This window comes from Schistocerca nitens, chromosome 5, assembly GCF_023898315.1.
Source record: "Schistocerca nitens isolate TAMUIC-IGC-003100 chromosome 5, iqSchNite1.1, whole genome shotgun sequence".
Taxonomy (NCBI): domain Eukaryota; kingdom Metazoa; phylum Arthropoda; class Insecta; order Orthoptera; family Acrididae; genus Schistocerca; species Schistocerca nitens.
In genome coordinates, this window is record NC_064618.1 from 504,130,833 (window position 1) to 504,275,011 (window position 144,179).

The 144,179-nt window shown below is 40.8% G+C and overlaps 1 protein-coding gene across 5 annotated transcripts; it reads right to left on the bottom strand.

Annotated features, from left to right (window-relative positions):
- Positions 1-1,190: 1,190 nt before the first annotated feature.
- On the bottom strand, positions 1,191-98,000 carry LOC126259508 (cyclic GMP-AMP synthase-like receptor). 5 transcript variants are annotated; one of them, XR_007546525.1, is made up of 13 exons: positions 97,504-97,995; positions 79,556-79,674; positions 78,763-78,933; positions 72,549-72,613; positions 69,944-70,021; positions 69,710-69,866; positions 26,787-26,936; positions 23,545-23,691; positions 14,512-14,640; positions 14,233-14,419; positions 9,599-9,688; positions 1,480-1,661; positions 1,199-1,384 (listed from the first exon to the last, which is right to left on the bottom strand). XR_007546525.1 is itself a non-coding variant. In XM_049956358.1 (12 exons), exons 2-11 carry the CDS (start codon positions 79,667-79,669, stop codon positions 9,636-9,638), a joined length of 1,251 nt encoding a protein of 416 aa, XP_049812315.1. In that variant the 5' UTR covers positions 79,670-79,674; positions 97,504-97,995; the 3' UTR covers positions 1,197-1,661; positions 9,599-9,635. The 5 variants fall into 5 exon arrangements, 4 of the variants coding, with proteins under 4 accessions (XP_049812316.1, XP_049812318.1, XP_049812315.1 ...); XM_049956358.1 differs by having other exon boundaries at positions 1,197-1,661; XM_049956359.1 differs by lacking the exon at positions 69,944-70,021 and having other exon boundaries at positions 1,191-1,661; positions 97,504-98,000.
- Positions 98,001-144,179: the final 46,179 nt, after the last annotated feature.

Consider the following 144,179-nt stretch of genomic DNA (forward strand, 5'->3'; position numbering starts at 1 on the left):
TGTGTATGTGATACTATAGCCACTGGTATATGTAGATATTGTTATCAAATATGTTTTATCATGACAGTACATAAAGGAAGATGGCTCAAGCGATCATAGGTTTATGTGACTCATGGAAGGCTCACTGACGCGTTGAAACACATGAATTGGCAGACTCTAGAAGATACATGCAAATTATCCCACTAATGCCCACTTACAAAATCTCAAGAACCCATATTATGTGAAAATCTAGAAATATTTTTTGTCTTTCTACACTGTGCTCCTATAGGGGATATAAAAACAAAATCTGACTAATTACTACTCCAGCCTCAGTCTATCGCCTTCATTTTCATGACCTTCGCATGGAACTTGGTGAAAGTACCTTTGTATACACTGATGGCTCTCTGAGTGACTGAGGTCGGGTGTGCCTTCGTCATTGGCACCCGTGTCTTTCGATATCGGCTTCCGGCACACATCTCAGTATTTACAGCCGAGCTTTTTCGCCTTGTACTAGGCCAAGGAGTACATCCGGCGACACAGCCTTCCCAATTGTGTCCCCTGCCAAGACTCACTCAGCGCCCTCCAAACTATCTGTGCGCTGTACACTGCTCATCCTTAGTGCAGTCATTTAAGTAGTCATTCTTCCCATGGGAAAAAATCCTAACGTGATGCCATGCTAAGTACCTTCAGCCATGAATTTCACAGCGGTTTGTAGATTATGTATTGCAGATGGAGGTAGATATGACCTGGCCATACCAAATGTTCTCCATCTTTGGTGGACAACACCCTGTCACCTTGGCAATTACTCAGAACAGCCTGCTGTATCAGCAACATTGCTGGATCATGCAGAAATATTACCAGATATTGCAGCCACATTGCAGCAATGTTGCCAACACTATTGTGGCTAAACACTGCTGTAAAATGTGGTCCGTGAACTCCTTTACAATAGCTAAGTAGGTATAAACACTTTCTTTCTGCAAACACAATAACCATTTGTTGAAAACTAAACAAACAAACATTATTACTTGATTGTATTACTGAAACAACAATACAGTAATACAAAAAAGATTCAATGGTGCCTTCAAATATGTAAAAATGAATTTTAAAACAAAATTATACCTCAAAAATTTTCACAATAAATTATTTATTCAAAAATTCTTACAAAACTTGAGAAAGATGTATACAATATCTCAAAATATTTTTTAAGGTAAATAGGCATCTCTCAAAATTCAATACAACTTTGAGGTTACTTTAACTCTGAGTGCTGCAGCTGAAAAATTTCATAAATACAAGACTTTTTTCTACATTTACAAACATAAATAATAAATTAATTTTGTACTTTTAGGGGTAGTACCAATTTTCATCTGAGTACAGAAAAAAAACTTCTTTATAAAACCATCAAATCCTGAAATGAAAAACATTTTCTTTACTACTATTTTCTGTACAAACTACAATTCACAACAGAATATTTTATAAAGTAAAAAAAGCAAAGTTTCGTACCGTTTGGTTCAGTGACATCTTTCATCTGCCACAACAGATATTCTGTTTATTGTTATGTAACATGATGGAATAAATAAATAAATAAAATGCACATTTCACTTGGTTTTGCAACTAACTTATTTTGGCAAATTATAATAGAAGTCTTCAGAAGCTGTCCACATCAATATTTCAGAATGGAATTCCTGAAACAGATAATAAATATTTCTAACTAAAAATTCTGCAAATTTATCACAAAATAAAGAAATGTGGCTTTCTGGAGTAACTCGTCAACAAATTAAGAGCCTAGAAAGATAATATTTACTATACAAAAAAGTACAGGAAATAATGATGAGACAATGAAAGAGAAAAAATAATTTCTTCCAATTTTTTTTATTGGTAAAACACTACAGCAAGGTTCAACTTTGCTGTGACATTTTCTCCATTCCCAATTTGTGGAGCAGTCTAAATTTGCTATTCTACTAACAAAATACATTTTGCCTCACATTTAAATTTAACCAAGTATATAGAGGAAATTGTAAAAATCATTGAATAATGACCCCCATCTCTCTTTCTCTCCCCCCCCCCCCCCACTTCCTCCAGATCCCCCCCCCCCCACTTCCTCCAGACATTTATCTCATTAGTCCTCAATCAAGCTACATCATCTTTGTCTCCAAAATGATTATAGGTATTATGGGATAATTCTAACAGTCTACAGTGTCAGTTATTTTTATTTTCGTTTACAACCCCTTAAATAAACTTCAGTCTTCTGTGCAAATCTATCAAATTTTTATTCATATATTTTCAGCATTTTTACTTCAGGCATTTTCTCTCAAGTTTGTCTCCAACAGTCTTTATGTCTGTAATCATTTACCAATAACATTTATATTCCCTTTGTATACCTACAGCTACACATTATTCCAGATGGATCCTCTCAATTCACTCGCCCACATAAATTGCAAAGAAACACCAAACCCTCTGGGGGGAGGGGGGACATCCTGTTCCAGAAATTCTGCCTAACAAATGCAATCTACTCCCACACACGCCCCCAAAATTCCTACCCACAAAAGTCCCAAATTCTGAATGCAAATCCTCCTTTGAAAAAGGCCCCAAAGCCTTCAGACTGCATTGATCCCTAGACTCCAACGAAACATGTTCCCTTGGTGTAAGCATCCCTCAACTACCTGCGTTCCCTTCAGAGAATGCTCATAATATGCAGCCCAATCTTTCCTATATCTTCGACTTCTGAACTGGAGCTCTTGTTCTCCAACAACTGGAACAGATTCAAAAATCTCCTCGAAAGCTACCAAATCTTTTGCCTTTCTACTCTCACCTAGGAATGCCATTAACCAATGCCACATATAAAACATCCTTGCTAGTCCCTCTTTAACACCCAGACCTGGCCGCATTAACATTTTCCATCTGTAATAACCCAGAACTCACTTCCAACATCCAACAGAACTCAAAGAAATCCACAACACTGTTGCTAATCTATCCACTACAAACCTTAATCCTGTAGAAGTTTCAGTCATTTCGGAGGTCTCACTGAGAGCCTCAAACCAAAATTCTGGCCAGGCATGAATAATATGTTCCATCACCTTGCAAATGCAGGTGACATGGGGCAGTAGCTAGAAGGAAGGTTTTTGCCCTTGCCGGTCTTAGGTATGGATATGACAGCAGCTTTACAACAGCGTCTGGGAAATGTTGCCTCTGCCCAGATGAGGTTGTACGTGTTAAGCAGAAAGTGCTTGCCCGCGTGCTGCAACATCTGAATCTGGATGGCGTCTGGCCCTGGGGCAGAGGCCCGGGGTGAACTGAGAGCATGATCTAGCTCCCTCACAGTAAAGGCAGCATTGTAGCACTCACGATTCGAAGAAGAGAAGAGTATCGCCCGAGCCTTCTCTGCTTGTTTCCGATGTAGGAAGGCTAGGTGATAGTGGGAAGAATTCAAAACTTCCGCAAAATGGTAGCCCAAGGTGTTGGAGACAGCAATAGAGTCCACAATGACATCGTCTGCTACTGTCAGGCCAGAAATTGGGGAATGGATCTTGGTTCCAGAGAGCCGTCGGAGGTTGGTCCACATAACAGAGGCAGGGGTGAAACTGTTAAAAGAACTAGTGAATGAAATTCAGCTAGCTCTTTTGCTAATCTGAAGAACGCAATGACACTTTGCACGCATCTGTTTTTAATGAATGGAATTTGCCATTGTAAGATGACTGTTAAAAACATGGAGAGCACATCTCCTTGTGCGAATTACGTTGCGGCATGTCTCAGTCCACCAAAGGACTGGGACATGACGTAGTAAAGAGGAAGTGTGAGGAATGAAACATTGTGCAGCAGTAAGGATAAAGTTTGTGAGATATTCCACCTGGTCATCACAACTGGGGAAATCTTGTTCGAAGATTGCCAGGGAGGAGTAAAGCTGCCAGTCAGTCAGCCTTAGTAAGCTGCCATTTGGGTGTGCACGCAGATGGGGTGGGAGTCAGCAAATGGATAGCACACGGGAAATGGTCGCTCGGTGTCAGAAAGAATGGACCAATCAAGATTATGGGTAATCTGGGTGTGCAAAAGGATAGGTCCAAATGGGAATAAGTATGTGAGGAGTTGGAAAGGAAAGTGGGTGCTCCTGTTAAGGCAGAAGAGGTTAAGTTGGTTAAGACGGTCAGTCAAGAGGGCACCTCTCTGACAGGTCCTGTGAGAACCCCAAATGGGATGATGCACATTTAAGTCACTGAGTAGCAAAAATGGGGCAGTAGCTACCCAATAAGCTGAAGAAAGTCTGGTGACATCGAATGACGGAGGGACATAAATGGTATAGAGTGATAAAGTCAAGTGGGGAAGGAAAAGGCGAACTGCAACAGTTTGAAGATGGATAGTCAGCAGATGGGTTGACAATGAATGTCATCCTGTATGAGGAGCGTAACACCCTCATGAGATGGAATGCCGACGTCAGGGGAAAGGTTAAATCGAATCGGTAAGTAATGTGAAAGCTCAAAGTGGTCATGAGAGTGCAATTTCGTTTCGTGAAGGCAGAGTACAAGGGAATGCTGCGATGCTAAAAGCAGCCATAAATCCTCTTTGTGGGACCGAAGGCCGTGAACATTCCACTGGAGGACAGTCATGATGAGGAAGAGATGTAGGGGTGTCAACTAGGTGGCTGCCGAGTGACAGGCGGTGTAGAGTTGCTACTACAGGGCACACAAGCAGGAGGATCGTGCTCCATGAAGTCCACAGAAACATCGGCTTGCTTCCTTGCTTGTGCAGCTGGTCTGTGGAGTCCAACGATGCAAAACGGCTGGTCGTGTGCACCGGCGATACAGAGGCCGGCCAGGCTAAGGTACCACATGGTAACACTGCTGAAGAGGATCTTCGAGTTGGCGAATGAGAAGATCGCTTGTCTTCAGTGGACTTCTTTGAGCCTTTCCGGTTAGTGGAAGACTCGGGTGTTGTTTGGCTGGAGGGAAGGAGGAAGTCTACACGAGAGTGCTCCTTCAACCCTTTCCAGCCAACCGGTTGTGCAGCTGGTGGCTTCGCCCCTTGAGGCGAGAGTTTGAAGGTTTGTTGCACAGCTTGGCTGGGGGACGGCGATGCTATCTTGACACTGGGCGATTTCACAACCTCAGAGCTTAATTTGAGGTTGCATGTCAGCGTGGCCATGTCCTCCATGGAGCGAGGGTAACAAGAACAGACCTACAGGTGCCAGACAGAAGAACACAGGATTTGCGACTAGCCAGTAACTTGCAAGCAACTGGATAAGGCAGTTTTTCCTTCACCCGGATCTCTTGGACAGCCCGCTCATCACGATACATGGGGCAATCCTGAGAGGAGGCAGCATGGCCGCCATTGCAGTTGATACAGCGGGGAGGAGGCAGAAAATCGCCCTCGTGTGCATTCCTACCAGAGATTACACATTTAGATGGGTGTCAACAAGATGTTCTAGTGTGGTTGAAACGATGACATTGGTAGCAGCACTTCGGGTTCGGAATGTATGCTCTATCAAACATGAGGAAAAGAGTGCGGGTGGGCACTAAGGACGAATCTACCTTTTTCATTACACGATGGACGGCAATTACACCCTGTTCAGAGAGGTAAGATTGGATTTCAGCCTCAGTAAGAACATTGAGCAGTGTGGTGTAAATTACACTACAGAAAGAATTCAAAGTTCTATGGGCCTCGAAATGAACAGGGTAGCTGTGGAGAAGTGAGGCAGCAAGCAGTTGCTGTGCTTGAGAATCAGAAGTAGTCTCCAAAAGCAAAGTGCCATTCCATAACTGAGAGCTGTATTTCACAGGGCCAGTAAGTTCAACACCTCTCTGAATAATGAATGAACTGACTGTGACGAAGGACTGACGGTCTTTAGTACGCGAGACCACAAGGAACTGTGGTGCAGCGGAAAGGGTCTTTGAATCATTAGCCTCATTACGTTTATGTTTCATAGACTTTGATTGGGAAGATGACTGACTCATTGTGAGAAAATTCCCCATGATTGCCAGCATCTCCTTCCAACTGGGGGCTCCCTTCACAAGGGGTTGCACCCGCCTTAAGTGATTGTTCACACCTCATGTCACAACTCCCTAACATCTGACAGAGAGACCAATAGGAAACTTGGGAAGGCTGCAGCTCAGGCCACCCCTCCCTAGGCCTGGCCTGTACCGGGGATACATGCGAATCCTACCTGTCGAACCAGGGCTGGGAATTACGCATTAACCAGTCACTTGTTTCATGTCAGACGTGTGAGACGGCCTGCAGGAGTGCACAGGGAGGTAGAAGAAAAAGAGGAACCTCAAATGCTGAAGCGGAGGAACAAGAGTAGGGAAACAAAGAAAGGAGAAGGGAGCAAAAAACAAAGGTGAGACTGTTCTCACGACAGCGACAGATAATGCAGAACATTCCCAATAACATCCCAGACATGTTTCCCTAGGGAGGGGAAAAGAATAGCAAGAGGACAAAAATGCAGCATGGAAGGGGAAAAACACTGCAAAGGCTGGGGGCCCGTGGTAGCCAAGCATGAACCCGTAAAAGAGTGGCGAGCCCACTGGGGAGGGACACTTGTTGTTCCAGCATTGAAATCTGCAGCAATTTGTGGATGGGTTGCACTTCTGTCACATTGAATGATTCTCTTCAGTCTTCACTGGTCCCTTTCTTGCAGGATCTGACAGTGATGTCAGAGATTTGATGTTTTACCGGATTCCTGCTATTCATGGTACACTTGTGAAATGGTCATAAGGAAAAAATCACCGCTTCATCGATACCTCGGAGATACTGTGTCCCATCCCTCATGCAACAGTTATAACACCACATTCTAACTCACTCAAATCTTGATAAGCTGCCATTGTAGCAGCAGTAACTGATCTAACAACTGCGCCAGACATTTGCTGCATTATATAGGCATTGCTGACCACAGTGCTGCATTCTTCCTGTTTACATACACTACTGGTAATTAAAATTGCTACACCATGAAGACGACATGCTACAGATGCGAAATTTAAGCAACAGGAAGAAGATGTTGTGATATGCAAATTATTAGCTTTTCAGAGCATTCAGACAAGGTTGGCGCCTATGGCGACACCTACAATGTGCTGACATGAGGAAAGTTTCCAACCGATTTCTCATACACAAATATTAGTTGACCGGTGTTGCCTGGTGAAACGTTGTTGTGATGCCTCGTGTAAGGAGGAAAAGTGCGTACCATCACATTCCGACTTTGATAAAGGTCGGATTTTAGCCAATCACGATTGCGGTTTATCGTATTGCAACATTGCTGCTAATGTTGGTCGAGATCCAATGACTGTTAGCAGAATATGGAATCAGTGGGTTCAGGAGGGTAATACAGAATGCCGTGCTGGATCCCAAGGGCCTTGTATCACTAGCAGTCGAGATGACAGGCATCTTATCCACATGGCTGTAATGGATCGCGCAGCCACATCTCGATCCCTGAGTCAACAGATGGTGACGTTTTCAAGACAACAACCATCTGCACGAACAGTTTGATGACATTTGCAGCAGCATGGACTATCAGCTCGGAGAACATGGCTGCGGTTATCCTTGACGCTGCACCACAGACAGGAGCGCATACAATGGTGTACTCAACGACGAACCAGGGTGCATGAATGGCAAAACGTCATCTTTTCGGATGAATCCAGGTTCTGTTTACAGCATCATGATGGTCGCATCCGTGTTTGGCGACACCGCAGTGAACGCACTTTGGAAGCGTGTATTCGTCATCCCCATACTGGTGTATCACCCGGCGTGATGGTATGGGTTGCCAATGGTTACACGTCTCCATCACCTCTTGTTCGCACTGACGGCACTTTGAACAGTGGACGTTACATTTCAGATGTGTTACGACCCGTGGCTCTACCCTTCATTTGATCCCTGCGAAACCCTACATTTCAGGAGGATAATGCACGACCGCATGTTGCAGGTCCTGTACGGGCCTTTCTGGATACAGAAAATGTTCGACTGCTACACTGGCCAGCATATTCTCCATATCTCTCACCAATTGAAAATGTCTGGTCAATGGTGGCTGAGCAACTGGCTCGTCATAATACGCCAGTCACTGCTCTTTATGAACTGTGGTATCGTGTTGAAGCTGCATGGGCAGCTGTACCTGTACACACCATCCAAGCTCTGTTTGACTCAATGCCCAGGCCTATCAAGGCCGTTATTACGGCCAGAGGTGGTTGTTTTGGGTACTGGTTTCTCTGGATCTATGCACCCAAATTGTGTGAAAATGTAATCACATGTCAGTTCTAGTATAATATATTTGTCCAATGAATACCCGTTAATCATCTGCATTTCTTCTTGGTGTAGCAATTTTAATGGCCAGTAGTGTATCTCTGTAATTGAATACACATTCCTATACCAGTTTCTTTGGTGCTTCAGTGTATATGTGTTAAGGATGCACCAAAATATATGAATTAAAATAAGGAATAACAAAATTTCAGAATTTAAATACTTGCCAGAAATAATCCCACCAAATCTTCTCAGCAAAAAGACTGAAATAAATAGTGCCAGAAAAATGGAAACAACATGCCACTTAATATGTACAATAAAAAAAATAATCCTTATCTATTAAAACAAAACCGTAGCATTACAACGTGGTGACTAAAACCAGCTGTCTTTATGACTCTCAATGCCTTACCACAAGCACACCTAAATAGATAAATATTATGAATAGGAAAGTTGCTACTCACCATACAGCGGAGATGGAGTTGCAGATGGGCACAACAAAAAAAATAAAGCTTTCCATTTGTGTGTGTGTGTGTGTGTGTGTGTGTGTGTGTGTGTGTGTGTGTGTGTGTGTCCGTTGACAAAGGCCAAAGTTTTATTTGTGACAGTTTTTTAGTAGTGCCTATCTGCAACTCAGCATCTCCACTATATGGGGAGCAGCAACTTTCCTTTTCATAATATTGTTACATTCCATCCTGGATTTTCCATTGTTTGACAAAAAGAAAAATAGTTTGAAAAAGAAAGAAGAATAACTAAAAAAGAGGAGGCAGACAAATTATGAAAACCGGATTAGGAAATCGAAAAGTAACAAGGATGTGAAGGGAAAACTGAGAATATAATCAATACAATGAGAAAGTAAAGTATAACATTTTATGGCTGTACTACTGCATATTCGACCAGACATTTCTTGGATATCCGTTGTGTGCCAGGCAGTGCCCTTACATCATCTGAAAGCAGCTCTTTATCAATAGACTGCTGTGCTGTTTACCGCCAAGCCTCCTGTGGCCGCCACAATGTCCAGGGGCGCAGATTGCAGCAAACGCCAAACAGCGCTGCTGTCATGGGTGGTTTTACTACATGCGAGGACTCTGGCCTCAAAATGGTTCTAAATTAAGTTCAAGTTCAATAAACAATGTTACTTTAAGTGTGTTAATCTATCAGTGCTTTAGTCCACCACTTGGCAGTACACTTCAACAGCCAGTTAAAAAGAATGGGGAAAGATTTACAACAGGAGGGAATAATAAAGATACAGGAAACAGGTATGATTTCAGGGTAAAAGTGCAAACAAAAATTCAATTGTTTCGGGGAGAGGGGGAGAAAAGTATGAAGTCATAAACCAGCTGTTTCATGTGGTCCTGACATGGCCAAATTCAAATAATAATAACAACAACAACAACAATATATTTCTTACCATAGATTTTGTTCCAGGAAACAAGTAAGTTCTTCTATCACGCATACTCCACTATATCTAATGGCAGACTCCGAAATTCCTCATCATTTACTGAAAAATAATCATGCTTTGATTATTATTTGATAACTAAAATACAATTTCATTCAAACTAATTGTTTTTAATACATAATGTTCAAAACAAAAATTGTCTGTAGTCCATTTCTTAAGTTATATTACTTCACATCAATTAAGATCTAAAGATAATGATACAGCAATTATGTTCTCTTAACATCTAGGAAAAAGGGTATCACTTAACAGGAGGCAAGGCAACTAGTCTGGCGTCCAACACATGAAGAATTATTTACAACATCTGACTAGAAACAGACATAACATTATAAATGTCATGTAAAAGAGAAACTGTTGATAAGCTTAACAATGATAATAATCACAGACTAAAAGTTTATCAAGAATGCTAAGCGAGTATTTGTGCTTGCTACAATACAATCGTCAACATATAGCCTAAAAGGCAAAACAAGCACATTTAGTTAAAATGTAAGCTGTAGAAGATTTGTGGTGAAAGTCAAAACCCTGTCATAAATCACGTGTGCCATAACAATCTCATCATACAATTGAAAAGTTACCAAAATTGAGGGAAATGTGTACACTGTTAAGTACCAGAATACCACAAAGAATTTTATCTGACCCATTCTATTTGTGATGGCTGCACGTGTTCCAACAAAACAGACAACACACCAAACATGCGGAGCCAAAGGAAGGGCTGTGATTTGGCAACAACTTGTCTCTACAGTAACTCTGAAATTTCTTACCAAAATTATTATAATCAATTACAGTATTATGTTCATAAAATAAGACAAAGGCAACTACTCACGGATAGTGGACTGATGTGTGGAAAATAATAACATGTAACAGGAAACACTATTCACACCAGCCTTTGACCTCTTACTCTTCTTACAGTAAAAGAACACACATTCACAAACACACAGTCCCATGGCCATGGTGAGACAGAGCTGGTGTCAATAGTTATGGGTAATTTCAGTGCCTCTATTAGGGAAGATACATACTAGTGTAATGCTACCTATTTTAGAGTACTGCTCTGGTGTGTAGAGTCCTTGTCAGGCCAGCCTGAAGAGAGATACCAAAGCAATTCAGAGCCTCACTGCTGTGATTGCAATAGGATGGTATTGTCCATTCAAAAGTGTAACACATATGCATAGAGAAATTAAATGGGAGTTGTCAAAAGAAAGGAAATACTGTTCACATGTTTTGATGTTTACTACGGAAAAATTCTAAGGCCTTCTGTATATATATGGATCCCAATAATAAGGTTAAGATTAGGGGGAATCTGGAGACATAAAGCCATCCATTTTTTCCTCCATTCGTAAGCAATTAAAATATAACAAGAAGTGTTTGATACTGAAATGAGTTGTCCTATGCCACAAAAGTCTAGTGTTTGCATACTGAATCTATAACACAACAAATTACTATTTCAGAATTCTATGCAAGTTCAGAACAGTGGATGTAGTGGAAACAAATGTACTATAAAATGTAAACACATCTAACAAAATTCTTTCATCATGTGTAGTTACCTATCAGGAAGAGCCTGATAAGATAACCTACATTTTCTTCTGAATTACACAAAATTCACTTAATTATCTGTATACTCATGAAAGAGAACAGTGAGGAAATTCTTACATTTTAGTACTATGTAGGCACAATCTCTGGAAATTCATCCTGTGAAAGGTGTCCTAAAATGTGTGATTCAAACTATTTCTAATATTATTCTCCAAAGTCTACCTGTTTTTCACATGTATAATTGTTTCTCGCAAATACCGAACATACACCAAACAGGTGGATATGATGTTGAACGAGACTGAATGCACTGTGAATGGCTGCCTATGACCAACTCCTGTCACAGGACTATATCATTATTGTTGTACCCTGACCTGACATCTGCAGAATGGAGAGAAAGGATAAATAAATTGATCCCCAGACACTCCTAGTTTGGATATAACACACAAAAACCTAGGTTGAGGTCAAGGAGCACACATACACACGACATTAGCAATTCCAATGGCACCTGGAACTTGCCAAAGAGAGCTATGGCAAAATTTGTTAACCGAAAGGTTTGGGGAGAAATCAAAGAGGAACCTGTTGCAGAATATAATTTGCCATATGTGATATCCAGTGTTTTAAACTGACTGACAACAGAAGTGTCATGGCAAACCTAAGGAAGTACTGCTTTACAACTCAATATGAGTTTGACAAGTGTGGTGACCTACAGGACCCACAACATATTTTTGTCTGCAGGTACCTGCCCAATCCTAGCACCACAGGAGATCTATGTGCAGCAAGTGATAAGGCCATCAAAACATCAGAATTCTGGAGGTTGAGGTCCTAACGTAAAAGCAGCAGTGCCTGGTAGAACTTTTGTTATTATTTTGTGTTATCTACATCCTTCACACATAAAATAAATAAATAAAGAAACAATTTATTCCGTTATAATGTGCCATATTGAACAACGAATGCATCACAGTGCTTTGTAATATGAATGTGCAAAAGCACCAAAACTAAACCTGGTAATTCATTCACTGCACAATATGCTCAGAGCAAAAGGTTGGATTGAACTACAGTTATAATGGTTTTGCTAGATAGTATCCTGGATATGAGCACTTACAAGGAGCAAGTCAAGTTGTAACCTCTCGACAAACATGGTTTCTATTTGCCTTTAAGCTTTAGTCCAACTACCAACTTTTCATACACCACTGTTTTCACTGCAATAGAACTCTACTCTTGCTCTCATGTGATATCTATTTAAAAATAAACACGAACAGTCACAACCACAAGTTACTTCTTTTTTTCTATGAGGTTACTGGTTTCAGTCCATTTCAGACCATCTTCAGACCTCACACGATGATGCTAAACAGTGGCTGCGAACGGAGCAGGCACTACGACTCCACAAATGCTAACTTCGTGAAGCCATAGTGCCAGCTCTGTTCACAGCCACCATTTACCACTACGGTGTGAGGTCTGAGGATGGTCTAAAACAGACTGAAGCTGGTAATCTTATAGATAAAAAAGAAGTATACAATGTGATCAAAAGTATCCGGACACCTGGCTGAAAATGACTTACAAGTTGGTGGTGCCCTCCATCGGTAATGTTGGAATTCAATATGGTGTTGGCCCACCCTTAGCCTTGATGACAGCTTCCACTCTCACAGGTAAATGTTCAATCAGGTGCTGGAAGGTTTCTTGGGGAATGGCAGCCCATTCTTCGTATAGTGCTGCACTGAGGAGAGGTATCGATGCAGGCCGGTGAGGCTTGGCACAAAGTTGGCATTCTAAAACATCCCAAAGGTTTTCCATATGATTCAGATCAGGATTCTGTGCTGGCCGGTCTATTATAGTGATGTTATTGTCATGTAACCACACTGCCACAGGCCGTGCATTATGAACAGGTGCTCGATCGTGTTGAAAGATGCAATCGCCATCCCCGAATTGCTCTTCAACACTGGGAAGCAAAAAGGTACTTAAAACATCAATGTAGGCCTGTGCTGTGATAGTGCCGCGCAAAACAACAAGGGGTGCAAGCCCCCTCCATGAAAAACACGACCACACCATAACACCACCACCTCCAAATTTTACTGTTCGCACTACAGACAGGGGCAGATGACGATCACCGGGCATTCGCCATACCCACACCCTGCCATTGGATCGCCACATTGTGTACCGTGACTCATCACTCCACACAACATTCTTCCACTGTTCAATCGTCCAATGTTTATGGTCCTTACACCAAGCAAGGTGTTGTTTGGCATTTACCGACGTGATGTGTCGCTTATGAGCAGTCCTCGACCATGAAATCCAAATTTTCTCACATCCCGCCTAACTGTCATAATACTTGCAGTGGATCCTGGTGCGGTTTAGAATTCCTGTGTGATGGTCTGGATAGATGTCTGCCTATTACACATTACGATCCTTTTCAACTGTCTGTGGTCTCTTGTCAGTCAACGATGAGGTTGGCCTTTACGCTGCATGTGTCCCTTCAAGTCTCCACTTCACTATGACACCAAAAACAGTGGGCATAGGGATGTTTAGGAGTGCGGAAATCTCACGTACAGACGTATGACACAAGTGACGTCTAATCACCTGACCATGTTCAAAGTCTGTGAGTTCTGCAGAGTGTCCCATTCTGCTCTCTCATGATGTCTAATGACTACTGAGGTTGCCAATATTGAGTACCTGGCATTAGGTGGCACCACAATGCACCTAATATGAAAACGTATGTTTTTGGGGGGGTGTTCAGATACTTTTGATCACATAATGTATCTTGCAGTTGTGACTGTTCACGTTCATTTTTAAGTAATAAAAAGACCACTGTTCTCCAAGATAAATGTTCTCACAAATTACTGATATCTATTTGCTTTTAGATTAATAACAGTCATTCAACTTTATTGTTTTCAGCGACTTAATACATTGGCTCAATAGTTTCAGAAACAACTGAATATGAATCACAGAATGAAATACAAAAATTCCACATATTTCACCGAATCTACTATGCTAAAAGTATGAAAATCCTTTTCAGTTTATAATCAGGACTACAATTAATATATTAATTCTTCAAAATAAATACTAACAGATATTACGTGCAAGTACTAATGGATCCATCTCAATATGTTTCTGTATGTCTTCAACAACATTTTTTATTCTTCCATAACAATGCCTCACTGCTTCCCTGTGATATCCTTCAAGAAGATTGTAGTTTTCATCCCAAAAGTAATTAATGCTTCCTAATCCTAGCTGATGTTTGAGTACTACCAGCATCTGAAAATTATTTAAAATTTTTTGTAAGAAAATTTCGTAAATGACAAGCAGTGGAATCAATAAAATAATGCCATATGGAAAAACAAACTTACATGCACAAAGAGGCTTACTAAAGAGTTGCGGAAAAACCTGTCGTCTTCCTGCTCTGAAATCACCTTCATTACCAGGGTCTTCAAATAATAACTGGCAAGCATTGGCATATCCAATGTGTCTCTCAATTTCTAAAAAGAAAAGAAAATAATCAGATATGAAAAACCTACTTTTAATCATTTTCATGTGAGCCATGATATTAACTACAAGGCATCTTGTCCCCCCCCCCCCCCCCCCACCCACAGGCCCTGCAGTTCCCCCAAAGAGGAGATGCAAGATAGGGTTTTATGTCCCATCGATGACAAGATCATTAGTGGTGAAACACATGCTTGGAGAGGGGGCGATGATCTTTGGTTTGTGTGTGTTCACGACAAAGACACATCTCGAATTGAGTCTCTCTCTGTTGTGGACAGAAAGAAATCTAAAATCATTGGTGTTTGTTTCTTTTTAGCTGTCAATCCAACATATCAACTGAAACACCTCTACTGTGTTTACATCTGGAATGTGTTACAAACTAATTTTCACAGCGAAATGCAAATTTGAAGTGAAGATGAATTTGCCAGTTTCGCTGCAAGATTGGCGATGAACGTAAATAAGATATTAATAATTGTAAAAGCTAGGTTACTTTTCTTTACTTTAGTAAGTGACTTTTGGCAATGCTCAGAATTTTGCCTCCTGAAAGCAAGTACTGTCCAGCCATTTCTGTCCTGTGTAATTTGCAATTTTCTCAAGTGATTTTTCCTTAAGATCCCAATATGAAATGAACTGATAGTATAAATTTTGTCCTCTAAAACACATATGGTGTTCTTTTTTCCCTGGAAGTATGAATTTCATTTATAAATGCTGATGAAGGGTGTTATCTAAAACACAAAATCATAATTAAGTTCCTACACTTAACAGTTCAGATACAAAGTGTGTGGCACAAATGGGTTAATACTAATACTTTATTTACACTTTAAGTCCAATAACAACATTCAACTTTGCTTCTTACAAAACAGCAAGACACAGTTTAAGTTTTACAATAAAGTAACATAGCCACCAGTCATTGTTAATGTTATTTATTAGGAGCAAATTAATGGTTTCAAATCAAAGGCTCATCCTCTGGTAGCTATTCAATTTAAAATTACATTGTGCTCTAGTCGTTGTTAGACCCAGTTTACAGCTTTTAAAAGCATTAATAACAATTAGCCTACATTTTCACATAGCCACGATCTCGACAACATGTAGAGAGGTTATCACGAACTGCGAATGTGAATTAATTTGGGAGTAATTAAGCATCAAAGCTGAGTTCTGTTCTGATCCACCTTCAATGGGTAAACATCAAATCTCATAAAAGGGTAATCAGATGCTTTTATACACTGAGGTGACAAAAGTAATGGGATACCTCCTAATATTGCGTCCGACATGCTTTTGCCCAGCATAGTGAAGTAACTCAACGTGGAATGGGCTCGTCAAGTAGTTGGAAGTACCTTGCAGAATTACGGAGCCTTGCTGCCTCTACAGGCATCCATAATTGCAAAAATGTTGCAGATTTTATGCACGAACTGAACTCTTGATTATGTTTAGTAAAGGTTGAATGGGATTCATGTCTGGTGATCTGGGTGGCCAAATCATTCCCTCGAAATGTCCATAATGTTCTTCAAACCAGTCACAAACAACTGTGGCCCATTGGCGTAGTGCACTATTATCCTTAAAAATTCCATTGCTATTTGTGGACATGAAAACCACGAATGGCTGCAAATTGTCTCCAAGCAGCCAAACAATCATTTCCAGTCAATGATCAGCTTAGTTGGACCAGAGAAGCCAGTTCATTCCATGCAAACACAGCCCATACAATTATGCAGCCTTCACCAGCATGCACAGTGCCTTGTTGATGACTAAGTCCATGGCTTCGTCTACTGCACACTCGAACCCTACCATCAGCCCTTACCAGCTGAAATCAGGACTCATATGACCAGTCCATTGTTTTCCAGTCATCTAGGGTACAACCAATATGCCCAAGAGCCCAGAAGAGGCGCTGCAGGTGATGTCACGCTGACAGCAAAGACACTCGCAACGATCATCTGCTGCCAGAGCCCATTAATGCCAAATTTTGCCATACTGTCATGGACAGATATGTTCATTGTACATCCCACATTGATTTCTGCAATTATTTCATGTAGTGTTGCTTATCTGTTAGCACTGACAACTCTACACAAATGCTGCTGCTCTCGATCGTTAAGTGAAGGGTGTCAGCCACTGCATTGCCCATGGTGAGAGACAATGCCTGAAATCTGGTATTCTTGGCATATGGATCTTGGTATATTGAATTCCCTAATGACTTCCAAAAGGGAATGTCCCATGCACCTGGCTCCAACTACCACTCCATGTTAGAAGTCCATTAACTCCCATTGCGCAGCCATAATCTTGTCGGAAGCCTTTTCACATGAATCACCTGAGAACAAATGACAGCTCCGCCAATGCACTTGTTTTTTATACCTGTGTACGAGGTACTATCACAATCTGATATGTGCTTATCACTGTCCCATGAATTTTGTCATCTCAGTGGACACTACCTGGGTCAGGAGCTGTAGTGGTAGAGCACTTCAGAGAGAACTTGCAAAATATTATTAATAACTCTCCTGATTATGCCACTATAGTAGGGGGTGACTTCAGCTTGCCATATAACAGATTGGGGCAGTAATGCTATCAAAACTGGTACTGCAGCCAGGATTTCATGTGCCGTTATTCAGAATGTCTTGCCTGAAAACTTTGGGCAGATAATGAGAGAACCAACTCGAGAAGGAAACGTCTTAGACCTCTTAGCTACAAACCGACCTGAGCTTAGAGGAATGTATCAGTAACCATATGGCTGTAACAGCAATTAGAACTACGAGTATAACAACAAATGCTAAGAAAGGTAGGAAAATACTTTTGGTTAGCAAGAGTGACAAATTGCATAGTACCTGAGTAGTCAACAACAAATATTCAGTGCTGAGTTCGAAAATGCAGAGCACCAATGGAAAAAATTCGAAAGTATCGTTCAATATGTCTTTGACAAGTATGTTCCGATAACGATCTTAAGGGATGGGAAACATCCAACATAGTTTAATAGCCGTGGTAGAAAACTGCTACGTAAACAAAGAGAGCTTAATCACAGATTCATAAGGAATCAAAAGCTCACAGATGAACCAAAGCTGAAAGAAACAAAAAGGAGCCTGAAGAGATCAATGAGAGAGGCGTTCAATGACTTTGAAAGTAAAATTTTGTCAACTGATCTGATTAACATCCCTAAGTGGTTTTGGTCTTATGTGAAAACAATAAGCAGGTTGAAATCCTCTATTCAGTCACTAAGTGACCATACAAGCATGGAAATGAAGGCAACAGAGAGAAGCCTGAATACTGAATTTGGTCTTCTGAAACTGTTTCACTGCGAAAAATTTTAATACAGTTCCTCTTTCCAAAACCAATCGTGGAATAGAAAAGTAATTACAATTACTTATTAGTGGAAAGACATCAGGACCAGATGAGATATCTGTGAGATTCTACAAAGATTACGCGATAGAACTTGCTCCTCTTCTAGCAGCAGTCTATTGTAGTTCACTGGAGCAATGAAGGGTACCTAGTGCCCGGAAAAATGATCAGGTCATTCTCATTTTCAAGAAGGGTTGAAGGACAGATGCATATAATTGTAGGCGTATTCATAGACAACAATTTGTTTTAGAATTGTGGAACATGTTTTATGCACAAGAATTATGAAATTTTTGGAGAACAAAAATCTCCTCTACAAAATCAACATGGATTCCACAAACAGAAATCTTGTGAAACTCAGCTCAATCTGTTCGTCCACAGGATCCATAGTGCTGTAGACAATGGGGCTCACACTGAAGCCATTTTCCTTGACTTCAGGAAGGCAGATTCGTGACTGGATTCAGGACTTCCTTGCAGATAGAAATCAATTTGTCACTCCTAATGGAACAATATATATAGATGTACAGGTAATTTCTGGAGGAGCCAAAGGAAGTGTGATAAGACCATTAATGTTAACAATATATACAAATGTTCTAGCAGAAAGCAATGGATGCTCTTTAAGACTGTTCGCATGTGATGCGGTTGTGTATAAGAAAGTAGCAATGCCAGAAGACAGTATCAAATGTAACAAATTGTACATAGATAGTAAAAGAAATATAAACTATTGCACAACTATACTACTGATCGCACATTGCTGGAAACAGTACATACTGTAAAATATCTAGGAGCAACTAATTAAGAGTGACCTTAAATGGAATGACCACATAAAACAAATAGAAGGAAAAAAGATGCCAGACTGAGATTCATATGAAAAATCTTTAGGAAATGTAATTCATCCACGAATGAAGTGACTTATAAGGTGTGGGCTCGAGCGATTTCGGGTATTGTTCATCAACCTGGGACCCTTACCAGGTGGGAATGATAAAAGAAAGGGAGAATATACAACAACGAGCAGCACGATTTGTCACAGTATCATTTAGTCGGCAAAAGACCATTAGAGACACTCAATAAACTTCAGTGGCATACAATACCACAAAGGTGTTGTGAACCACAGAGACATTTACTATTGAAATTTCGAGACAGAACTTTCTGGTAACAGATGGACAACATATAACTTCATCTCACATAGATCACGAAATGAGCTGATGAAAAAATTTGAGAAATTAAAAATAATAGAGACGCTTACCAACAATCATTCCTCCCATGTATCATCTGTGAGTGGAACAGGGAAGAGGGGTATCAGTTAGTGGTACCAGAAGTATCCTTCGCCACAAACCATGAGGAGGCTTGGGAAGTACTTACGTAAATGTAGAGGAAACAGAACTAATATATCTGTATCACTGTTTCTAAAAAAAAAGTGGCTATTTGATTTTTCATTAACATTGTTTCTATAGGCTGTTAAAAATTATACTGCACCAGTGACTGAAACATATAGAAGTCTACTTCTTAAATAATTAAAATCTGTTTATAACTTAAAATAAGAAATAGATGTGTTAAAACCAGGAATAAAGAAAGGCATGGCTGTGTGCATGTCACTAAGTTTTCACGCACATGTCTTCACAGTTAGATATAATTACAATACTTTTAATACAAAATACTGGGCAATGAAGCTTAACTGGATAAAAGTACTGAACATTTTCGAGATACATGTTGGTTGCTGGCAAATAACTGATATAAAAATGGGAAGAAGCAAATCACTAGAATGTTGAAATATGCATCCTAACAATGTTTCATTTCAAATCTGGTGCAACTGCCATTCATTGGAAGAGAAAAGATAACTTGAAGAGAACTGTGAATAGTTGTAGCCAACAACACACTGGCAACTCAGGAGCCAGAAAGCAGCTACGAAATGTTTGACAACAGCTAGGGAATGTTTCACAAAAGTACAATCCAAAGGTACAGGTGTTTGAAGAAAGCCCATATGAAATTAAGTACACATAAACAGACAAAAGGTTTGAGTAAGGTACCATTTTTTTACTTATTTATATTGTGAAGACCTTGCTGGTGCTAACACCAAAGTTCTATTATCACTCTCCACATGTGCCCTGATAAAGAAAACAAAAGGTGCGAAAGGTAGCTATCTCCTACTGCAACTTCCTAGAACTTCTACTACAAAAATTCAGAATGGATTCATCCAGTAGTCTGACAATTTGAATACTTCACTATAACTTACCAACATTTTCATTTCCTTCTGCAACGTTAGTCATTGATGCTCATTAAATTTTTCACGATGTAGCACATCACTCTATTAATGAATCATATAATAGCTACTGTCCTTTCATGCCTGCACAATAAGAACCTCAAAATGTTAAATGCCAACCATGTTGCCTTAATTCTTCATCATAATAAATCTGCTAAATGATGATGGAATCCTCTTGGGTAAAATATTCCGGAGGTAAAATAGTCCCCCATTCGGATTTCCGGGTGGCAACTACTCAAGAGGACATCGTTATCAGGAGAAAGAAAACTGGCGTTCTACGGATCGGAGCGTGTAATGTCAGATCCCTTAATTGGGCAGATAGGTTAGAAAATTTAAAAAGGGAAATGGATAGGTTAAAGTTAGATATGGCGGAAATTAGCAAAGTTTGGTGGCAGGAGGAACAAGACTTTTGGTCAAGTGAACACAGGGTTATAAATACAAAATCAAATAGGTGTAATGCAGGAGTAGTTTTACTAATGAATAGGAAAATAGAATGCGGGTAAGCTACTACAAACAGCATAGTGAAAGCATTATTGTGGCCGAGATGATGAGATAAAAGAAATTATTCAGATAGTGAAGGGAGACGAAAATTTAATAGTCATGGGTGACTGGAATTCGATAGTAGGAAAAGGAAGAGAAGGAAACATAGTAGGTGAATAGGGACTGGGGGTAAGAAATTAAAGAGGAAGCCGCATAGTAGAATTTTGCACAGAGCATAACTTAATCATAGCTAACACTTGGTTCAAGAATCATAAAAGAAGGTTGTATACATGGAAGAATCCTGGAGATACTAGAAGCTATCAGGTAGATTATGTAATGGTAAGACAGAGATTTAGGAACCAGGTTTTAAATTGTAAGACATTTCCAGGGGCAGATGTGGATTCTGACCACAATCTATTGGTTATGAACTGCAGATTAAAACTGAAGAAACTGCAAAAAGGTGGGAATTTAAGGAGATGGGACCTGGATAAACTGAAAGAACCAGAGGTTGTACAGAGTTTCAGGGAGAGCATAAGGGAATAATTGACAGGAATGGGGGAAAGAAATACAGTAGAAGAAGAATGGGTAGCTTAGAGAGATTAATAGTGCAGGCAGCAGAGGATCAAGTAGGTAAAAAGACGAGGGCTAGTATAAACTCTTGGGTAACACAAGAAATATTGAATTTAATTGATGAAAGGAGAAAATATAAAAATGCAGTAAATGAAGCAGGCTAAAAGGAATGCAAACGTCTCAAAAATGAGATTGATAGGAAGTGCAAAATGGCTAAGCAGGGATGGCTAGAGGACAAATGTAAGGATGTAAAGGCTTATCTCACTAGGAATAAGATAGATACTGCCTACAGGAAAATTAAAGAGACCTTTGGAGAAAAGAGAACCACTTGTATGTCTGGTGTCACCGCCAGACACCACACTTGCTAGGTGGTAGCCTTTAAATTGGCCGCGGTCCGGTAGTATACGTCGGACCCGCATGTCGCCACTGTCAGTGACTGCAGACCGAGCGCCGCCACATGGCAGGTCTAGAGAGACGTCCTAGCACTCACCCCAGTTGTACAGCAGACTTTGCCAGAGATGGATCACTGACAAATTACGCTCTCATTTGCCGAGACGATAGTTAGCATAGCCTTCAGCTACGTCATTTGCTACGACCTAGCAAGGCGCCATTACCAGTTTATATTGAGATTGTAATTATGTATCATCAAGAGCGATGTTCTCCAATTATGGATTAAAGTTAAGTATTCCAGAAGCTATGTACTATTTTTGGCTACTATAATTACTTACCTTGTTCCAGACCTCATGCCAGTCTGCGTGAGCTTAAACGCATGCATTTCGGCCTCCTCTAGCAACACGGTGTTGGCTCTTCTGCCAACACATCAGTATGAATATCAAGAGCTCAGATGGAAATCCAATTCTAAGCAAAGAAGGTAAAGCAGAAAGGTGGAAGGAGTATATAGAGGGTCTATACAAGGGCGATGTACTTGAGGGCAATATTATGCAAATGGAAGAGGATGTGGATGTAGATGAAGATGAAATGGGAGATACGATACCGCGTGAAGAGTTTGACAGAGCACTGAAAGACCTAAGTCGAAACAAGGCCCCGGGAGTAGACAACATTCCATTAAAACTACTGACAGCCTTGGGAGAGCCAGTCATGACAAATCTCTACCATCTGGTGAGCAAAATGTATGAGACAGGCGGAATACCCTCCGACTTCAAGAAGAATATAATAATTGCAATCCCAAAGAAAGCAGGTGTTGACAGATGTGAAAATTACCGAACTATCAGTTTAATAAGCCACGGCTGCAAAATACTAACGCGAATTCTTTACAGACGAATGGAAAAACTGGTAGAAGCCAACCTCGGGGAAGATCAGTTTGGATTCCGAAGAAATGTTAGAACACGTGAGGCAACACTGACCCTACGGCTTATCTTAGAAGCTAGATTAAGAAAATGCAAACCTACGTTTCTAGCATTTGTAGACTTAGAGAAAGCTTTTGACAATGTTGACTGGAATACTCTCTTTCAAATTCTGAAGGTAGCAGGGGTAAAATACAGGGAGCGAATGGCTATTTACAATTTGTACAGAAACCAGATGGCAGTTATAAGAGTCGAGGGGCATGAAAGGAAAGCAGTGGTTGGGAAGGGAGTGAGACAGGGTTGTAGCCTCTCCCCGATGTTATTCAATCTGTATATTGAGCAAGCAGTGAAGGAAACAAAAGAAAAATTCAGAGTAGGTATTAAAATCCATGGAGAAGAAATAAAAACTTTGAGATTCGCCGATGACATTGTAATTCTGTCAGAGACAGCAAAGGACCTGGAAGAGCAGCTTAACGGAATGGACAGTGTCTTGAAAGGAGAAGACAAGGTGAACATCAAAAAAGCAAAATGAGGATAATGGAATGTAGTAGAGTTAACTTGGGTGATGGTGAGGGAATTAGATTAGGAAATGAGACACTTAAAGTAGTAAAGGAGTTCTGCTATTTGGGGAGCAAAACAACAACAACAACAACAATAACAACAAACCTGCCAGTGTGAAGAATAACAGTTCTGAAACTTCAGTTTTGCAATTTCTGGAGATAAGTGGAAGAAGAAAATCTACTTCCTACTCTGTGATATATACTTACTTAAAGAAACTGTGTTTCTGACACAATGATATGACATAAGAACATGATTTAAAATAAATACATAACAACTGACACTGAATCACACCTTACAAGGATATGATATTAAAATATGATTTGAAATAAATAAATAATGTAAAAATATACATAAAAATAGGAAAGAATTCTTAGAGAAAATGTTAAAAATAAATTTAATTCTGTTACCACCTTCAGAAGACGGCAAACTGGTTTCATTATCCCAGCTCCATATGTGGCTAGCACAGCCCTTTCTTGTTCATGAAATGCCAACCTCCAACAATCGTCAGCTTTTGGAAGTCGCTTGTTGGGCTTTGGTACTATAAAAAATGTGTTATGCTGTGGAATAACCAAGACACTTTTAAGTTACCTGCACACAATGCAATGAAAAACGTTCACAATATATGACACATATTTAAGTCTAAGGCCCTGGTAAGGTCTTGCAAAGATAGGTTGTCATTTTACATGCAAAAATTTTATTTAATTTTTCATTTGAATACATGTCTAGCTTTAATTACCGTCTCAATATGTATTCTCAGATTTTTGTATATCAAGAAACACAGTACAGTAATCCTATTTTTTGGGGAAATGCAGAACAATATAACTCAAAGCTACTGACAAATTAAACCCATGGATTGAGCTCCCATCAAATGCATGAGAGAGAGAAAAGTTGGATCCTATGAGTACTTTCAGATGCAACCATGTGTATCAAGATAAAAGAGGAATTACAGGAGTTATACAAGTTGGGAAAGAAAGTGATAAAATACACTTGTTACAGCCTAAATGGTTAAGACACAATTATGGGCTGTTTCATCACCTGAAATTGGAGTTTGTTCTCAGTCATCTACATGGGATCGGACATCGGGCCACCTGTGAAGGCAAGCATGTCATATACCAACTCTGCTGCAGTAACAGCACAGCTTTTTATATTGGTATGACTACAAACCAGCTGTCCACAAGGACAAATGGCACAGCCAAACTATGGCCAAGAGCAAAGTGGACCACCCTGTGGCACAACATGCAACTGAACATAAACGCTTGATTTCAATTGCTGCTTCGCAACCCAGGCCATCTGGATCCTCCCTTCCACCAACAGCCTTTCTGAGTTGTGCAGATGGGAGTTAGCTTCATTACAAATTCTCCACTCCCAAAATTATTCCAGCCTCAGCTACTGGCCCCACGCCCCCTCTGCCATGTCACCTCCTCCCAATTTCTCCTCTCTGCTCCTCTCCTTTTCCACCTCCCCCCCCCCTCCTCCACACCTGATGCTAGGCCTCGTAGTCTTGTCCTGCCATCTTCTAGTACCTGCTTGCTCTGCCAAACAGCGCTCTTCTCTCCCTCCACCCATAGCCTACCGTGCCTCCCCATCTGTGCCCCCCTCCAGACTACTGCTTTTGTTCAACATAACAGAAGCATTCTGGCCAGAGTGGCCAGAGGAAGTGGTCGTGTGTGCGTGAGGGCGCCTGCTTGTGTGAATGCATGTGTATTTTTTTCCTGAAGCAGGCTTTGGCTGGAAGCACAGTGCTTAAACTGTCTTAACAGTAAGAATTTTCACCCTTGTAGGTCAGAAAGAGAAAATATTTATCAGTAAACTGTACGAGCATCTATGATAAAAGTCCCTGAAATAGTATCGCTTATTAAAGACAACAGTGTGTGCATTGTATTAGGAACAGGAAATTGGCTAAAATCAGAAGTGAATAGCAAAAAAAATTTTAGTTCCGATTGGTATATATATAACAAGGACAGGTTAGATGGCAATGGTGGTGGTACATTTATAGCTATAAATGACTCAGTAATATCTGGTGAGATTATTGTGGATTACAAATTTGAAATGATCTGAGTGACTTACCCTTCCTTAACCTTCCCCACTCACATTCCTCTATCCACTACAAGGAAAAACTAATACTACTGAAAGTTAGGATAATATCATCACTTTTACTTTTACGTGTGTCTCAAGACTGAAAGAAATTTCTTAAATAATTAATAAAGATATTTATGTTATTCTCTGTGCAAAGGGGCCTACTCCACATACTTCCAAGAGAAGTTAAATGATTAAGAGTGGACTAATATCTCCTCTACCCTCACCAGAAGAGTTTCAGAAGCTTTCCAAATTCCTTTATTCAGCCATAAGCACACCATACCCAGCTATTTATGGTAAAAGTACAAGAACTATTAGGGCACAGATGTCCTTGATAAGGGGGATCACTGCATTTGTTCTTTCCAAGTCTGGAAATGTTCTTGCCTCATCCACATATAAGATGATTAATTAATGAAAAAAGCCTGAGTTTACTAGAAATCATGGTTGATGAAATAATTGCTTGAGATATAGGAAGTGGTAAGTAATAAATATTCTAGAACTGACAGAGGATTGAACCCTGAATCATTGGATCTGTAGTGTGACCTATGTCACCGAGTTGCAAGTTGTTATATTACAGATACATAGTTTTATATTTTTCTTTTCTTTTCAAAGAACTATTAATCACAAACATTGACAAAAGAAGTACAGGGTGTTTACGAACTGAATCATGATGCAAACTATCTGCTCATAAAATTCTTTGCATAAAACATAGTCTGATGGAAATAATGCAGTGGTTTAAAGCCTATTCGTACATTGGGAACTGTGTAAAACTTAACAGTAAAGGATGAAGTGTTAGCCTTTTGTCTCTACATATAGCACCAATGTTGCTATTGGCAGTTAATTTTCCAGTTTCTTCCCGTACTCTCCCAATTTGAAGATAATATAAATAGGGCCAAAGATTTCCATAATTTTCATCAAAGTCTCTATCATTAACACTCATTGTCGCATTTCTATAGCAAAAATAATTTACTGTGAATGTGGATCAGCAGCAGGACAGATTATTTTAAAACCAATTACAAACCGTTTTACTCTCTGTAATATGCAATTTCATTGTTTCCTTTTTCTTTTCAACTACAAAATGAAAATATCAGCATGTTATGCATAAGTCGCTTATGGAGTGCATTCTTGTATTACTCACAAATTAATCATTCACATAGCAATTAACATTTTAAAATTTGTTAATTGCAGATGTACATAACACAGGTAGGTTTCGTAACAATTGTTGAAAAAAATAAAACAATCCTCAATCAAAAGACTGAATTAAATAAACAAAAAACAATGCTTTACTTGTTTTATTAGGCATAATGCAACTGGCGGCGATGTTGACCTTCCTTTTCTACAATCTTTAAACTGACTTACCCAGCCATTAATTGGAGTACCTACAATTCCACATCTCACCTGAACAAGTGTACCATTTGACTTTTATTAGGTATTATAGAATAAGATAATAAGCAGAAAAAACCTCACGATTTTGCTATTCAAATGTCATCTAATAATATTTGCTCTACATGTATTCAACTCTGAACAAAAATTTACACATTTACTCAACAGATGTACGACTGAAAAATTGTCTTACCCTATCACTGTATTGCTGTAACTTAAAATGAGAAGGTAGATGTTCACTGCACCTAAGCTCTATCACTGGAACAAGATCAACATCCATTCTGAAGCCATCAAGTAAAACAATGTTCAGGGTAAGAGCAGGTCCACTTTTTTTCACCTTAACCTGAAATCAAAATAATTTTATAGACATATTGATACTATTGTATCACATTTTTGCAGGTAACAAAATTGTATTTTTAAAATAAATGGATGTTACAATTACAGAGGAAAGGGCAATAACATTACAGATCAGAAGATTCAAATTTAAACTGTAAACTACCTATTATAGAAATCAAATAATAAAAAAAATTTGTGTGTGCACGCAGGGGGGGGGGGGGGGGGGGGGGGCGGCACGTGTGCGCAAGACAGAGGACACGCACAGACATGCCTTTTTTTCTTTATCTGATGAAGGATGTCATTCGATGGCTGTGGTGAGTAGCAGTCAATCTTAATATTCCATATTACTATCTATTATATACCTTAACAAAGACTAAATCATTTGGTATAACTCAAGTCAGTGGATTTTTAACTTGTCTTAAACATATTGAGCAGCAGGGGCAATGTTTCACTTACTCTCCGCCCTTTCCTAGACAGCACAGTGAGGAGGGGAGGGCAAGAAAACATATTTGCACAGAATTTTATTTAGGCAAGTATCCAACACAAAAAAAATCAGGCACTAGTAAAAATGTCCATCAGAAGAGATAAGGCTAAGATTATCCAAATGAACTTCATAGCCGGAATACACAATTCTGGAAAAGATAAATCAGGACTTAATGTTCCATTGACAGGGCCCTGAAAAAGTTACATTTGCGATAATGTGAATATAAATGCAAATTCTGCAACAAAATGCATAAGCGTAAAATTACTTAATAAATGCTATTTCATAGAACATTCTTCCCAGATGAACTATTCTACTGGAGATTGTTTGAAATATCTTTATTTTCTGCATATAAAAATAAAAAGGTGTCCAACTTTCAGTTACTGGTATTGCACGTCATCTGGCAAAGCTCAATTTGGAAAGATAAGGTTTGTAAAAATGTCAAACAATGGAAAATCCAGGATGGAATGTAACAATATTACAGATGGAAAGCTGCTACTCACCATATAGCAGACATGCTGAGTCACGATAGGCACAACAAAAAGATTCATACACACACGTGTGTCTATTGTTGACAAAGGCCTTAATGGCCGAAAGCTATAATTGTGTGAATCTTTTTGTTGTGCCTACCACGACTCAGCATCTCCACTATATGGTGAGTAGCAATTTTCCTTCTCTAATATTGTTTGTAAAAATGTGTTTGAAAAACAAAAGGTGCACAAATGCAACAACATATCAGTGAGCTTCATGCACTGGGACCACGACACGTGGGTGAATAAACGGCCTATAAGATACACACCATTGTAATGAGCTGTTCCACAGGATAAGAGTGTACGAGTTTTCTCAGATGAAAGTGGGTGGAGCTGTAGACAATGTAGTTGTAGTAGTAGTAGTAGTAGCAGTAGTAGTTTATTCATCCAGAGACAATTTACATTGCATGGATTTTGTCAAAAAATACATAGTATATATATACACACACACACATATAGGGTGAACAATACTGTACAAAATACAGATGTGCATAGTAGACTACATACATCAGACCACATTGAAATAGCATGTACAACTTTGATTATTTACATTGATGTATGAGAAAGACTTTTTAAATGGAATACACAGTTGATATTTAGATATAACACATACAATTCTAGCACTTTTGTACATATTATTTATTTAGATCATAGCAACAGTCAGATAAAAATTACTATTGGTACAGAGTACATAAATATAATTGTTTAGTATGAAGCTATTCCAGGTATTCTTTTACACTATAAAAGCAGTTGGTCAATAAAAATTTGAATACTGCTTCTTTAAATGAAGACAATTTTTTTATTTCTTTTATCTTTACCGGTAGTTTGTTACACAATCTGCTTCCTTTTATGTTTGTTTGTTTCTGCGCCAAAGCCTTGTTAACTCTTTTTATATGAATGTCATTGCACTTTCTTGTGTTGTAAGTATGTAGATCCGAGTTGGACTGGAAATTGTTAATATTTCGTTTTACATTAATTACGCTTTTCTGTATATAGAGGCACGGTAGGGGTAGAATATTCAGCTGTTTAAATGATTGCTTTGAAGGAGTTAGCCTTGAACTGTTGGTAATTATTCTAACAGCTCGTTTTTGCAGAGTGAAGATGGTTTTGAGATTTTTCTTACTATGACCCCAGAAGATGAGGCCATAGGTAATAGCAGAATGTAAATAAGCAAAGTAAACAGCTCTGCTACATTCCCTACTATATACAAAGCTAATAACGCGAAATCAAAGCAGGTAGAGCTTAACTTATGCGAGAGATACAGGATATGGGATTTCCAGTCTAAATTTTCATCTATATGTACACCTAACAATTTTGTGGTAGCAACTCTCACAATTTCTTTATTTTGTATTCTGAGATCTAGATCAGAGTGTGACTTTGCTTTCCTGTAATGGATATAATTAGTTTTAGAGATATTTATGGTTAATTTGTTCACTTCAAACCAATTTGGAAATATTCTATAACTCTGGTTGCAGATGTTGGCAATATCCGGTTTATGTCAGTTACTACAATGTTTGTGTCATCCGCAAACAGGGTTATATGAGTACCATTTACTGGAATCTTGATATCATTTATGTAAAGAAGAAATAGGAGAGGTCCTAGAACACTCCCCTGCGGTACCCCTATTGGCACAGTCTGAATATCCGATCTGTAAACAATACTTTGGTTTTTATTGTTTGTTGTTGCAATTTCTACTACCTGTTTCCTATTATGGAGATATGACTGAAACCACTTTTTAGCTACTCCTCGTATACCGACATATTCTAATTTGTCTAGCAGGATATCATGTTGGACAGTATCGAATGCCTTTGAGAGGTCCAAATTTATTCCTATTGTACTGTTGTTCTTATCTAGCCCCGTTACAATATTTTCAATGAATTGGGTGATGGCTGACTCTGTACTCCTTCCTTTGCGAAAGCCGTGTTGGTTTACAGACAATAGATTGAATTTCTCAAGGTAATTTGTAATTGTTTTTCATGACTGTCTATATTACTTTTGAAAATACCAATAATAAAGCTATTGGTCTATAGTTTCCCACTTCATGTATATTGCCCTTTTTATACAATGGTTTTACTTTTGCAATTTTTAATCGTTGTGGAAAGACACCTTCTGAAAATGATATGTTTATGATGTGTGAGAGTGGGTCTGATATGACACAGCCAATCTGCCACCAAAACTCTTAATAATTATGCAAGTACATAGATCAGTGTATCTGCACCAGGCAGACAGAAGGCAACCAGCAACAATGGGCCAGGAGGTAGCCAGGGCTGGCAGGTGAACACGGCGGACTACCTGCGTGATTGAACACAGAACTGCAGGCTGAAGGGCAGCGGTCAAGGCTGCGGCCAGGACCATGGGGTTGGCAGCAGATGAGTGACAGCCTGGGCCAAGGCAGTCAGATGGCAGTCACTGTTCCATGGCCTGGAGATGGCAACGTAGCTGCATCATAAATATGGCAACAACTGGCATGAGGTGAACATCATAGTAGGCCCCAAGTATTCACATGATTAAGGGCTGGACCTGGGTTTTTAAATATCGCTGCTCAGGGCTGTTTCCAGAAGAGCCGTGTTTCCGTCTTGCTTGGAAACCTCTGGAGCAGAGGCCAATGACCATGGTCCAACTGCAGAGGCTTCCTGACGTCCCAGGTCGTTGACATGTGGAAGCATCAGTACAGAAGCAGGCATGCAGTGAGGGGTGCTTCTTCTTCTTCTTCTTCTTCTTCTTCTTCTCCTCCTCCTCCTCCGAGTATGGTTTTAGGGCGCAAAACAGCTATTGTCATAAGCGCCCATTCTGTGGCTTAGTGAAAGGTAAAAACAGGAATTTAAATCAGCAGCAATGGGAGCAAAACTCAAGGAGGGGAAACTAAAAATGGAAGGAAATGTTAGAAAAGTGCTATTAAAGGGGGTTGTTCTCCCCAAAAAGAGCTTCAACTGACCGATGTGATCAGCTGAGCGTGCAACATCTGCTAAAATGGAAGATATATCAGGTGACAGGTAAACAGGCATGTAGCAGATTAAAATAGGGGCACTGAAGTAAAAGGTGTCTCACTGCCCACGATTGAGAGCAGTGGGGACAAAGCGAGAGAGGATCGCCACTTAAAAGATGTCAATGGCTAAAAAGACAGTGCCCAATCCAGAGCTGAGTTAAAATTACCTCCTTCCAATGAAGAGGCCGGGAGGAAGAGGCCCAAGCACTGGGAAGAGGTTTTATGCCCCGTAATGTATTATTCTGGAGTGCAGACCAATGTGTGTTTCATAAAAAAGCAACACAAGGACATAAAATGCTCTGTAGATCGACGAAGGGAACCATGCGAACAGTGGGCCAAGGAAACGGGACAGCAACCTTTGCCGCTATATCGGCTGCCTTGTTTCCATTTATATCAACATGCCCTGGTATCCAGAATAATTCCACAGAGACACCCCCAAGTGGAGTATGTGGAGGCAGTCCTGAATCCGGTGTACCAGAGGATGGACGGGATAAAGAGCTTGGAGGCCGAGAAGAGAGTTGAGCGAATCCAAGCATATAATATACTATATCTGCTGATGGCAAAAGATGTATTGAACAGCCAGGAGAACAGCATTAAGATCTGCAGTAAAAACCTAAACACTGGTCGGGAAGCCAAAATCTAATAGGAGTGTCGTTAATAATATAGGCACTCTCAACACCAAAGGTGGTCTTGGAGCCATCAGTGTAAATAAATGTGGCATCCTTCATTTGTGCGCTAGAGCAGCAAATGCCTGACAATAAACTACAGGGGACATACTACCCTTGGGAAGTTGACAAAGGTTACGGAGGAGGGGGGTCCGGGGGCAAAGCCAAGGTGCTGTTGTATCCCCATTTGTCAAGAAAGTTTTAGGAAATTGGAAGGAAAGTGAATGAAGCAGAAGACAGAAGTGGATTCTCGTGGGTGTAGAAAGGAAGGGCTGCCTGCATACCCTAAATCCAAGGAGGCGTCAAAAAAAAAAAAAAAAGGGCATAGGTCAGATGAGCAGGCATGGAAGACAATGACTAGCGTAATGACTCAGAAGGACAGCTCGCCTACTGGACAGCGGAGGTTCATCAGTCTCAGCGTAAAGGCTCTCCACAGAGCTAGTGTAAATAGCTCCAAACACTAATGTAATCCACAGTGGTTGTCAGAATCTAGACAGCTGTGCAGAGGAGTAAATGCTTCCATAGTCCAATTTCAATCGCACTAAGGCACGATATAGGCGGAGGAGGACCACTCGGTCCACTCCCCAGGGGGTGCCATCCAGAACACAGAAGGTGTTGCCAAGGGATCGCAGACAGCGAGCCAAAAAATATGAAACATGGCAAGACCAGGACAGTTTTCTGTCAAAGTGCCAAGAATTTGGCAACGTCTGTGAGCAGAAGGTCAACAGGGCCTAGATGTAGAGAAGGTGGACAAAGCTCCGTATGACGCAAAAAATTTACAGACACACTCTTACTGGGAGAAAATTGGGAATCAGTTTCTGTGCTCCACGAGTGGAGGCAATTGAGACATCCTTGAAGACATTGTTTAAGCAGGCTGTTCTGTTGAGAGGTGTAGCAAATTGCAAAATTGTCGACAAAGAGGGAGCCCGAGACATCGGGAAGGAGACAATCCATAATTGGATTGATGGCAAACAGTACAACACTCAACATGGAGCCCTGGGGGACCCCGTTTTCTTGGGAGAAAGTATGGGATAGTGTTCCCAGTAACTTAAATGTGCACTCTGTCATAAATTCACGGATGAAAAGGGGTAGCCGACCTTGAAAGCTCCAAGAGAACAGTGTACAGAGGATGCCTGTCCTCAAACAGGTACTTTATGCCTTCTCCACATCAAAAAATATAGCTACCGTTTGGCATTCCCTGAGAAAATTGTTCATGATATAAGTGGAGAGAGCAACAAGATGGTCAACTGTGGAACAATGCTTTCGGGAACCGCATTGGGCAGTAGTTGAAAGGTTTTGGGACTCCAGCCACCAGCCTAAATGGCAATTGACCATATCCTCCAAAATCTTACAAACACTACTCGTGAGAGAGATTGGACGATGGCTGGAGGGGAGATGTTTGTCCTTTCCAGGTTTCGGAACAGGGATGACGATAGCTTCCCACCATCTTCTGAGAATGGTAGTGTCGACCCAAAGTTGATTATAAAGTTGAAGGAGATAGCACAGACTAGGGTATGATAGATTCAGCAACATTTGGATGTGAATACCATCTGGTACAGGAGCAGAAAAGTGAGAAGAGGGTAGTGCATGTCTGAGTTCTCGCGTAGAATAAACGGCATTATAGCTTTCGTGATTCTGAGAGGAAAAAGCAAGAGATCACTCCTCCGCTACTCTTTTCTTTGGGAGAAGGGCCGGTGGGTAATTAGAAGAGCACAAAATCTCAGCAAAGTGTTGACCCAATGAAACAGATTTCGACTGGACCCACTAATGTATCCTGCGCGACAGCCCAGAGGTCAGGGAAAAACTGGATGTGCCAGATATCCGTCAGATTCGACTCCAAACAACTGATGAGGGAGTGAAAGTATTACAGAAGCTGGTAAAGAAATCCCACCTGGCCTTCTTGCTATAGTGTATGATGTGACGGCATCGCATGTATCACTGCTCATAGCAGATACAGTTGGCCAACATAGGATGATGGCAGAAAACACGAAGAGCACGTCTCTGCTCACTTATTGCATCACAGCACACCTCGTTCTACCAAAGGTGCTGGGCATAGGTCGCTACATAGGAGAAAAGTGTCCAATTGGCTTGGGAAAACTTCCAGCGTCTTGGGCACATAGAAGACAGTTGTGGTTGTAATTGAAGGGCACACGCAAAATGGTCACTCAAGTCACTAGAGCGAGTTGTGGTTTTAATTGAAGGGCACACGCAAAATGGTCACTCAAGTCACTAGAGCGAATCACTGAAAGTGTCGAGCTAGTCAAACTGTATCAACCAAAAGGTCGAATGAGAGTAGGGTGACATGGAGGCAGACAAAAATGTAGGTTCCCCAGTGTTGAGGCATACAAGATCCACTTCGTGGAAGAGGTCAATCAACAGCGAGCCTCTCGGACAAGGACACGGAGATCCCCAAAGCGGGCAGTGGGTGCTGAAGTCACCAACCAGCAAATAGGGCGGGCGGGGGGGATTAGAGAGCTGACCAAGGAGATTAACGAGATCGGCTCTTGCCATTGGTGGGGACGATGGAACGTATATGGTACAAAGAGAAAAGGTGAATCCAGAAAGGGTAAGAAATACAGTGACAGCTTGGAAGGGACTGTGTATGTGGATTGGGTGATAATGGGTCGTATGATGGAGAAGAACCATAAGTCCCCCGTGTGCCGAACACCAGCAACAGAGGAGAGATCAAATCTGACTGATTGGAAATAAAAGGGAAAAAGTGATCATGGGGACATAGCTTTGTTTCCTGAAGATAGAAGATGACCGGGCAGTAGGATCGACAATTCATCCTGATTGGAGCGAATTCCATGGACATTCCAATGGATAACTGACATAAAGTGGACGAAAAGGGAAAAATCTCACTATGGTTGCCTTCAACTCAGCAACCACTGAGAGCCAGTGGCCAACGGCATGGAATGGCATTCAGTCAGAGGCAGAGGATCCTGATTCATACGTTGTGTGGGGGCAACTACTGCTGATAGTGATCGGTTGGTTGATCGGCCACCAGCGGTGCGTCTCTGTGACATGGTAGGTGACCGAGGGCAGCTACTGCTGGGTGGCGCTGTAGAAGATTCACACCATGGCAGAGACAAAGAGGAACTTTCTTTTTATGAGCCTTCTTGGAAGCGGGATGTTGAGATGACGGCAGAGGTGATGGTTGTGAGGTCTGGGTATGTAAAAAATCTTCATGAGTAGGCTTGTTTTGGATGTTCGGGTGTCCGATTTTGGGGCCTGTGATTTAGCAGGAGGCGATGAAGGTTGAGCCTTAGAGTGAGCAGATGATAGTGGGGAGGTTGATTGGGCAATCTTTGGGCTGACCAATCAGATGACCATGGCATTAAAGGTCAAGTCTGTGTGGCTACCTCCTTAGTAGGTCCAGGAGAGGTGAAGACAGGGCTATATTTAAACACTGGGAGCACAGTGGGCTTTCTACTGGCAAATAAGTTATGTGCAGCAAAGGTAGACACCTTTCCCTTCACTTTGATTTTCTGAATAATTCGTTCATCTTTAAAAAGAGGACAGTCTCTAGAGGAAGCAGTGTGATCGCCAATACAGTTGATGCAATGAGGGGGCGGAGGTGGACAATCACCCACATGGGAATCCCTGCCACAGGAAATGAATATGACCATATTGGAACACGACTGGCTGGTATGATTGAACCTCTGACACTGATAGCAACGCTTAGGGTTTGGGATGTAATGGCAAACTGAAATTATCTCATATCCCGCTTTAATGTTCAATGGAAGTTGAACTCTGTCAAATGTCAAGAAGAGTGTGTGGGTTGGTACTAATTGCTTGCCAACCCGTTTTTTTACTTTTATATATAATAATAATGAAATTTCATAAGGCTGTTACTCCCTGATCAGACAGGTAATTTTGAATGTCCTCATTTGATAACCCGTTGAGTGATCTTGTATAAACCACCCAGTGTGATGAGTTTTACGTATGGTGTGCTTCCATCCAGACAGGGAATGTGTGTAGCAGTGTAATTCTAAGAAACTGTTTTGTCTGGAAAGAATTGTCTATTCCTAAAAACGGGGGGCCGTTTGGTACGCGGGAAGAAGACTTTACAGGACCTGCAATTGCATCGACACCTTAATGAATAATGAAAGGGTTGGCTCTTGAGAAGTCTTGACCTATGTCAGACCGAAACAACTGGGGCCTTGGCACTGATGGAAGAATTTTCTGCAGTGTAGACTCATCTAGCTTTCTCTTGTGGGCAGAAGGTGTAGAAGTAGAAGAAACCATTGCAAAAGCACCCATATGATTACCGGTGTCTCTGATGGTGCGCTCCTTCCTAGTGGGGGCACTCCCACCTTAGGTGATTGTTCACACCTCCTGAGAAACGAACGGACTGACGAACGGGGAGGGTGGGGGCGGCACTAATCGGCATGTTCAGGTAATCACCTCTCCCTGGGCCTGGCCTTTACCAGGGAGTACGTACATGTCCTACTTGTCTATCTGGGGCGGGGGATTACACATCACCCGATGATCGGCTACGTGTGGTGGGAACGCATGGGTAGGCCTTCAGATATGCACAGGGAGAAAAGAAACAAAAAGTGAGAAACAAAGAAAAGGAAAGAACAAAAGAATTCTCAAACACTGTTGCAGAGAAGAACGTAAAGAAAAGAATCAAGGAAAGAGATGGGCAGAGTAAGGATAGATACTTTACATTGAAGAGATAAAAGAAGAGAAATCACTTCATTCATTCACAAGCGTCTGTCTCCAGACGTAGGCATGAAACATACTCCCAAAGAGAGGGAGAAGGGAGGGGTGTGTGTGCAGGAGCAGGAACAGGGAGGGATGTGGAAAGGGAGGGCATGCAGCTCAGAAAGGAAAGAGAGCTGCATGAGCTAAGGGTCCCATGCTTGCCACGCATGTATCCACAAAAGAGTTGCGGACCCCCAGGGGGGGAGGGGTGCTTTGTCAGTGTAACACTGACTGTGGCTGTTAGCACTCCACATATGGCACTGGCATTGACTGACTTGATTATGGTTCTGTGCTGCTAGGGTTCTACGTCGTTACCCCACATAAATTCAAAAAAATCTTATCGGCAGCAATTGAGAGACTCATACCAAATAAATTAACAAACTACGGAGCTGATCCTCATCCATACACAAAACGGGTTAGAACACTGTTGCAGAAACAATGAAACAAACATGCCAAATTTAAACACACGTAAAATCCCCAAGATTGGCGATCTTTTACAGAAGCTAGAAATTTAGAGCGGACTTCAATGCGAGATGCTTATAACAGTTTCCACAACAAAACTGTCTCAAAACATGGCAGAAAATCCAAAGAGATTCTGGTCTTATGTGAAGTATGTTAACGGCAAGAAACAATCAATGCCTTCTTTGGGCGATAGCAATGGAGATACTTTCGAAGACAGTGCTGCCAAAGCAGAGTCACTAATCACAGCCTACCAAAATGCCTTCACAAAAGAAGAAGAAATAAATATTTCAGAAATCGAACCGAGAACAACTGCCAAAATGAGTAACGTAGAAGTAAATATCCTGTGAATAGTGAAGCAACTTAAATCACTTAATAAAAGCTAGTCTTCTGGTCCAGACTGCATACCAATTAGATTCCTTTTCGAGTATGCTGATGCATTAGCTCCATACTTAACAATCATATTCACTTGACAAAAGATCCGTACCCAAAGACTGGAAAGTTGCACAGGTCACACCAATATTCAAGAAAGGTAGTAGGAGTAATTCACTAAATTACCGGCCCATATCATTAACGTCGATATGCAGCAGGATTTTGGAACATATATTGTGTTCGAACATTAGGAATTACCTCAAAGAAAATGGTCTATTGACATACAGCGAACATGGGTTTACAAAACATCGTTGCTGTAAAACACAACTAGCTCTTTATTCACATGAAGTGTTGAGTGCTATTGGCAAGGGATTTCAAATTGATTCTGTATTTCTGGATTTCAGGAAGGCTTTTGACACGGTACCACGCAAGTGGCTCGTAGTGAAATTGCATGCTTATGGAATATCGTTTCAGTTATGTGACTAGGTTTGTGATTTCCTGTCAGAGAGGTCACAGTTCATAGTAACTGATGGAAAGTCATCGAGTAAAACAGAAGGGATTTCTGGCGTTCCCCAAGGTAGTGTTATAGGCCCTTAGCTGTTCCTTATCTAATAAACGATTTAGGAGACAATCTGAGCAGCTTTCTTAGGTTGTTTGCAGATGGCGCTGACTAATAAAGTCATCAGAAGATCAAAACAAGTTGCAAAACGATTTGGAATATATATCTGAATGGTGCGAAAATTAGCAGTTGACCCTAAATAACAGAAAGTATGAGGTCATCCACATGAGTGCTAAAAGGAACTCATTGAACTTCAGTTAACAATGAATTAGTCTAATCTAAAAGCCGTAAATTCAACTAAATACCTAGGTATTACAATTACGAACAACTTAAATTGGAAGGAACACACACAAAATGTTGTGGAGAAGGCTAACCAAAGACTGCGTTTTATTGGCAGGACACTTAGAAAATGTAACATTGAAAAAGTTAAAAAAAAGGCAGCATGTTTTGTATTATTGCGAATAATGGGAGAGAGTGTCACAGAAATGATACAGGATTTGGGCTGGACATCATTAAAAGAAAGGTGAAATCTTCTCACAAAATTCCAATCACCAACTTTCTCTTCCGAATGCAAAAATATTTTGTTGACACCGACCTATATAGGGAGGAATGATCACCATGATAAAATAAGGGAAATCAGAGCTCATACGGAAAGATATAGGTGTTCATTCTTTCCGCGTGCTATACGAGATTGGAATAATAGAGAATTATGAAAGTGGTTCGAAGAAAACCTGCCAGGCACTTAAATGTGATTTGCAGAGTATCCATGTAGATGCAGATGTAGATGTAATGCAATGTAGGACTCTGCGATCTAGCATATTAGAACAAAGAAACATGCATGTTTGTCTTCTTGCTAAACTTCGAAAGACAATGTAACCTTTACCAAATGCTTTGTGCTGGATATTGCTCGTTGTATTCTTTCTTATTTTGAAATGAATGAAGAGACTAATCATGGTTCACCAATGAGTTTAATTAGACCCTCACAATACCAGCAAGGATTGGTGATCCCTATGTGGTGTGTCATTTCTGATTCTGCAGAAAAACAAAATGTGGGTGCTGTCTGGCTAACCTATGAGAGGGAGGCGGGGCTTGTTTCCCCACACCACTGCTCTCCCAGTGATAATTCTAGTTTGTTTTAATGATTGTGGCTGACTGCCTTTTTATACTGTCCACACACTGCATTATAATGACTGGAGAATGAAACCTGTCACTATTTCAAAATGCTGAAAGTCTTCCCCTCTCCTGCAAATAGAGTTACTTTCATTTCTACTTTACACTAAGTACCTTGTTGGGAACATCGAAATCAATATTCTGCAGGTTTTATAATACTGAATTGTGTGAGAAAAGAAAAATAATGTTGAAAACACCTTAAATTAGGGAAGCACTCCATTCAATGATAGGAAAATGGTGCTACTTCTCAACAGAAACAATCATTTGTTGGGAGCTTAAAAGTAACAAAAAGAAGAAAATAAGCAATTGCCATTTTGGGCAGAAGGAGGGGGAGGTGGGGGAATTGTTGAAGGCTTCTCGTAAATATTCCACTTGGAAAGCTCTCTAATCACCATTTTTCAAATAGTCAATTTCAAAGCACTAAAGCTTTCTTCTCAAAGACGAAATGTGACAACCTTTTAAATTTATGTGCCTAATCACTTACAAACAAAGAAAAATTAAGATTCAAATTTTGAGAGAGAGAGAGAGAGAGAGAGAGAGAGAGAGAGAGAGAGAGGCTACATTTTCAGGTCCCTATCCATTATTGATGGGGTCATTATAGATTAATTGAGGAAGGTAACGGGTGTGCCCTTTCAATGGAACCATCCTGAAATTTAATTTCATTGATTTGTATTTGTACTGCTTTTCCTCCTGAATACAAGTCAAGTGTTTTACGACTGTGCCACACCGCAGTTTTGACCTGTATGGTTATTAACACATCAGGGTAATGTGGAGATTATATGAGCAATGCTGCCAGCCACATTGCAGTAACTTAAGGTTGCCTACACAGTAAAATAGCATGCTTTATAGCTGCTATTTACATGTCAAAAAGGAAGGCTGTATGGACAAAGCTTTTCCAGAAGCTCAACATTTTGATCTTTAAGTGTGAACATGTGACATAACATACACCCATAAACTGCCCCTTTTCAGCTTTTTAACCTCTCCTCCCTGCAGTCTGGGGAAAAAAGATTATCTGTTGTTTTATGGCTGCAAATTTAAGTTAGGTCTACACCCGAAATATACATTGTCAAACAGCAGGTGTACCAGCAAGCACTGCTGCAAGTTTAAACAAAGACATATCAGACTCTATATGATGATACATGCTGTACAAGGTATGTGCAATCTACACACTTTTTCTCGATGATGATGATTATCTGAGGTGAAGGGGTGCTCAACATCATGTTCACCAGCTCCCTGACGAAAAGTCAGCTTATCAATCTCATGGGTGGGGATGAAGGCTGTTCACACATGCAATGCAGTTGATAATGTATTAAAGTCTGCCTTCCTCCCCACCAATATAGGGATGAAGCCTGACAGTTCACAAAATTTCAGCACTCTTGTGACACTGGAATCAGTATTGGTGAGGATGGTGGGCAGATCTCCAATGAGACTGAGGATTGCCCTAATATCACACACTGCCATAATATGCTGAACAAAGTGGCACACCAAAAACCTCACACAGTGGTGGATCCTCCTGCCAGAGGAGGAAGCCATGTGTTTAAGGGCCATGTCTGATTACTGCCTGGTAAGCAGAACCTCCTTCCAGAGGTGAGGCTGATATGGAGTCTGCCTTGCCTCTGATCGATTTGAGTGACCACAATTTGTTTTCAGTCACCTGCAACCATTCAGTCTGCCACTGATGCACGATGTTTCTGTCAGAATATGATACGATGGCATGCAACAGAATGGGACGTCGATGGACAACACCATCCCGACAGCTTCCTTGGCTGCTTTATCGGCCATGTCATTTCCCTATATCCAGATGTGGCCTGGTACCCAGCAAAAGATCACCTCCTTGGCACAGTGTTGGAGCCACTGTAAGGAGTCATAGATGAGATGAATCAACTGGTCTACCAGAACCATTTGGTGAAGTGATTGTAGTGCACTAAGTGAGTCGAAACAGACAAGAAACCTTTCACAGTGATGTCTGTGAATCCTCTCCATAGCCCTCATAATGCTATATAACTCCACATCACAATTTGTAAATTGTTCTGGAAGACACACTTTTAAAACCCTATCATGAAAACAGCAGAACAACCAATGACATTCTCTTGCTCGGATCCATCTGTATAAATAACAACAAAACTGTGGTGTGTACTTAAAATGGAAGAAAACTTAGTTGTAAAAACGTAATCTGGAGTACAAACTTTCCTGTACTGCACCAAGCTTCAAATCACATTGAGCCTCTGAAGACACCAAGGCAGCAACGCACTCCACCTCCTGGCTGTGTATTTGGAGGTCTGATAGATCCAGATCTTTGAGACAGTCAGCAGCACATATCCCGAATGGCTGTCGCATGGGGCCAATTCCTGAACAGTCATTCAAAGTTGGGTTGGACCATTGCACTAAATGCCAATGACTGAGGTGACACTGAGATTTTCAGTACCCGTTGAGCCAAAAGGATATGTCACAAATCCAGAGTGGTGGTTCACTAGCCTGAACACAGACTCTGAATTGGGTTGGTCTGACAGGCTCCAGTCGATATCTGAATGCCCTCATGGTGGATAGCATCCATCTTGAGGTAGGAAATATGGGCTCATCCATAGACCACACTGCTATAAAATAAACATGTTCGAACAAATGCACTAAAACTGCAGAAGGCAGGACCTGTCAGCTCCCAATGCTTTTCTGCTAAAGCATTTCAAAATATTCAATTACTGGAAGCCCTCTGTTCCTCAATCACTTCACTGCACATTTACTGCCATGAGAAGGGGAACAGCACAGACAACTAATTCCACTTCTCCGATACGACGCAGTTGGAACACCTTTTTCTGTAGTGGGCATGTACAAATTCGTTTACTAAAGTACACAACGATAATGAATACTTAAATGTTCTGTGTAACTGATGTCAATCGTCATTTATTGCAGCACATAAAACATGAACATAGCAGAATGATAAAAAAACACATTACAAACAACTGCTGTTACAACACAGTATTATTGGACCACAAAGGTCGACAATGACTGGAGAGACATTGGTAACTTGACAATTTTTGAGTTAAAATTTACGACCAGGGAGAAGAGGAATTGCGCAAAAAACTGAACAGACAGATTGTCTTGATAGGACATACTTGTGACTGCTGTAGCAATAACTAAAAACTTTCAAAATTAAGAAGTGTGACACTAGTACCGTGTTTACTCGAATCTAAGCCGCACTTTTTTTCCAGTTTTTGTAATCCAAAAAACCGCCTGCGGCTTAGAATCGAGTGCAAAGCAAGCGGGAGTTCTGAAAAATGTTGGTAGGTGCTGCCACAAAACGAACTTCTGCTGTCGAATATATGTAGCGCTACACAGGTATGGTTTGTAGGCACAAAGATAAATACTGGCGCCAAAAACCTCTGCGTCGGTAAATAAATATTTTTTTTTAAAAAAAAAGGTGGAAGACGAGCTTTTTTTCTCCACCCCGAGTTTCAACCACTGCATTTTCATACATTATCCAACGAAGTAAATACAAACTCCGTATTGTTCATCTTCGAATGTAGCAGAATTTCAATGTACTACGAAAATCTGACTGGCAAGACTGTTTGGGATGTTTGTCAATATGGCCAACTCTACGTTCTGAAATTTTTCCTATCTGTCACAAGAGATGGTTGCTAATAGGAACTTTTAAGAATTGTGAATCACATGCAGTATTCTCTTCACCATAAGAATAATACAAATATAAACATTTTGCCATGTTTCCTTTTGTGTTTGTTGCTATCTCATTTAAATCTTGCCTGCCTAATAAACTACGAAACTAGAGTGAGACAACAGCAAACGCGGAAGAGTATATGTATCGTGTCATGTTTATATTCGTATTAAGTGATACAGTCAGAAATGAAGCACGGCAACTGACTAGATTTTCAAATCTAAGATGACTAATTTCTGTGCAGAATTTGATGTACTAAAGAAGAGGCCGCAAAGATTTTCAAACGGAGAAAAATTTTCGCTAAACTCTCGTTCAGAACATGTCCTATCATACGCAGTCTATTATTTGGTTCTTGTTGATCATTATCAAAGAAACAGCAGTGTAAGTAACAACAAATAGCAGTCTCTTGCCATTGTTTCGCTAATGAGACGATTCCTCTCTCTTTTTTTTATTTTTTTTTATTGTTAGCGGCAGTAGCGCACACAAAAGCAAGCCATGCCGCGAGCGGCGATAGTCCGTAAACACGCACTATCAGAATGCTACAAACAATGCATGACACAGTACAGTAATGCATTTTCAGCTTAGAGTGACGTAAACACCTATAACAAAGAAAACGGCACTTATCAGATCGAAGCAAAATAAGCAATAGATTCAAACCAGATGAAGCACGTGAAAAAGGAAGAGTACCCGTATAAATACGGACAGAGCGCCTGACGCATAGCAATGGCTACCTGGTAAAGCTTAACTGCTAAGCTTACGACTCGAACCAAACTACTGTAGCTGTATCGTCATTCATTCGACCTAAATTGTGTCTCATATTACAATGGACCAACTTTGTTTCTATTTGGAGGTGCGGCCTAAACCTCTTCTCTCCCCTTGAATTTCGAGTCTCAAATTTCAGGTGCGGCTTAGATTCGGGAAATTTTTTTTCCTTGATTTCGAGTCTCATTTTTCAGGTGCGGCTTAGATTCGAGGGCGGCTTATATTCGAGTCAATACGGTCACTTAAAGCACACATCAAACATGACTGCAATGTCAACATTGATCAAATTAACTCTACGAGCAGTTAATGGTCCAGTAATTAAAGATTTGGTAGTGAAATACTATCTCAGATTTTACAAAATATGACTCAAACACTAAAAAAAAAAAAAAAAAAAAAGAAATGTGTTGTACGAACAAAAAGTCGGCATCAGGCACAGGTGACAAACAAAGGTAATAAGGAAAGAAAAGTTATCAACATGAAGAAGCTAACATGATTAAAAAAGACAAACCACTTACCATGTTACAATTTTAACAACACTGAGAGAAGAAATTATATTTTGGTGACCAGGTGTATTAGAGAGATTTCATTAAAAAATTACCACTGGTCATGAGAGAAACGATGTTACTGTTACCAATACATTAAAATGAAATAGTTGTATCACCTGCTTGATATGATAAAGAAAGACAAGAAATTGAGAGCGATAATAAAGGGAGGAATCAGGGTTCTGGATCATTCAGCGAGGTCACTGGAACCATCAACAATCAATCAAAGATCTGCCATGTGAGTATGAAGACAATTCAAAACCAATAAGCAACAACTGTGGAGAGGCGATTACGGAACAGAATAAAAAATAAAAACAACTAATCTCCATAAAATTCATCTGCGTTGTAGTCAGCAATGTGTTATAAAACTACACTCCTGGAAATGGAAAAAAGAAGACCCACCATACTTGCTCCGGACACTGCGAGAGGGCTGTACAAGCAATGATCACACGCACGGCACAGCGGACACACCAGGACCCGCGGTGTTGGCCGTCGAATGGCGCTAGCTGCGCAGCATTTGTGCACCGCCGCCGACAGTGTCAGCCAGTTTGCCGTGGCATACGGAGCTCCATCGCAGTCTTTAACACTGGTAGCATGCCGCGACAGCGTGGACGTGAACCGTATGTGCAGTTGACAGACTTTGAGCGAGGGCGTATAGTGGGCATGCGGGAGGCCGGGTGGACGTACCGCCGAATTGCTCAACACGTGGGGCGTGAGGTCTCCACAGTACATCGATGTTGTCGCCAGTGGTCGGCGGAAGGTGCACGTGCCCGTCGACCTGGGACCGGACCGCAGCGACGCACGGATGCACGCCAAGACCGTAGGATCCTACGCAGTGCCGTAGGGGACCGCACCGCCACTTCCCAGCAAATTAGGGACACTGTTGCTCCTGGGGTATCGGCGAGGACCATTCGCAACCGTCTCCATGAAGCTGGGCTACGGTCCCGCACACCGTTAGGCCGTCTTCCGCTCACGCTCCAACATCGTGCAGCCCGCCTCCAGTGGTGTCGCGACAGGCGTGAATGGAGGGACGAATGGAGACGTGTCGTCTTCAGCGATGAGAGTCGCTTCTGCCTTGGTGCCAATGATGGTCGTATGCGTGTTTGGCGCCGTGCAGGTGAGCGCCACAATCAGGACTGCATACGACCGAGACACACAGGGCCAAAACCCGGCATCATGGTGTGGGGAGCGATCTCCTACACTGGCCGTACACCACTGGTGATCGTCGAGGGGACACTGAATAGTTCACGGTACATCCAAACCGTCATCGAACCCATCGTTCTACCATTCCTAGACCGGCAAGGGAACTTGCTGTTCCAACAGGACAATGCACGTCCGCATGTATCCCGTGCCACCCAACGTGCTCTAGAAGGTGTAAGTCAACTACCCTGGCCAGCAAGATCTCCGGATCTGTCCCCCATTGAGCATGTTTGGGACTGGATGAAGTGTTGTCTCACGCGGTCTGCACGTCCAGCACGAACGCTGGTCCAACTGAGGCGCCAGGTGGAAATGGCATGGCAAGCCGTTCCACAGGACTACATCCAGCATCTCTATGATCGTCTCCATGGGAGAATAGCAGCCTGCATTGCTGCGAAAGGTGGATATACACTGTACTAGTGCCGACATTGTGCATGCTCTGTTGCCTGTGTCTATGTGCCTGTGGTTCTGTCAGTGTGATCATGTGATGTATCTGACCCCAGGAATGTGTCAATAAAGTTTCCCCTTCCTGGGACAATGAATTCACGGTGTTCTTATTTCAATTTCCAGGAGTGTATATATCAATATTCCCCCAACAGATGCAAATGGCTTTCAACTGGGATTGTAACACTACTGGAACAACACAACTTTAATATGTTGCCTTCATTCCTGCTCCTATAGTTCTTTTATGAGAGCTTAAATAAAGATCATAACTTGATTGACTCTAATTTAAGACAGAATTTTACTAAGCCACACTGGTGCATCAGAGATTTATTTTTGTGATGTGATGCTGCTCCTGCAGTGCCCAAAGGTGGTTAGGACAGGTCAGTATGAGCGCCTTCCGCAGAAGTATTTGAGACTACCCATGATGCAGCAGTGTCACAAGTACTGTTTCTCCATACTCCACATAATACTGACAGCAAAGACTAACAAAGTCTGTAACCATCATTGCAGTTCATGTTGGTGGAATGCTTGATTATCTCAATAACTTCTCTTATTTTCCCCTTATAGGTAAGCGAATATGTTGCTATCATGCAATCCACCTTAAACTGTGTATGTTTGCACATTCAGTTTGGTATACTGTCACCTAAGATTTATGATACTGCCTGTGTTGTATGTGACACTCAAACACTTTTAGCCTGTAAGTGCCCAACTACTTTACACCTGAAGCTAACTGTAGAAATTTATATCATATTGAGAATACTGATGGTATTTATGGTGGTCTTCAGCAGTTCTCTTATTTCTTGTTGCCCAATAGATCAGTTTAACACACTCAGAAAAGAACTTTCCCCGAGGACTCCTTACATGTGCAACAGAAAAGCAGTGTGCAATTGTTCCACCTCCACTGATCTTTGTAAACATGATTTTGTGAATGGTTTTATCACTATCAATTTGACGTTCTTCTGAAGTTCCAACATAATATTGTCAGAACTGAAGATTCAGTGAGCCTGTTGATCAATGTACATTATATCAAATTCTTCAGTTACAAGTGAATCACTGGAGTCGAAGAATATGATTGAGTGTTTACACAAAACAACAACTGAGGCTTTCACTGCAACAAAGACTTAACTGAAACCCAAATCAGTCAGTAATTCTTATATATTACACTATCATGCCACATATTCTGAAACCATATTTATTTTCTATTTGACTGAAATTTAGTCCGTGTATGAGAGTTTGAAACGGATAAAAACCTCTCCAAACCATGTCATGCTCTTTATCTCAATCTCAATGTACTTCAGTTAAGTCATTATTCCACACCTCAATTTAAACTGCATTAATTTTTGGATTGGTGGAACATGGACCATATGAGAAAAAACTGATGAATGTGATAAAATATGAGGATAAAAACAACAACGAAAAAGACATGAAGCTTACCAACGAGACATTAATTCTAATAACAACAAATGGAATTTGCAGTATGAAAGTGGGTACTATTTGGATAGTGGTAGTGCAACCAATACAATCTGAACTAAATTATGGACTCTCATTCGGGAGGATGACAGTTCAAACCAGTGTCTGGCCATCCTGATTTAGGTTTTCTATGATTTCCATAAATCTATCCCTACTCCAGACTTGTGCTCTGTCTCTGATAACCTCGTTGTCGATGGGATGTTAAACACTAATCTCCTTCTGCCCCCCCCCCCCCTTCCTCCTCCTCCTCATGAAATATTTTTGCAACGAACTATGTGACCTGCAACAATATCAGTCTCTTCTGTTGATGGTTTTGAAACTGTATATTTTTGGCAACTTGAACAAACCTACAGCTGGACAAACATCAACATAATTTTAGATCCAGAAGAATGAATAAGAACAAGACGCTTTAACTATAACTACTTTAAAGACACATTACATCAAAGGCATGCAATGATACATGGTCCAGTCACATTAATGCGAGCATCTCCTATGTTCAACGTCAATGTGCAATGACCACTAGCAGTGGAGGGAAAATTAAGCATGGGTGGACACAGCAAACAGTGCAGTCTTTTTAGTAATGCAGAAATGGAGCAATTTTTCTGGTGTCCAAAAGGCCATGATCATTAGCTTTCAGGCCAAGGGTGGAAGCATTTCAGAAATGGTTAAGTTTCTAAACTGTTCGCATGCCACAAAGCACTATCCAAACCAGTGCCTATGCAAGTGATGGCTTCAGAGATGTTTATGGGCAAACAGATGTGCAACTGTTGGGAAACTGGCTGCCCAAATGAACCAAGAGGCAACCAAAGTAAACTTTGCTGCATATGGGCCTCAACAGCAGGCACCTTGTTCATGCACCTGTGCTGACTGCTGTTCATTGGCAACGAAGGCTGGAATCTGTACACTAATACCACAAGTGGACATTCACCGAGTTGTGACAGGTAGTCATTTCACATTAATCATGTTTTATGCTCCATTGGACAGATGGTCACTGACAGATTCACCATAAAACATCTTAAAGTAAACAAGAAAGGAGAATTATGGTCTGGGGAATATTTTTATAGCATTCCCTGGTTGATTTCATCATTCTGGAACACTCAGTTGGTCAACACAACTATTCACCTATTTTTGGGGACCAAGTCCATTACTACATACAGTTTGTTTCCCGTAACAAGATGACCTCCACCAGCCAGGACATATCACACAGCTCACAGTGTACAAGTGTACACCAGGGTAAGTTTACTGTACTCCCCTTGCCATCAAATTCCCTGTATTGAGACCCAATAGAGAATCTGTGGGACCACCTTGACTGGGCTGTTCGCATTGTTGATCCTCTACTGAGAAACCTAGCACAGCTGGCCACCGCATAGGAGTCAGCCAGGCTTCACATCCCTGTCAGCACCTTCCAGAACCTCATTGACATTCTTCCTGCTAATCTCACAATCTTCTGTGCTGCATAAGGTGGTTATTCAGGCTTCTGACAGGTGGTCAAATTAATGTGACAGGAGGGTGTAATAAAGGGGAAAAAAAAAAAAAAAAAAAAAAAAAAAAAAAAAAAAAAAAAGGAGCAAAGTTACATTCTGAAGAGAGTGATTTCAGAATTAGTAAAAATGGAGGAGAGAGAGAGGAAGATTAAGTATCATGAATTTATTGAGGTTAATGAAGACAGTACTGTTGGTGCAAATTTGAAGTTTCTGCTCATGAAGAAAGAAGAGGACCAAGGCAGTCCTACGGGGTTGATGAATATTGTTTGTCGAGAAGCTACTGCTATGCAAAAGGAAGAAAAAACATTTGGTGTGAAAAATATCCTATAACAGTAGCAAAACATAGCACTGTGGAGACTGAAATAAAAAGGATTATCAGTAGTGGCAAATTAGAACATTCAGATAACAGTTACGCTAAACTAAATCCACGCTGCTTCTAACAAAGATTGAAATGTCTACTCAGTAATAGGTGCAGACCAAGAAACAACATGACTTTACTTAAAAGAAATCAACCAACAAATTATGAGAATTTAAAAAAAAATTGAAGGAGCTAAAAATTTATCAAACCTGACCAATGGCTACTGCAAATGAAAGCTTCATGAAACAGCCCCCAGATAGATACAGTATAAACCCATTTTTATGTTCCCAGAATTACAAACAATCCTGTTGGAGGAACATCCACAACTGAGCATTATACCAGAGGTTGAAACTACCACAACAGTTGTAAAGTTCTTTTTTATTATCACACAACTGGTTTTGGGCTCTAATACACCCATCTTCAGGTGTCGTAACTTGGTGCTGTGACCCCTCAAGTGCCGCAGTGGACGTGTACAAGTCTCCATGCTTTGCGCTTGTAGGTAGCACACCGCGCATTGTGCACGTCCACTGCAGCACTCGGGGATCACAGCACTAAGTTATGACACCTGAAGATGGGAATATAAGAGCCCGAAACCGGTCGTGTGATAATAAAGAAGAACTTTACAACTGTAGTGTATTTTCAACCTCTGGTTCCCCAATTTAATGGCTTCTCCATGGTTTGAAACATTTTTTATTGCTCCTGTCAAATTTTCTATGTTCACAATGTTAATTCGCACCCATTTTGTGTCAACATATTTAAGATCTTCCTGCAATTTACACTTTATGAAACTATTTTTATGGGAGATAAAACTGATGTAATTGACATTAAATTATACTGGCATGGTGTTAGCATTCAAGTAGTGTTTACAGGTGTTATGTGGTTACCTTTCTAGACACCTAGATGCACCACTCAGCAGATCTGAATTGTAAAAAGTCAGAACAATTTGTGCTTTGCGTCCTGCCACTATTAAGGTCTCTCAGTGTGGTGGCTGATGGGACTCACTGTTTTGATATAAGTCTGAAGAAGGTGACTTCACACGAACTCTCATCTGTTTTTTGTCACTACCAACCCTAATTTTCAACACCGTGCACTATACGATAAGTAGTATGCATACATTATTGTAGCCATATTGTTTCGGCATTAACTTCGCCCCACAGTTATGATCATATGCAAAGCACATTCTCTCCCCCATATTTGTAACTAGATAATAATATACAGTAGTTCCATTTATGGTTTACATATGCACTGGACACACAGTCGTCTGCTAGCTCAGGTTGACAATGTTGACCAAGCAACACAGTTACTCTTGGCAGCTGCTGTGTCATGAGTCAAATGTGTGTGTAGCACAGCTAGGCATGTTCAGGGTGCTATGTTAATCTACCTACGTCACTTTTGCAGGATAAGTTATGCTAAGAAAATAAGTGCCTTTAATGCACTGTACACTTCAACTGCATTTATTGAAAGCTGCAAATATAAATACAAAAATTACCAAACATGGCACCTTAGCTTCAACAAGTAAATCAACATGACATCTCTCCAAAATGCATAGTTTTTAGTCAGATTTGTTATGCAAAAGTGTTGGTAAATGTCACTTAAGCAGCTTAACACAGTACAAAATTCAGATAACTCTTATGGGGGGGGGGGGGGGGGGGGAGACCACAACCAGTATTTTGATGCCTGTTATGTAAATATACATAAATTACGAAAATGCGAGAGGGGGGGGGGGGCACCTCCTGAACTTAATTTTTACTGCTTAAACAGTTATTTCCCATATTTTACATTTTCCTGCAGTTTAGACTATTTTTTAAAGTACAATGAAAAATGTAAAAGCAGGGTTTCACTCTAGTAGTTTTGTGTAATGGCCACTGTTATCACTTTAAAGCAGGAATCCCCGAACAGTGTTCCACGGAACACTGGCGGTGAATCAGTGCTCCACGACAAACTATTAATAACATGGCATCCTTTTCTACATTTTGACAATACTACAACAATACCTGAGAAGGAAAGTTGCTAATCACCATATAGCGGAGATGTTGAGTCGCAATAGGCACAACAAAAAGATTCCCATTGTGACTCAGCATCTCCGCTATATGGTGAGTAGCAACTTTCCTTCTCTGGTATTGTTACATTCCATCTTGGATTTTCCATTGTTTGATTTCTGACAATACTAATTATTTTTTAAAATTTTTGTTATGGTTTCTGTGTTATTAGTTACAATTTAAAACTGAAGTAACTGGTGAATAAAAGAAATTTATCCAATTTTCGAAATGGTATTGACCTTCAAGGTATTCCATTGAAGTACCAGGACTCATGTTCCATCAGTGGAAAGATTTTGGAAACCTGCTTTAAGGGCATGCCTATAGGACTTGACATTTTGGTGTCTGCTTTTGTGGGAGCTCTCAACAAAATTCTGGAAGGATATTTACTGAAAAAAAAGAAGGAAAAAAAGAGAACTCGATTGACTGATACAAATACCAGTCAAGAACATATTTAAGGATGTTCTGTCAAAATCTGCAAGTCTATAAAAAATCTAGCATCACTTTTAATTTGGAGAAATTCACACAAAAAAATTCTCAGCCTTATTATCAACCCAAAAGTAACTGAACCATGTACCTACTAAGTAAGAAGCTTTTCAAATGTATCCTGCACTGCATGCCAAAAACAACTGAAAGCATTTCTTGGACTTTTAAACTGTAACATAAAATTATCCGTGGCCGATAACTAAATAACCTAACTTTAAAAAGGTTATTAATAAAATTTGCCCCAAGGTCCTGCAAATGGAACAGGAAGATGAGTTCCACACATTCAAGCCAAAGTTATACAACATTCCAATCTTTTATCACCCTGATCTTACTGAAAAATTTTACTCAGGGACAGCCAGCAACAATTAAGGCCTTCATGGATAACTGTGTCAACTTAATGAGACTGATGGTAAAATACTACACAGAATGATCACTTTTTTCAATTGATCTTTGTCAGACAAGGAAAGAAAATTTTAATTATAAAGAGGGAAGACCTTGCTGCTGTTTGGAGTTTTGAAAATCACCTATTGTGTTGACATATTATTGGAATGGAAACTGACGCACAATTGTTTAATGTGATAGTTTCGGGTCTTTGAAAGCGAACACTTACCTGGCAGAAAAAACATGTTTTACCACAACTACTGTCCAATGCTGTCAGAGTATGTGTTACAATCAACTGTAAATGAATATTAGATCAGAACTAAAAGCCAACCCAATAATAAATATTGTTAAAGATAAATATGAAAATGAAAATATCAAATAGACCCAAAGTTATTATTTGAAGAAAAAGAAATACTGTACAAGCGAAAGAACCGAAATTAGAACAGGTGGAAATTGTGTTTCCCAATCCATTCCATGGATGAAGTAATTAAATCTATGCCTCTTAGGCTCGGCGTTTTTGGACCAAAAGTGCATACAGAAATTATAAGAATAGCATATTCACCATGATATTAGAGGGAGCTGTAGAAAATAAAAATAACCACCATGTCCATAAGAATAAGAGGCACCCTGAAATCTTACGATAAATGTCAAAAATGAAAAGTATCAATAACAGAGTGAAAAGTCTTTAGGGATGATGGTAAGCACTAAAAATTTCATGTGATGTCCATAACTGAACTTTTTGACTCTTTGCCTATGTCCACAGCAAATTTTATGCAAGCAGGAGCTTGTTTTGAAATGTCACTGAAAAAAGCTGATAGCAGAATATCATTAAGAAATTACAATAATACTATTTTCTTTTCTTAACAGATCACCATGTATGATTAACAACAGATCCTAATTCTGTTCCAAAATTTGTAAACAATTCACTTAAAGAAATATCTTCAGACAAATCTGCATAGTCAACTAGTTGTAAATCCAGTAGAGCATGTGATAGGGGCACTGAGAAAATTATTCAGTAGCAAGAGCAGGACAAGAGACAAATTGTGGTCCAAAAAATCACCACATTTTGAGTCATCAAGAGTTAAAACCAAAATAGTACTGGCATGCCATACTATACATTGTTAACAGGACATAAACCTGAAAGTATCTTTGATGAGTATGTGTGTTTTTTCCCAGAAACTACAAATAATGGAAGGGGTAAAGACAGACAAATGTGGTACTGAGCCATTGACAGGCACATAAACAAGACAAAGTATGCTGTGAGCTTGTGAACAAAACCTTCACCAGAGTAAACAGAATACACATAGGCGCACAAACATGCATGGCTATGAAACTTCCTGGCAGATTAAAACTGTGTGCTGGATTGTGACTCTAACTTGGGACCTCTTCCTTTTTCACACAAGTGCTATATCAACTGAGCTACCAAAGCACGACCCACAACCAATCATCACAGTTATAATTCCCCCAGGAACTTATCTCCTGTCTTCCTAACTTCACAGAAGTTCTCCTGCAAAAGGCAATTGTCCCGAGTTGGAGTCTCGATCTCGCACACAGTTTTAATCTGCCAGGAAGTTTCATATTAGTACACACTCTACAGCAGAGTGAAAATTTCATTATACAGGGCTACAGTTTACCTGTCAACTACGTTGAGCTAGCAATCTCACTCAACTGAGGTGAGGGGATTTGTCAGATGTTGCGAGGTAGGATTTATATCACCACAATTAACAATGAACAAGGATGAGCTGACCAAAGCCATGTTACTATCCACCAAAAAAACACACCAACAATAGAAAGTGAACACATGAAAAAATTGAAGTAGTTATAGCACCCCATTCGGGTAATTGCATCAAAGTGAAATTACGTGCCAAATCAGAAAAATTTACTGAATCGGGTGTAGTTCAAGGTTTCCATTTTGGGGAAGGCTGTGACATTTATCAATTGGAATTATGATGCAAGTGCTCTTTGAAACGTTTACAGACTGCATCTCCTCTCCTTTTTGTAAACAACTACTAAATAACACGAAAATCTAACTCCAAGATAAGATCTATAGGTAGTATATTTAGTCACAGATGTTACATTTACTGAATTTGATCACAACAAACCTTAATAAAAACGAAATGCTTTGTAGAGATACTCAATGTGGTGTTATGTTAGCTTTGCAGCATGCTTAATATTTTTTCAGTTTTCAATTCTTAACTTGTTATGTTTTATTTATGTTTTTTGTGTGTGTACAATGCACACAGTTTATGAGATTACATAACAAAATGGTGCTGTTCTGTGACATCACAAGTCCTGCGCCATGACTGCCTGACAAACAAACTAAGCAGTCCTCATGCAGATTAAAATGTTTGTGAAGCTAGCACACTGCATTTATTAGGTTTCAAATATATACTTGGGTATTATGAAAATACGCAGTTTAAGTTAAAACAGAACCTGATTTCATGGCTAAATTTCAATTATTATCTTTCTGATAGTTTAAGTTTTGTTCGACGTAGGTAACTCTGATTTGTTTCAATTCCTCAACCTAAAATAATATTGGGTCCAATTAACTTATATCAGCAATGTATGTCAAATTAAACAGAAAATAATGTAGCTGAAACAAGACAAAATACTGTTAAAATATGTTTTGTGCATCACAATACAGATAAAAAGCAACATTGGTTTTGTGCCTAAAAGATGATGTGAGGTGACCTCGTTGTGCCTCAAGAATTTTGGGGTAAATTCTAGAGTCCCTCGTATTTCCACAGTCTCAAACATGCATTATTTTTAGAGACGAGTGTGGTAAAGTAGAACTGTGTCTACTGCACCACAATTATGTGTGTGCAGGATGGACGTGTATCAGACGGACGATTGGCGTGGGCAGGTAGTCACGAAGCCCGCTTAAGAAGTTACACGTCCAGCACAAGAAGTAACCGAGACTGTGCGACGTCATGCATTATTGTGTGAACATTAGAATGTTGCTGAAAACTGTTATGTGTGATGAAAACACAGTGACACTGAATTTAAAGTATTCTTGAGTGTACGGAGTTATTTTAAAAGTATAAAAAATTCCTCCAAAGTAGCATCTTATCTTCGGAGAAGAAGTTATGCAGGACCTTGCAGCCGGCTATCCTGAAAAGAAGATCAGCGAAGCAACTACAAGTACCTTCGATAGCCAAGGGGGAGGGTGAGTCTTGCAAACCAATACCACACTGCCACCCTTAATCAGCAGAAACCACCAGAATGTGACGACTGTGACAGGAAACGAAAAGGAGGAATTTTTTTTGAAGAAGATTGAGATGAGAAAAAGTTGAGAGTTGCCGTAACAACATATAATAACAAGACGAAAAAATTGTTCTGCAAGATTTGATTAAGAAGATTTGGTTGTGGGGAGGAAGCAACCCTCACACACACACACAGTAACCAGCTGACACCGTCGCAGTAACCCACTGCTGGTTGCTGTTTGAGTTGCCGACTTCACGCCCGCTGATGCCACGACAAACATTTGATGCTGCCGGCGCCCGTGCGGTTCACTGGTGCCGATTCTACACCTCACTGACGCAGCATAAAATTCTACACCGGGTGAGTGGGAAATAAAAACTTTATTATTTTAGTAACAAGTGTTACGGAATACTGCGGGATGAACTTTTATTATGTAATTTATATAATTGAAATTAGTATTAGATGCTCACAAGAGCTTAAGTCTATAGAAATATGGATAGCTTAAAACAGGCCACGGAGAATCAAGAACCAGCTACGGCCATGGAAATAAGTAAAGGGATGCCTGATAGGCCGGAATTGGTAAAGGCCGAGTTGATAAAGTTTTTTAATGCTTTTGGGAAAGATTTAGACCATCACTTCGCGACCTTGAGGAAAACGTTAGACAATAACTTCAAGAAAAACCTGGACTTGATACACTCAATATGTACTAAAATAGATACCCAGACTGAAACTATAAAATCCCAGACTAAAGTTTTATGTGTGACTCTAAGTAAAGAGGTAGACTCTGTAAGTTCTAAGTTACATGCTCCGAATGAAATCCGAAAAAAGCCAAACAACAAACATAGATTCGTTGTATGTCAAAGTAGACACTCAGAAACGAACCTAGTAATCTGTGCGAAGGTACAATTGCTTTGGAAACTAAATTTGACACTAAATGTAATTATAAAGAACCCAATCTTAATGAAAAATTAGAATCTTGTGAAAATGTATGTAATGTTAAATGTAATTCTGTACAACAGAAAATGAATATCTTGAAAAAGAGCACAGATCGACCTAAGGAATTAATATCGATTATTCAATCAAAAAGTCTTGGTGTTAGTGGACCAACTGCCAGTTCGCAAATAAATGATGTAGAACAAAATTTCAAAGAAGAAATACTCGACTTTGACACTATAAATGTAGGTAGTCTGGTGGAACCTTTTGAGCTAATTATAGATCGAGAAATTTCCGAGAGTATAATCTCCGGAAATGCTGCGATTGTTGCTTTTTCCAAACCTAAAGATGCTAGCAAGGTTATGGATGAAGAATTCAAACTTGTCCAAGACGGAGTGGAAAACAGAACAACTTTACCTAATGTTGGGTTACGTAATAAAATGGTAACTTTTTGTTGTGGGGAGACTTTCACACGAAAGTTAATGAGAAATATTGGTCCATGAATAATCAAGCGAGGTTGATGTTAGATCCATGAGATCCGGGCAGAGTCACATCTGTACCCCAGGGATGTTAACATTCTGTGTTAACGGGAGGAGTGACAACCATCTGTTCCTGAGTTGGGTTCAGAGTTACTTCCACATTAGTTTTCCTACACCGAATTCCCTTCAAATCTTCGACTATTCTGTAATCTGTTCATAACCTCTTAAACTACCCTATTATATTAGTATTTAAGTGACCGAACATGACTACCCAATTGTGACTAATTTAGGGAATCACGAATAACCACTGATCTCTAGACATAATATGGATCAAAAAGAATAATAATCTGATGGTAAGGAGAATGCTATCTCGATGACACAAAATGAATGAGAGTAGTATATTTAAGAAAGATATAGTGTGAAGTCACTAGCTGAACAACTATTTGATTATAGTGTATAATTTTCTATTTTTATAAAATATTTTATACCATTTGATGAGATGATATATGAATAGGGAGGGTTTGTATAGATTTTCAAAGGGGTGGATAGTGTAGGTACACAAGGTTAACACACACACACACACACACACACACACACACACACACACACACACTCTGTACACACCTTTCACACAACCCTCGCAGACAAGTGTGACTGATTCTTCACCATTTGCCGTTCCATAGGAGTTGCTAAGCTCTTCTTCGGGGACTTCAAAGGTGAAGATGAGAATGTCCTTTCTGCAGGAGACATTCAACATCATACCTCCTCTAGCTTCTCACTCAAGTACCAGTGAAGTGGGGATCCTGGGGAAGGAGGGTAGGAAGGGTTTCCTGTCTTTGGGGCTATCTTCTTTCTCTTCTTCGATCTTAGCAACCATTTCTATTTTTTCCTTTCTTACTCCTCTTTTGAGTACCAGTCTATCTTTCCTTCTGTCCATATGCATACACATCTATTGCTGAAGTCCTTCTCAATTTCCGTAGTTTTCTATAACCTTCAACTTATTTTCCATAAGCTGGCTGAAGAATCAGGCTACACGACTACCCATACGCATACACACAATGATACACAAAGACACAAACAGAAAGAGTACAGTTTAAGATAATGGGGGGGAACTGTCATGTGTTGGAGGCAGAAAAGTGTGCACGTAGAGATAGGTATGCACTCCAGGTTATGCAAGGTGACAGTTCCACATCCCGTAAGGGTAAGTACAGGGATATATTCATATACTGTATTTACTCGAATCTAAGCCGCACTTTTTTTCCGGTTTTTGTAATCCAAAAAACCGCCTGCGGCTTAGAATCGAGTGCAAAGCAAGCGGGAGTTCTGAAAAATGTTGGTGGGTGCCGCCACAACTAACTTCTGACGTCGAATATATGTAGCGCCACACAGGCATGCTTTGTAGGCACAAAGATAAATACTGGCACCAAAATCTCTGCGTCAGTAAATAAATTTAAAAAAAAAAAGTGGAAGACGAGCCTTTTTCCTCCGCCCAGAGTTTCGAGCAATGCATTTTGGTACATTATCCAACGAAGTAAATACAAATTCTGTATTGTTGATCTTCGAATGTAGCAGCATTTCAATGTACTACGAAAATCCGACTGGCAAGACTGTTTGGGATGTTTGTCAATATGGCCAACTCTACGTTCTAAATTTTTTCCTACCTGTGAGAAGAGATGGTTGCTAATAGGAGCTTTTATGAATTGTGAATCACATGTAGTATTCTCTTCGCCATAAGATTAATACGAATATAAACATTTTGCCATGTATTGTTTCGTGTTTGCTACTATCTCATTTAAATCCTGTCTGCCTAAAACTACGAAACTAGAGTGAGACAACAGCAAACGCGGAAGAATATACATATCATGTCATGTTTATATTCGTATTATTCTTATGCCTGATAGTGATACAGTCAGAAATGAAGCACGGCAACTGACTAGATTTTTAAATCTAAGATGACTCTAATTTCTGTGCAGAATGTAATGAACTAAAGAGGCGCCTGCAAAGATTTTGGAACGGAGAAAACTTTTCGCTAAAATTTCGTTCAGAACATCATCTATCATACGCAGTCTGTTATTTGGTTCTTGTTGATCATTATCAAAGAAAGCAGTAGTGTAAGGAACAACAAATGTTTCGCTAATGAGACGACTCCTCTCTATTTTTTATTTGTAAGCGGCGGTAGCGCGCACAAAAGCAAGCCACGCCGCAAGCGGTGACAGGCCGTAAACACGCACTATCAGAATGCGACAAACAATGCATGACACAGTGCAGTAATGCATTTTCAGCTTGGAGTGACGTAAACACCTATAACAAAGAGAACGGCACTTATCAGATCAAAGAAAAATAAGCAATCAATTCAAACCAGACGAAGCACGTGAAAAAGGAAGGATATCCGTATAAATACGGACGGAGTGCGTGACGCGTAGCAATGGCTACCTGGTAAACCGTAACTGCTAAGCTTACGACTCGAACCAAACTACTGCAGCTGTATCGTCATTCATTCGACCTAAACTGTATCTCATATTACAACTAGACGAACTTTGTTTCGATTTGGAGGTGCGACCTAAAACTTTTCTCTCCCCTTGAATTTCGAGTCTCAAATTTCGGGTGCGGCTTAGATTCGGGAAAAATTTTTTTCCTTTATTTCGAGTCTCATTTTTCAGGTGCGGCTTAGATTCGAGTAAACACGGTATGTAAGAGCGAAGAGTATTTATGGTTATGATTAAGGTATTACGCTAGTATGTGTACATGGGAGGAGGAGGAACATATTGTGGTTCATTATGCTACATTCTATACTTAAGTGGATAGAATTGATGTCAGTCTAACAACTATTCTGACAAATTGTAGGATAATGGGACAAGCAGAGTATAACTTAGAGAGAGAGAGAGAGAGAGAGAGAGAGAGAGTCTATATATAATATTTCCAAGTGTAGTGTCTATTGGGAACATAGGACTGGAAGAGTAATGGAGGACTCTAAAGGGTTAAAGGAAGTATTGAGAAGCGGGTGTAAGTAGTGAAGTAGGATGTTCATTTCTCTAAGAGGTATCTGAATTCTAGGGTACATAAAGATGTATGCTAGGGCAATGGGCTATGAAGCATACACAGGAAGGAGAAGGAGGGCGCACCCAGCATTGATTGGATGGAAAAGGGCAGGTAGGCAGACCCAAGAAAGACTGACCTATACTGTACGGGCATGGGCACCAAGAAGGGGATTGACCTGTACCATAGCATATTAGAAATTTGTTTAAAGGGGCGTACCTACCAAAACGGAAGGAGAAAATGCTTTCATAGTATCAAACCATATGTAAGGTATATGTACTGTGCCCAAAAGGAAAAAGGCAGTATCGTGACGAAAGTCACACATTTTGTAGAGATTATTCTGGTAAGTTTGAATTCTCATTTCCACTCGCATTGTTATGGTTGTGTGAAGTTACTTGTATTGAAAAGAGCACCTTTATTTACCCAGAGTTCCTCCAGATTGTAAAAGGTACCGAATAAATCCATACTTAGAAAAAGTAGTACCGTCAAACGGGGTGATTTCAGACACCAAGCGAATTCGGACAGTATGGCTTATTTGCTCTTTGCTACTGCATAGAAACAAAGAGTTACTTATTTTAACGTCTGTGTGCCAGTTATTTTAAGCGCAAGATTGCATTTATCGCTTGCCACAACTTTTATTTTGCGGCAATTGTTTCCCTAGGTGAATAACTGATGAACAGTTTCAGTGTTAAAGAACCATGCATTATTGTAAAGTGGAAACTTTCTATTGTTGGGCTGAGCAGGAAGTTATTGTAACCGTAATTGCCAACGCACTCAGTAGCTAACAGCATTGAGACAATTTCTGTACAAGTTTGTCGAGTTTCTCGTGCAAGGTTATAAAATAACAACAGTTTTTGTAAAACTGTGTACTGTGTGGGGTGATTTCGGACAATGCCAAGAATGTATAAGAGCAGGAGAGGTGCTACAGTATGGAGTAATTATGACCCGAAACTTTTAGATAAAGCTGTTCGTGATATTCAGAGTGGTAAATTATCATACAGAAAAGCATGTGATTTGCAAGGTGTACCTAAATCAACCCTACAAAATAAATTGCAGGAAGAACATCCGAAAAAAATGGGAGGACAGTCAGTGCTAAATAAAGAAGAAGAAGAAATGTTGAAGCAAGGTATCTTGAGGGCTGCACACTGGGGATTTCTCTTCACTAAATTGGATATTAGATATTTAGTTAAAGGCTACCTTGATAAATCTGACCAAAAAGAGAAGAAATTTCATAATAATTTGCCAGGAGAAGAATGGGTGCATTTATTCCTCAAACGACAGTCAGAAGATCTTTCCGTTTGTTTAAGCAAAAATATTAAACGAGCTCATGCAGAAGCGAACAAAGAGACTGTTTATTTAAATTCTCGCAAAATAAAAACTTATCTGTAATATATAAAATTCATTATATCATTCCATATCACTTATTCATAGCAAAGGGCTGCCTTAAAATGTCACCAAAATCAAATAAAAAGCATGCAGAATTTTAAAAGAAGGCAGTAACTGTCCGAATTCGCCATCGATATACAGTAGAACCCCTCTAATCTGCCACCTTCGGGACCGGGACTATGGTCGGAACGAAAAAAAGGTCGGATTATCCGAAAAATCTAATATTTATTGCAAAAAATATAAAAAAGACATTTAGTACAAAAAATTAAACGATTTAAGAGCTAAAAGACATCTCCAGTAATATAAAAAGATGTTTTTACACAGTGTTAAACAATATATTAACTGAAAAAGTCTACATATACTATAGTATGTATTGGTTTTAAAAGGAAAAACAACAAACAAATTACAATACTGTACTGTACTTAATAACGTATAAACGATATACACCATAAACTAAAAAAATGTTTATAGCACTGTACATAAAAAGATTTTTTTTAAAAAAAATAAAGTACTGTATGTATAAACTAAGAAATGATTATACTGTATGCATTGTTTTTACAGTAAAAACAAAAACAAATTACTTGGAAAAAAAGTCAGTGACACATTTTTGTTTAGCAGATGTTATTCTAGATTTAGCTGCAGAGTCCCTCCATTTTTATATCCACAAAACGTCCATTGGAGTTGAAGTTGGATTCTGCTCAATGTACTGAAGGGCGATGTCAAAAGCGTTTTTTGCATCATTGTGTGAAATCCGGGTGGGGGGTTCGTCTTCGCCGTCCGAGTCCTCATTCACAGCGGCAACGATCTGGTCGTCATTGAGCTCTTCAAAAGTGTCACAGTCTTTGTCACACTCGTTTATCCACTCTTTGACTTCATTGGCAGGGACGTTCAGCTCCAGAGTTTGCAGATCTTTAACGATTTCCAGTGCGGCGTTGTTTTGCTCATCTTTGGTATGCTCATTTTCAGTCATAACTTGGGGCCAAAGTTTTCACCACGATTCCCACAGTGTGCCAGGTTTCAGTTCATCCCATGCTGCAGCGATTGTGTAGATAGCATCATTAATGTTCAGGGATTTCATTGCCTCAAATAATTTATGATCTCCTTCAGATTTTTCCAAGATTGAGCTGATACACTTTCTGTGATATCGCCTTTTTAACCATTCTATAACGCCCTGATCCATTGGTTGGATGAGTGAGGTCACATTAGGAGGCAGAAAGAGAGCTTTTATGTCCCCTTTCACCAAATCTCCCTCACATGGATGTGATGGTGTGTCATCCAACAGCAGTAGAGCACGAACAGGCAGATTTTTTTGCTTCAAGTCTTTTTCGACCGATGGCACAAACTCGTCGAAAAACCAGGATTTAAAAAGGTTGCAGTCCAGCCAAGCAGATTTTTGATTGCAGAAATAAACTGGCAAGGAAGATAAGTTTATATTTTTCAATGCCCTTGGCTTCTAAGATTTTCCAATGACAAACAAAGGGAGCTTGTGGGTACCATCTGCGCTGCTACAAGGAATGACTGTTATTCTAACTTTTATAAGTTTCCTTCCTACCACGGATTCATTTGAAGCTGTGAGCATTTTTGTTGACAACATTTTAAAGTCCAGACCTGTCTCGTCGATACACTTGGCAGGGTAACAGTTCATTTTCTTCTACAATTTCTTGAAACTTAACAGAAAACTCCTTAGCAGCTGCGGCATCGGCAGATAATTTTTCACCGGAAATAGAAACAATTCGGACACCATAACGAGTTTTCCAACAATCAATCCAGCCTTCACTGGTAGCAAATTTACTTTCGGCTTCCAGTTTTTTGTTCACAACTATCGCTTTTTCATTGAGAATTGGCCCGGATATTGGAGCTCCTTTCCTCCTTTATTGACAAAACTACACCCACAATGTGTTATCAAGCAGTTCAAGTTTACGCTTTTTTAATGTTTTGCGATTCTTTAGAGTGTTTTCACCATCAATCGTAACTGTATAGGATTCACTGTCTTTCAGATTCTTCCTCCAATCCTTAATTGTCGTAACACCTACATTCAGTTCCTTTGCAAGTTTTTGGAGCGATTCTCCTTCGTCCAGTCTTTGTAGCACTGCTAATTTTTCATTTAGTGAAAGAGTTACGTGTTTACGTTTGAATCCAGACATGTCGAAAAACAGACAACTGTACACACAATGAATCTATAGTAACAAGTACTGTAGAGAACATGGAATAAGGCAAACAACAACATTTTTTAATCCCAATAAAGGATAAAACTGCACAATAACGTACAGTATAACAATATGCACAGCGATACACACAGCAACAATGGCTTGACAGGTGTCCAGTCAGTGACAAGTTGGCACAGGCTCGCGAGCCTGAGCATGGTCGGACTTACCGGAGTGACGGACCATCCAAGGTCGGATTAGAGGGGTTCTACTGCACTGTAACTTCAGACAGAGATTTAAAAAACACATGTGTCCGAAATCACCCCAATCCAAGGGGTGACTTCGGACACTTTATTTAACTGCCTCAGATAAATATACCCACACATACATTTTCTGGTTCTGGGATATTTTATTCGTTACACATACACCCTACCACTTCCATAACAATCAATTTAATCTAAGAATATATACGAAAGTTACAATCAAAATAACGACGAAACCGTCCTAAATCACCCCGTTTGACTGTACGCAAAGTAAGAGCAAACAACAACATCCACTTGGGTATTGCACACTTGCAATCTACGATTGGAAAGGGAACAGAAAGATTCTTGTCCTTACAAAGTTTACATTGATCAAACGGTCCATGATTATAATGGTATTAACATGGAATAGGAAAGAGAGCTATATATGAAGTACCCGATGGCTAGGAAAATGTTATATAAATTGATGGAAACATAAAGTAATACTATACTAATACAATATTGATGTACATAATGAACATGTATAAAATATTGTGTATTTGAGCTAATGGGAGGGATATGTAGTGCCTCGAGAATTTCGGGGTAAATTCTAGAGACCCTCGTATTTCCACCGTCTCGAACACCCGTTATTTTAGAGATGAGTGTTGTAAAGCAGAACTGTGTCTATTGCACCACAATTATGTGTGTGCAGGACGGACGTGTACTGGACAGATGATCAGCACAAGAAGGTAGTCGTCGAGCCCGCCTAAGAAGTTATACGTCCAGCACAAGCAGTAACCGAGATGGTGCGACATCATACATTATTGTGTGAACATTTGAATGCTGTTGAAAGAAGAGAAGAGACTCATTCATTCTCTTACTTTCGTAAGTTCCGGACAGTTGTCTTGTTAAACTTGGAGAGATTTGTAGACTGTATTTATGGGAAAATGAATGGTAAGTTTCTAATGGACTGGAAGGTTTCGAGGTTACGAAAAATGTTTTAGTTGTATGAAAACTGTTATGTGTGATGAAAATACAGTGAGATTGAGTTCAAAGTATTCTCGAGTGTACGGAGTTATTTTAAAAGTATAAAAATTTCCTCCAAAGTAGCATCTTATCTCCGGAGAAGAAGTTGTGCAAGGACATCGCAGCTGGCTATCTCGAAAAGAAGATTGGCGAAGCTATTCCAAGTAAGTTCGATAGCCAAGGGGGAGTGTGAGTCTTGCACACCACTACCACACTGCCACCCTTAATCACCGGAAACCGCCAGAACCTCCAAAACCAAAACAATACTTACTCTACTCTGGTGTTTATACAGATTCCAACAATTACAAAGTTCATTATACATTGTTCAAACTGAAATTAATTTAATTTAAAATTAAGATTTTGATGTTTTTAGAAAACAAGTTATGGAATTTGGCTTTACGAAGCCTTACAATGTTTCTGAAACAGTATTCCAAAACAAAGTTCTGACATAAAAGTTGACATATGTCAATAACAATATCTTAATTATTTCTTTTAATTACTTTACAAATACAATTGGACATTTGTCCCTAACATAAATCCTGTATCTTTACAGGGGGCTGTATCATAATTACTATCACTTTTCTATGCATAAATTCCACAGTGGTAAACTGGGCTTTTGTTTGCATTTTATTTGACATATTTTTAGTTTAATGCTTAAGTGTCAGGAGAAGTGGCTAAATATGCTACCACCTTACAGTGCTCTGTTGAAATTACATACACACCCTTGCCTGGATTGCACTGATTTTGCTCTTGACTGGTGTTTGGGTCTTGATTTGGTGCAGGGAGTTTCTCTGCTTTCATCCCAAACTCATGTTCCAAATTTTTTGCCTAATAAATCTACTAGTTCTGATGTTGGCTGTGGTTTAAACAAGCTAACGTATACAATGTTTAAAAATTGGAGTAAGATGGTCGATTATAATGCTATACTGACTAATAAATTGTATGCTGCATTCATATAGTGCTGTCTTCAGTCTTGTAGTACACTATAGTTACTCATAAGAAATTAAAATGCACAAGAACTTAGGTGCAATAAACTCACAAAAAAGGACCTATGTAACAACTCATGTAATCCCAGAAACACAGTTAGCAAGCAATTATATGTCATTGTTAATGTTTTTCCATGGAAGGCTTCTGCTTAAGTATTCCTTGGAGTGACATATGGCACTGAAGTGTATTGGCTACCTCTGTGCTGACGATACAGCATTGGTCACTGTACCCACAATGCCGCATGAAGCCTAACGAATACCTCCACAGAATTTACAAAATATAGGCAGAATCTTAATCTAGTACATACATAAATAAATCAATGATCTACAAAATCTGAAGCTTATTTAATGGTAACTCATGTCCACTCAATATGACTATATAGTACGTTCACCAATTCATAATCAATGCCAAAAAATACAGAAATTTCGAAGAAATATTCACAAGGATCTTCCAGACTAAAAAACTCTAATTCTCTGTATCATCTCAAGACCATCCAAAATTAAAAGAATTGTGCCTCCAAATGTCATAGAACCCATATATATAAATTTGGAAAGGTCTCATGGATTATACTATATTGAGATTATAAAAGCATACCACCACAGCAGTGTCACCACAAATTCTGCAAACGAACTGTTGTACCAAATTTCCAGCTAATGTTTCCTCAATAAGTGAAGGTATCATACAGCGGAATGATAAAGACTTAAGACTGATAACTTCTGTCAGTGTTTATAATTATTACTGTGCAAAGCTTGAGGAGAGCGGCATCACAGAGTCCTAGCAATTAGAAGGAACCTAAGTGATAGGGTAAGTCTCCATGAAGTGTATAGTGGAGATGTGTTTTAAATACACTCCTGGAAATTGAAATAAGAACACCGTGAATTCATTGTCCCAGGAAGGGGAAACTTTATTGACACATTCCTGGGGTCAGATACATCACATGATCACACTGACAGAACCACAGGCACATAGACACAGGCAACAGAGCATGCAAAATTTCGGCACTAGTACAGTGTATATCCACCTTTCGCAGCAATGCAGGCTGCTATTCTCCCATGGAGACAATCGTAGAGATGCTGGATGTAGTCCTGTGGAACGGCTTGCCATGCCATTTCCACCTGGCGCCTCAGTTGGACCAGCGTTCGTGCTGGACGTGCAGACCGCGTGAGACGACGCTTCATCCAGTCCCAAACATGCTCAATGGGGGACAGATCCGGAGATCTTGCTGGCCAGGGTAGTTGACTTACACCTTCTAGAGCACGTTGGGTGGCACGGGATACATGCGGACGTGCACTGTCCTGTTGGAACAGCAAGTTCCCTTGCCGGTCTAGGAATGGTAGAACGATGGGTTCGATGACGGTTTGGATGTACCGTGCACTATTCAGTGTCCCCTCGACGATCACCAGTGGTGTACGGCCAGTGTAGGAGATCGCTCCCCACACCATGATGCCGGGTGTTGGCCCTGTGTGCCTCGGTCGTATGCAGTCCTGATTGTGGCGCTCACCTGCACGGCGCCAAACACGCATACGACCATCATTGGCACCAAGGCAGAAGCGACTCTCATCGCTGAAGACGACACGTCTCCATTCGTCCCTCCATTCACGCCTGTCGCGACACCACTGGAGGCGGGCTGCACGATGTTGGGGCGTGAGCGGAAGACGGCCTAACGGTGTGCGGGACCGTAGCCCAGCTTCATGGAGACGGTTGCGAATGGTCCTCGCCGATACCCCAGGAGCAACAGTGTCCCTAATTTGCTGGGAAGTGGCGGTGCGGTCCCCTACGGCACTGCGTAGGATCCTACGGTCTTGGCGTGCATCCGTGCGTCGCTGCGGTCCGGTCCCAGGTCGACGGGCACGTGCACCTTCCGCCGATCACTGGCGACAACATTGATGTACTGTGGAGACCTCACGCCCCACATGTTGAGCAATTCGGCGGTACGTCCACCCGGCCTCCCGCATGCCCACTATACGCCCTCGCTCAAAGTCCGTCAACTGCACATACGGTTCACGTCCACGCTGTCGCGGCATGCTACCAGTGTTAAAGACTGCGATGGAGCTCCGTATGCCACGGCAAACTGGCTGACACTGTCGGCGGCGGTGCACAAATGCTGCGCAGCTAGCGCCATTCGACAGCCAACACCGCGGGTCCTGGTGTGTCTGCTGTGCCGTGCGTGTGATCATTGCTTGTACAGCCCTCTCGCAGTGTCCGGAGCAAGTATGGTGGGTCTGACACACCAGTGTCAATGTGTTCTTTTTTCCATTTCCAGGAGTGTATTTTGTAACAGCGTCAAACAGCCTGATGATGCTGAGGGAGAATTGGAATGCACCGAAGTATGATATGTGCAGTTCCCCTTTCCCATCTAAGGAGATGCCAGTATGGAGAATATATCAAACATCATAGTTCCTGTGTACTTGAAAAATACAATAATTTGTATTTTTCATGTAAGGCAACATCACCGTCATGGAACCAACTGCTGTATGCACTGATACCAAAACCAAGTCCTGCTGAAGGTACATCCATGTTACACAATGCAACACCCTGTGGCAATCAACATCAAAAGGCTAAACTCACTCATTTGATACCACTGCTGCTCTACCCCCAAAAATGTTTGTGATAAAGAGTGTAATGAAACAAATACTCAGTGCAAAATACGAGTATGACGGCCAAATTAAATGCAAAAGTGTAATGTAATGGGTTGAAACGTATTAACTTTGTATATTTTCAAGCCTATTACATTCTTTTCTTACATTAATAGTACAGTACATTGACAACAGCCTAAAAAAATAACAGAATTTAATATTTCCATATGTTATGCACAGAATTGGTAATGCAGTTTCACTTCATGCTATTTTTTCAATATAATAACAAGATTAATTACAGTAAATAGTTTTCACATTTTTTGTCAAATTTCTGAATCTATATAATGTTTTGCTGTAATCAGACTGTTTTTCTAATATGTTCACAACGATGATATATTTTAATAGTAATAAAAATTAAGATTAGATTACTTTGCTAATGAGAGTATATTTTGGATACAAATTAACAATAACTGCATGTCAGCCTGTCAGTTTTGATGTATTCCTGGCACATAAGGCAATGTGAACTATTTTTACTGCATATATTAATGCATAGCATGATCTCTTTGCAGTGATGCATAATATGAGGAGTTAATGAATTTGATTTGATTTTTTTTTCCCCATGTATTCAAGTACCTTAAGTTCCTGCCAAATTTTCCTCCAGGAGCAATGAGGAATTGTAAAGTCTCATATGCACAATAAACTCCTCTCCACATAGTGCCATACTTTGTGGACTATTAGACGCACTTTTTTTTAATTGAAAAATTGCCTCTAAAATTCAGGTTTGTGTTATACTCAAAATTAATACAAAAATGTGCAGTGTTTGATTTAAAATTGCAGCCAGTCTTAAAAGTGGCAATATATTCGATGCAGCAGGAAACGTATCTCCATCTAGCAACACTGGATTCAACTGGCAGCTGCAGTTTACAATTGCCGCAGCAGTTTACAATTGCAGCCTCTTGACGTCTCGATAAATAAACCATTTAAAGCGTGTACGAGAGAGGAATGGAACAAATGGATGATGGATGAAACCCAAAGTGAATTCACGCTGAAGGGAGCTTTAAAACGATCTACAATCAAACAACTGCGCCAGTGGATAAAACAGTTGTGGTCTAAGAGCAAGAGAAGACATTATTGTTACGTCTTTCAAGAAGTGCAGCTTAAGTAACACTCTTGACAGCAGTAAGGACCATCCTATATATGTGGAGGACAATGGTAATGATGAACATGAGAAAGAGGAGGAGGAGGAGGAGGAAGAACAATAACAAAATTCAGATGACGATTTTCAGGCATTTTAAAGGGTTCAGTTTTATCAACTAAGAATTTCTTTTAGTCTGGTTTGCATAGTAATAATAAAAATGGTAAAAATGTTATTTAAAAAAATTTGGTTAAAAATTAAGGCCATATCATAGTCTGTAAAATACGGTATGTATAGACATAAGTTTATTAAAGTTTTAAATAATAATGAGGTAATTTGGCTGTTAAGCACTACAGCAGTGTCAACAGCTAACCAGTGATTAATGGTGCTGTGTGGTTTATTTATTTCCAGTATGGACTCAAGAACGGGAGAGGGGGGTTACAACGTATAAATTGATGATACAAAAACGATGCCAAAAAAATAGAAAGCTGGAGCTGTTATAAGCAGGGGCATCAGCCAGAGTGAAAGGGGCTCCTTGAAATCAAACACACTAAGTAACTGGAGAGAGATTCGCACCCTGTTATTCTTGACCCCGTCACAAAGGGTGAAGTCTCCAAAGGACTATCATGGTAATGAATATAGTATTATTGCTACACTGTTGCACACTGGCTTCCCTTATGAAAGTAGGCAGATCCAGTCTTGACAAGAAAAACTAACACAGAGCTTTAGAAATACCAACCCACATCCTACCACAGAACTAAATTTACTGCCCAAAATTTTGATTCTTCACTAGGTAAAAATACTGATTTATACTGGATTTGTTTCATCTAACTTCTATATCTTAGTTATTAAAGTTCACATATAGATTTTGAAACATACCATGTACTGCCTTCCTGGCTGCTTTTCATCGTATAACACCCATGAATCACCTTCCTGTGGGAAACAACCAAGAGCCTGGTGCAGCACACTTTCCATCCATGTGCGTAATGGACTCTGGGTCAGGTATCGTCGATAATCAAGTAATGACTCGAGAAGCCTTGAAATTAACATCAATGTGAAGTAGCTGGTAATACAAAAGTGTAAATTCACACAAATAATAAGTATTTCTCTTACATTTTGCCAAAATTGGGTTGGTTTAGCGGTTCTTTTGGTGGTTGTTTGGGAGGCTTCTTTTTTTGGCTTTTCTGTTTCCTAAGTAACAGAAACATATGAAGAAACTGGATAATATCAAACTTTACACATACAAGCAAAGTTTAAACTAAAGTATGAAGAATTTAACAAATAATCCTGCTTTTTAATGTCACACTGGGGCAATCAGCTGGACAAAGCAAATGCAGGTCATTTTCTGAAATTGTCTTATCAAAAATATCTGGCATTAACAGATTTCAAAAACTATTTGTTCCCCTATCAATATTCATTCAGTGCACATTTGCTTCCAACAGCAGCTTCAAATAATAAAACTATAATACGACAGGGAATACAACGACAAATTCAACAACAAGAGAAACATTCAATATTTCTACAAACATTTCTCCCAGGATCAACTTCCTCAATTACACAAGATGGCTGCAGGTATAATATCAAAGTTGTACTCCACCTACATCTAAACAATTGTTTTCAACAATAATGAACAATAACATAAATATGAGAAACTCATTTTCAGACCTTAAAATAATACTGCGCGCTATATCTACAATGCACACAGACACGCTTAGAAAACATAAAAAGCAATAACAACGAGAGTGTGAGAGTTGATTACAAATGATTACACATGACGACTTCAACTGGCAGCATGGAACAGAATGTGACTTTCACGTGAATAGCAACAGTGGAGTGGGGAAGGGAGAGTGACAGTACGAGTACTGGTGAGGGGCAAGAAGTGTGGAAGGACTACAGACTGCCAGTCACAACATCGGGAGGTGTGAGGGGGAAGGAATTGCCACTCACCCCCCAGACACTAAGCATGGCAGACTCTAGCCGTCGTGCTTTTCTCTCCCAGACCCTGCTATCCCTCCCCCTTTCTAACTTCCAATCCCACACCATATTGTTGCTATTCAGGATAATTGCATTCCAGTACGAGCCGCTGGTCGAAGCAGTTATGTGTGCATGAGGTGGGCTTGCTTGTGTGTGTGTGTGTGTGTGTGTGTGTGTGTGTGTGTGTGTGTGCGCGTGTTCTTTACTGAATAAGGCTTTGGCCCGAAACTGTTAATGTTTAACATATTTTCATTGTGCTTGTCTGACACTAAAAGGGTCATCTTTATGGCATCTGTCTATCCTTAATATTGTTCAGTTTTTTGTTTAATTTATAGCAGTGTAACCTCATTTACAGTGACTTACACATTTGTTGTTGCAGAAGTAATTAGCCTGAGAAATATCCAGTGTCCTCTCTCTAGTCTCTCACTTGTGAGCAATTCTTCATTAGTCTTGTAGTGACACTGACTCACATGGGACTTTATTTTTGTCCCATAATAAGTACCTTGGCATGATAAGGTCCAGGATATGTGGCGGCCATTTGAACAGTGGTATGTTGCTGAACCACATTCACTAAAAAGGCCACGAAATAGTTCATCTGGTGACCTCTATCCTGCTGTAACCACATGATCCACAGTTCCTTTGTATCCAACCCAATATTAACATTATTTGCAACATGACCAATTATGAATTTCCATTGATGCACTCTTTAAAATAAATAGTCTGAACATGTATTGTGATGACATCAAGGCCCACATCGAGAGGTGCGTTTCTTTCCAAATCTTGCACATAATGGAAATTTTCCTCACACTGTTGTTGTTGTTGTGGTCTTCAGTCCTGAGACTGGTTTGATGCAGCTCTCTTACAGTAAAGCTGCATGTCCTCGGGAAAATTTACGGCTGTAGTTTCCCCTTGCTTTCAGCCGTTTGCAGTACCAGCACAGCAAGGCCGTTTTGGTTAATGTTACAAGGCCAGATCAGTCAATCATCCAGACTGTTGCCCCTGCAACTACTGAAAAGGCTGCTGCCCTTCTTCAGGAATCACATGTTTGTCTGGCCTCTCAACAGATACCCCTCCGTTGTGGTTGCACCTACGGTACGGCCATCTGTATCGCTGAGGCACGCAAGCCTCCCCACCAACGGCAAGGTCCATGGTTCATGGGGGGTTCCTCACACTATAAAACCATATTCCCTTTTGTGATCTGTAATATATGGTGCATTGGGCAGAAAACTAACACCCTTGAGCAACATGTGGCATTTGGAAATTGTGCCAACAAAGCACAGAAGGCTGGAAGTTGCTACTCTGTATCACTGTCAGATAATTCATTCACAAACACTGGTCTAAATCCTATCATTTTTTAAATGTAGTCATGTGTTGTTGGCTGTAGTACTTTAATTTCACCTGTTCCTTTGTGCATGAATTTAAATGGAGACTGCTAGTGGCACATATTGCCTTTCAGGTTTTCTTACTGTCACACATTGCCTCTCTCGTTTTCTTACATCCACAGCATGGCCTGTCTTTTACACTGCCCAAAATTAAAACATGTTTCTCCCAATCAATGACTTCAAAACAGGGATCCTAATAAAAACAACTATTTATTTGTACAATAGTACAGGGTCAGGAGGGGCAGATACACTGTATACATAATGCTTTTTGAACTTCATACTAAATCTATTAACACTTTGCAAGTAACTACAATTTTGAATGCTTTGTTTCAATAATACAGCTAATTCATTTTTCAGCTCACCTGAAATTAGGTTGTCGTGTACCCACTTTAACTTTAACAAATGCGGGACTTTCACATGGCTCAACCTACATAGAAAAAGACACAATGCTGTAATAACTATTTATATTGCAACCATCTAATATAAAAATCTGGAAACTATCTTACACCAAAAGCCCAGAAACAGAAGTTTGCTTTAAACAGTTAAAAATAATTTTGTATGACTTCCTAATATGTTCACTTAGCACGCACACATTATTTCACTGCCATACACGATTACATATTTTAACAAATGTAGGATGAATATGTTGGTTTATCAATGCACATTTACAAACAAATAGTTGAATTATGAAAGGCAGTTAGTGTGTTTTAAATAGCTATACTTGTGTGCATGTACAATTGCATTTAGTAAAAAGAAACACTAAGAAGCCTCTCACAGTTCGACTACGTTGCAATAAGAATCTTCTGAAAAACAAAGTATTTAATTATGAGGAGGCTAAATTTCTGGATAGTACGTACCATCACTAGAAGCAAAATCCTACTACTGTCAATAGGTACATAAAAAAGTAAAACTTATCCTAGTTTTCAGAACTATTAGTTCTCTCATCAAGGATAGGCCACTCAGACCTCACAAGGACAAGCACCCGCCTGCAGTGAGCATGAGGACTTTCTGATGCCTTCTCCTTATTCTCACAACATGCACTGCTCTCACCCTGGGATCCGAGTGACTTGCCCCTCCTTTCCAACATTCTCCATCACACACACACACACACACACACACACACACACACACACACACACACACACACACACACAAGGGGGGGGGGGGGAGGGGGGGACATAGAGGAACAGTAGCTTCAAAATTACCTCAACAAATTATGGCAGAAAGACAAAGTGGGAAATTCCTGTCAAATCTTCAGCTTAACAACAGAATATCATTAACATCCTAAGGTTGCATTCACAATGGCACTGAAACAGCCACACCAGATGCTGTTTCCAGAAGTTGCCCACAATGCGTCCAACCTCCATCATCAGTTTTTGGAGAGACCAAAGGGGTTAGATTTTAACCTACTCAGGTGGAATGGACACCATGCTGCCTCTGTGCTCACAGACGAGAGCAGCATTGCAGCTCCTACTATTACAAAAATGCTCAATGCATTGAAATAACCTATACCCATCTCAGAAAGAACATGGTGTTTACCTCACACTCTCAACATAACATACAACACCTTTCTCACTTGAACAGATTGTTTTTTGAGGTTATAACTGAAACCTTAAATTTCCAACAGAAATTTTGTCTACTTGTGGTTTCCAATAAAATTGTGATTTCAGTCCACAGATTCAGAGCTGTATCCCGATTATGGTATTTTTCACTCTCAGGGTACCACAAATCACTCCTTTCTTCAACTAATGTTATCCATTTCTCACAGTTCATATTTCATGTGCGAGAATGTCGACTGATTCAGATCAGTTTGTTTCTTTGGTTGAATGTCACCAATTGTTATATGAAGTCTGTATATTTGGTGATGAGATCAGCTGTGTTGTGACCATGAACACAATGGCACACTGATTTTAAAAGCTCTGCTACCTTTGGCTGATGTCAGTCATTGACAGAATCCACCAATGTCAGTGGCACTATGACCACAGCCTTAACAGAAAAACATACCTGAGAAACAATTTGATTTTTGTGAAAGAGCTTGTAATTTATTTGTTGCTGAACTGTGATTGAGATGTGACTTTAGATATCTATGTCATGCCAGACCTAGATTTTAGACAATTTTAATTTTTAACGTAAATTATTCTAGATAAGTTTTCTGAACACTGTGTATTTAAAATATAGACATTTGTTTGCTTTCTCGAGGCTGTACATATGGAGGCCACTGTAAAGGACATTGTCTAATAAAAACCACTTTAAAATCATTGAAACAGAAAAAAACATTAACCATATTCAATTAACATTTGACAATTAGAGTAAAAGATATTGTGTTATATTTGAATTGCCACACACGAAAGTTCATAATTTCAAAAAAAAATAAAATAAATAAATAAATAAAAAAAAAATAAAATAAAATAAACGAAAGTTCAATATTTCAAAAAAATAATCACATCCACATTTAATCTGCTGTAGTGTTTTCCTGTTTCCTTCAGATGATTAGAAGTAAGCCAAGTCACTGCTTTTCATTTAATGCTTTAAGCACATGAGTTTAACGTTACTTCACATAATACAAAAATCACAGACTAAACCATTACCAACGGAGCTTCTCCACACATACCGTCTCATCTGTATGACTGCTGTGGCTGCATGTCTGCAATGCTGTTGCATTAACTGTAAACTACCGTATTTATCCAATTATAAGACGAGTTCCCCCCCCCCCCCCCCCCCGAAACTCATTTAAAAAATATTGGGTCATTTTACATTCATAGATTAAACTACTGATGCAGAGATCACCATTTTTACATTGTATATCTGATTTGCTAAGAGTTCTAGATACCGAACTACCACTTCCTGCCAGTTTAGCACAACACACCATACCGAAAATGACACATTTTGAAGAGATCTTAATTGCTTGTATCATTTACACGGCATACTTTTGTAATACATAAGTACAAGAACAGAGATCTTGAAGCATAGCATATGTTAGCTTCATAAGCAATGACAAAGATGGTGGCTCTCTCATTTGTTTCTGTAATGGAATCACAGAACAGGACTTGTCAGCCAATCATATCATACAACACTGCGCATCAGCACCAATAAATTAAAGATGGTTAAAACTTTGGACACCAAGCAATAGCAAACCTCGAGCCGCAACCCTTCCATAAAAAGACTGCACCCGGGTATAGGTCAGACCACGATTTTCTCGACATGCGAACCACCTACCCTCAAAAAACTGGACTCATTTCCAATGTGAACAATGCATGAACATCTCGTGATCTACCATTGACTGTTGCTGCCTTCTGTAGTCAGCTCTAGGATTATTTTGAAACAAACATTAGTGAAAGTAATAGTGCTGCCATCAATGACTGAGCCAATATGACTGCACTGACATAATTCTGTGCATTTACTTGTCATGTTTTGCAGTTTGCTGTAATTCTGCTACAAATATGTCATGTTTGTTGAGTGAGTAAGAAAATTTGGAAGCTGAAGAGGAAGAAACTGCTAAATGACTCACCTCGTACTTTTTTCTTGGAAGAATAATTATACTTTCTGTCATCATTATTTCAAAATTTGTAATCTATCAATGAACTAAGTTAAATATGAAAATTAATATTTAAGCTTGGCCCTTTTTAGCATGTATTACTCTTGAAGATACATCAATTACATATGTGCCAGTAATGCTTTAAACAGTGGCATACATGGCCAGTTTCCTAGGCCCAAAACTCTTCCAAGTGGACAGTCTCCACAGTGTTGAAGTGTCATATAGAAGGTATTTTAGAGCTCTCTTTGCAGCTACAAGAATATGCATATTTTGAAAACAAACACATTTAGTTTTATTGAAACACATCATCATCATTGGTCTATAATGAAAGATATTTACAATGTGGCTTGCTTTCTAGATTGAAGAACAGTTCGTTACAAAAGATGATTTTACTTATTTTATGTCCAATTTTCATTCACATCAGGAAACGCCATCTGCTTGCATGTTTTCGAGGTGTTCCTTTTTTTTGGCACTGTTGATTCCATCCTAATCCCACACTGCTCTGCATAACTTTGCATTTATTGATGTAGAACACAACACAGCGCAGCACCACAAAACAAGGTGTATTAGGCTTAAATCAACAGTGCCCTTGTAACTCAAAAATGAGCAAACAAATGACATTTCCTGATGTAAGCAAAAATTGGACGTAATTAAAAAAAAAATCTTTTGTAATGTACAGTTTTTTGATCCAGAAAGCAAGCCAAATTGTAAATATCTTTAATTACAAGCCACTGACAATGTTTTATTTCAATAAAACGAAATGTGTTCGAGACAAAATAGGCATTTTCTTGTAGTTGTAAACATTTACATAGCAACTACGGATAATATGGCCACACAAATGAAGAATATATAAACAGTATTGTAAAAAGCAAAGTTATGCCTTCACATATTGTGGTTAGGCGAGGACCCAGTAGTACAGCTCATGAGCAGCAATGAGATTTATGTCCTTGCTTGTTAAAAATATTTGTCTGCTTATTCCCGAATATGTCGCAATTTGCATCACTCCTGTGTGGGGCCCTTAAAGCTGCCACTGCTCTACAGCACTTGATTTTCCACGTTGGCTACAGTGTTAATCAGAAATTGTACAATTTCTGCCAATTCCCCTGTCGGGAGCCCTGATAATACCATACTGTTGTCACTAGGAATGCTTCTATTGTCAGTGACATCAGGACTGTAAATTGCAGCAATAAAAAATGGATCCAAATTACAGTGTGACTCAGTGGACAAACATGGACCCATGAGTTCACAGTTCCCAATTGGTTAAGGAAGACATTAAGTTAATGGTGATCCACAAAGCAGAAGCAACAAACACCTGAGCAGCAGGTACAAAATTTGGCGTCACAGAAGTGAACGTTCATAGGTGGTTTCAGATAAAGAGTAAGTTTGAGAACACTAGTTCTACATGCTAAACTTTCAGTGGACCAAAGCAGGAAAGGTTTCATTTTTTGCAGCAGCATATTGTTTAATACACACACAAGAGAGATGCAATGAAGAATTTTCCAACTGCTTGCATCTTGGGATTCAAAGCAAGTACTGGTTGCTGCATGAAGATGATGAAAAGAGGCTGGGGCTTACATTATAACACAGGACTATGCTATCTCAGCGACTTCCCACGGCACATGACAAAAAACTAGTTGTTTATCAGAATCACGTAATCAATCTTAGGCAACAGCATGATTATTTGCTAGGTCATATGAGCAGTGCCGATCAGACATCGGTTTATTTTTATATGCCATCAAATGTTACTGTTGATGTGAAGTGGGTTAAAATGTTCCTATGAAGACATCTCAACGAAAAGGCTGGAATAACAATAATCCTGGGTGCATTAGCAGATGGAAGGAAGCTGTCCCCGATACATGATTCGTTGAAGGAAAATAATGCCAAAAGAAAAACTGACAGCAAGGCTTATCTTTAGATGCCAAGAAAAGGGATGGATGACAAGTTTGTTTGGAATAGAATACCAGGCTTTTGTGTAACACAAGGAAAATGTTGGTGCTAGATTCTTTCAGAGGCCACCTCATCCAGAAAGTTAAGGATCTGATAGCAAAGTACAATACACATCTTGTAACAATTTCTGATGGTATGGTCTCAAAACTTCAGTAAATGATGTTGTTGGGAATAGGCCTTTTAAGGTTCACCCGTGACAGCTTTACAGTGAGCGGCTTCTTCAAGGAGACCATGACCTCACACCAGGTGGGAAGTTGAAAAAACCCTCAATCTCCACACTTTGCCAGTGGATCCTTACTGCCTGCAGCAGAATTTTAAGCGAATCTATTACGAAAGGATTCAAAAAGTGCTGCATGTCCAACACTACGGATGGCTCAGAAGATGACGTACGTTGGGAGGAGTGTCAGGAAGGAAGAAGTACCAGCAAGCTTACAAATGAAGATAGTGATATCAGTGGTGATGATGATGATGACAATGATAATGGTGGTGATGACACTGATTAAAAATTTGATACCACGGAGGTTATTTTCATCAAAGTTGGGACTGCCCCATTCCAGATATGAACTGCGACAGGAAACTAGGGTTAGTGAGTCGAGCTCTCTCTAATTGTTATGTGCTAAAAGCTTGACTGCTACATTCTGGGCACCAACAGACCATACCAAAATGTATGTGGAAGCATACAACAGAAACTACAATCAACCAAAATGCTGGGCTACAGTGGTTTATATTACAGTTTCATGAGTCCATCATTCCTGCAATTAGTCCAATATTCAATAGGTTCCCTGCATGCAAGAAAAATAATGTGGCAGGAAAAGTGTATCATTTCAAATTAACCCACTATAAACTGCCCTCAAGTCATGGAAAATGTTAAAGAATACAAACAATACACATATGAACTCAGCCAAGAATTTAAACATACAGTACTCAGAAATTATTGAGAACACACCTGAAGAAACTGGCAATGCCACACAGTAATTTATGAAATCATTGCCAGACGTTTTTAATGACTATTGTCACACATAAATAAAACAAATGCAATTGAAAAGGCATATGAAGATACTTAAGACACAAACTTTCAACAAATTAATACAAACCTGAATCAGATTACGAATGAAGGGCAGCTTTATTACAATGTCAACATCAAATTCTGTTGGTTTCCCAACTTTAAGCCCATCCCAGTAACTACCAGCAAAAAATATTCTCTGGTAACACTCATTAAACTTCTTGTCCTTTTCTTTCATTTTCTGAATGATACAATCCAAAACCTGGGGGGAAAAAAAATGTGTTCACTGGAACAAGCATGATTCATATACTAAGCAAAACTGCCTGCAATGAACATATACTAAGCAAAACTGCCTGCAATGAACAAGAGGACTAGATGCTGCTCACTCTGCTCTTCTTCAGTGTGGCACACTTTTATCATTCCTTACAACACAAAAACTGAACTGTTTGGATGTGCCTTCCCCACACATGTTTAAAAGGGCCTTTCCCTCCCTCAATCAGTGATATTTGGAATTTTGTCTCCTGAAGATAACTAATAGAGCAATCACTGATCTCCTTGTAATTTTAACATTATGTAGTATGTAATGCTATGTTACAATTAGCTCTTGTTCTACAATTTTCTGCAAATAAATATGAAAGACATTCATAAATGTGATTCTCTTATATAATCGGAACACTGTACTTTATCATACACATTCTATAATGACAGATTTCTTGCTTTACTTTTTCCTTAATACAATCTGTACATTTAAAATGGTAACAACTTCCAATACATATTATATGCAAAATTTGAGAGATTAATTTGAAGTTGTGAACAAAACACAAAAATGCAACTTTTTAAAGAATAGCTTACTTGCATTTCTCAGGACTTTTAAAGCACCTTACCGTTCTGAACTCAGCTCCATACTTTTTCATATCGTCATCATTTAATGAAACATAATGTTTATTTATATATTCCAACAGTGCATTAGCACGTCCAAGTGAACTTCGGGACCGCATGAGATCTGGGAAACAAGAAATTAATGTAAGATTTTTTTTTTAATATTAGTAGTGTAGTTACTTAGGAACCACATCATTTCAAACTGGTGTGCACCTTAATTCTACCTCCATTTCTTGTTTTAAACAGACTTCTCAAACTAAGCAACTGCACATAGATCATTTCCGTCTAATAAACAACAATGAAATAAATATTATTTTACTTTGTTCTGCCCTTAGTGTGTTCCAAATTATGAATATATATATCAATCTTTTTCTCTCTCTCTGTTGTAATGGAAAAGCATCTGGACAGAGAGAAAAAAACTACCTGTCAAAACAGCTCAAACAATCGAAAATTCAGGAGGAAATGTAATAATATTGTGAGAAGGAAAGCTGCTACTCACCATATACCTGAGCTGCTGAGTTGCAGATTGGCACAACAAAAATACTCACAATTATAGCTTTTGGCCATTAAGGCCTTCGTCAACAACACACACACACACACACACACACACACACACACACACACACACACACTAACACATCACACATCGAGTTGTGTGTGTGAGTTGAGTTTGCACGCGCGCACGTGTGTGTGTGTGTGTGTGTGTGTGTGTCTTATTGATGAAGGCCTTAATGGCCAAAAGCTATAATTGTGAGAGTCTTTTTATTGTGCCTATCCAACTCAGCATCTCCGCCACATTGTGAGTAGCAACTTTCCTCCTCATAATAGTGTCATAAAGGCTGCTGCACAGGAAGGCACTCCGAGCAACATACACCAAAAACACATTTAAAACATAAACCTACAAACCCTGCCATAGTGATCCCATCCCAGATCTCCAGCATAACTTCCAATCACTACTCAAATCCTAACACACATTCCAGAATCTCCCCCCCCCCTTCCCCACCCAAAAATAAGAATCCCCCCTCCCCCCGACCAAAAAAAAAAAAAAAAAAAAAAAATCCATCTCCTTTTTCTCCACAATGACCCCCAACACCCACATTCTACACACTTTCCAAAACCCATAAACCCAACAACCCTGGGCACCCAATGTAGCTGGTTACTTGTACTCCCATCAAAAGACTCTCCGCTCTTTTAGACCAACATCTCCAATCTAGCATCTCATATTAAAGATACAAACCACTTCTTTCACTGACTCAACCATACCCACAACATTATCACCCAGGTCCATAATCGTCGCTGCTAACATTATCTCCCTATTCATCAACATTCCCTATGCCCATGGCCTTGTCGCTACTGATGACTGCCTCTCCCAATGTCTTTCCAGCTCCAAACTCACAGCCTCATACTTGGTACATCTAATCTTACACATAACTACAATGAAGCAGGTTGGATCCCACCAACCTACTTTGAGAACACCCCTATATCAAATATTAAGGTCCATATAAAATTTTTCCTCACTTTTTTCCCCAGCACGTTATGTAAATTGTCAAAATTGTAGAAACAAATTCCCACCCATAAAACTTTATTGTTCAGCTATTCAGTTTGTTGTTCTGATCACAATAAGATAATTCATTCATCAGAAATGATGGCAATCAAAAGTTACTGCAATTATGAAAATTCATACATCCACCTAAAGGGAAAATCCTATATGCTAATAGGCAAATTTGGCAGGAAAGGTCACTTTCAAATTAAAGAGCTTTTTTCTTCTTTTCCGTAACGCATTTACCTTAGCCCCAACTTAATTAGTTTAAAATTAGGTTTCCACTTAATCAAAACTTTCATTGCTAATTATAGCCAAACCATTGTAAATTTCCAGGATCTGATGATATACTTTGGATTATCTGATTTTTTCGAAACCAATGATGCCCCTATCAATGAGAAAGAGTTGCTAATTAAAAATTTTCAACACACAAGATGTATCTCATGGTCATAAACCTGGGATTCCCATTGCGTAGGCATAAATTTGTATTGCATACTTTATTAGCTGCTGTCCATACCAAATAATATACAAATAAAACTGAATAAGTAGCCTTGATTGCCAGTAAAAATAAAAATTCCAACCCAGAAAATTTATAAGCTATTATTAATCAACCAATCTTGCATAACATTCTGGAACAAGTCTTTATAAGGCCAACAATGACGCCAAATTCAGTCGGTCTCACTTCAATTTTCACTGTATCCAGATCAGCATAGCTTGTTCCAAGACGTATTTAGTGCCAATATGGTCTTTGTTCACATTAGCCTCGGGACATGCTTGGACTACAGTCAATTTATCTAATAAAAATTGAATGAACATATTTTTTATCTATGAGCAGTGTCTCTTAAAACTGAGCGATTCTGTTTAGGCAAGTGCTACTGTTGAACATTGGGAGCTTTTGTGCATTACTTTATACAAGTGACACAACCTCATGCCGTTTTATGTGCACTGTGTGCATTTTTATTTTGAAGATATAGGAGCAATTAAAGCTCCACATTTGACCGTACTTACTACCTGTTTGTAGAAATAATTAGAGAATTGGTCATCACTGGCATGTGTTAACGGAGAAATTAAATTTTGGTGAAATTCCCAATTTGAGCTCCTAAAGAGTCTTCCGTTATTTTATTCCAAGATTAGATCTTACAAAAATACTTACAGGTGGTGCACAACTACCGCAGGCCTATAAAACAGCAAGTAGGTCTAGTAATACTGAATTCTCTTTGAGGGAAATACATACAGATAAAGTTCCAGCATGCCAATCAACATTGTAATGGTACCTTCCTAAGTCGACCTGTTTACAGGCCATCTGGACTAAACTTTTCTAATCACCCATAATCCCTGTTTGGTTCAAGTTCAATGACGTTATCTTATAATCTGAAACCAGAGTCGAGATGCACCCTATCTTCATTCCTCCACAACATCAACCCCCATGCCTACTCCCCATTTGCTACAAGTGGTCCTCCTCAGTCCAATGTGCCACATTCCTGGATATTGCCCTCCACCTCTGATAGCTCCATTCATAACTCTGTCCGTATCAATCCCACTAACCGTCAATGGTGCCTGCTTTTTGACATTGGTCATACCTTCTCAAACCAAAAGTCACTCCCATATAATTTGCCCACGTATTGACAGCACATCTGTGGTGACGAGAATTTCCATGCCCAGTACACTGAAGATCGCACCAATGCCTTCACAGACGATCGCACCAATGCCTTCAAGGACAGGTATTATCCTCAAAATATAGACTGCAGACAGATTTCCCACATCATATCCCTCACACACCTCCTATTCTCCAACCACCCCCAAGAACAAGTTTTAAAGGAGCACCCTCATTGCCATCCAATATTGCCTTGGACTTGCCAGAGCTTCAAATGCTTACCATCATGCCCAGAAATGAATCCTACCAACAATTTTTCTCCATTGTCCCTAAAGTAGTATTCCACCATGTACTCAATCTATGCAATATCCTAATTCATCCTTATCATACATCCACCTCCAATCTCTTGCCACATGAGTCACATCCCAGTGGAAGACCAGATACATCTGATACATCCACCCAGCCACCGTAGTCCAGTTCTGTCACAGACTTATACTATCCCATCAGAGCCACCTGTGAAAGCATGAAAGCAGTCACGAAATATTCCAGAACTACTGCAATTTCTGCACAGCACTATGTGGGCATTACCATTGACCAAATGTCCAACTGAAAAAATGGTCACTGTTATATCGTTGCCCACAACAGAGTTCACCACCCAAAGGTGGACCCACATCCCACCTGCATCAGGATCCTAACTTCACTCATACTGCAGCAAAATCCTCTTCCCTGCAGTCTCCCCTTCCTCCATTCTGTCATTCCCTCCCAATACACTATTCACATCACCATCACCATCATGCACTGCACAAACTCAGCAGTGCTGGTCCCCATGTCACATTCTACATCTACATCTACATCTATACTCCGCGAGCCACCTTACGGTGTGTGGCGGAGGGTACTTATTGTACCACTATCTGATCCCCCCTTCCCTGTTCCATTCACGAATTGTGCGTGGGAAGAACGACTGCTTGTAAGTCTCCGTATTTGCTCTAATTTCTCGGATCTTTTCGTTGTGATCATTACGCGAGATATATGTGGGCGGTAGTAATATGTTGCCCATCTCTTCCCGGAATGTGCTCTCTTGTAATTTCGATAATAAACCTCTCCGTATTGCGTAACGCCTTTCTTGAAGTGTCCGCCACTGGAGCTTGTTCAGCATCTCCGTAACGCTCTCGCGCTGACTAAATGTCCCCATGACGAATCGCGCTGCTTTTCGCTGGATCATGTCTATCTCTTCTATTAATCCAACCTGGTAAGGGTCCCATACTGATGAGCAATACTCAAGAATCGGACGAACAAGCGTTTTGTAAGCTACTTCTTTCGTCGATGAATCACATTTTCTTAGAATTCTTCCTATGAATCTCAACCTGGCGCCTGCAACTGCCACATTTCCCTCCCAGGAGTCAACAACTCTTCCATAACCTTCAACCCCATTGCTTGGATTATCTCTGTTCTCACACACTCCACCTGACAGATCCCCTCATCCCAATCAAGTTGCAAAAAAAACTGCAGATTTGGCACAGAATGCTCAGGCAAAGAGTTTGGGCAGAGCTGTCAGTCGAGGTTGAAGTACAGAGGCAAAGACGTTGTTGAATGACAAGTGAGGTATGAGCGGCGGCAACTTGAAATTAGCGGAGGTTGAGGCCTGGTGGGTAACGGGAAGAGAGGATATATTGAAGGGCAAGTTCCCATCTCCGGAGTTCTGATAGGTTGGTGTTAGTGGGAAGTATCCAGATAATCCGGACGGTGCAACACTGTGCCAAGATGTGCTGGCCGTGCACCAAGGCATGTTTAGCCACAGGGTGATCCTCATTACCAACAAACACTGTCTGCCTGTGTCCGTTCATGCGAATGGACAGTTTGTTGCTGGTCATTCCCACATAGAAGGCTTCACAGTGTGGGCACGTCGGTTGGTAAATCACGTGGGTGCTTTCACACGGGGCTCTGCCTTTGATCGTGTACACCTTCTGGGTTACAGGACTGGAGTAGGTGGTGGTGGGAGGGTGCATGGGACTTACCAACTGACGTGCCTACACTGTGAAGCTTTCAATGTGGTAATGATCAGCAACAAACTGTCCATTCGCATGAACGGACACAGGCAGACAGTGTTTGTTGGTTACCTCAGTTGCCAATTTATAGGGAACTTCACAAATTTGCTACTTTTAGAACTTCTCTTCTCTAAGACTTTTTTTAAATTACTTGTTCTAATGTCATTAACAAGTGGTGCACCTAAAATGCTCCAAGTATAGTATCTATACACGGTGGTCTATTGATCGTAACCGGGCCAAATATCTCACGAAATAAGCGTCAAACGAAAAAACTACAAAGAACAAAACTTGTCTAGCTTGAAGGGGGAAACCAGATGGCGCTATGGTTGGCCCGCAAGATGGCGCTGCCATCGGTCAAACGGTAATGTATCACGAAGCAAATGCCATCCGCACTGGCCGAATGTTACATGATACCACGTACTTACATGTATGTGACTATTACAGCGCCATCTATCAAAAAGCGAAAAAAGTGGTCCAACTAAAACATTCATATTTCTTTATTACTACACGAATATGTAATAAAAAATGGGGGTTCCTATTTAAAAAACTGCAGTTGATATCCGTTTGACCTATGGCAGCGCCATCTAGCGGGTCAACTATAGCGCCATCTGGTTTCCCCCTTCAAGTTAGATGAGTGTTGTTCTTTTGTAGTTTTTTGTTTGATGCTTATTTCGTGAGATATTTGGCCCGGTCACTATCAGTGGACCATGCTGTATATCCATGTAGACAATACACAACTTCTTATAATTTGTAGCAGGGTGTACTTCATGTACCAGAACCATTTCCCTTCTACCCTGTCCCATTTGAAAATGGCACATGGGAAAAATATAGATTGGTACAGCTCCATAGTTCTATGATTTTTTTTTTTTTTTTTTTTTTTGCCACTGGGATTTTATCAGCACCTCAGCGATATTCTGACCCTTACTAAACAAACCCATGATGAAACATGCAACATTTTTTGAATCTACTATATCTCCTATTAAATCTTCCTGGAAAAAAAAAAAAATGACGATTTTGGATGTGGGTCCCCTGATGACAAATCAGCATGCCGTTCTCACAGAATGGGTGGGGAGGTGGGGGTTTGCAGGGAGGGGGGGGGGAGGAGGAGGGAGACGAAGGTTGTCTGCACACGCAGAGTAGTCTGTAATGGATTGAAGTCCACCTCCCCTCCCAAAGACTTTAGGGATGATCCCCAACAGTTCACAAAACTTCAGAACCCGTGTAACAGTGGTGTCAGTACCTGTGAGGACGGTGGGCATGTCTCCAGACAAACCAAGAGCTGCCCTGGTGTCAGTATATAAGACACATGTATCCAAAAGATGCCAATCTGAAAGTGGTACACCACAAATTTCATACGTAGTGGATTCTCCTGCCAATGGAGGGAACTGTGTGTTACAAGGCATGTCCTCTGCGCATTTTGGTGAGCAGCACTTTCTTCCATCGGTGAGGCTGGCATGAAGTTCACTGTGCCTGTGCAGTTGATCTGAGTGACCACAGTTTGTTTTCTGCCACCTTCACGTGTTTGTTTCACAATGATGGATGGTATGACTGTCAGATAATGAGAGGGCAGCATGCTACGGGATGGCACATCGACATATGCTTCTTTGGCTGCTTTGTCGGCTACGTAATTTCCCTGTATCCCAATGTGTCCAGGCATGTTCCAGAAGGCGCACTTCGAAAACCCTGTCACGGAAAACAGGTGAACAATTGGTGGTATATTCTTTTTGGGTTCCATCCATATAAAGAATGATAAAACTGTGGTACATACAGTACTTAAAAGTGACAAAAATAGGATTGTAAAAACATAATCTGAAGGACAAGTTTTCTTGTACAGTGTCAAGCTTAAAATCACTCTGGGTTTCTACAGATGCCAAGGTAGCAATTTTTTCCTTCCCTGGTTGTGTATTCAGAGGTCTGATACATCCAGATCCTTGAGACAGTAAGTAGCACATATCCCAAATGGCTTGGTCGTATGGGACAGATTCCTGAACAGGCCTCAAAGTTAGCATGAACTACCACACTAAATGCCAATGACCAGGACAATGCTGAGATTTTCAGGCCTCTCAAGCCAGAAGGAGGCACCCTGCACATAGACTCTGAACTGGACTGGTCCAATAGGCTCCAACTGATACCGAAATGGCCTCATAGAGGACAGTATCTTACATCTTGAGACAAGGAATACAGGCTGATCCATAAACCACACTCTAACCATGATGACAAATGCCCTACAAAACTGCAAGAGGTGGAACCTGTCAGCTCCCACACCTTTCCACTGAAGTATTTCAAACTGTTCAATCGTATGAAGGTCTTTCAGGTGCATGAGCCAGGTTAATTTCAAGTCAAATAGTAGGCCCAAAAATCGAACAGTGCCATTAAAAAGTAAAATATTGTCCCCACTGTGAAATCTGGTTAGTTAAAACTTTGACAAGCATGGTTAATATTGAAGCACAGCCTTCTTATGGTGAAAACCTAAAACCCCTTTGTTGACCCAAACTACATCTACATCCATACTCCGCAAGCCACCTGACGGTGTGTGGCGGAGGAAAATCAGCCTCCTGATGGTCAGCTGTGTTTGCTTTATTGTCATATGACCAGAGGAAGCGTACAAGATTGCGAAGTCATCCACAAACAAAAGACTGTGGAGACATTGCCAATAATAGCAACTGCAAACCGTGTGACAATGAGTACACACCTTGGGACCCCATTCTCCTGATGTAGCAATCTGACAAGGCATCACCAATGTTACATCGAAAGCAATGTCCCTGTTCATGAAGTCGGCGAAGTATGCTGAACCTCTAAGTGGTGTTGTATGCTTTTTTGAGGTCAAAAAACACACCAACCAAATGGTTTCAGCATAAGAAGGAACCATGTATTGCCATCTCCAGTAGAATTAAGTTATCAAGGGCAGAATAGTAGTGCCTGAAACCACACTCGAGCAGCACATGTGACATCGGGATTCAACTAACCAGATAAGGCGATGGTTGACCATGCATTTGAGTCTTACACATTCAATTTGTAAGGGCTACACTGATAACTCCTATGGTCAGTATAATTCTTGCCTGGTTTCCATAATGGAATTAATATTGCCTCCTTCCATCTCATGGGGTACTGTCCATCAAACCACATCTGATTGAAACAAGACAAGAGCTTGCCTTCAGGATCAACGCACAGACGATGTAACATGTCATAATGAATCTGATCAGGTACTGGTTCAGTGTCTCTGGTAGCGGACAAAGCTGAATCCAATTCCCATGTGGAGAATGGAGTGAAATTTAAATGAAAAAACAGTGAAGAAATGAAAAATTCACAACGATTACAATAGTAAAGAAGATTTTGATGTATTTGTCGAAGAAGAAGTACGCACAGAACACTTCAGCTAAGAATATCCAGTGCGGGGAGTATACAATTCTCACACACATCGCTGGGACGCAGATGCAGAAACCAACATACACCTGACGCTGCCGACACCAGCTGCTGTTCCCCGGTGCTGACCTGTCTCCACATCTGCTCACCTACGCAACGAGAATTCTACGCCGGGTGAGTGTGAAACAAAACTTGATTGCTGTAGTACAGAGTGGTACAAGATACTGTTGAGTGAACTGTTACTGTGTAATTATTATATTTAAAGTTAGTTTTAAATGCTTACAAGAGCTAAGGCATAGAAAAGTATGGAAAATATACAACAGGTTGGGGAAACTCTAGACCCAGCTATGGCCATTAAAATTAGCAAAGAAGTGCCTGACTGGGCTGAGTTGATAAAATTAATCAAAGCTCAGAGTCTTAAGTTAAATTCATTAAGTTCTCAATTAAATGCTCAGAGTGCAACTGTAAATATTCAAACGGCAAATTTTGGTTTGTTAAATGCCAAAGCAGACTATCAAAGCAAAGAATTTAGTAATCTATGCGAAGGCATGGGTGCTTTGAAGACTGAGTTTGACGCTATAAATAATAAAGTAGAGAATTTAAAAGTAGAGTTAAAGAGCGAGCTGACAAATTCTTTGACCTCTCATATAAATCATATGTTTACTGACCTTAGTTAGAAATGTTTACTGACCTTAGTCAGAAACAGAATGACACCTTTCAAGATTTATTGAAAATGTTAGAACTTGACATTGAAAACAAATGCAATAACGTAGAATCAGAACTCATTAAAAAGTTGGGATCTTTTGAAAACGTGTACAATATTAAATACAATGATGTAAGACAGGGAATGAATACTTTGAAAAAGAGTGTAGATAAGTATAATCATTCAATCGCAAATTACAGGTGTCAATACCCGGGCAGGGAATGTAGAAAGGAATTTCAAAGAGAAAATAGCTAACTCTGATATTATAAATGTAAATAGTTTGGAGGAACAATTTGGGGAAATCATAGAATGAAAGGTTACAGAGAGAATAACGTCCAGGAACGTATCACCTATTCCTTCTTCCGAACTTAATGATACCAAGAAGGATATGGAGGACCTGTGGAGAGAAATTAAGCTTATCCAAGACAAAGTAGAAAAAAGGGTAACTTCACCTAATGTTGTGTTAACCAGTGAAGCAGTGACTGATTTGCAATGGGTGGCTAATTCAGGTTTTTCTAGACAATTCCCAAAATTTAAGCCGGACGGAGATGTGCATGCAACCCATTTGTTAAAAAGATTTAACCTAGCTTTGCCAAAAAATTGGGAAGATTCCAAGAAGATCGAATTTGCTGTGAGGTGCATTCTAGGGGAAGCCTCATAATGGTGAACAGTAAATATTGAGAATCTTTCCACTTGAGAAGACTCAAAATAAATTTAAAGAGACGTACTGGTCTGCCAGTGCTCAAGAAAAGTTAATATCAGATCTGTGGGACCCAAAATACAGGGTGATTCAAAAAGAATACCACAACTTTAAAAATGTATATTTAATGAAAGAAACATAATATAACCTTCTGTTATACATCATTACAAAGAGTATTTGAAAAGGTTTTTTTTCACTCAAAAACAAGTTCAGAGATGTTCAATATGGCCCCCTCCAGACACTCGAGCAATATCAACCCGATACTCCAACTTGTTCCACACTCTCTGTAGCATATCAGGCGTAACAGTTTGGATAGCTGCTGTTATTTCTAGTTTCAAATCATCAATGGTGGCTGGGAGAGGTGGCCGAAACACCATATCCTTAACATACCCCCATAAGAAAAAATTGCAGGGGGTAAGATCAGGGCTTCTTGGAGGCCAGTGATGAAGTGCTCTGTCACGGGCTGCCTGGCGGCCGATCCATCGCCTCGGGTAGTTGACGTTCAGGTAGTTACGGACAGATGCACGCTGAACAACTGTCGTCGATTCACTTCTGCCGTACTCAATAACACAAAAAGCTTTCTGTTGAGCGGTTGCCATCTTAGCATCAACTGACGCTGACGCCTAGTCAACAGCGCCTCAAGCGAACAAATGTACAACTAAATGAAACTTTATAGCTCCCTTAATTCGCCGACAGATAGTGCTTAGCTCTGCCTTTTGTCGTTGCAGAGTTTTAAATTCCTAAAGTTGTGGTATTCTTTTTGAATCACCCTGTATTATAATAATACTTGGAGTATTATGAGGAAATATTTCGATCGGCATTTAACACGAGCAAAATGTTCAGACAAGCCAATGGAAGAAGAAGAAGAAGAAGAAGGATAAGTATGTATTTTAACTAGATGACTGCCAATCTATGCAAGAAAATACATCTTACGTAGTGGTTCGAAAACGATAGAAGAGTTGTTGTCTTTTGTTGACACACTTGATGCAATAAATAAGGACCGCAATGAAACTTTACACCAAGGTGAAAGTTCAAACTATAAAAGAAATAGTGGAAATAATTTTAAAAAAGCATGAGGTAAACTTAGCAAAAGTACACCAGTACAATAAGAAAAGTTGTAATGACAATTATCAAAAGAAGCATTCACCTTCAAATTTAGATCCAGTAGTCGGTCAAAAATATTTACCAAGTAACCATAAAACACAGAATCCCCCAGGGACATTAACATTCTGGATTAACAGACGCAGTAATGACCATCTGATCCCGAGTTGTTTTCGGTGTTTCTTCCAAGTAGTTTCCTGCACCGAATCCCTTTAAAATCTAGAACTATTCTGTGATCTTATTGCTTATAAAACCAGATATGACTGTGACATAGAGAACAACTTAAGACAATTACAGGAAAAAAAAAGTGATATCTAAATAAAACAAACTAAACAGAGTATTATATTCGTGGAAAATATAATAAGATGTCACTATATAAACAACTGTTATACCGTGGTGTATAGATTTTCTATTTTGTATATTTTATACCTTTTATGAGATGTGATATATATGGAAGGGTTTGTATAAATTTTGAAAGGGGTTTCCATAGGGTTACTAGGATTTCCTTCGGGGACCACAAAGGGTGAACATGGGACAAGTCCATTCTGTAAGAGATGATTTAACACCAAACCTCCTCCGGCATCTCACTCAAGTACCTATGGGGTTGGGATCCTAGGGAAGTGGGGTGGGAAGAGTTTCCTGTCTTTGGGGCTATCTTCTTTCTCTTCTTCAATCCTAGTATCCATATCTATTTTTCCTTTCTTACTTCTCATTTGAGCACCTGTCTATTTTTTCCCTCTTTCCATATTCACAAACTTCTATTGCTGACGTCCTTCCTTTATCTTTAGATAAGGAGGCTGAATAATCAGACTACAAGAACATGCATCCACATATACACAAATATACACTTCTACACAAACACTGAATCACATAAGAGGAAGCCTGTCACGATGTGAGAACTGCCAGGTGTTGTAGGGAAAATAAGTGTACATATGGAAATATGTGCACATATATAGGAAGCTATGACGGTTCTACATCAAATACACATAAGAAGAGGTGCACATACATAAAAAACAACTATAAAGTAGTAATGAGTAATGTGTAAATAAGAGAGAGGTGTGAGCAAAGAAAGAAAACGAAAGTAGGGGTAGAATTAGTCATGTTGATCATTAAGAAATGTTAGTGTAATAAGTGCTCTGATGAATAGAAGGAAGTGGGACATAAATAATATATGCAGACACAGTATCTATTGAAAATATAGAAGTTGATAAGTAGAGGAGGACTCTAGGGAGTAAATTATGAATTAAAGAATGAATGCGAAGTTTAAAATAGATTTATATCTTTACCAGAAGATACACAGAAATGTAGACTACGGTAATGAACCGTGAGGCCTACTCAGTAAGAATAAGGGGGGCGAACCTGGCAATTACTAAGTATAAAGGGCAGGCGTACCTACGTGGAGATAGGACGATCTGCGGCCTAAAAAATAGGGATGTTTTGTAAGGACGTACCTACCAGAATGGAAAGAGGAAATAAGGTTAACCCACAAGCAAGGAATAGGTGCTGATCCTAGGAGAAAGAAACAGTATTGTGACAAAAGTCACAAATTTGATAGGGATTATTCTGCGGAGCATGAATTCTATGAACGACTAGCATTATTATGTTTTGTAGAACTAAATGAGAGTCAAAAGAACACTTTCATTTCGTCCAGAGTTCCTCCAAGCTACAAATAATGAAAATATTACATAGCAGGAAAAAGGTAGTACAGAAGATAAGAATAGAAAATAGATTACTCATATGTCATAAAAACCTGAAGTTTACGATTGAAAAAAAGTCCTCACAATTCCTGAATATCAGTAAAGCTGACTAAAACAAGTAAATGCTCGTGTCTTAATAACAAAGTAAAATAAGAAAAGAGTAGAGAAACAGTAAGCGAAAAATTGTTCAAAAGGGGACAGAGAATTGTTATGGAAAGGAAGATATGTATATAAACATATGTAAGAAATATATACTATTAAGATATGAAATGTTATTATGAGTGATATTATTTGCATAATTATTGTGTATAAATTATCCCGTGTTTGATCTGAGGGGGGGGGGGATATGTACTGATTCGAGAATTTCTGTGTAAATTCTAGAACCACTCAGCCTCTACCATCTCGAACACATAATACTCTGGATATGAGAGTGGATGGTAAATCCTACCTACTGCATGTCACATGTTTGTGTGTGCAGGTTTAAAATCAGTCGCGGGAAGAAAGTAGACGCGGCAGTCGGACGACACCGACAAGTACCTGTCAGGCAATCCATAGATGTTTTAGTGAGAGTGTAAGGAACAACCATGGAGTTTACATGCAGCTCTGTGCTTGTTGTGTCATTGACTACTGTTACTAAAACAAGAACAGTTGAAAAAGTACTCTTGTAGACTCTTAATGCAACCCTGTTAAGAGGCAAGACTCATTTTATGGTTCATGTTAAGAGAGGTCATGGTATCCACGCCAACTTTCTTTTAACTGTAACTCAATTTGTTTCTAACGTCTGATTGTATGAAAGACTTGCAGGAAGTTGCATACTCATGTGGAAAGTTAGATTTTTATTGTGTATGGAGGTCAAATACATCATTAGTTGGCGAAATGTAAAGTTTGTATGTCTACTTATTTCATAATTACAAGGAGTCTAAAAATTCCTGTACCTATTCGACAGAGAAGAAGTCAAGAGGGTTTCCAGCAGCCAGCTATTCAGTAAAGAATAGTGGCTGCAAATTCCAAGTAAGTCATCTCGTAAAGAAGTGAAAGGTGGACTGGGCGAATAAGCAGACATAACCCACATAACGGACTTTAAGTTGTCAGAACATTAGAAACTGGCTAAAACTGGTTATCTATGTAACAAAATGTGTGAGCCAGGCAATAAGGTGTTCTAAAAGGGTACTAGTCTCTCAAACATAGAAGATTGTATCCTACTCCACTGACTACGACTGGTAACCATAAAGTCATAGTATCACTACTTGAACTTACAACCACCAGAAGAGATTAGACAGAAGCTTTTATTTTTGAAGTGAAGAAAACAGCAACACTTATTATGGTCGACTTTTATTTTGGCCCCTCTTTTAACTGTAATCTACCGTAGATCCCTTGAACAAAAATCCGTGCCCAATAGTTAGAAGAAAGCACAGATCACACAAGACGACAACAAGGTTAACAGAAGCAAACCACTAAAACTACCATCTGATATCCTTAATGTACATTTGTTGGAGAATCTTAGAACATATTCTGAGCTAAAACATAAATAGATATCTCAAGCACGATAACCTCCTCCATGGCAACTAACAGATTCCAAAAACAACAGGCATTTCAAACCCAAATTTGCATTTTTCTCATGACATGTTGAAAACCACCGATTGAGATGTCAGATAGATGCAATAAACCTCGATTTTGGAAAAGCGTTTGACTCAGTACCATACCTATGCTTACCATCAAAATTGCAATTGAATGAGCTATAAAGCGAAATATGTCACAGAGTTGCTGATTTATTGATAGTGAGGATGCATCATCTTTTTAGGATGGAGATTCATTGACAGATGTTGGAATAACATTGGGTGTGCCCCAGGGAAGTGTGCTGGGACCTCTGCTGTTCATGTTTTAGACTGGTGACCTTACAGACAATAGTAATAGTAACCACAGACTTTTCACAGATTTACTGAAGTACCGTATGAAAAAGCTGCACAAACATTCAGTCAGATCTCAATAATATTTCAAATTGGTGTAAAACTTGGCAACTTGCTTTAAATGTTCAGAGATGTAAAACAGTGCACTCCAAAAAACGAAAAAAAAAAAAAATTAGTATTCTACGATGACAGTATCAATGAGTCACAGTTGGAACTGGTCACCTCATAGAAATACCTGGATGTAAATCGTTGTAGTGATATGAAATGGAATGATCATATAGGCTAAAATGTAGGCAAAGCTGGAGGCAGTCTTTCGTTTGTAGGTAGAACATCAGGGAAAATGCAACTAGTGTGTGAGATCCATATTAACAATTGTAAATGTGCTCTTATGGTGTTAGGGTCTGTTGCATTGCACATTGATGTTGGTAATAACTTGCGTGATGAACAATGGGACAGAACATGAAGTATCACACAAATCAGTTGTTGGTATTGAATCAGAGTGCTGGTTCAAAATTTTCTATGGTTCATAAATAAAGTTAGCTGATGTTTTATTCTACTTGCTTAGAATTTAATCACATCACCACAATTTTTGGCAAAACGGAAATAAGACATACAAGTAGGTGATCGCAATGACAAATGTCTATGTTAGGCTACACTACACATCAATCTACTAGAACAATCACATTTTCATGTCAACATGTTTCGGCTTCACCAGCTCACAAGCAAATTGCCACATTCAAGCCTAACCTAGGCCTTGAGTTGCACTACAGGTCAGTCTGTCTGTACATCTAGTTTTTTCTATTAAAATTCATAATAAGCAAATCACCAAAAGTTAATCTGGCACTCTCCATACTGAAAATCTTCTGCCAAAGGAAACCATTAGTTTCAGCAATTCTTGATTGCTCTCGTGTATTATCATCTGATTAGTTACAACGAATTGCCAATTTCGGCACACAATGCAAGAGCTGCCGGCACCATTAAGTACCCTTTAGCTCTAACACAGGATACCAAATGCTTGCAGAGTATGGTGTACATGTAGAATATATTGCTATGTTTCTAGACTTTCCTAGTCTTGACCATTAGGTTGGAAATTCAACCGCCATTGCCATACAGTGCTATCTACCAAAGGTCCAATTTAAGCACTTCATTAATGTTGAGTACATACAACATGGAATCTTGCATCAAGCCTAACAGTGTCAACCATGCTGTCACACCATATCAAGGACTCTTTCCACAGCAAGGATGAGTCAGTCATGCGGATCATGTGTTCTGAAATATTTAATCATAATTGTAGGTAATTCCAGCCATTGAGATAGAAAAAATCATTCCAGAGCTTGTCAATAGCTTTCTCAGAAAAGTGCCCTAGTGCTACATTTACCGTACCTCAACCAATATATGTGTTTTATGAGAGCAAAGATAGATCAGCAGTGGTGTGTGAAAGTAATAGTAATACTAGTAATAGTAGTAGGAGTAGTAGTAGTAGTAGTAATAATAACAACGAGTACGTGGGGATTGCATGAAGTATCCAATGGTGTTTATTTCTTTTTTGCACAACGAGATAGAGTCTTGTATTCTGACAGCCCCCTGCTTTTCTCAGTAAGTTCACAGTGAGATTCATCACAGAATTTGGTAGAACTACTAAATAAGAAGTTTTCAGAGGTGTCAGGGAGGGAGTTGTTGACAAACACTGGCTGTGTGAGGTACCCACTACCTAAATGTGCACACACAGGATAGATTAGGTGGATTAATAGTGGGACGCAAAGCTTGCCACAATCCAAGGATCTGGCCTTCCCTTAAATGTCCCATATAAGCACATAAAAAGTTATTAGAAACAGAGTATTAGTATTGTTGCTACCATTAGTCTACTAAATCCAGTGTCACATCTGAAGGCCTGCACATCTGACTCAGTATTTGATACACGATATGCATAAACTAATTATGCCAAAGTAATATTCTATTATTTTGTCTTTATCTTTTAAGTCCTGACTGAAATTACTATATTATTCATTGGATTGCACATTTCCCACCAAGCATGAATGGGCAGCTGGGGCAGTCAATATTTGTAGCTAGCAGAGTAACTGTGCACTCTGAATTGATCAGTATGCAGTGGATGTGGTTCACTGATATAAATAATATCTTAGTATATGTGTCTAGAAAGTCCTACAATTTGGGCTTCCACCTAAGAATTCTGTTGGCTTTATAGTTTAGTAAAACTACCTCTTCCCAGTCTTATATATTACCTAAATCAACCTGTTGCGGATAATAAATAGAACAGAGGCAGTTGCTTTTCACACACCAGTCACAATGATTTTTTGGGCAAGTAGTAGATGGAACTCTTCCGGATTTGCACATTGACAATACTGGAGTAAATGCAAATGTATGCTACCAAAGATGTAACAGAAAAGTACGGGCAATTCAACTAGGCAGCATCAGTTTCTTATTCTGAAGTTTCATTAGCAATTTAAGAGATACTTTTACATGAAAAACGCAATGATGCATCAGTCAATGGTAAATGCCACAACAAACGCATCTGTCCACGGAAATTATTTCCTATTGTATATCCAAGAGCCTGAATTGAAACTTGCAGCCTATTACGTCTGCATGACTCTAACTGGCTAGCATGAGAAGATAAGTAAATTTCCTCTGAATGAGAGTAACTTTTGTACAACTGTGACATTTACATCAGAAACGTGATCACTGAAATAACTGTCACAAGTTATGACATGTTTCTGAAAATTATATGTACCAATTACGCAAAAGGAAGTGTCAAATCAAGAAAAACTACTCTACAAAAATACACTGTAATGAGCAGGCACACATTTTAGTTTAACAAGATTGAAGGAAAAGAAAGACAAAGATGACGTTACATAAAAAATTAAGTAAATACAACAATTACCATGTGACAAAGCACAAATTCATTACATTTCCTTCGGAAAAAGTAATTCTTATTTCACCTCGACTCATTACGTCTGAGCTACCATAGGTGCGTGATTTACTATCATTTTAACGACTACCCGAATGTTTGTACAGATTTCATGTAAACTAACTGCAGAGTCTCCGATATCAACTTAACTTCTGCTGCGAGAGATGTTCAAATATTTCTAGGCCAATTGTAGGCCCTACTGCCTACCACTGAGTAGTCAGTCACGAACAAATCTGAATGATGAATGTTCAACTGATTGTACACACAAAATCATCTCCACTACCCACTTACAGTAAAATCATTTCTATCGTGTATTATTAACTATTTCTACAGCAAATTAGCTTGAACTGGTTACATCAAAATGTTACAAAAGTACTCACCACTTTCAGCGAGACTGCTTCCACCTAATATATCTGGTGACCGTGGCCAGCCACCCAGTATTATTGCGAATTGTGCCCGTCTTTATATACAACACACTGCTAACCAGGTTCTCCCCCCCCAGTTTCCGTACAAATGTTTCAGGCGTAAATTCGTACTTCCCCCCATTGCATTTACGTGTGAGAAGATGCATAGCGTTAAGGCGCAGCTCATCTGAGCAACGAGGATACCGACGCACAGTAACATCCAAATTATGTCCAAAATATTATGTGTAAGTCACTAATAAAGGTATTGATGAAATTCAACCGGTTGACACAATGTGGCTTGGATTTCAACTCTGCTCACTGCAATACCTGGCGGTAGAAAATGCACATGTAACATCGTTGGTGAAAGTATTAATATCTTCCGCGGGTAATGCACTGAATAATGACGCACGTCGGCACGTGACATTGACACAGGATGTGGTTGTAGGTTCGTCTGCTTCGAAGTATGATTCATAATCGTATGTGCTGGCATGCTCCGACGAGATATGGTGGTGGCCGAGAGAATTATACATTTTGAGATGCTGGGTTGCCAAATAGTAGTAACTTTTCAGTCTAAATAATCAAGTTAATCGAGTCTTGATTTTCCTGGTCTTGATTTTGCTGACTAATAATGTAATTCCAGATGACTCATGGTTTTATGTAATTTAGTATAGTTTTTAGGAGGATATTTGTTGAAGTATGAACAATTTCATAATAATTCTTTGATATTCTCTCGTTGCTACGTTACACAGCAGGCCTATGCGTTTCTCTCTGTGCGTAATCGTTGTGTAATATCTTACTTAGACGTTGGTTGAGGCGTAATTGCAATACCTGATTAATTATTATTACTTGTCTAAGTGAAGCTTCCCAGTTTTGTAGCTAGAAAATATTCACAGAAGTTTCTAGCTATAACAAGAGGTTATGATCGTAGAGTCAGGTTTTACAGTGCGACAATAATTGCGGTGGAAAAACGAATTCATAATTCAATACACAATCTACCATAATGGCCCAGGAAACAAGTACAGGGGTATCGTTGCTTTATTACGCCAACTAAAGCTATTGGGAATTTGGGACTGATTCTCTTTTAAGTCGCAAATAAGCTAATAAATTTCACACAGTTACTTGGAGTATGTCAAGACAAGAAAATTGCCAACGACTTGTGGCATTCATTTATACAAGCTTTTGATGGAAAGGTAAGCCCAATGAATTTTTATTACCGGTACGAAAAATTTCGTTGAAAATGAAGTTTAATGTAAATGACGATAGCCACACACTTAAAAATCATTTTCTGGAGTTCGATAAATGTAATGTGAAAGGATCTGGAGCTAATATTGAAGAAACATACCGTGTGCAGTTTGTTACCAACAATGTCTACAGAAAACAAAGTTCTTGCTGCTCTGAAAACCTCGTTAAGTGAGGAACTAATGTTGAGCTTTGTAAAACGCAGCCTACTATATGAGGAAGCAAAACGTAATTTTAATGCTAATTAAACAAACTGCCATCGTCTACAGCATTTATCTTGCAAGTCTAAATGTGCTCGTTTCAGCCGTAGGAATGCAAGTCATATTAGGGAACACTAAAGAACGAAATTATCACGAAAACATAGCGACTAATTTGCAAGAAACAAATGGAAGTGAAGATTTTTTTTCTCAGCTGATGCTGCAACTTTTTCTGATGACAAACTAGAGTGGTTTCTACACTCAGAGACAACAGAACATTTAGTTAATGTTCCTTTGACGAGAATGTGGGAATTAATGATGCGAAAACAGATACAATATAATTTTCCATAAAGACTGGTATAGTTTCTGTTGAAAATACTGTCTGTGGAAAAATTTCAAAGGAAATGAAAAGGTGTTCTTGCAGTGCCATGTTAGTAAATAATCTATTGTCAGCATCTAAATTAGAAATGGCTGAACATCGCATTGGTTTTGAAAGTTTAGCGGGTTCAATTTAAAAAGATGATAGTTATAGCAGTTGATCAAAGAAAAGATTCAGGTTTGTTAACCCTTTTGTTCAGACTTACTACAAGTGTTTGTGTGTCAGACAGGGATATAAACTTGTGACATAAATGCTTCAGACATCTGAACTTTGCAGATTTGTAGGAACTTGGTCATTTAGCAGCGGGACTGGACAAATACAAGTTTTCTGAACCTGTAAATAATTATTTGTGCTGCATAGAAGGTAAACAAACACAGGTAACACATATTCTATCTCGCATTTGAGGCAAATGACCAGATGTGCTTGGTCCTATAACACCAGTCTCTTTTGGTAGAAAGAAATACACCATAGTAACTTCCACAGGCGATTATACGCACATTACAGCACCTTATACCCTCCAATTACAGTCAGTAATTTAAAGTACAAATAGCTACTGCTTGTTTTAACAGGAAAATCATCAGATATGACAATGGTCGTGAATATATTTCAAATTAAATTATGAGGTTCTTCAATGAAAAGAGCCTGCAGTTCGAGTTTACCGTAAGGTACATGCTTCAGAGCAAACCTCAGTGGCGGAGTGACTAAATCACACTGTCGTTGAAAAGGCTCATTGTATGATTATCACACGCAAACTTGGGAAGCAGTTTTGATCAAATGCAGTAATGATGCCTGTTCTTATCATTTATTTTAGTGTTCCATTAGTTGTAGATGGAGAAATTTCACCAATGGTACAATATGGAAGGAACCCAAATTTGAGTGAACTACAAGCATTTGGAGCAGTGCATACTTGCACATTCCAAAACAATCAATGGCAACTTGAATGTCAAGGAAGACTGACAGCAGATCTTTAAAGCGTTTTGTTTCTGTATATTGTCCAAATGGTTATAGACCAGGCCTGTTCACTGATCTGCTCGTAAGAGCTGACTCTCTTCCACACATGTGCGCAATCGACTGGTTCACCGCTGCTTTGTAGCCCCACACACGTTCACAGTGGTACTGAAAGCGACAGATTGCTGCTGTCTGTTGCTCATGTGCTGGTTGGTGAAGTGAAGTGGGAGAAAGGGAGTGGCATCAGAAATCAGAACAAGATAGCTTCACAATGGGTCTAATTTCTTCATATGTTTTACAGAGATGTTTCGCATCGTTTCACAGGGGCTCATTACTGTGCTTCATGGCAAATTTATTTTGTTAGATGGTTGCACTTATTACAAATGATAGTAAAATGAAACTTAAACGTCTTTCAGTACTTTGATGAAACAAAGAACATGGGGCAGCTAAGTGCAAAACACTATATTTCTTATGACTGATGCAGCCTTGTTATGAATACCGGTTTAGGATGAAATTTGAATTGACATAAAGTGTAAGATGGGTGTTTCATTTTGATTTGTGTAAGTTATCGAAGTGCACATCAGAGAGAAAGAGAGAGCAAGTTATGTTACTGTTGAACAATCTTAGTACTCATTGTGAAACTTTCTTTGCCTCTGTGCAGTCTGATACATTCCTAGTTCAAGTCTGATAGATGATGAACCTATTCAGCAGTGTTATGTTGACCTGTGATTGTATCTTTTGGACAAAGAAAACTTTATTGTAAAGGACCAATGGCTCTGAGCACTATGGGACTTAACTTCTGAGGTCGTTAGTCCCCTAGAACTTAGAACTACTTAAACCTAACTAACCTAAGGACATCACACACATCCATGCCCGAGGCAGGATTAGACCGTAGCGGTCGCGCGGTACCAGACTGTAGCGCCTAGAACCGCTCGGCCACTCTGACCAGCTTGTAAAGGACAGCTAGGATGAATCCAATGCATATATTAAAAGGCGAAAAGAATATCAGTTTCGAATAATTTTTTTTCTCAAGAGAACAAGTTTGAGGTAAGATTGCAGCACTGCGCGGCTATTTGTTGCAATGACTATTGTCAGCTAGTTAACTTTGTTCACTTGCTCAGAACTGAGAGAAAGACCACCCCACTTCCCTGAGTCATGCATTAACATATGAACTGATTAAGCTGTTTCGTTTTTATAGAAATTCTCTGTTAACGCTGAACCCTTTTTAAATCATTGTCACTTTATTAAGCATAGTACTGTTCAGACCAACATTATGTGGGAAGATCACACAAAGTTTTACTCTGTGTTTTGGAATACATGCTTCATTCTAAAATCATGTCTGGGAATATCATTTCATAGAAGTAGTTACTCTCCCTATCCCACTGTTTAAAGAAGCTGTATCGTTACGCATTACCACATTGCACCATGTTGTGTGCAACAGTCTGAATATTGTTTAGAAATTTTATTTAAATATAGAAATCTAGCTTAGCCGTTGTCTGCTTGTTTTCGATAAATTTGTAACAGCATTGTCAAGATGCAAGGTAAGTAGAAATTTTTGTTATGAACAGATAACTGTTTTACTTCAGTTGCACATTTAATGTAAACACAAGTTTTATTCAGACCAGTCGCAGTTCAGTTAAAATTATGTTCTGTTTAGTCAAAGGTTAGCATACGAGTTTAATCTGGATACCAGTTTGTGGGCATATAGTTTTTGTAATACATAGACATTTTATGGAGTGGGAGGAAAATTTGGGCTAAATTTCATACAGAAACACATAATGGGGAAATTCTGTATGTCAACGTTTTATGCCACCATAGTTCATTGGTCCTTTTGGTAATTTGTAGTCAGATAGTAATGGATCTCTCGAAAGCAAAAAATACTGTTGCACTAATTTTACTAATGTTTTACTTCTTTTTCAGGCAATTGATCTAAAATTTTATGTTCAGTTTATAGAATTTTGCTCTTGTGACGATTATCGATTACTTTATTATGTTAATATTTTGCATAATAGTAGAGATTCTGTGTGGATTTCATTAATTGATGAGTATTTGCAAGCATAATAGTACAGTTTTTCTGTTTGGTTATTGTAGCAATTTCGTTTTTCAAAGAAATAGTATTTAATAATGTTTGACACAACAGTGTAGCACAAGACTACAGAAAGTGTTACAAAATAATGAGTGGGTACAGGATGAGATAAACCTCCTTGAGCAATTAGCAACAACCAATGGTTTACATGAGACTTCAGGTAACTGCACGGATCCAAAATGATTAACCAATAATGAAACAAAACAAATGATGGGTAATGAAAACGCAAAGTCTGAAGTTGAGTCTGTCGATGATAAGTCGCAACAGTCTTGTGAAAGCTTACAAAAGTCGCCTCAGTCATGCAAAATATTACAACAACCAGTAGAAGATATATCAGAATCTGGTTTTGCATCAATTTCTTTTCAACAGCCAGAATGCACAGCACCTTCAGTGAGTAATGATATGGTGTCAAACGATGCCATTCTGGTAAATTTGTTAGAATCAATTTGTGGGATGTTTGAAAACTCACAGAAAGAAATGGGTAAAGATTGCAGGAAGAAAATTGTAAAACACTAAGGGAAGAAATAAATAAATCACAGACTCAAAATAATAAATTTCAGGAAGAGAACAAAACAGTGCTCCAACCAATTCTTAGCAGTTTTGATGACAGATTATGTAACCTGGAAACTTGAAAAGAAATCAGCAATATGACAAGGCCGAATTGTTGGCTAAATTTAACACTGTAGTTCGAAGTGCGATAGTGACAGAGATGAGCGAACAATGCAAACAGGTTGACACAAGATTTAATTAAATTAGCGAATGTATGAAAGCCTTAACAATTAATTGTGGAGAACAAAAGGAATGGTTAAGTATGGCCAAAGAAAGGATGGATGACTTGACCACTAAACTCGCAAATTCATCAACCAGTGCAGACAGAGATTCAAATGACACAATGCCAGTACAATTTTCAGACACAGCAGAATATCAGTCATTAACAAATTTGAAGACAACCAGGAGAAAATTAATTGGGAAATAAGCATTATAGGAACATTATGAATGAAAAAGTCGAATGTATTGAAAGAAAGCTTCATGACCAGGACAAAAAAGGACGAATTTGACTATTTACATTCATATTAAAAACACTTTAGTTACCATGTAAATTTATGACGTTTAGGTGATTTTCAACAACAATAATACTACACAACCAGATACGATGCAGTGCAGAAATCATTACTTATCAAACCTATACAGTCCATCAGAGCTAATTCGCATTTGCTTAACAATGTTACCTACACATTTGAGCATTTGAGACACATAATTTCGACTGGTAGATGTAAAGATGATTTAAAATCATTTCAAACATTACTTCATGAACTGGAATTGGATAGTGACAACAGCTTAGCGACAAAACACAGTAACAATATCAGCAACTATGAAATGCAAGATGATTTTGCACCACATGAAAACAAAATCTATGGTAACTCACATAACAAATACAACCACAGAAACAATTATAGGTGAAATAACCAACAATGACTGGATAATGTATAATTCTCACAGATGACTAATGATAGTGTGATAGAAGTAATTTCTGGAGCTCTGATTATCAACATAAAAACAGACATCACAGGAATTATGGTAATGAGAATAGGCATAATCATAATTATCATATATCATAACAATCAAAATAATACAGACAGTACTCAAACTTAGACGGTAGTCATGCAAGTTCTCATGGCACAATTCAGGTAGATAAAATTCGCAGAATACACAGCCGCAAAACAACAGTGTGCAAATAGCAACCAACACAATCACAGTAATCAACATCATAATTCGCAGTGGCAAAAGTCTGGAATGGTAAGCCCAGCAAAACAGATAGAAATAACTAAAGTCAGTACACCAAATCCACGAGCAATACAGTAATACAGGACAACGACTCGTGACTGAGACTGCATTCAGAGTGGCACTGACAACAGTCGTCAGACACCGTCGCCAAAGGTTGCCCGATAACTTTGGCTGGTGGCTTGGTCACAGAGCATCCAATCTCATTCCACAATTTTTGACTGGATTGAGGAGATTAGGTTAGGTTAGAATCTATTTTCTGTATGAAGTATGTTATATTTTAGCCTCCAAGGATAGGATGGACACCATGATGTGCCGCTTTTGCTATTAAGATGCACGTAAATGAGCTAATTTGTCTTGAAAAGAACATGGTGGGTACTGTACACTCTGTCCTCAGTTACTGGAATTACAAGATAAGTTTTACGAATACACAAGATGAAGGGAAACACAACATGCCACAAAAGTTAAAAACGCTCGAACTTTGTGATGCCAATTTCCTTCTCTCAACAGTGATTAGTGTCAGAAACTAACAGGTCATAATTGATATTTTTCATATTTATATGTGTGTATTACAAAAATATGCACTAATGATCTGTCCAAAACACGTTGTTCGGAATGTGGTTTATTATGATACATGGGAGGAATGTGCTACTTGGTTGTTCAAAGTTTTTGCCAATAAGGTTATGAACACACAATGGTTAATTTACGTGGTGAGGGTACCTGTTTCTATTACATAATGCTTGGATAAAATATGTGCGTAAGTAAGCAAATACTATCTCATAAATGAAAGGTAGATTTGTGGTTTCACAGCAGCTCAGTTTATTCTATAAGTGGTGAAAACTACCGCAGAACTAACAGGCTATTCAGATAATCAGATTCTACTGTGCTTTACTGCTCTCTAAACATTTACCCAGTGGATTTGAGAAAGGAAGTAACAGTATTATTTCAGACTGAATGTTGCTTTAAGTAAAGAAAATCTACCATATTACAGTGTCTTTTAGTGAACTTGCACTGCTCCAGAATTTGGCATAGAATAAAGTAAAAATTTCGTATTACAGGTATTTGAGATGCAAGAGTGAAAGTATTAGATTTTAAATTGGTATTTAGATGATCATGAATAACATTCAAGGTATCATATAGACACTTTGAAACTGTAGTTTTCAGAACGAGGTATAGGCCTAACTGTTAAAGTCAAATATCAAATTGTCGCTTCTAATTTTACTTCAACCAGAACTGCATATTTAATATGAGAATTGGACTTTTTAATAGACCTCAAAATACACCTTTGCAAACAGAGGCCTACTCGAAATCTGTTTTGATGAATTAATTTAACAATGTGCAGGCATATGTCAGTTAATCTTTAATGACTATAAGTCAGTATAAGTGTACAAGACTCTGAAACTCTGAACACCTAAAGCACTGAAAACTGGAAAAACGTATGTACACCACGTTTGCAGACCACTTCATATACCTTAATCGCCACCCTAATGCCATAAAAATTTCGGTTAACAGTAATAATAATTAGTAGACAGTAACTTTAAGCAAAAGACAAGCCATTCTTGCCACTCGAACAAATTATTTTTCCATATTATAAACCAACCTAAAATTTTTGATAAAGATTTTGCCCACTTGTAGTTTCCAATAAACCTGCGGTTTCAGTCCGTAGATTCCAAACTGTATCCCAGTTATAATATTTTTATGCTCAGGATGCCACAAACTCCGTCTTTCGCTAAACATACAAGTCGCTCATAGTAATGTTTTGTGTAGTGTCAGCCATTAGGACAGAAAAAAAACTGATTTGAATTTTACCAGTTGTAGTCTGAAACATGTATGTTCGGACCATGAGGTCAGCTCCATTGTCACCACGCATAGCAGTGTACTGATTTGAAACGATTAGCCGTCTTCGGCCGATATCGGTTGTCGGAGGAATCCACCAATATTGGCGCTGACGACCGACAGTGGCCCGAGACGGCCGATCTTTTCAGTTAAGTACACCACTACGTGCGTGGTCACACTAAAGAAGATCATATCTTCTGAATGTACTTCAGACGAGAATCGGTGAAGAAAAAATCAATACATTTTCTTTGGTCAAATCGACCGACGTTCTCAAACACAAAAGAAACTGATAAGTCCACAAAAGAGTGAATTGTGGCATCCTAAGGATGAAAACATTATAATAGGAATATAGTTCGAAATCTATGGAGTGGAATCGCAGGTTTATTCGAAACCTCAAATAGTTAAAATCTTTATTGAAGATTTATACATAGATTGTTGTTGTGGTCTTCAGTCCTGAGACTGATTTGGTGCTACTCAATCCTATGCAAGTTTCTTCATCTCCCAGTACCTACTGCAGCCTACATCCTTCTGAATCTGCTTAGTGTACTCAACTCTTGGTCTCCCTCTACGATTTTTACCCTCCACGCTGCCCTCCAATCCTAAATTTGTGATCCCTTGATGCCACAGAACATGTCCTACCTACCAGTCCCTTCTTCTTGTCAAGTTGTGCCACAAAATCCTCTTCTCCCCAATTCTATTCAATACCTCCTCATTAGTTATGTGATCTACCCATCTAATCTTCAGCAGTCTTCTGTAGCACCACATTTCGAAAGCTTCTATTCTCTTCTTGTCTAAACTATTTATCGTCCATGTTTCACTTCCATACATGGCTACACTCCATACAAATACTTCCAGAAACGACATCCTGACACTTAAATCAATACTGGATGTTAACAAATTTCTCTTCTTCAGAAACGCTTTCCTTGCCATTGCCAGTCTACATTTTATATCCTCTCTACTTCGACCATCATCAGTTATTATGCTCCCCAAAAAGCAAAACTCGTTTACTACTTTAAGCGTCTCGTTTCCTAATCTAATTCCCTCAGCATCACCCGATTTAATTCGACTACATTCCATTATCCTCGTTTTGCTTTTGTTGATGTTCATCTTATACCCTCCTTTAAAGACACTGTCCATTCCATTCAACTGCTCTTCCAAGTCCTTTGCTGTCTCTGACAGAATTACAATGTCATCGGTGAACCTCAAAGTTTTTATTTCTTCTCCACGGATTTTAATACCTACTCCGAACTTTTCTTTCGTTTCCTTTACTGCTTGCTCAATATACAGATTGAATAGCATCGGGGAGAGTCTACAACCCTGTCTCACTCCCTTCCCAACCACTGCTTCCCTTTCATGCCCCTCGACTCTTATAACTGCCATCTAGTTTCTATACAAATTGTAAATAGCCTTTCGCTCCATGTATTTTACCCCTGCCACCTTCAGAATTTGAAAGAGAGTATTCCAGTCAACATTGTCAAAAGCTTTCTCTAAATCTACAAATGCTAGAAACATAGGTTTGCCTTTCCTTAGTCTTTCTTCTAAGATAAGTCGTAGGGTCAGTATTGCCTCACGTATTCCAACATTTCTACAGAATCCAAACTGATCTTCCCGAGGTCGGCTTCTACCAGTTTTACCATTCGTCTGTAAAGAATTCGCGTTAGTATTTTGCAGCCGTGACTTATTAAACTGATAGTTCGGTAATTTTCACATCTGTCAACACCTGCTTTGTTTGGGATTGGAATTATTATATTCTTCTTGAAGTTTGAGGGTATTTCGCCTGTCTCATGAATTTTGCTCACCAGATGGTAGAGATTTGTCATGACTGACTCTTCCAAGGTTGTCAGTAGTTCTAATGGAATGTTGTCTACTCCTGGGGCCTTGTTTCGACTTAGGTCTTTCAGTGCTCTGTCAAACTCTTCATGCAGTATCATATCTCCCATTTCATCTTCATCTACATCCTCTTCCATTTTTATAATATTGTCCTCAACAACATCGCCCCTGTATAGACCCTCTATATACTCCTTCCACTTTTCTGCTTTCCCTTCTTTGCTTAGAAATGGGTTTCCATCTGAGCTCTTGATATTCATACAAGTGGTTCTCTTATCTCCAAACATCTACATCCTTAGAACCTTAAAAAGTAATTTTTTCAAGTGAAGAGAGTGGTGTATCTTATATGCTTATAGCTACTGCAGTGGATCTTTTTTGTGGTAAGTTGTCTACAAATTACTGCTTAATGGCGTTTTATGCCAGTAAGGTGGAGATACTGTTAATATGAAGTGGTTTGCGAATGTGGTGTACAGAACATATTTCCACTTTTAAGTACTTTAGGTTTTTAGAGTACCTTATGCTACATTTTATGATTTACCCTTACTGAATTTACCCATCAAACTACTGCTGCTGCTGGTGTGGGAGCACCGTCTGCCACTGTTTTCTGCAGATGAGACATTCAGTGGAAAAAAGTATTTTGTACAGATCGCCATATTGCACTGATAGCTAAATCCTGCAGAAGTGTCATACAGATCGTCAATACGGAAAGACTTACTCAATTATACTGCACTGCCACTGAGGACAGAAGCCTGAATATTAGAGCGTGAAACAGATCTCCAACCTGGCAATATATCTCCGCATACTGTGTCGATGCAGTAAACAAACAATAAGTATCCGGCACCATATAAAATCGCCCCTTTTACATCATTCGTATAGCTATCGACTGCCAGACACTCTCATATATACCGCGAAGACAGACAGCACCATATAAAATCCTCACTGCACTGGATATTGCCTGCTAGGTTGGGTGGTTATCCACTCCAGACGCATGATCAGCGTGCCCTCTGTGGACCAAAGTCACTCGCAGAACTGTTGTACAAAGGCCGTTCGCTTCCTCTTGACACAAAGACGTTACTGTTTCTGGCCCCGACCTGCTTGCTTGCTTACTTTTCTACACCCATCTCCAGTCTCTGGGGATTACAAGAACACATGTATTTTCACATGGTTTGCCATAATATTATACCATTTACGTGATACATCTCGATATCAGGCACATAGCAGCATCCCAACCGATCGCTCACGCAATATAATTCTGAAGATATACGCTGGGAATTATTTTTCTATAAATCTGAAACTTTAGTGAGGCGGAGTGCGCTGTAAACCACTGAGTAACTAGAAACGTATCCTGTCTGCAAAGACTTTTACGTGAGAACTCGACAAAAAAATAAAGGAAAGTTATACTTCCACTCATGAATACCAATGTCGGTGATATAACAGATTCCAAATCATCCCTATAATTTAGAAAGTCAACTAAGGTGTTTCTCATGTCTAGGGAACCAGCAAAGGTGATTTCCACTTGTCTTTCACCTGCTAGACGCACACTCCAAAATCTTCTCAAATTTCCACGTGATCACAAAATCTCTCCATCACTACTATGTATTAGTTCGCTATTCGGCCGTCTAGAGGACGAGATGGTTAAGTCAGCTACATTCTTACACCCCAACAGGTCTATCCATTCGGACATCTCCCACCATTAGCCGGAAACGTGAATCATTCCTGCCACAAGTCACCGGCGCTGCATGTCAGGTACGCATAAACAGAATCGTCCTAGGAAAAAAAACAGCCTCCCATATATTTTATCCCTGTACTTACAGTTAAATATTACAATCGCAGTCTCAATTGAACGACATTCGACAATGAGCAAAGTATTGGAAATACACCTTGCTGACGGCTATGGCTTTGGAAATAGAAACATCTGTGCCATTCTTTATGTCTTGACATACTCTTCTCTTTGCTATCACAGTATTCCATGTCAAATCCGTACCTTGCTTATGACTGGACATGGTCATTTTCTTTGCACATGTCGAAACACACACATATACTTTATAACCCTGACACTCAAGGCAAACTTATCACGCACCCCCTACTACTAAGTGTAATACTTCGTCAATAACTGATTGCCAGTGACATGTCTCATAAGGTTTTCTTGCGGGTGCTACCGCCATGTCTTAGAAAGGAAGGCGTAATTGTCTTACAAGCTGTTATATGTTAAAAAAAATACAACCATATTACCATCACAAGTGGTCTTGGTTCTACAGGTGCACACAAGTATCCATGTTAAAAGGACTTCATCCAATAGAGAACTCGATAAGATTTTTACTGTATTTCTCTCCTCCCATATATCCTATTAAATATACAGGTATTGATCAACTGCACAGACCAGATTAAAGTTTCTTCACCTGTACTGTAGGAGGATCATCATATCCCACAGACTATACTGTAAATCGCAAGAGACGCTCCCTGTCACCCTGTGTCATTGTTTGAAACATTGTTTCTTTTCTGCTGTAACACACTTTGTACACTGCCGTACATTTTGCTATTCTGCTACGATTTCAAGGTCTGTGTCATTCTAAACTGACATTAACAAGTTCTGATCTATTGCCTCTCACAGAAAACTAGACGTCACAAGGCGTAAATCACGTTGTATTGCTGCTACCATAACACACCACACACACTGGATGATTTTAAATAAAAGACAGTAACAATGTAAGGAAACTAGAAGAGTTTGGTGGCGTTGTGGAGAGTTTCCAAACTGCAGTCTGAACGTAACTGACGACCTCTACATTTAAACTCGTCTGTCACAGTGACGAAATAGCTGATGACCCTGCATCCTGTCAGACTGATTCCTCGTAAGTAGTGGGACAACCTATGCGTCAAGACACGCTGCATTGTTGCTAAAATTTATTCAAGATGGCGGCGATGACGTAATCCAAGATGGCGGCATGTAGACTCGGCAACATCGCATGACGTCATCCAAGATGGCGGCTTTTGGCGGGAAAATAGACCAATTGTGCTATGTCCATTAACCTAACCTCCCCAAAAAATGGCGGGAATTTTGAATTTTGGCGGGAAAATAGCCCAATTGTGCAATGTCCACTAACCTAAGCCTCAAGAAGAAAAAATGGAGAAAAGTTTGAATTCCAACAGGATAATGCATGCAAAAACAGTACTTATCTTTATTATTATTATTGATTATCATTTATTAACACTCATTATCATTTATAATCATTCATTATCATTTATTATCATTCATTATCATTTATTATCATTCATTATCATTTATTATCATTCATTATCATTTATTATTATTATTATTATTATTTATTATTATAGGCCTACCTCCACTAGAAAATTGCGCCAAATTCAAATTCCAACACGATAATGTCTCGAAAACTGTACTTCTATTTATTGTTATCATTTATTATTTATTCAAGATGTCCGATTTTCTCGGTGAGAAAGCCATTTTCCTTACATCCATAACAAAAATCTATCACAAGTTCAAATCCCAACACCATAATTGATCACACGTACGAACTTTCTCCGTCACTTATCTTTTTTCACTGGTAGCCTATCATAATAGCGTCAAATAATAATCTGCACTTATAGTAACGTAAGTCACGTCCTTTGATTTTGCAGGGGGGAAGGGACTGAAGACTTTATTTCAAGCAGTAGGGTCATCACTTGTTCTCCAACACAGTCAGCACACACATCTTTGATATCACAGTGCAGTCACCACGATGTCCGCGCTCCAACTGAATTAGTTCAAATCCTCACCACCCCCTGGCCAGCGCGCGGAGACACTGCCGACGCCTGTCACGTGAGGCGGCCGGCCACTCGCGCTTGCACTGGCGGTACGCTGGGGGCGAGCCCAGAGCTCGCTCCCACATAGTAAACATGTTTTCGCTGGACCCACTGGAACTTGCGGAGCTTGACGTTACAGCGGTCCCTTGTCCGCTCACCATGTGTATTCGTCGCCTACACACGTTCGCCGCCAAAAATTGTTTGCCTCGGAGTGGAATCACACAACAGTCGGCTGTTCACTGCCACACTTCTGGCCCCAAAGTTGTTTTCCTGGGCACGTTCAAACCTGTCGATGCCGACCGCTCAACGTCCACCACGTGTCCGCGTGCAATCGAGAACGCAGTGCTACACTTTTGGAGGCAAAGTTTACTCGACAGTGGAATCCGCCATGACTATATAACAGCACGTTAGGTCCGCACTAGAACGCTCGCTAATTGACTCTCTCTCGTGCGCGCGTAATAACTGTACAATCGCTGCGCTGCCGCCCCACTTACGTCACCCACCCTCCATACACACGACGGACCTAATCTTCTGTAGATACCTAAGTACTTTATTCCATTTCGATTTTAATCATATTAAATAATTCAATTTACAATTTCATATACACTCCTGGAAATGGAAAAAAGAACACATTGACACCGGTGTGTTAGACCCACCATACTTGCTCCGGACACTGCGAGAGGGCTGTACAAGCAATGATCACACGCACGGCACAGCGGACACACCTGGAACCGCGGTGTTGGCCGTCGAATGGCGCTAGCTGCGCAGCATTTGTGCACCGCCGCCGTCAGTGTCAGCCAGTTTGCCGTGGCATACGGAGCTCCATCGCAGTCTTTAACACTGGTAGCATGCCGCGACAGCGTGGACGTGAACCGTATGTGCAGTTGACGGACTTTGAGCGAGGGCGTATAGTGGGCATGCGGGAGGCCGGGTGGACGTACCGTCGAATTGCTCAACACGTGGGGCGTGAGGTCTCCACAGTACATCGATGTTGTCGCCAGTGGTCGGCGGAAGGTGCACGAGCCCGTCTACCTGGGACCGGACCGCAGCGACGCACGGATACACGCCAAGCACGTTGGGTGGCACGGGGGACCGTAGGGGACCGTAGGGGACCGCACCGCCACTTCCCAGCAAATTAGGGACACTGTTGCTCCTGGGGTATCGGCGAGGACCATTCGCAACCGTCTCCATGAAGCTGGGCTACGGTCCCGCACACCGTTAGGCCGTCTTCCGCTCACGCCCCAACATCGTGCAGCCCGCCCCCAGTGGTGTCGCGACAGGCGTGAATGGAGGGACGACTGGAGACGTGTCGTCTTCAGCGATGAGAGTCGCGTCTGCCTTGGTGCCAATGATGGTCGTATGCGTGTTTGGCGCCGTGCAGGTGAGCGCCACAATCAGGACTGCATACGACCGAGGCACACAGGGCCAACACCCGGCATCATGGTGTGGGGAGCGATCTCTTACACTGGCCGTACACCACTGGTGATCGTCGAGGGGACACTGAATAGTGCACGGTACATCCAAACCGTCATCGAACCCATCGTTCTACCATTCCTAGACCGGCAAGGGAACTTGCTGTTCCAACAGGACAATGCACGTCCGCATGTATCCCGTGCCACCCAACGTGCTCTAGAAGGTGTAAGTCAACTACCCTGGCCAGCAAGATCTCCGGATCTGTCCCCCATTGAGCATGTTTAGGACTGGATGAAGCGTCGTCTCACGCGGTCTGCACGTCCAGCACGAACGCTGGTCCAACTGAGGCGCCAGGTGGAAATGGCATGGCAAGCCGTTCCACAGGACTACATCCAGCATCTCTAAGATCGTCTCCATGGGAGAATAGCAGCCTGCATTGCTGCGAAAGGTGGATATACACTGTACTAGTGCCGACATTGTGCATGCTCTGTTGCCTGTGTCTATGTGCCTGTGGTTCTGTCAGTGTGATCATGTGATGTATCTGACCCCAGGAATGTGTCAATAAAGTTTCCCCTTCCTGGGACAATGAATTCACGGTGTTCTTATTTCAATTTCCAGGAGTGTATGTATACAAAGGTGTTCAACTACCTAATTTCAACTACTTATCGAGGACCAGACAGCCACCTCTTCCTAGGAACCAGCGCCGAGTTTGAATTCTGGCAGTAAAGAAAGGGCACTTGTACCAACCTCCTAAGAACCAGGGCCAAGTTTGAAATCTGCCAGTATACAAAAACTTACTTGCGCTCCCGCCACCAACCTAAGAAAATTGTTGCAAACCAAGCTCATCACCACCAAACTAAGCCACCAGCACTCAACCTCTTCCTACACATTTCGGCTAAAAGGACTCAACATGCACTAGACCCATGGATGGAGGAACCAATTTACTTTATTTAGGAATGGAGTGTACGTATCACACCAACATGTTCCACACCATACAGACCTGCAAAGCACTCCTACATAATTCATTTATAATGCTCCAGACACACCCTTGCTAATTGTAAACAGTTAAAAATAACTCATAGCACAGCCTACAGACAGGCGAACCGCTCGTAAATAATGCAAAACATTTACGTCCAAATAGCCAAACAACCGCTAATTGCCGGCCGCGGTGGTCTCACGGTTCTAGGCGCGCAGTCCGGAACCGTGCGACTGCTACGGTCGCAGGTTCGAATCCTGCCTCGGGCATGGCTGTGTGTGATGTCCTTAGTTAGGTTTAAGTAGTTCTAAGTTCTAGGGGACTGATGACCACAGCAGTTGAGTCCCATAGTGCTCAGAGCCATTTGAACCAACCAACCGCTAATTTTCCGCAATAATTTCAGTGCACAGGCTGATGGAAGGAGGAACGAGTGTACTTTATTTATTTGCGACGTATCTTTTTGAAACTTTTGCTTCTCATAGGTTTCGATATGTAAGGCTGACATAAGGCAGTTTCTGAACTCCAGTAGTACACTACACATGGCAACACAACCTCACCCACCAAGATATTCACTCCAATCCAGATCTCCAACTCCTCTACAGATAAATTTGTCCAGTTATCTGTTGCCTCACTCACAGTCTGACCAGGTTGCAGTTTTTGCGCAAAAATTACTCAGACTGCGCTGTGCTGCTCGGGGAAGTAAGGAAGGGCTGCACTCTATTTATTTGGAGCCCTTTTATTTAGTCGTGGAGTATATTTGTCACAAAACACTCACACTGATCCGACTGTGGTCATCTGACACAGGCCACAAACACGTAAAACCTCCTAATTTCACCACACAATAGCAAACAGCTCTTAAATAATGCATTACACAATATCAGCAGACGAGCTCTGTACTCTTAAACTCTCCAAATAATGCACCGCACAGTGCACAGACATGCTCGCAAAATAGTGCAACAGACGCGCCCAAACACCCTCAGCTGCCAAACCGACCTAAACTCTCTGCTCGGCCTCCCCCAAACATGACCTCAACACAGTCGCATTCGCACCTAACATCGGAGAAATTGATATCGCCTATGTGGTGTCACCGCCAGACACCACACTTGCTAGGTGGTAGCTTTAAATCGGCCGCGGTCCATTAGTATATGTCTGACCCGCGTGTCGCCACTGTCAGTGATAGCAGACCGAGAGCCACCACACGGCAGGTCTAGAGAGATGTACTGGCACTCGCCCAGTTGTACAGCCGACTTTGCCTGAGATGGATTACTGACAAATACGCTCTCATTTGCCGAGACAATAGTTAGCATAGCCTTCAGCTACATTTGCTACGACCTAGCAAGGCGCCGTATTCAATTGATATTGAGATTCTATTAATGTATCATCAAGAGCGATGTTCTGCAAATGTGGCTTAAAGTTAAGTATTCCAGAAGCTACGTACTTTTCTTTGTAGCATTCATTACGTATCCTGTTTCAGACCTCACGCTGGCCTGCGTGAGTTTAAGCGCGTGCCTTTCGGCTTCCTCTCATTGTGTCTAGGCTGTCCTGTCTAGACACAACATATTTGGCGACGAGTCTCAAAAGAGGATTTAGCGTTCGTATTGCCCTAATTTACTTGTGTCATGGCTTCGCCACAATCTCCAGATGTACTGTCCGAATTTTATCGCTTGCAGAATCAGCAGACGCAGGCCTTATTGGATGCCCTTGGACAGCTCGTCCAGGGTCAACGTGCAATGCAAAACGATGCGGCAGCCGCCGCTCCACCGCTACCGCAGCCACAACACGCAGTTGCACCATCTTTTCGTCAATTCGATGCGGCGATGGAAATCTGGACGGAGTGGTCACGCCAATTTGGATTCCATCTCGCCGCCTACAGAATTCAAGGTAATGAGCAGCAGCCTCACTTATTGGCGTGTGTAGGAGTGCAGACATACCGTGTGATAGTGAAATTATTTCCCCGCCGCGACGTAGCAACTCTGTCCTACGAAGAAATTTTGTCTGCTTTAGATGCATATTTCAAGGAATCAGTCAATGTAGTTGCAAAATGGTATACGTTCTTTCGTACAAAACGTACGGCCGGTCAAACTAATCGGGAGTGGGTTGCAACTTTGCAAGGCCTTGCAAGGGATTGTGCTTTTGAGTGTGAATGTGGACTCCCTTATTCAGATACTATGGTACGTGATGCAATTGCACAGAACGTTTCTGATGTTCGTATACGGGAGCAAATTTTGAAACTAGTCAATTCCTCCCTTCAACAAGTGTTGGACATATTGGATAGGTAAGACACACTTGACTTTGCTCAGGAATCATTTGAAACTTCGCCAGCCGTGTGTCACATTAATCGGCCCGCCGGGCGAGCAGCACGGAACTGTAAACAGCCCTCGCGCCTGTCCGCGCAGCTGCCGCCACGATCTCAACCACGTGTCCCGCGGCAGCAGGCAAATGCAGTGAAGTCATGGCCGCGGTGTGCTACTAGACATTCGCGTGAGAATTGCCCGTCACGCCAAGCTATTTGCTTTTTCTGTAATAAAAAAGGACATGTTCAGAGTGTTTGCCAGAAAAAGCTCAGATCGGACACTAACAACCATTCCAGGCCCTTTGCTTCGCGCCGGAATCGAACCAAGAATACTCGGGCTCGTGAACCTTCGCCCACAGACATTCATGTAGTTAATTCCACTCCGCCCAGTGCCAATCTCTCTAACAGTGACTGTGTTCGTGCCGCAAAAAGTGTGCGTCGACGTCGCCGGAAATCACGTCAATTAGCGAGTGATTCCGTACCAGTGTCTGTTCACGTTGCACGAGACAGTCGCTCTTGTCGGCAGCAGGACAATAAACTTTTTGTAGATTTGGACTTTAATGGCGACGTGATACCATTCCAGCTCGATACCGGAGCTGCAGTTTCACTAATCAATAACGACACGTACAAACAACTGGGCACACCTCCCTTGTGTGCCGCAAATGTTAAGCTAACTACATATTCAGGTCACAAGATCCCTGTGTTAGGACAATGCAGCCTTATTGCAACATACAAGGGACAAACAAAACTTGTGTCATTTTAAGTTCTTCGTTCTTCTTCTGCAGTGAACTTGTTTGGTTTAGATTTATTTCAGTTGTTTAACTTGTCTATAGTAAATCAGGTCCTATCAGTGAACCAGACTGTGCCTTCAGCCAGTGTTTCTAGTCTATGTGAAGAATTTGCAGACATTTTTGCACCGGGCCTTGGTTGCGCTAAGAACTATAAAGCACATTTGGAACTGAAAGTAAACGCGCAACCGAAATTTTTCAGAGCGCGCAATGTTCCCCACGCATTGCGTGATGAGGTCGCAAGAACATTACACGAATTGGAATCACAAGGTGTGATTGAACGTGTGCAGGCTTCTCTCTGGGCATCACCCTTAGTAATTTTGCCGAAACCTTCCGGAAAACTGAGACTTTGTGTGGACTTCAAAGCTACAGTGAATCCACAACTAGTGATTGCAACTTTTCCTTTACCCCGCCCAGAAGATCTTTTTGACAAACTGTACCCGGGTAAATATTTTTCGAAGTTGGACCTAGCAGATGCGTACTTGCAAATACCGGTGGACGACGAATCCCAGCGCGTCTTGGTGGTTAACACGCATCTTGGTTTGTACAGATTCAAAAGACTGCCATTCGGGTGTGCATCCGCCCCTGCATTGTTTCAGCGATATCTGCAAACTGTTTGTGCCTCGGTCCCTACTGCAGCAAACTATCTGGACGATATTGTGATCTCCGGAAAGACGGAAGAAGAACATTTAGCCAATCTCAGAACATTATTTCAGGTCTTGCGACAAAATGGTCTTCGCTTGCGGAAGGACAAATGTGATTTACCATATTTGGGACATGTAATCAATGCACAAGGCATACATCCGAGTCCAGAGCACCTCCGTGCCATACAAGACTTGCCTTCGCCGCAGAATTTGAAGCAGCTACAGAGTGTGCTGGGTAAAATAAATTACAACCGATATGTTCCCCATGCCTCTTCCATTTCAGCTCCGCTTCATCGCTTACGCCGTAAAGGTGTTCCGTTCGTCTGGACGACGGAATGCGAACGCGCCTTTCGCCAGTTGAAATCGGCGTTGCTTTCAAATACTTGCCTTACGCCATTCGATCCCCAGAAACCCCTTTTGTTGATGGTAGATGCATCGGATTTCGGGATCGGTGCTGTGCTTGCGCACAAAGATGGATCGCATGATCGCCCTATTGCCTTTGCGTCCAAATTGCTCTCGTCTGTGCAAAGAAATTATTCACAGATCGAGAAAGAAGCTTTGGCTCTCGTATTTGGTGTTACTAAGTTCCATGATTTCTTGTATGGTCGTCACTTTACCATCATCACAGACCACAAACCTTTGACATCGCTTTTTCATCCGAACAAGCCTGTACCTCCATGTACAGCACAGAAATTCATTCGCTGGTCTATTTTCCTCTCGCAGTACCGCTACGATATCTTGTATCGGTCCACTGCTAAGCACGGAACCGCTGATGCGTTGTCCCGTTTGCCTGTTGCTGAGGATAGACCATTCGATTCTTCCGAACTTGCTTGCATGTTCATTGATGCGGAAACCGATGACGTGGTCGAATCGTTTCCGATTGATTTTCGTCGTGTCGCTACAGCCACAGCTGCTGACCCTGTCCTTGCTACCGTTTTGCGTTTTGTTGCTACGCAATGGCCCTTGTCGAAATCACGGATCGAGGATCCGTTGGTTCGCCAATTTTTTGCTCACAAGGAGAGACTTTTTGTTCGACGTGGTGTTTTGCTGTTGCGTTCTGCTAATGATCAGTCCAGGGTCGTGGTTCCTACGTTCGTTACAGTCCTCTGTCTTACGGCTTCTCCACCAAGGACATTGGGGTATAGTGCGCACGAAACAACTTGCTCGTCAGCACTCTACTTGGATTGGAATCGATGCTGCGATTACGAAAATGTGCTCTTCTTGCATGGCGTGTGCCGTACCACGATCTGCACCACCGCGGACATTCTTTGCATGGCCAAAAGCCACTTCCCCTTGGCAATGCTTACACATCGATTTTGCTGATCCATTCTGGAATGCTCGATGGTTGGTTGTGGTCGATTCATTCAGTCATTTTCCTTTTGTTGTCCGGATGTCTTCCATGACGTCATCTGCCACCATCCAAGCGTTATCGGCTATCTTTTGCATTTCAGGTCTTCCGCAGACTATTGTTTCCGACGATGGCCCACAATTCATGTCCGCAGAATTTCAGTCATTCTGCAAGGCCAATGGTATTCAACATCTGACATCCGCGTCGTTTTCGCCTCAGTCCAACGGTGCCGCTGAACGATTGGTCCGGACTTTCAAGTCGCAGATGTTGAAGTTGAAAGAGTCGCATTCTCGGGAGGACGCGTTATTGCTCTTTTTGTCTTCGTATCGCTCTCAGCCCCGAGATGGTCGCTCACCGGCTGAGTTGCTCCACGGTCGTCCTCATCGAACCTTGATGTCTTTGCTGCATCCGCCGCATCAGGTTCCTGTGCAGCGGCAGCCACCTGCTTTTGCTCCAGGCGACGTTGTATATTATCGCAACGATCGTGGTTCACGGCGTTGGCTCGCAGGGCGCATTCTTCGCTGCCTCGGCCGCGCTATGTATCTGGTTTTGGGGGCCTCTGGTGAGGTGCGTCGGTATCTCAATCAGCAGCGCCTCTGTCGTCGCACGGGTTCTGCCGCACCCCGTCTGCTTTCAGCGACGGTGCCGTCCGGTCAGCGCCCTGGGGACCCATCTACTGGCTCGCCTCATCCCCAGGTGTTACCGACAATGCCTTCCATTTTGCCCCATGGCGACGCGCCGCCGCCGCCGCCGCCGCCGGTCCTCCCGCCGGCGCCACCCGCAATGGACGCTTCGCTGCAGCCGCCGGGCGCCTCCCAGGGGCACGCGCCGCCGATCGCTTCCCGTGACCAGCTGTCCTCCGACTTGGAACTCTTGCCCGCTCCGGACCAGATGTCGTCTTCGCCCGTCGGGTACCCCGACGCGATGGAGGTCGTATCTTCGGCCCCTCCTGTCTCTTTACGGGCGCATACACCACATGTTGGCGTGCACCCTGGACTAGGTTTTCAGGCGTTTCCTAGCTCCCCTCGGACCGAATGGCAGGGTACGGGTGGCACAGCCTCGCCTGTTGTTAGGCTCCCCACCTCGTCGCATGAGTCAACATGGGGTCCTCCCCACGGCGGGCGGAAGCCTTATAACACGACCGTTCGCCGATTTGCGGGGGAGGAATGTGGTGTCACCGCGAGACACCACACTTGCTAGGTGGTAGCTTTAAATCGGCCGCGGTCCATTAGTATATGTCGGACCCGCGTGTCGCCACTGTTAGTGATAGCAGACCTAGCGCCACCACACGGCAGGTCTAGAGAGACGTACTGGCACTCGCCCAGTTGTACAGCCGACTTTGCCTGAGATGAATTACTGACAAATACGCTCTCATTTGCCGAGACGATAGTTAGCATAGCCTTCAGCTACATTTGCTTCAACCTAGCAAGGCGCCGTATTCAATTGATATTGAGATTCTATTAATGTATCATCAAGAGCGATGTTCTACAAATGTGGATTAAAGTTAAGTATTCCAGAAGCTACGTATTTTTCTTAATAGCATTCATTACGTATCCTGTTTCAGACCTCACGCCAGCCTGCGTGAGTTTAAGCGCGTGCCTTTCGGCTTCCTCTCATTGTGTCTAGGCTGTCCTGTCTAGACACAACAGCCTATGCGCCTTAGATTACGCTCCAAGGCAGGTCGCGCGCGCGTGCGGTCGGCCGTGGAGGGGGTTCCAGAGTCTCCAGCCCAGTTTAGCTTCCGAGCGCTCGTCACAGCCGACACATGTGAAAGCTGCATTGTCCTACTCATGTATACCGCCGGCGTCTCAGGTCTGGACCTGCCCTCACGTCTGTTGTCAGAATAGCTCATAACTCGTTGACACACACGATTAACGCGGCCGGGAAAACACTTACTACTCGCAAGCAACCGAGATGGTGACGGAGAACCAATCACTCTGATCTGCGCTGCAGGCGCGTGTAATCATTGAGAACACTCTATTTATTTTTTTCGAACAACTTATTTAACCATACAGTGTATCTGTCACGCTATCACAAAACACCAATCCCAGATGTGCCCTGGGCTATATTGCACAGCCCACAGACACACACCCAATCATAATTTCAGTACACACTACAACAAACTGCTACTAAATAATTCCTCACACAGATGTGTAGATACGCTGTGTAAACTATCCTAATAACGCATAGCAGAGCCTGCAGATCCGCTCGCAAAACAACTCAGCAGACGTGCGCAGGTACCCCCCCCCCCCCCCCTCCGCACCCTGCGCACAGGATCGTGAAGTCACCCATCCGTCTGATTTCAGACCTCACACATCCCCTGCTCGGCTTCCGCAAGCGCGAGTTGGCGCGGTCAACGCGCTCGTCAGCAGTCAAAGCACACACATACGTCCGTCCAGGACCGCAATCCATCACAACCCCGAGCCACTACCACCGAACGCGGGTGAAAGTCAACTTTATATCAACGTAGCATAATTATCAAAGCACAGCCTCCATACGCTAGACACATCATAGCAGCACATGTCTTTACCTCCTATGACACTGTAGCACACTGCGCATTGCTCCTCACACCACATTACACGGCCCTTTAACTAAACATCACTACACATCCCTGCTCTCGTCTCGTCGCGTGACCAGCCATCTAAAACCTTATAAAAAAAAAAAAAATAAAGATTTCATTTACACCTCCCACCGCACCTAACCTCACACCCGTCCCAAATCAACATACGCAAACGTCCTCAACCCTATCTTGACACTCAAATATCACCCCACAAACCATGCCCATCAATCAATTTACCATTCTCATCCCCTCTTTTCGAATTACAAACGTAGCCACTATCTAAACACCATCAACTCATCTTTCTCGCACTTTCAACAGTAAAATTAATTTTACACACACCCAGAAATACCAAACGCAATTAAAGAGTCAAACTTTTATACAGATCATCAAGCAGATACGACAATATTAAAAGCCTGGTCCATATTTACCACCTCCACCTTCAAATAAATAGTATTACAATTGCCGCAACATTCTGCCAGCGCTCGATTTGTACTTTTTTTCCGCTCTTAACTGTTGTCACTAGCGGTCCAGTATCACTATCTATAGATTGCATAAATTTCCACATAAAAAAAGTCTTGCCCTACCGTTTACAGACTCCTATATCCGAACACATAGCTTCATTCAACTATCACTTGCTCTTATCTAATAACTCAAGGTCTAGGGGCAAGGTCACCCCTTTCTTTCTTTCTTTCTTTCTTTCTTTCTTTCAGCAGCAGACAGCTCTATTTTTACAGTGGTGGCTAAATTGCACCATCAACGTAACATCACCATTCGCCAAACATATCTTCAAATACGTAAACACACTTACTCAATTACATAGCGGCCCCGCTGAGGACATGACCTTCAATATTACAGTTCTTAATCCAATAACCACCGAAACAAGTACTAAATGCTCAAACTAATCCCATAGCGCCTTACAAGGCCAGTGTCCGAGCGCCGCCGGTGGCATGTCAAAGCCACATAGCTGTCCATCTAAACAGCCATCCACTCAGCCCCAGGACCAGTTGCTGGAGTGGGCTCTCCCTATACCTGCTCTCCAGCTATTGTCTAACGACATACAGTGCACAAATGGTCTCCTGAATAGCGCAGATCTCTATCTCCCCCTTGCATCTCCAACAGGACATGTAAACAGTGTCTCCCCCAGCCAGCGAACGTGACGTCATTCACCCTTCGCTGAAACACTCGCATATATAAAATCACATTCACTCCTGTCAAAACTCTAATTATAATGAAAAAGCATTCTCTGTTTCTAAGCATAGATGAGTATGCATTTATCTTCACCCATCTGATCTCCGCAATTTAAGTCAAAGAAAGACATATCTATTACCTTCTACAACCTGTCTATAAACAGAACGATCTCAGTTACTACAACAGGACCTTGTTTTGACCATTCGCCGGAAATGCGTGCAATGTTGTACCCCTCAAACTAGGTGCAAGTACAACAGATCCTCAACACCCTATCATCTTTATCCTCTACCATCAAACAGTGAAAAAGTCACGAAGGCACCAATGTGATCCATCTCCAGCGCGGACAAACGGAATTCACAATTACCCCCCGCCCTCGAATAACTCAGAGTGCGACCATCCAAGAATTCCTAACAGCTCGCCAAGTCCGACACCTCAAACTACAGTTGCCTATATGAACAAGATCATATTAAATATACACACGCTGCAGAGACCCCTTTAAATTTGATCACCCATACTCTAAGCGAATGAGAAGCTGCCTCTGGCCCTTGTTCAAACAGTGTTTTCTAACACGCTTTTGCACACTGCTGAGCATTTTGTCTTTCTGCCACAACTTTGAAGTCAGTGTCTGATTCTAAACAGACATTAACGCGGACTGATGCACGGCCTCTCACAGGAAACTATACCTTGCACCTTGTAAATCATATTCTTACAGTCGATACCATAACATTGAATGATTTTAAATAAAGGACAGCCACAACACAAGGAAACTAGAAGAGCCTGCTGGCGTTGTAGCGACTTCCCTCGAAAGTGATTGACCACCTCTACATTTAAACTCATATGTCGCAGTGACCGAATAGTTTATAACTCCATTTCTAGTGATTGGTCATTTTTGCACACAAGTACGGGATCACCATTTTCGGTGCTAGCAACCCCGGAAGTTGCGGTCCATCAACCAAAATTTGGCCCCCAACTCAAGCAAGCATTGTCAGTCAATCATTATGTCGTACCCAATGCACAGACACGATGGATAAGACACCACCGATCTACTGTAATATTATCCATCACAGCTGATATCGCGAAAAATTTTACCGTAAATCCAACACTTGGCCAATCATGTGACAGCTTGTTTCCTTAATTTCAGTATCATAGCTAAACCATACATCCTCTACTTTGCAAATATCATTGCTCAGCACGTCCATTCACACTTAATTCTCTAACACATAAACACGATCAAATTATACGACAACGCTATACATATTTCTAAGACCTCACCCATAGTACTCGATCAATCTCTATGTGTATGGCGGTCACAGAGCTATCTAGTCCTCTTACGTTGAAAGACCATCCTCACCTCGGCATTGACCAACCTACCCCGCAACGTCGCTACCCAATTATTCCTCAACCGAGCAGACGAATACAGCTACACTCCACCTCTCTTGACTGAATAGAGCTTTCCTAGTCGTAACCCCTCCAAGTGCACCACATTTCTCGAAATGTAACCAAGTCTTGGAACTTAGCACACCATATCGATCTATAGTAACAGATCTCAAAGTGCCTTAATTTAATAGCATACAGTTAAGAAGAACAAGAACGGAGCGATATTTATATACAACGTAGTCCGACAGATTTTTAAGTAAATCACCCAATCTATCATGTGTAAAGTATTGTTCTAGAGTCAATGATCGGTGCAGCGAAGGTTCCGGTAGGAGAGAGAGAGAGAGTGAGAGAGAGAGAGAGAGAGAGAGAACATAAACACATACACACACTCCTAAGACTAGAACGTTCAGCACTTAAAAACGGGCAATAACTTTAGATCGCTTACTTTTCCGCCTGTCAGTCATACATCCTTCTCCCCGGTCACCCTACGCTGAGCTATCTCTACCCCAATCGTAAAACTTTTCCTTTCTATGATACGAGCCCAATATAGCCCTGCGGACACATCTAGTGCCCAATGATCACACCAGATCACGAGTCAGAAATAATACTATTACACCATCAAGTCTATATAAAAATGATAGTTATTAGCAGCCCGTACATCCTACAAGCAAACAGATGCGCATAACAGCAGCGTCCAACATGTGAAAATTACAAGTCATCCCGTCACCAACTCTGCAAACACCCGTCTGTTGGGTAAGTGTGCACACAGTGATTACAGCCCCTCACAGATACCCACAGCTAACTTAGTTATGACGCTGAAGTCTCGATTTTACACCAAGCATGAGACAGGGCGGGGATCGCGTAAATCAAAGTGCGTTTAGAGGAATGTGTCAACTTTCGTCACACATGAGATGGAAGTTCTCTGATGACCCACGGGTTCACCGTTAACGATCGCAAGGAGACAGTGCTTTAAACAACACACCGAACACGTAGCAACATACAACTAGAACGCTGGCTATATCACGTGACTAAAGCATCCAAATAGAATACTGGAAAAAAAAATCTACCTTCAGCAACTTGTCCTTCTAGAGAATAAATGAGTCAACGTTTGAGTCGTACCTAGTTGCAGCTCTGTCTCAATCGATCATCCCGTACACCCTCTGTTAACACAGATGTAAGTTTAGACGTGAATGATTCTCTGTCCTCCTGAAAAGCATCAAATACAGTATTCAACTCGCGTGTATCACTGCTACCTCAGTAGACATACACTATAATTCGAACTCAACGAGAAAAACTTGACTGCCTTCCTTATTCAACTCGCTTCGATGTCATCGTTTTTTTGCATTCCTCTTGTTGCCGCCTACTTGACTCCATGTACAAATGTCCCCCTGCGAACCAGAAGATAAGCAAGTACGTTCTCATTTTCACCGCATTTAGGTGTATATTAGGTTAGTTTATATCTATGCGCTAATCAGTTTTCGCTTTTCTTTCGATTTTATGTCAGATCCATCCATGTGACCGCGACATAAGTTATCGTTCTGTGTTGTAAAATTTTCTCTAAATGTAACCAAGGCGTATCCATTTATCTCCACATTCGGAGAGCGCTTGCTTTGTTTTCTGCATCTCTCTGTACAGTCATGCTCAAAAGTATCCGAACCACCTGAATTACATTTCGTGCTGAAAAGTATCCGAACGACCTGAATTGCATTTCACCTGACTCGCATGCAACCCACATAACGCAGCTGTCTAGCAGGTCCTCTAATCTCTCCTTGGTACAGTCGTTTGACTATTGAAAATGGTTCCAACAAGTCACCACTAAAAAACACTGCTCTATATCGCAATGACTCAAGATGTAAAGTAATACTATGATACTACAAATGTCAGGGAACACTTTATCACAGATAAGACTGTCCTTAAGGTTTGTAAGCTCACATTTATTACAATAAAAGACATACCTGAAATGTTACCACTCTCATTATTACGTCAGATAGGTAATGCACGTGGTAAGTTCGTCGTATTCATAATATCCTCTTCAAAGTAACATATTGTACTTATTATTTAACACAAAATGACATTACAAATTCAAGTTATTCACGAGCAGATAGTTCAGAATATGTATGAACTTCAAATGACACGACGAACAGTCTCGTTCTGCATATGGATTCAAACCCAGGTCATGCAGACTAAGCAAAGCTTTCGTGACTGACGGAAACTAACAGTCATTCCTGACTATGCAACCAGAGAGTGATATACCTTGATTTTAGACAGTGTCAGTTAGCAAATATCAACTTTAAATTACATTACATAAAAATTTTTAACGGGCGCGAGTTCCTACCCAGCATCTACTGTCCCTGTTAACCAACTACAAGAGATGTTAAATATTGCTTCTTCACAAGTAACTTACTTGAAATGCCGTGAGGTAAAGCTTTGTGTTGGACAGGGATTCGAACCCAGAACGTAATCGGATTGTTATCAAATCACAATCAACTGTGACATATCGGATTTTCCCGGCACTAGCTAGATGTTTTAACTGAAATGACGAGACGAAACATAAATTTTTTCCTTTCCTGGACTCCAACCCGGCACCTATCGCTGTTATATTCTAGAGAAAACGAACGTCACATATTCGTTTGTTACACCAGCAGCGACATGTAAGCATGTTTGAACTAGAAGGAATAAGACGAAGGGCTCAGTTCTGACGGGGAATCGTACCCCACACATATCGATGTTGACTACACACAAAGAGATGACACTTGCCGAATTTTCCTCCAACAGCAGCTCGGAATAACATCCTTGAACTTTCAGTGATCTCTCAAATAGTTCTGTGTCTCACTGGGAGTCAAAAACGTCAGATATCGTTAGTGTTGACAACGAATGAAAATGCATTAAAAATCAGAATTATTATCTACCAGCAGATAGGTGTTCTCATGCTAGAGCTTGATAATACATAGTAAAAAATTTAGTGCCGGGCCAGGATTCGAACCCATTCAGTCGCAATATGTGGAGATGTTGAGGAATCTGCAGTTTTGAACAAACAACAAACTGTAGTCGAGCTGTATTGTCACGAAGGGATCAAATTCCGCTTTAGGGGCGTCTGAGTTTCATTGCATGTTCAGAACCCATTTTATCGACACAGAATCTCAAATAAAATATGGAATAAATGTCCTGTGACACTACATAGCGTTTGTTTCGTCACTAGAAATAAATAACTAGTATAAAGAAAGGTTACTGGTGATAGAGTTCCCACATTTCGCCAATCCTGACTTTATTGTGATTCAAACTAATGCCTACTTGGTAGAGAAGGAAATCATGTTTAATGTGAATTTCAGTCCTCAATGCCATTATACCTTCTTCACTTGGCGTTGCCAGAAGAGAATAGAATCTGTCTCTCCCTATTAAAAATCATCAGCAGAAGCTGGAATCGAACCCAGGCCATTATCATAATAACTTATTATCAAGCCAACAGACCACCAAATCCTCTTCTCTGCCACTCATTTTTGTGTCATAACACCGTTGCGGCACACTCGATGAGAATTCTGACACACAGGCTCCCTGCAGTGGTTTGCAGCATGTTCAGTACATTCATTTACGTGGTTGACCGAATCGCCATGATCTAGCTGCCTTGGCTACCCAGTGCATACATTCGACTCTGTTTTGTAATCACCGAAATAAAATAACGTAACTGCCACCTACACAGAACTGCCAACAGTGTAGGATGCAGAAATTTAAATAGGAAGTGTTCCTTTCCATTTGAGCTACTCTATGGCGCTATCTGTGTGTTGAAACCATCGTGCAGTGCAAAAGAAATGCTGTAACTGTCTGTCTCTCACATGTCTAGATCCGGCCATATGCGTTATCTCACAGCACTGTGGAATGCCGAAGTTCTGGAGGAACTGTTGTTCACTTTCAGAGGTGCTGTAGCTAAGTCCCAGCTAGTAGCGTAACGGTAAGCGTCGCGCACTGTTGATAAGACGTTGCGTGTTCTATTCCATCGCTACTACATTGTTTAAAAACGCAATCCTGCTGTCTGCTGAAGTTATCAATTTAATGGAATTTTGAACATAATTCTCTTCATTTCTCAACCCAAAATAGTCGCATGTGGAAAAAGGGCTAACTTCTGAGACATATTGTTCTTTTCAGGTTTAATAGACGGCCAGGCAGCAGATGTATCTCGAAGCATTTGTATTATGTATGGGGAGAGCGCATTATGCCAAAATAGTGAGAAAATAATTTTCTACATTAGCTGTCGTCTGGTAGTGGCATTTTGTTCTTCTTCAAACCTTGTTTGACAGCTTTAACTCAGAACAAGTTTTCTACATGCATGTAATTAATAAACTGCATGTGCATTGTCAGACTGTTATAGAGCTCTGAGCACTATGCAACTTAACTTTCTGAGGTCATCAGTCGACTGTTATAGATAACATCAGAGAATTCGCGTATATCGTTGATGATTAATTTCTCTCTCAAGTTTGGTATTGTTTTAACAATACTAAGAGAAACCTTACGAAAATTGTGCAATGTATTATAAGAAATGAAATAAAACTACCCACAATAACCTTACGACGAAAGTCTGTTTTAATAAACTGAGTATCTGTACACAAGCGTGCTTCTATCGGCACGAATTAGTAAAATATTACTCACTTAGATTTCGATTCGGTCTGTGTTTAATTGGTATGCTGTGTCATACTCAACAGGTATGCAAATGTGGCATTTCATAAATAAAGTTATGTACTCCTAGAAACCCAAAATTTGCTTGTCAGCAGTGGAAAGAGGCGTTACCTGTTGTGCAGCATTGTAAGTTTTTCACCATTGCACTATGAGCTGAAACTATTTTCTTGCAATTTCCTTATCGATGTTTGATGTGACTGCATGTAGCTCTTTCACAGAAGGGATAAAAACGTTGCAGTCAGCGAGCCTGGAACAGCTAACCACAACAGACCATTTCTCACAGGTCGGCACGTCACCACACAGCCAGCGATGAGGTTTGTGTGCTGCCTTCCTCTTATGAATTCAGTAGTGGCTAGAACTCGTAAACCACTATTTAAAGGACGCGATTAGTTGCGATTTCCACGTGCAATGACTTACCTGGGCTGGAAACCGTAAATTTACAATCTTTTGTTACACCTCAAGCGATAATAACTCAGATTATTCAATGGAAATGACAGGAAAAGTCAAGTGAACTTTGAGGCTTATTTCCGTGCACACCAGGAAGTAACTCGTCGATCACAGTGTTGCCAAACATACCTTGCCTTGTTGCCAAATCTAATTTATAGTACCACCAGGAAGAAGACGAACCGATGTGATCCTACATTGGGCTGGGAAGTGACCATAGCTGGCGTCTCAAAGATGCGACTGCTACAGCCTGGAATACGTAATGCGTCTGATTCGCATTTCTGTAACTAGGTTTAGGGACTGGAGCGTAGTAATAATACTCAGAACTGAGTGCACACTAAGCATCATAAATCAGTAACTCTCATATTTGCTTTTATATTTCTTTCGTAACTGTACTCAAAACTAAGAAACTCATTTACGGACGTTTTCGTGCCTCGCTGATAGTCGAGCACACCAAACAATTAGAGAGGTAAAAATAAAAAAGAATGAGAGAGAGGGTAAAAAATTGTTGTAAAGAAATTGAATACTGGTATGTAAAGAAATCTTTCATTAAAATGACACGTTCCACATCATTACGAAATGCTGCATTCATGATCTATGGAAAAAGTATTAATCTGATCTAATCCTATCATATCATATTGCTGACTAGCCGTGAAAAGTCACGAATTTCCGCTATTTTCGCCAATAGCAGCAACCAAATCTAAACTCGAAAATAAAAGATGACAGTTTTTGTAATAAACCGTGACTCCTATCAAGACCCTTTTATCCCTGTTAACTAACCACGAAAGATGTCTGATATACCTCCATTCAGAAGTAACAAAGTCTGTATGCGTTTAAAGATGAAGCGCATGATGTGAAGTTCTATGATGGAGATACCAACGCAACACGTAATCGGATTGTTGACTAAGTAAAATCAAATGTTACGTATCGGTTTTTCTTACCAGCTGCTAGGTGTTTGAATCTTAAGTACGAATAAATATTTTTGTGCCTGAGCGACAATCGAACCGCACTCATATCGTTCTTCTTTATCGTCCACGAATATAGCAAAAGTATCAATTACTTTCTCACCAACAGTTTGAAGTGTGCGTGTTTGACCAGAAATTGTTGGTAACAGATGAACAGACATTAAAAATGCAGGTTAATTTTCACTAGCAGGCCGGTGTGCACATGACAGAGCTTGAAATGAAATTATGAATATTTTTGTACTGGATCGGGAATCGGCCCTTTGGAAGAGACCTAGAGAAGATTGCAGTCTTGGAAAAAGGAACCAAATTGATTGAACTATACTGTTCCGAGAGATTCAGATCCTCGAAAGAGGAGATGCGAATTCGAATCACAGTCCAGCACCAAATTTTCCAGCGTCTCTAGTTCAATCAAGTACAAGTAAAATAAGAGCCCTGTTCCTTTAAATGGCTATCGGTTCATCAAATAAAATAAAATTTTCTAATGTAACTAAGATTACTGGCGACAGTATTTCTGTTCACCATGACCTCCGCCTATGTCCTTTCCCAAAGTAAACTGGCTCTGTCCAGTTAGGAATGAAGGAAAGTGATGTTTAATGCAGATTCTGGTTATAACGTCTTTCTCTTGAGGTTACCAGAGGTAAAGTAAATCTGTTTGGGCTTCTTAAAAGTAAATGCCTGAACCCACGCATGGCACTTGTGATAGTTCGTTCCACCAGACCATTGTGGCCACATTTCCCAGCCCCAGGAATGTGCTGTAATGGATGATGAGCTTAGCTCACAAGATTAGTCACGGTGGAAAAAATGCGAGTCTATTAAATGGTTAAGTAGAAGCAAGCTTCTGACGTGGGGAAATTATACTATTCTCACGTCAGCAGGATGTAACGACTCTTCTAGGCATCATACCGTCGATGTGAAGCCATTCTGAAATTTTCACTAGTTCAGGAAATTTCTTAGTACGAGAAAATACGACATGTCACAGCTGATTGTGATTTGATAACAATCCGATTACGTTCTGGGTTCGAATCCCTGTCCAACACAAAGCTTTACCTCACGGCATTTCAAGTAAGTTACTTGTGAAGAAGCAATATTTAACATCTCTTGTAGTTGGTTAACAGGGACAGTAGATGCTGGGTAGGAATTCGCGCCCGTTAAAAATTTTTATGTAATGTAATTTAAAGTTGATATTTGCTAACTGACACTGTCTAAAATCGAGGTATATCACTCTCTGGTTGCATAGTCAGGAATGACTGTTAGTTTCCGTCAGTCACGAAAGCTTTGCTTAGTCTGCATGACCTGGGTTTGAATCCATATGCAGAACGAGACTGTTCGTCGTGTCATTTGAAGTTCATACATATTCTGAACTATCTGCTCGTGAATAACTTGAATTTGTAATGTCATTTTGTGTTAAATAATAAGTACGGCATGTTACTTTGAAGAGGAAATCATGAATACGACGAACGCACCACGTGCATTACCTATCTGACGTAATAATGAGAGTGGTAACATTTCAGGTATGTCTTTTATTGTAATAAATGTGAGCTTACAAGCCTTAAGGAAAGTCTTATCTGTGATAAAGTGTTCCCTGAAATTTGTAGTATCGTAGTATTACTTTACATCTTGAGTTATTGCGATACAGAGCAGTATTTTCTAGTGGTGACTTGGAACCATTTTCAATAGGCAAACGACTGTACCAAGGAGCGATTAGAGGACCTGCTAGACAGCTGCGTTATGTGGGTTGCATGCGAATCAGGCGAAATGCAATTCAGGTCGTTCGGATACTTTTCAGCACGACTATACATGCACAGAACGATAACTTATGTCACGGTCGCATGGATGGATCTGACATAAAATCGAAAAGAAATGCGAGGGGCATTTGTACATGGAGTCAAGTATGGGGCAACAAGAGGAATGCAAAAAAACGATGACATCGAAGCGAGTTGAATAAGGAAGGCATTCAATTTTTTCTCCTTGACTTCGTATTATTGCGTATGTCTACTGAGGTAGCAGTGATACACGCGAGTTGAATACTGTATTTGATGCTTTTCAGGAGGACAGAGGATCATTCACGTCTAAACTTATATCTGTGTTAACAGAGGGTGTACGGGATGATCGATTGAGACAGAGCTGCAACTAGGTACGATTCAAACGTTGACTCATTTATTTTCTAGAAGGACAAGTTGCTGAAGGTAGATTTTTTTTCCATTATCCTATTTGGATGCTTTAGTCCCGTGATATAGCCAGCGTTCTAGTCGTAAGCGGCTACGTGTTCGGTATGTGGTTTAAAGCACTGTCTACTTGCGATCGTTAACGGTGAACCCGTGGGTCATCAGAGGACTTCCATCTCATGTGTGACGAAAGTTGACACGTTCCTCTAAACGCACTTTGATTTACGCGATCCCCACCCTGTCGCATGCTTGTTGTAAAATCGAGACTTCAGCGTCATAACTAAGTTAGCTGTGGGTATCTGTGAGGTGCTGTAATCACTGTGTGCACACTTACCCAACAGACGGGTGTTTGCAGAGTTGGTGACGGGATGACTTGTAATTTTCACATGTTGGACGCTGCTGTTATTCGCATCTGTTTTCTTGTAGGATGTACGGGCTGCTAATAACTATCATTTTTATATAGACTTGATGGTGTAATAGTATTATTTCTGACTCGTGATCCGGTGTGATCATTGGGCACTAGATGTGTCCTCAGGGCTATATTGGGCTCGTATCATGGAAAGGAAAAGTTTTACGATTGGGGTAGAGATAGCTCAGCGTAGGGTGACCGGGGAGAAGGATGTATGACTGACAGGCGGAAAAGTAAGCGATCTAAAGTTATTGCCCGTTTTTAAGTTCTGAACGTTCTAGTCTTAGGAGTGTCTGTGTGTGTTTATGTTCTCTCTCTCTCTCTCTCTCTCTCTCTCTCTCTCTCTCTCTCCTACCGGAACCTTCGCTGCACCGATCATTGACTCTAGAACAATACTTTACACATGATAGATTGGGTGATTTACTTAAAAATCTGTCGGACTACGTTGTACATAAATATCGCTCCGTTCTTGTTCTTCTTAACTGTATGCTATTAAATTAAGGCACTTTGAGATCTGTTACTATAGATCGATATGGTGCGCTAAGTTCCAAGACTTGGTTACATTTCGAGAAATGTGGTGCACTTGGAGGGGTTACGACTAGGAAAGCTCTATTCAGTCAAGAGAGGTGGAGTGTAGCTGTATTCGTCTGCTCGGTTGAGGAATAATTGGGTAGCGATGTTGCGGGGTAGGTTGGTCAATGCCGAGGTGAGGATGATCTTTCAACGTAAGAGGACTAGATAGCTCTGTGACCGCCATACACATAGAGATTGATCGAGTACTATGGGTGAGGTCTTAGAAATATGTATAGCGTTGTCGTATAATTTGATCGTCTTTATGTATTAGAGAATTAAGTGTGAATGGACGTGCTAAACAATGATATTTGCAAAGTAGATGATGTATGGTTTAGCTATGATACTGAAATTAAGAAAACAAGCTGTCACATGATTGGCCAAGTGTTGGATTTACGGTAAAATTTTTCGCGATATCAGCTGTGATGGATAATATTACAGTAGATCGGTGGTGTCTTATCCATCGTGTCTGTGCATTGGGTACGACATAATGATTGACTGACAATGCTTGCTTGAGTTGGGGGCCAAATTTTGGTTGATGGACCGCAACTTCCGGGGTTGCTAGCACCGAAAATGGTGATCCCGTACTTGTGTGCAAAAATGACCAATCACTAGAAATGGAGTTATAAACTATTCGGTCACTGCGGCATATGAGTTTAAATGTAGAGGTGGTCAATCACTTTCGAGGGAAGTCGCTACAACGCCAGCAGGCTCTTCTAGTTTCCTTGTGCTGTGGCTGTCCTTTATTTAAAATCCTTCAATGTTATGGTATCGACTGTAAGAATATGATTTACAAGGTGCAAGGTATAGTTTCCTGTGAGAGGCTGTGCATCAGTCTGCGTTAATGTCTGTTTAGAATCAGACACTGACTTCAAAGTTGTGGCAGAAAGACAAAATACTCGGCAGTGTGCAAAAGCGTGTTAGAAAACACTGTTTGAACAAGGGCCAGAGGCAGCTTCTCATTCGCTTAGAGTATGGGTGATCAAACTTTAAAGGGGTCTCTGCAGCGTGTGTATATTTAATATGATCTTGTTCATATAGGCAACTGTAGTTTGAGGTGTCGGACTTGGCGAGCTGTTAGGAATTCTTGGATGGTCGCACTCTGAGTTATTCGAGGGCGGGGAGTAATTGTGAATTCCGTTTGTCCGCGCTGGAGATGGATCACATTGGTGCCTTCGTGACTTTTTCACTGTTTGATGGTAGAGGATAAAGATGATAGGGTGTTGAGGATCTGTTGTACTTGTACCTAGTTTGAGGGGTACAAAATAGCACACATTTCCGGCGAATGGTCAAATCAAGGTCCTGTTGTAGTAACTGAGATCGTTCCGTTTATAGACAGGTTGTAGAAGGTAATAGATATGTCTTTCTTTGACTTAAATTGCAGAGATCAGATGGGTGAAGATAAATGCATACTCATCTATGCTTAGAAACGGACAATGCTTTTTCATTATAATTAGAGTTTTGACAGGAGTGAATGTGATTTTATATATGCGAGTGTTTCAGCGAAGGGTGAATGACGTCACGTTCGCTGGCTGGGGGAGACACTGTTTACATGTCCTGTTGGAGATGCAAGGGGGAGATAGAGATCTGCGCTATTCAGGAGACCATTTGTGCACTGTATGTCGTTAGACAATAGCTGGAGAGCAGGTATAGGGAGAGCCCACTCCAGCAACTGGTCCTGGGGCTGAGTGGATGGCTGTTTAGATGGACAGCTATGTGGCTTTGACATGCCACCGGCGGCGCTCGGACACTGGCCTTGTAAGGCGCTATGGGATTAGTTTGAGCATTTAGTACTTGTTTCGGTGGTTATTGGATTAAGAACTGTAATATTGAAGGTCATGTCCTCAGCGGGGCCGCTATGTAATTGAGTAAGTGTGTTTACGTATTTGAAGATATGTTTGGCGAATGGTGATGTTACGTTGATGGTGCAATTTAGCCACCACTGTAAAAATAGAGCTGTCTGCTGCTGAAAGAAAGAAAGAAAGAAAGAAAGAAAGAAAGGGGTGACCTTGCCCCTAGACCTTGAGTTATTAGATAAGAGCAAGTGATAGTTGAATGAAGCTATGTGTTCGGATATAGGAGTCTGTAAACGGTAGGGCAAGACTTTTTTTATGTGGAAATTTATGCAATCTATAGATAGTGATACTGGACCGCTAGTGACAACAGTTAAGAGCGGAAAAAAAGTACAAATCGAGCGCTGGCAGAATGTTGCGGCAATTGTAATACTATTTATTTGAAGGTGGAGGTGGTAAATATGGACCAGGCTTTTAATATTGTCGTATCTGCTTGATGATCTGTATAAAAGTTTGACTCTTTAATTGCGTTTGGTATTTCTGGGTGTGTGTAAAATTAATTTTACTGTTGAAAGTGCGAGAAAGATGAGTTGATGGTGTTTAGATAGTGGCTACGTTTGTAATTCGAAAAGAGGGGATGAGAATGGTAAATTGATTGATGGGCATGGTTTGTGGGGTGATATTTGAGTGTCAAGATAGGGTTGAGGACGTTTGCGTATGTTGATTTGGGACGGGTGTGAGGTTAGGTGCGGTGGGAGGTGTAAATGAAATCTTTATTTTTTTTTTTTTTATAAGGTTTTAGATGGCTGGTCACGCGACGAGACGAGAGCAGGGATGTGTAGTGATGTTTAGTTAAAGGGCCGTGTAATGTGGTGTGAGGAGCAATGCGCAGTGTGCTACAGTGTCATAGGAGGTAAAGACATGTGCTGCTATGATGTGTCTAGCGTATGGAGGCTGTGCTTTGATAATTATGCTACGTTGATATAAAGTTGACTTTCACCCGCGTTCGGTGGTAGTGGCTCGGGGTTGTGATGGATTGCGGTGCTGGACGGACGTATGTGTGTGCTTTGACTGCTGACGAGCGCGTTGACCGCGCCAACTCGCGCTTGCGGAAGCCGAGCAGGGGATGTGTTAGGTCTGAAATCAGACGGATGGGTGACTTCACGATCCTGTGGGCAGGGTGCGGAGGGGGGGGGGGGGGGGGGGGGTACCTGCGCACGTCTGCTGAGTTGTTTTGCGAGCGGATCTGCAGGCTCTGCTACGCGTTATTAGGATAGTTTACACAGCGTATCTACACATCTGTGTGAGGAATTATTTAGTAGCAGTTTGCTGTAGTGTGTACTGAAATTATGATTGGGTGTGTGTCTGTGGGCTGTGCAATATAGCCCAGGGCACATCTGGGATTGGTGTTTTGTGATAGCGTGACAGATACACTGTATGGTTAAATAAGTTGTTCGAAAAAAATAAATAGAGTGTTCTCAATGATTACACGCGCCTGCAGCGCAGATCAGAGTGATTGGTTCTCCGTCACCATCTCGGTTGCTTGCGAGTAGTAAGTGTTATCCCGGCCGCGTTAGTCGTGTGTGTCAACGAGTTATGAGCTATTCTGACAATAGACGTGAAGGCAGGTCCAGACCTGAGACGCCGGCGGTATACATGAGAAGGACAATGCAGCTTTCACATGTATCGGCTGTGACGAGCGCTCGGAAGCTAAACTGGGCTGGAGACTCTGGAACCCCCTTCACGGCCGACCGCACGCGCGCGCGACCTGCCTTGGAGCGTAATCTAAGGCGCATAGGCGATATCAATTTCTCCGGTGTTAGGTGCGAATGCAACTGTGTTGAGGTCATATTTGGGGGAGGCCGAGCAGAGACTTTAGGTCGGTTTGGCAGCTGAGGGTGTTTGGGCGCGTCTGTTGCACTATTTTGCGAGCATGTCTGTGCACTGTGCGGTGCATTATTTGGAGAGTTTAAGAGTACAGAGCTCGTCTGCTGATATTGTGTAATGCATTATTTAAGAGCTGTTTGCTATTGTGTGGTGAAATTAGGAGTTGTTTACGTGTTTGTGGCCTGTGTCAGATGACCACAGTCGGATCAGTGTGAGTGTTTTGTGACAAACATACTCCACGACTAAATAAAAGGGCTCCAAATAGAGTGCAGCCCTTCCTTACTTCCCCGAGCAGCACAGCGCAGTCTGAGTGGATTTTGCGCAAAAACTGCAACCTGGTCAGACTGTGAGTGAGTCAACAAATAACTGGACAAATTTATCTGTAGAGGAGTTAGAGGTCTGGATTGGAATGAATATTTTGGTGGGTGTGGTTGTGTTGCCACGTGTAGTGCACTACTGGAGTTCGGAAACTGCCTATGTCAGCCTTACATATCGAAACCTATGAGAAGCAAAAGTTTCAAAAAGATATGTCGCAAATAAATAAAGTGCACTCGTTCCTCCTTCCATCAGCCTATGCACTGAAATTATTGCGGAAAATTAGCGGTTGTTTGGCTATTTGGACGTAAATGTTTTGCATTATTTACGAGCGGTTCGCCTGTCTGTAGGCTGTGCTATGAGTTATTTTTAACTGTTTACAATTAGCAAGGGTGTGTCTGGAGCATTATAAATGAATTATGTAGGAGTGCTTTGCAGGTCTGTATGGTGTGGAACATGTTGGTGTGATACGTACACTCCATTCCTAAATAAAGTAAATTGGTTCCTCCATCCATGGGCCTAGTGCATGGTGAGCCCTTTTAGCCGAAATGTGTAGGAAGAGGTTGAGTGCTGGTGGCTTAGTTTGGTGGTGATGAGCTTGGTTTGCAACAATTTTCTTAGGTTGGTGGCGGGAGCGCAAGTAAGTTTTTGTATACTGGCAGATTTCAAACTTGGCGCTGGTCCCTAGGAGGTTGGTACAAGTGCCCTTTCTTTACTGCCAGAATTCAAACTCGGCGCTGGTTCCTAGGAAGAGGTGGCTGTCTGGTCCTCGATAAGTAGTTGAAATTAGGTAGTTGAACACCTTTGTATACGTATATGAAATTGTAAATTGAATTATTTAATATGATTAAAATCGAAATGGAATAAAGTACTTAGGTATCTACAGAAGGTTAGGTCCGTCGTGTGTATGGAGGGTGGGTGACGTAAGTGGGGCGGCAGCGCAGCGATTGTACAGTTATTACGCGCATGCGAGAGAGAGTCAATTAGCGAGCGTTCTAGTGCGGACCAAACGTGCTGTTATATAGTCATGGCGGATTCCACTGTCGAGCAAACTTTGCCTCCAAAAGTGTAGCACTGCGTTGTCGATTGCACACGAACACGTGGTGGACGGTGAGCGGTCGGCATCGACAGGTTTGAACGTGCCCAGGAAAACAACTTTCATCTCTAGCATAGTGCTTAATTTACGATCTATCTCTGTGCAGATGGGAGTCACAGAGCGTTCTCGTAGTCTTAGGGTAAAATTAGAGACTGAAAGACCCCTCGCAATGTCTTTGTTTGTCCAACCTGCTCTGCAGCACCATTACTGATTTAATCTGCAGATGACGAGCAGTAGACTGCTACATTCCTTGTGAATGAATGGAGCTTGCCATGTACTCGCACATCCAAGTGCACAAAATTGGATCATTTGGAATCTGTTATACCCCCGACATCAGTACTTGCAGGTGGAAATATCAGTTTCCTCTATTTTTTTGTCGAGTTCTCACATAAAAGTCTTCGCAGACGAGATAAGTTACTAGTTACTCAGTGGTTTACAGCGCACTCTACCTCACTAACGATTCGGGTTTATAGAGAAATAATTCCCACTCTGTCTTTGGAATTATTTTTGTATCCCACCTGGGAGGCGCTACGTGGGTAGTAACGGGAAAAGGTAATACAAGTCGGTACTGCAAGAATATGGTGTACTGGTGCAAAAACAAGGTGATAAACGATTACATAACTTTGTACGTAGGTGCGATGCTGAAGCGAAGTGCCCTGGCTGCCTGCACCTGATGAAATGGGCTGAAGCAGTCGCGGAGCTCATAGACCTCAACAGCACCGGCTAGAGGGCACTGTTGTCAGTGTCTCTCGTGGTGCCAACCTAGCAGAGCGGACCTACGTTGTGGCATCGTAGCTATCAAACCTGAATTATGTTGTGCAAGCGATCGGCTAGGATACTACTATGTGCCTGATATCGAGGTGTATCGCATAAATGGTATAATATTATGACAAACCATGTGAAAATACATGTGTTCTTGTAATCCCCAGAGTCTGGAGATGGGTGTAGAACAGCAAGCAAGCAAGCAGGTCGGGAACAGAAACAGTAACATCTTTGTGTCGAGAGGAAGTGACCCAGCCTTTGTACAACAGCTCTGAGAGTGACTTCAGTCCACTAAGGGCGCTCTGGTCATGGGTTTGGAGTGGATAACCACCCAACCTAGTGGGAAATATTCAGTGCAGTGAGGATTTTATATGGTGCTGTCTGTCTTCGCGGTATATGTGCGAGTGTCTGGCAGTCGATAGCTATACGAATAATGGAAAAGGGGTGATTTTATATGGTGCCAGATACTTATTGTTTGTTTACTACATCGACATGGTACACGGCGATATATTGCCAGGTTGGAGATCTGTTTCATGCACTAGCATTCAGGCTTCCGTCCACAGTGGCAGAGCAGTATAATTGAGTAAGAGTCTTTCTATATTGACGATCTGTATGACACTTCTACAGGGTTTAGCTGTCAGTGCAATATGGCGAACTGTAGAAAATACTTTTTCCACTGAAAGTCTCATCCGCAGAAAACAATGGCGGACGACGCTCCCACACCAGCAGCAGCAGCAGTTTGATGGGTAAATTCAGTAAGGGCCAATAGGGAATAATCCATTCAATCATAAGACATCCTTTGTGCGGGGGCATAGGGGCGTCTACAAACTGATTTGAACAATACGGAGGTTAGTTATCTATGGGAAGTTCTGAGAAAGCAAGTGTTTAAAGACAAATTTGAAGCAGACCATCCGTCTCTCGCGGGGATGCCATCACTCATCCACCACTGTGGCATGAGGACATCTCCAGAACACTAGCTGTAGGATACCGAAAATTCCCGCCATTTTCTCTTCTGTAGGACAGTGGTTCAAATTCTATTTATGTGATTGTTCTGATTTCCTCTCATCTGTGCTTAGACAGTTCTCTCTTTCCAAACAACAAGAATCCTTTAAAGATTAACGGCGTTTACGTGAATATGCACAGACATGATGAAGGCCTATAGTGGTGAGAACGTTTAACGTTTCTGAGACTTATGTTGAAAGCAGGACGAACATTTTGCAGTGATGCGTCAGCCACACTGGGCATGTGTGAATGGCTAGACGCAGCTCATATGCCCCGTTAGGATTGCTAAGGAGAAAGCATTCGATGTTCTCCTGGGAAGCATTGGAACAGATTTCTATAGTGCGACCTGTGACGTCAGTATCCATAGGTAGAGAGGTTTCACGCCAGCAGCCCAGATGGAGAGTTGGTGCTTACTTAGATAGACATGTGACGTCAGTATAACATTGCAAACTATTTAGCTGCTATGCAAAAATCTCTCTCAGCACTGGACCCACACCACAGCTATGCGTCATCGTGTCAGCAAAGGTGCCTTGGTAAACACGTATTTCGACAGGAATTTCTCAGAAGTCAAGTTTGAAAGGAATGCTGCTGCCTCATGCTTGTGGGATCTGAATGGACACATGTGCATTGTTTAGCAGCTGACGACCACATTGTCACTTCGCAGGGGCAGCCGATGCACCCCGATTCCAGCATCTGTGTTGGGTGTTGGGTGGCGGGATGTGTTTTTTTTTATTAATTATCTTTAATTTAAACGTTATTCCATCGATTTCACCGATCAATAGAATGCCATGAATTAAAAAAAAGCTACCCCATACATGTGAAGAATATCGATTTAATTAATTTGCATAATTTTTTTATATCAACATAGTGTTAGCGGTACAAGAGCTGAGGGGAAGGTGTGTGTGAGTGGGTGACATGGAGCAGAACAGCAGGGCAAGTGCAGAACACTACGTTAATTTAAATAAGTTTTATGTGAAATGCAGTACAGTAGTTTAAGAGAGTAGGTGATAAAGAGTGCGCCAGAAATCACTTGCAAAAACATTTTAAATTCGAAAAGTGTACCACAAAATGGTTATAGGACATAACTAATTACTTAATTTGGTAGCAAAGGCGGTACAATAGTTTAAGGAAATGTGTGTGACATGGGAAACTACTTAACAGAACAATGGGTTAAGTGTCGACAGAGGGCCAAACATTAGGTTAAGACACCCAGAGTACAGTGCCGAACATTGGGTTATGCAACATGTTTGCCCAGAGCCGTTTGCGTCTCCGCACATCAGTGTAATGCATTATTTACGAGTAGTTTGCAGGTCTGTAGACTTCTTACTGTGACCTCAAGCACGTCAGGATGAGGATTTTGTATCAGTGTAATAAATTTGCTATGTCAAATCCGTCCCTAAATATTTTTTTTCCAAAATAAATAAAGTACACTCCTTCCTCCCTCCAGCAGCCTGGAACTGGCTGAGTCAGACCTTGTGGTGGGCACACTGGGTGGCAGTACTGCCTCAAATTGTTTAAAGAAAGACTGCATGCAAAATAAAGACTTATGTACAGCACAGGCTGTTTCCTTTTTCTGCCAATTCCTAGGAAGAGGTGGCGGTCAGATGACTTAGGTTAGTGGAGGTAGCCCAATTGACCTATCTTCCCACCAAACATCAAACCTCCCACCAAAAGTCTCCATCTTGGATGACAGTACTCATGTCATCAGCTGACATCACAGCTGCCATCTTGGATGTCGTCATGCGCTGTTGCCAAGTCTGCAGGCCGCCATCTTAAGTGACTTCATCACGGCCATCTTGGATACATCTGGCAACAATGGAGAGTGGGGTGGTATATACTTTGCTCTACTACTCATATCCACTGGGATCTCACACGCAAGTGACTTTAGATATCCGCACAGGAAATAATCAAGGGGATTCAGGCCAGGTGACCTTGCAGGCCATGGAATAGGATCTCCCTTAGCAATCCAGATAGCAGGAAATATAGCCATGAGATGGTCATGGACATCCCCACTGAACTAAGACAGTGCACTGTCATGTTATATCCACATCCTCTCACAAACAGCCAAGGGTGTGTTTTCTACCTGTTTTCTACCAACTCAGGTAGGACTAGTTGCATGAACAACCACATGACCTTCAGATGGCCGGGTAGAAGATATTTCCCAATGAGGTTGTCGCCTACAATGCCGACCCAGATATTCACGGCAAAATGTACTTGATGGTGTGACTCTACAACACTGTGCGGCTTTACCTCAGCCCACACATGACTGTTCCTGCTCTTCAAAATACCATCACAATCAAATGAGGCCTGGTCAGTAAATAGCAAGGATTTGGAGGAATTCTCGTCAATCAATCCATTGTTGGAGCAACCACTAACACAATGTGACCCTTGGTGCAAAGTCAGTCACAAGCATCACATCGACCTGTTGTGGGTGTTACAGGTGTAATTCTTATTTGTGGACTACTCGCCATTTGTTAGTATGTGAAGCGCCCACTTCACGTGCAATACGAGTACTTGCTGTGGGGTCCGCTGCAACACGTTCCAGCACCTCCTCTTCAAAATCGTGTGTGCGAGTGGTCATCATGTTGCCAGGTCCCTCGTTTCTTTTTACAATGAACCAGTTTCCCGCATTCGTCGATCGAGCGGAATAAAGACCCATCGTTATGAATGAAACCTGTTAGGAAATCGTTCCCTGTACACCCTTTCAGCAACGAGAGCATTGCAACGCACTTCACCATACATAAAGTGTATGTCAGTGAGTTTTGCGGAACTGCACCGTTACCTCTCCATTGTATTGTACTGTATATCTCCGAACAAAACTGAGTAATGAATGAGTCTGTCGTTGATTCATAGAATGTTCTGTCTTGGGACAAAGTAAATACGATACAACAGAGCCACCTGATGGACAAGTAAAGTAAACAAAACCTGCATCATGACTTCCTTTCGGGAAATAAAGCATGTACACATAAATAAACAGCACGGTACGTGTGAACTTGCACGCATGTTAGATGTATATATACTGGAAAACAGTAATGCTAGACAAAGCGGTAAATAAGTTTACTTTCATATCTCCTTAAGCTGGCTTCTTAAGCTAGCTTCCCTACCTCAATTCTCTGTGTCCTGTTAAATTTTTGCACATCGTTATGGAAACAATCAGTATATTTTAGTCGTGTCTGCATTATCAATACAGATTCGGCCCCACAACACTGTACAAAACAGCAAGTAAAGCTCTGCGGGAAGAGCGCATACCGAAATTTGCAGACAAAGATGACTGAAAAATCTAGGGGATTCGAAAAGCATGCAAACTTCCCCAGATCCTTAGGTGCCTCGGATGACAAGCACAAGAGAAAAGTAAAACTGGATTTCAGTGGTTCTCAGTTTTTCAACTACAAGAAATTCTTTTCTGAATCCTGTTCACGGTTGCATATGTAATGGGCTCAAAAAACTTTACACACACTTGAAACGATGCGGATTCCTTCTTAATCACATTGTAATAATGCGAGATGTGGCCCATATTTCAGGGTATTTGTTCACTCCTGTGGTGAACAGTTCCAAGTCCAAACCGCCTGCACCCATGGCAGGCTGAGGGGAGCCGTTGCTAGAATTTCGAACGCGCCTACAGTGCCCCATTCACCAACAGCGACTTCGGCTTAGGGCAATCGATGACGTCACTGTGATGCGTCAATGTGGTTCGCAGCGTCAGTGGCCGTAGTGTGCGCGGCTCCACTGTTTCGTGTGGAATGCTGAAACGCGCAAGAAAATGATGCTGCGAACTCGCGATAATACATCGCTTGTGTGCATTGAGCCTGTCAATGAGCGTCATGGTGACGCCTGTGGCATCTGTTGCCTGATGGCAAAACTATTTACTTAGCTGCAGTTTCCGCCGTAGTGTAA

Coding starts and splice junctions, on each gene's coding strand:
- LOC126259508 (XM_049956358.1), bottom strand. CDS start 79,669: ATGCGGTCCCGAAGTTCACTTGGACGTGCTAATGCACTGTTGGAATAT. Junction 72,614..78,762: donor TCATTCGTAATCTGATTCAG/GTTTGTATTAAT, acceptor TTTTCTATGTAG/GTTGAGCCATGTGAAAGTCC. Junction 26,937..69,709: donor AGCCAGGAAGGCAGTACATG/GTATGTTTCAAA, acceptor TTTTGATTTCAG/GTTAAGGTGAAAAAAAGTGG.